This window comes from Symphodus melops (assembly GCF_947650265.1).
Source record: "Symphodus melops genome assembly, chromosome: 13".
In the NCBI taxonomy this organism is placed as follows: domain Eukaryota; kingdom Metazoa; phylum Chordata; class Actinopteri; order Labriformes; family Labridae; genus Symphodus; species Symphodus melops.
In genome coordinates, this window is record NC_136703.1 from 17,416,091 (window position 1) to 17,537,986 (window position 121,896).

The 121,896-nt window shown below is 38.4% G+C and overlaps 7 protein-coding genes and 1 pseudogene across 17 annotated transcripts in view; 5 read left to right on the top strand and 3 right to left on the bottom strand.

Annotated features, from left to right (window-relative positions):
* Window positions 1-9,029, bottom strand: part of LOC306833351 (membrane-associated guanylate kinase, WW and PDZ domain-containing protein 1-like) — an 85,260-nt gene extending 76,231 nt beyond the window's left edge. For 6 of the 8 annotated variants that reach the window (XM_079358568.1, XM_079358567.1, XM_079358563.1 and 3 more), the window contains exon 1: window positions 8,326-9,028. In XM_079358568.1, the coding sequence (XP_079214694.1) occupies window positions 8,326-8,623 (298 nt within the window). In that variant the 5' untranslated portion in view covers window positions 8,624-9,028. Of the gene's footprint in view, window positions 1-8,325 lie in introns of all 8 variants that reach the window. The other 2 variants (XM_079358562.1, XM_079358560.1) reach the window with 1 other exon arrangement.
* Window positions 9,030-24,170: 15,141 nt separating this feature from the next.
* Window positions 24,171-28,724, top strand: ren (renin; the record flags this gene model as incomplete). Its single annotated transcript, XM_079359843.1, has 9 exons — window positions 24,171-24,247; window positions 24,688-24,835; window positions 25,134-25,257; window positions 26,592-26,710; window positions 26,810-27,006; window positions 27,458-27,580; window positions 27,670-27,811; window positions 27,915-28,013; window positions 28,563-28,724. 9 exons carry the CDS (start codon window positions 24,171-24,173, stop codon window positions 28,722-28,724), a joined length of 1,191 nt encoding a protein of 396 aa, XP_079215969.1.
* A 6,188-nt stretch (window positions 28,725-34,912) lies between these two features.
* Window positions 34,913-41,844, top strand: csf1b (colony stimulating factor 1b (macrophage)). 2 transcript variants are annotated; one of them, XM_079360317.1, is made up of 9 exons: window positions 34,913-35,216; window positions 36,791-36,910; window positions 37,005-37,067; window positions 37,180-37,350; window positions 37,521-37,722; window positions 37,820-37,956; window positions 41,143-41,186; window positions 41,275-41,312; window positions 41,465-41,844. In XM_079360317.1, the coding sequence occupies exons 1-8, from the start codon at window positions 35,175-35,177 to the stop codon at window positions 41,309-41,311; spliced, it is 816 nt and encodes a 271-aa protein (XP_079216443.1). In that variant the 5' UTR covers window positions 34,913-35,174; the 3' UTR covers window position 41,312; window positions 41,465-41,844. The 2 variants fall into 2 exon arrangements, with proteins under 2 accessions (XP_079216443.1, XP_079216444.1); XM_079360318.1 differs by having other exon boundaries at window positions 41,278-41,312.
* Window positions 41,845-43,218: 1,374 nt separating this feature from the next.
* fmodb (fibromodulin b) lies at window positions 43,219-45,542 on the bottom strand (the record flags this gene model as incomplete). Its single annotated transcript, XM_079360434.1, has 2 exons — window positions 43,219-43,664; window positions 44,654-45,542. 2 exons carry the CDS (start codon window positions 45,540-45,542, stop codon window positions 43,513-43,515), a joined length of 1,041 nt encoding a protein of 346 aa, XP_079216560.1. The 3' UTR covers window positions 43,219-43,512.
* A 981-nt stretch (window positions 45,543-46,523) lies between these two features.
* On the bottom strand, window positions 46,524-58,373 carry LOC306834247 (MAP kinase-activated protein kinase 2-like; annotated as a pseudogene). The gene is made up of 7 exons: window positions 58,311-58,373; window positions 54,847-54,986; window positions 53,588-53,652; window positions 52,479-52,558; window positions 51,386-51,510; window positions 50,145-50,183; window positions 46,524-46,546 (listed from the first exon to the last, which is right to left on the bottom strand). The product of its transcript is annotated as an MAP kinase-activated protein kinase 2-like (transcript).
* Window positions 58,374-58,542: 169 nt separating this feature from the next.
* eif2d (eukaryotic translation initiation factor 2D) lies at window positions 58,543-69,640 on the top strand. The gene is made up of 15 exons (XM_079359759.1): window positions 58,543-58,836; window positions 60,188-60,378; window positions 60,484-60,567; window positions 60,673-60,763; window positions 60,861-60,968; window positions 62,398-62,681; window positions 62,994-63,111; window positions 63,190-63,235; window positions 63,322-63,428; window positions 63,545-63,700; window positions 65,186-65,275; window positions 66,213-66,308; window positions 68,442-68,562; window positions 69,180-69,354; window positions 69,465-69,640. The coding sequence occupies exons 1-15, from the start codon at window positions 58,781-58,783 to the stop codon at window positions 69,533-69,535; spliced, it is 1,794 nt and encodes a 597-aa protein (XP_079215885.1). The 5' UTR covers window positions 58,543-58,780; the 3' UTR covers window positions 69,536-69,640.
* A 12,843-nt stretch (window positions 69,641-82,483) lies between these two features.
* On the top strand, window positions 82,484-117,810 carry slc12a5b (solute carrier family 12 member 5b). Of its 2 annotated transcripts, none has more exons than XM_079360394.1 (26): window positions 82,484-82,969; window positions 101,418-101,521; window positions 101,653-101,793; window positions 102,295-102,441; window positions 104,027-104,081; window positions 104,167-104,297; window positions 104,695-104,942; window positions 105,106-105,317; window positions 105,478-105,645; window positions 108,922-109,020; window positions 109,160-109,217; window positions 109,987-110,161; window positions 110,573-110,691; window positions 110,810-110,908; window positions 111,175-111,294; window positions 111,456-111,560; window positions 111,660-111,828; window positions 111,988-112,183; window positions 112,275-112,444; window positions 112,579-112,710; window positions 112,856-112,963; window positions 113,220-113,333; window positions 113,591-113,730; window positions 114,223-114,237; window positions 114,342-114,475; window positions 115,605-117,810. In XM_079360394.1, the coding sequence occupies exons 1-26, from the start codon at window positions 82,915-82,917 to the stop codon at window positions 115,694-115,696; spliced, it is 3,306 nt and encodes a 1,101-aa protein (XP_079216520.1). In that variant the 5' UTR covers window positions 82,484-82,914; the 3' UTR covers window positions 115,697-117,810. The 2 variants fall into 2 exon arrangements, with proteins under 2 accessions (XP_079216520.1, XP_079216521.1); XM_079360395.1 differs by having other exon boundaries at window positions 113,618-113,730.
* Window positions 117,811-119,390: 1,580 nt separating this feature from the next.
* rh50 (Rh50-like protein) lies at window positions 119,391-121,213 on the top strand (the record flags this gene model as incomplete). Its single annotated transcript, XM_079360083.1, has 1 exon — window positions 119,391-121,213. The coding sequence occupies one exon, from the start codon at window positions 119,391-119,393 to the stop codon at window positions 120,813-120,815; it is 1,425 nt and encodes a 474-aa protein (XP_079216209.1). The 3' UTR covers window positions 120,816-121,213.
* Window positions 121,214-121,896: the final 683 nt, after the last annotated feature.

The window sequence follows — 121,896 nt, forward strand, 5'->3', positions numbered from 1 at the left end:
ATGTTTTATTGATGCGTCAAAAGCATTTGATCATGCTCCCAGTATGGCCTTGATCATGACGTAATATATGCTAAGAAAAGCCATATAATGATAGTTAGAAGTGCTGAGGACAGGAAATCAACTTTCCAGACTTTTTACTTGTCAGACAGCTCTCTTGATGTGTGTGATGAGGTTAAATACCTCGGTCATGTGATATCTGATGACTGGACAGATGACAAAGGCCTCTACCGACAGCGCTGTAAAATCTATTTTCAAGCTAACATACTTATAAGGAAGTTTTTCCATGTGCTCTGACTCTGTGAAGTGCTCCTTGTTTAGAACTTACATAACACCACTTATATACTGTTCAATTGTGGTCTAACTATAAGAAAAAGAGCATGCAGAGCCTTAACACTCGGTCTACCAGAATTCCGCAACTACGAGAACTACCATAGCAGTCATTTTGACCGCTCGAACATAATGTGTATATAATTTGGATTATCAAAAAAAAGATCTAAGAATAAATCATTTATAGACCATCTATAAACCATTAATGAACTATTAAAAAACCATTTGTAGACCATTTATAAACCACTTATAGACCATTTATAAACCATTAATAAACATCTATAAACCATTAAAAAACTATTAATAAACCATTTATAAACCATTAATAAACCATTTATAAACCATTAATAAACCGATTCTAAACCATTAATAAACCATTAAGGTGGCATACAATGATGCAATGAGGTTGCTGCTTCAGGTCCCCAGGTGGTATAGTGCCAGCCAATTATTTGTATCAACTCGATTTCCTACCTGTGAGGCACTCTTAAGACAATTGATGTTTTGCTTTATGTGCCGCTTCGACAAGTCAGAGAACCAAATCATTGAAGCTCTAGTCAGCCCTCTAAAAAGCTGCTACAGATTCACTTCTAGGTTAAGAAGGCACTGGTGCAATTTCTTGTATGTCATATAGGCTAATATGTGATTTTCTATGTGTTTTATATCTGTTTTTATGTGTACTGTTTTGTTGTGTATGTGTGTGTGTGTTTGTTATGGACCTGTGTCTGCTATAACGTTTTATTATTGATGCAGATTTAGTAAGAGAGCAAAACTAAAGATGCTGTTACTCATAAACCTAACCTAGTACATCTTTGCTCCAGTTATTTTGCTTTGAAATTGATAACAGGCTGTTTGAATAAGAGGTTCAGGATAACATCTTGACATGTTTTTCTGCTATATACAGTCAGAAGCTCTCAGATTAAATAGCAGTGTGAACATCGGTGTCAGGATATCAGACGGTAGTGCATGAAGCATGCAATACACTGGTAAACCCAGTGGGGTCGGGTCAGCCTCTCAGGAGCTTACAGGCAACCTGAATCCGTGGAGATTGACTGCCGAGGAGGAGGAGGAGGAGGGGAGGGATGGAGATCAACAGCATGAGAAATCCACTGAGGATCATCTGCAAACCTTTAACCTCCACTAAACAACACACCGAGGTTTATATCACAGGAAAAACATTACAAGTGTAGCAGCACTTAAGGTGAAAAAAAACAATCAAATGAGAGCGCAGATGAGTGGTTTGCAGATATGTTTCAGCTCGAAAGGCCTACTGCATTTTCTACAATCCAGCTTGATGAAAGACAACCTTTGGGGAAAATAGTATGTTTCTCACACTATATGCAATTTAAGTCTTAAGAAAGGTGTAATTACTGTATTAGAAAACCACAACAAGCCCAAAGAAACAGACTCAAAGTAGAACTTCTATTTATGTGTATACATCGGAGCCTGTAATGGTATGTAATCCTTTCCAGATGTGTGAATGGAGGAGCAGAGCTTAAATGCCAACTCATCTCTCCGAGGAGATTCTACAGAAAGCGTGTGTGTGTGTGTGTGTGTGTGTGTGTGTGTGTGTGTGTGTGTGTGTGTGTGTGTGTGTGTGTGTGTGTGTGTGTGTGTGTGTGTGTGTGTGTGTGTGTGTGTGTGTGTGTGTGTGTGTGTGTGTGTGAGAAGACTTGGGTTAAAGTAGGGTCCTAACTTTATTTTCAAATAAAAGCAGGGCTGAATTCATCACAGAAAGTAAAGTACTCGAAGACATGCAATGTAAAATGTGATTAATTGTGATTTATGATTTAAACTGATTAATCTTGACAGCCCTTTATAAAAATATGATACAAAATATATTAGCTAATTTATTAGTATTTCATTTGTTTTCTAATTGTACTATGTGTACACAAAAACTGTTTATTTTTAGATATTTTCAGGCTGCTCACTGAGTTTACTCTGGCTTCCATCATTTACATTTCACACTGATGTTATCAGTGCGCAGTTATACAACACAGTTTAAACTGAAACACATCTGTTAACAGCCCGAACCATGTGTGCAGACATCAGTATTGTATAAATACAGTTAAATTTTACAACAACATTCATACTTAGTTCAGTATATGCTGCTGCACAGATGAAGAAAAAAGAGACTGGGGCTGAAAAAAAGGAGAAGACATGTTTTTGTCATTTGGGATTAGAGTCAGTAAAGATCCTCTGTACGTTCACTAACATGCTGTCTGATGAATGTGCTCCCTGAGCCTCATGTCTCTTTTTTGGACTCTGTTAGAGGTGGAACATGATGCATGTGAACACCACATGGAAACATGTTTTCTATTTTATATCCCTGAAAGCTCTCCATGCTTGATACTGTAGCTAGTATTATGTGGAGGAGTTCTGTATCCTCTTTCATGAATGTACTGTATCCAGGCATGCAGTCAATCTGTTAATCAACATTCCTTTCAAGATAAGTTTGTTTCTAAAAATCTACAAAATGATACTCTTCTTCACACACTGTAGTATTGATAAGAACTGCCTCCGCTCTGGGTTTCATTCTAACCTCATTGTTACATCACCTGAGGTACAGAGTCTGAATTACAGGCATTTGTTCAAACCTAATTGAATGAAGCTGCTTGTGTTTGGTGCCATTGCTCCTTTACCAATATGCAGCCATTGTTAATGTTTCACACACCGTCAATGAATCAGATGACATCTTATTTTATAAACCTTTTTTAAAAAATGCTTAACTCCTGCATACACAACTATTAAAACATTTCTGTTGAGAACAAACACATTTGAGTTTCTTACAACGTCAAGATGTGTCGAGAAAAGAAAAAGGGAAAAATATTTGAGATGCCTCACTGGAACTCAGAGCTCCTAAGAGTCAGAGTTGGTAGAAAAAAATGGTAGAAGCAGAGTGTAGAAGGAGAGGGAGGAGAGATAGCTCCAGGATTCATGTCAGGAGCTGTTGACAAGCCTTTCGGGGATAAACTTCTGCAGTCGGCTGCATTTAATCAAGACTGACAAATCTTCATACTTAAGAAAATATAAGGGACGTGCACGGAGATCTGTGTCTTCAAAGCCCTCACATCCTCTGCATGTGTGTAAGCCTTCTTAACTGTGTGCAAAGACAAGTTTCAGTGACACAACTCAGTGCAATCTTTGCAAAACTGAGGCAGGTTTAAGATGCACAAAATACAAGGTCTGCAAAGCCCCCGGAATATGAGAATTCAGTTTGCATATTTCCAAAATACATTTACTTGGTGTATCTACCGACCTAAAAAAAATATAGGAAAAAAGATAATTTGTCATTCCAACTCAAAATGAAGATGCAAATGAAGTCATATAACGATGCATGTTCTGCAGTATGTTGGGTTGTGACATAACTTTGCTGAAACAGCTGTGGACTGATGGAGTAAGCTGTTGCTTTGCCCCATCTGTGTGTTATCAAAGTCCTCCATATGGCACTATATGTGACTCTGTGCATTACTTCATGTTTGGAGTTGAATAGCAGGCTAACACGTAGAGCATTATAGCGTCACAAGACTTTGATCAGACAATGAGTGGTACAAATGTGAAAGCTGAAAACAAAACAACTAACATATCTAGCAATTCTCTTCTGTTGTATGAAGTAGAATAAACAGGGTGTGTTTTTCTTTTTTTAATTCCAGCTCAGAAATCTGAGTGGAAAGGCTAGAAATACATATTTTGCTGTAGTTGGTAATGTTGCAATATTGATTAAAGCAAAATTCAAGGGTTAATGGAAACAGACTTTATGAATAAAAGATGATGTTCATGAAGCATGTGACTAATACTCAAACTTCACTGAAGAGATGAAAATGTCAGATCTTTGTCGAGCGATGAGGACGCCGTGATGTTCCTCAAACCAACACATGAAAATAAACCATACCATTCCATCAAGTTTTCTACATTTGACTTCATCTGCAAAGGTTTAAAAGCCCTCATCTGAATACTCACCATCTCAAACAGCTTAGCGTGCTAAACTTGTAAAATGATGCACTACTAGCAGATCTTTTAGAGAAATTACACAAAATGTCAATGTATGTTTTTATTTGTACAAGACATTATCTGATATAAGTCACATACAGCACAGCATTACACTCTTAACACTATGCCAGCATCAGCTCAGACTCACTATTGAAGTCTGCAATAAATTCCTACTTAGCGTTTGCATTCACAGTGTTAGACCCTCCACATGAGCTCTCAAACAGAATGATGTATGATAGGAGAGGGTTTGGAAAAGTAAAGTAAGGGGTGAAATCAAAACTCCTGCGCCCACCTCTTTAGGAATGCCCTTCATCCTGCAGTCTCCTCTGATTCCCTCTGGGTTCAAGTAAAGGAGAGATCTAAAGTAACAGAGGGATATTTGTTCCAGAGATCAGAGACACACAGCCAAAACTACTCATGATGGTGGTCCCTTTAGGTGCTCACTTGAAAGGGAAATGAACTTGAGCTTGTGTAGCACTACTCTTTTACACTGCATGTCACATTTCCATTCAAAAATGTCTAAAAGGCACGCACAGGATGGTGCTGGACAAAAATCCACAGATACCACCTTCACCACCTTATTTGCCTCTATGTAGGTTTATTCTCTGATGGGCCCACTACCCAACAGAACTGCAATGTTGCTTAATAAGTAAATTATGTAATCTGAAACTCTTTTTTTTTTTTTTTAATCACATGTAACATTTCGGGCCCTCGCCTTTCATCAGACATGTGACCGCCTACCCATTCACACACTGATGGCAGAGGACCTACCAGCTGAGAGATGACGACTCTACCAACTGAGCCCAGGTAAAAATGTGATATCAGGAAGAATGTTGTACAACAGTCACTCAGACTATGTTTCGATTGGGAACTACATTATATCTTGATTTGTATGTGTTTAGCAAGTCTTAAATGCTCGTTGGTTGTCTTTATTTTAAACTGACACATGTTCTTAGAGCAGTATTTCATGTAATGCACCTTTGCAACTTTGTTACACAATATTGTTGTCAGTGCGAAGCCAATTACAATTGAGTCAGGTGACAAACCCGCAAGAGACCTTTGATGTAAGCAGCTGATAGAATCAGATAAGAGCTTCACTACAGGGTCAAAGTATAAGTATGTCTGCCTCTGTGTACTTTAACCTCAACATTAGGAGCTCTGTAAACAAGATAGGATTTAAATATGTTTAAAAAGACCACAGCCCACTGGAGGGGAGAAAAGAAAATGCTCCAGTCACTTTGAGTGTATTTACATTTAATGTGTACTTTGTGATCAGGCCAATACTTTACAGTTTGAATATGACAAAGGTTCTGTGAGGTTAATGGAAGTGTGTGTGTGCGTGTGTGTGTGTGTGTGGGGGGAGGGGGGGGGGGGGGGGGGTGAAGGCCTGTGATTGAGACACAACATACATTTCAATTATACTTTTTGTTGGCTGATTCAACACACTCTTTATATACATTACTTCTCTCAGTCGTAACTTTTTACAAGCTGGAAACACATATCTAATACGTTTATATGTAGATTCAATGTAACTGGCCTTAACTCTAAGTGACTTCAATGTCATAAATCAAAAACCTAAATGATGCTGTAAAGAAAACAGCCACTTTTTTCCATTTGAGTCTTGCTCAGAGATCTGTAAACATCTCGAGAGTCACACTGTGGCAGGACCAACACAGCTCTAACTCAAAGGCTGATTATGCTGTATGGTTGTCAAGAGTAGCGTCCTGCGTTCAGTGATGTATTCACTCTCTGTTCTTGAAAGAAACAGATTTACTGACTACGTTTTAACAATTCCCTGAAAATAACACAGAGTGGAAAAAAAACGCCTGAGACAAACCAGCAGGAATGCAATAAGCTAACAGATATTACTAATTAGTGTATTTAACATAAACTTCCCTTTCAGTGGGCCTTTACCTGATGTGCCAGAAATAGTCCTGGCTTGTAAGATATCGTGATGTTTAGCTCTCTCAGCTTTTCATTCCTTTCATATCTCATGTACACTGCTTCATCAATGTTCTACCCTCTCCACATGAATGCATATACTTCATTCAGGTGGTTTTCTTTCTGCATTGCTTAGTGGGAGAAACACACCTGTGGGGGGACAGCCCGCTATGCCTGCACACACAAACACACACTGATAGAGTTTCAAACCTTCAGTACTGAGGTGATCTGGGCTCCAGTAATTTGACCCACAGCTCTTTTTGAAGATCGTATCTGTCCCGTCAGCCCGTCATTTAGTCTGGCTCAGCTCACCCATCTCAGCCATGTACAGACAGACTGAGACACAATGGAGGTCTTGTGAGCTCCTCGAGAAAATCCTTTCCCTTTAATTAAAGACTAAGAAAATCTGCTGACTTATGCACGAAACTAATGACAAAGCTACAAAGATGGCTCAGGATCTCCTTTACGTTTAAAGTCAAAGTGCTGCAACAGAGTTTCTATCCAAGCTCAAAATAATTAGAAAACTGTTGATGGATATTAAAACTCTCCCCAGTGCAAGTCTGGTCCGATAATGTTTCGAACAACCGCACACACAAAGCAGCATTAGTGCTGAGCTCTGTTCCCAAGAGTCGAGACCTCGGCTGCAGAGGTCAGGCGTGCACGCTGCATATTCTAACCGACGTTCAGTGCAATAGTAAGGCAATGATGCTACACCGAAACTAAACCGCTGTTATATAACACAGTTAATGATTTCCCCTGGGAGAAGGCAGTGCGAGGCTTGACAAATAGTGTGTGATTCTGTGAGCACGGGAGGCAATGTGTGAAACGAGACATTTGAGGTGAAAAATACAAAAGATTTTAAGTAATGTCAGTGATTCACTCAGGCTTCTCAGAACATCCAGGCCAGCCCAGGATGGAGGAAAACACACACTGCACACACCTCACACATGGAGGCTCTGAGGAGGAAAAGATTTGAAGTTTGTATCATTGGCTGCATCACTCGGCCTCTCAGACAGATGCAGACGCATCAGACCGTGGGCAATGGGTCAAGCTCATCTGACACGCAGCAATCTATTCCAGAAATAACTCCACTGTTAATAGTCAGTTAAGCATGACAGTTTTTGGCCCCAAAATTGCTTTAAATGCACTGATCAGATAACCATATTCCTGTAAATCATGAGACTACAATATATAATGCAATGGTTTAATGATTGTCACAGCAAACTATCAGCAAAGAGTGTTTTTTTTTGTTACCAATAATTTATGTTTGTTTTTGTTTGGCTACTGAATATGTTATTGGCCAATTTAGTTAAGGTTCTAGAATCTGTTGGACAGGAAAAGTTGTCCCAAACATTTACATTTTCCTTTCCTGTAAACTCAAGATGTTCTATTACCATCATTCACTTTGGTTGCTGATTTTTTTTATTTTCGGTGCAATGTTGGCCTTTAAAAAAAACACCTGAAGGTGCATTAATGGCTTTAAATTGTTTTGATTTTAGGCAACTTTTTATTGCATGATGAAGAGTTCATTGAGGAAGTGTTAAAGGTTTTATTCATTGTGACTTTTTTTTTTTTACTTTTAAGAACATGAAGGACTGAGACGTGTCAAGGTGGGTAAAAAATCAACGATGGGATCCTTCTAAAAGCAGAGAAAACAAGAAGCCTACAAGGAGCCGTGACAGCAGCCTTCAGCACACCTCTCAAAAGTTTGGAAACATTTTAATTTCTGATGTCAGAGTAGTAAACAAGCAGCAACTGACAGGGTGTACTGTTACTGTTGGAGTGCAGATGAAGATTTAAAGCTGCAGTAAGGGGCCCTATGTTTGACCCCGCAGGTCTGACCCACGGTATCTGTGAAGGGAAGGAAGGCTGTCAGGCCAGCTTCATGTCAAATGAAAAACTCTTGGCTGCAGCAGAGAAGATGAGCAGCAGCACAAAAACTGCCTTACTCCACACATTCATCACTTGTATTATGCCATATTAAGATTATTAAACAACTTCCAACAGAATAACGTAACTCCATGTGCACATACTGTAGCCTGTCTGAGCGTTTTTCGTTCTTTCTCTTACCTTGACGCACAGTTTTCAACCTGACAGGACCTTGGCAGCATTTCATCAAAGCTAAAATGTCATACAGAGGTAATCCAGACACAGCCAGACCCTCCACCTCCAGCACGAGCTCCCCCTTGCTGAGTTTACCGTCCTGGTACAGCGCAGCATCCTCCCTAACTTGACCAATGTAGGCGAACTCTCCATTCTCAGCCCCGCCGAGCAGCTCCACGTTCAGCTCTCCAAACGCGTCCGGGTTCAGCGCGCAGTCGTTCACTTTATTGATCCAGTGGTTCTTCTTCTGAAGGACTTTTGACATGGTGACTCAGGTCCGAGTGAAAACCTGTTATAACCGGGAAAAGGTGTACAAATCACTGGACAGCCCCAACAGACGGAAAAGTTCAGGTGTCACTCCAAGTTGAAACATTTTCCCTCTTCTCCTGAGCTGAGACATGCTGCTCCCAGTGCAAGTAAATATCCAAACAGATTAAAATCCGGACTGTTGTCGCTTCTGTTGTTTCCGCATCTCTGATTCCTCGCTGTTGGATCTAATCCTCCCTCATTGACCGTTTTACTTTAAAAAAAAAACCCCTCTCCGAATCAATCTTCGATATCTGCCTCCTGTTATGACGCCACTTTCATATTTTCTAAACTTTCAAAAAGGGATGAACAGTTGCCTTTTCTGCTGTTCATACAGCCGGCGGCTCCTTTAAACAGGTATAGCGCGACAAGTTCATTCTGTTTGCTCCTGCGCTCTGGATGGAGGAGGGATAGTGGGGAGAGTGGAGCGCATGCGTCTTGCTGCTACTCCATGAGGGAAAATCCCACTAGACCCCACATTTACCTATCGGTCCTAAAACCCCGCCCAGCCCCCGGTCCGCACGCGTTTTCAAACGGATTACAGCGATCTGTACATCTAATCCCGCATATACTGTTAAAGCTCCAGTCCTCAGGCGGTTGATAGGCTAAATAAACACTCCATTGGATCGGGAAGTTGATGTTTCGACCCAACATATGACAAAGGGGCCAAAACCTCAACTGAGTGAAGTTTATTGCCTAATTTGTCAGTGAAGAGGTGATATCAGTATACTAGTTCAAATCAAATGTATCAAGACTTCTCACATTTCAAACAAGTATGTCTTTACTCAGTAAACATTCCTCGTGAATTCAAGGAATACAATATATCATGCTTCCTATTCCTAAAGCATGTTTTATATCAAATTTAAAAACACAAAATAGTTTATTACAAGAGGGCAGGGGCAGAATGATTTTGGGTGCCCGAGGTTAACTTAGTTCTAATGGTACTTAGTCCTCGACACCCCTGGACCCTAACCCTCCATTTGATAATAGTGTTGTTATTTCTGGTGGTAAATAAGTAGTCATACAGATGTTTTTTTTTTTTTTTTTTTTTTATGTTATAGAATTAATACCACACACTGTGGGTATTAACTAACTATACTATTGAATAAATAGATCACATTTAAATGTAAACAAATTGGTGTATGAATCGAGCCTTTAGTCGTCATTGCAGCAGCTATGGGTTCAAATCAGACTGAGGCCCTATGCTGCATGTCATCCCTCACTCTCTCCTCCCAACATTTCCAGTCTCTCTTTAGTTGTCCTATCCAATAACTGCAAACAAAAGGAAACAGTAAAATTTGAACTGCTATGAAAGTCTAAATTTAGAACGAAGGCAAACCAACATCGGTGAGAAGACTGATGGTTTCTGTTGAATTATTCTTCTACAATATTTGTTTGTTTTTGTTTAGTCTTTGTTACAGCTGTACACATTAGTTACTGGTAATTATTGTTTATATTGAAGTAGTCTAAGCCACATCATTTTACATTTGCTGTGAAATAAAGCCAAACTTATCTCGTTTAATTTTTCAATACCAAAGGGAACATTTGTGCAGCTTGGACAGAGCGCGGAGGGATCAGGTGAGAAACACATGCTGGGGCAGAGGGAATAACAACCTCTCTGTGTTTTCTGCCTGTTCATATAAGTACAGAGGTTGGCACTCTCCCACAGGCTACGAGGGCACTGTCCTGGATAGCAAAGCATGAAAGGCAGCTTTCCATCTCACTTCATCGCAATGTTGAGTGCTTGTTGTGTTTGCAGTGACTCAGCTGTGTCACTTTTACCTCCGCTGTGTGTCTTATAGAAAGGCTTGTCTTAAAATGATATAATATGTCTGATATTCTTCGCTTGGAAATTTACTCCTGTTGACTAACAGTTACACGAAGATGAAACACCATTATTAGCTGTTTAAAGTCGAGTGTCACATGGCATTCTCAGTGGGGAAAGTTACAACTGCAAGTCGCTAAATGTATCACATCCTAGTGATGTGCTCAGCCTGGTGAGTCGTTTCTAACATTATCACATGAAACTATATGTTACATTTAAAAAAAGCTTTGTCTTTAATCTAGATGTAACCCATCTGGATTCTATATTGCATGGTTTACTGAGCTGAGGTTTAAGTTAAACTTCATTTGTAATATGATGTCTCAAAGTTTATTTGAGGTAAGTTGTTTTTTTCTGAACTTTTTTCTGCCATTATTTAAAATCAAAATATTGTTACACTTAAAGGAAGAATGTGCAGCATTCTACACATAAAAACAGCAGAAATCATGTTAAAGCCTCTCTGAGCCATGAGTGAGAAGTGTGAGTCACACAGCTGTACAGTTGGGGCTGTGTTTACATCATGTTGACATGGACTTGGGCATAAAGTTGTTTTAGTGAAGGAGAAAAGTAGAATAACGTGGCCTATGCTTATTTGGATGTCATTTAAGTGTGTTTAGATCACTGTCATTATATGTGTGCTTTTTGATTGATTAACAAAGAGTACGTGCTTTTTAAATTAAAGATTTTATAAAACATTTTATCCCCCAGCACTTTACGTACAGTGTTGCTCTTAAACACTTTCACACACCGATCCAGTAAAAATTCCTAACTGCAGTGAATTTAATTTCATTTTAATTTTAACTGGTTGAGATGTGATTGTTTGTTTGTCATTGTTGTTGTAAAACTTTTAATTTCTAAATATGTAAGGGTTTCTTTAATTTGGATGTGTTTTAGTTATTTTGTCCAATTATTTTTGAATTCATCTTAATCTTTGTGTTTGTTTCAGTGTTTCTCATATTAGCTATCTCTATTTATTCTTTAACTTGTGATGTCTTAACTAACTTTGGTTGTGTACTTTTCAATGCTGATCTCCAACAGCAAACAAACAGAAACTCCACTCCCTGGTGACTTTATTGACTTTAAACAAGATTTAGCAATTTGAACAAACTGTTTTCTTTTTTTAAGGAATAGAAAGTAAACAGTAATACATTACGTGTCACCCTCACCACAAATAAGAAAGGCCTCACTTCTTTATGTGGTGAGCCTGAAGCAACAACATGGAGAAAGAACAAATGTAAATCCAGTAGAGTTAAGCAAAAGAGTGTGTGTTTAGTTTTATGAGTGACAGCAACTTATTGTCCACACGTCAGGAATGTCATAAATCATTGCTTGGTAATTAAATATTAACCAGAAAGTCAAGCATAGTATTGATTTGTCTTAGCATGATATTCTCTCATTTGCTGTTTTTGATTTAATGGATTTCTGTCTAATTTAGTATTTTATGGACAAGGTACAACTGAAAAAAATAATGGCAGAGAAGGTGAAACTTTGTTTTCTTAAACATGCAATAACTTTTCTTGACAGTTGGTGACAGCATGAATAAGAAATGAATAACACAGGCCTTATCATATATACTACATTCATTAGCAGTGTTTAGTATATACATTCAGTATTTATGTACTGTTCATATTTCCTCTTTGGTGTTGTTTTTCTGACTTGATGTCTGTTAGTCTTATATAAACTCTTCTTTTAGCTCTGTTTTTGGTCTCCACCACCCTTTTGTGTTTGTGTTTCCTAGAAGAAGAAAGGACACAGTATATTAATCCCCAAGAAATAATTCCAATTTTTTAAGGAATTTGCAGCAAAATATGTCTACCTACAATTCAACAAAGTCAGTGAAATGAAAATTGCTGCTAAACATTTAGCTGAGACGTTGTAAAGCTCAGTAAAGTCAGAGGAGTAGGGGAATCACATCAGGTTTTATTTTGAAAGGAATAAGAGTATTGCTTTTTTAGTAATGCAAATTAAAGTCTAGTTGGCTGGCAGTGTGGAGTGAAGCCTTTACTTACCTTCATGTGCATGTGAGAGAGATTAGGGTAATACAATTGCACAGCTGTTAAGTGGACTTCAAAAGAGTTATTTTTGTTCTACATGAGAAAAAATACTCACCATTCTGACTTTCTACATCACGCTCTGTGGTCTTTTATTTTCTCCATTTCGAAGTCTTAAAGTAGGCATACCGACACAAAGATGAAATCAGCAGCTATTTGTACTTCAGAGAAAAACAACTGAGGGACCCACAGTTTGTGTGAAAACATGAGAAACAGACTTTTTTACACCAGTGAAGGATCAGATGGCTGCAGGCTTTGTGAAACCTGAATCTTCATAATTTAGATGTCTCACAGGATAAAAGGTTCAAATCTTGTCATTCACAGAAACCTAAAATGAATGTTGTGAGTGGTAAGAGGTTTGCTGAGCATCATTTTTACTTTTGGTGTATTTTGCTGGAAATATTGCGTGATAGAAACTAGAGCAGCCAACAAGGGCAAACATGCTGCAATATATCCATTTGGAGAATTGAGCTGCAAGTTCAGATTACATTAGAGTATATTAAAAGAAACGCATAGATGACAACAGACCTTTGTGAGATTCCCTTTTTTAAAGATTCAGGCTGTACATAACGCATGACATAACTGCAAGGCCATCTGCGCCCCAAGCTTCCTTTCTGATGACTGGAATTTCAGGGTTTTTTTCTGATGCAACTTTTTTTTAGCTTTATGGGTTTTTGCCTTATGTGCTTGCAGGATGTTTGCTTTGAATTAGTTGTTTTATGACTCTATGCCACAAATTTAATTTGCATTACATTTCAGTTACACATATTTCTGAATTTGCTGCTTCTACTGGAATTCGTTTGTTGCCATGTGTTTCCCTAAACTAAAGAAAACGTATTCTCAAAACAAAGTGCACCTTACGATAATCACCTTTGTCATGTTTAAAATTCTGCCGGTTAGGAGGAGATGAGAGACAAAGGGGGTTTGAACAAAAAATAAAGATAAGCATTGAAGTCAGATACGGAAACATGGACTCTTAGACAGTTTCAGAACAACAACAGCATGAAAGGAACTGCTCAATCGCAGCAGATTCCAGTTCATGACAATGATTTTTACCACTCCTGAAAAACTAGGGCATCAGTGAGGCTGTAGCTCATAGAAAGTGAGAGGAGGGATGAGGAAGACACATGATGACAGAGCGACATGAGTTGTCATGCAGTGGATGTTGTACTCTGGTCATCCAACCCCCTCCCTTACATAAGAGCCATGCTTGGCTTCAGGCGTAGAAAACAAAGCCTGTCCCCATGCATTGAGCCTTCCCCTTCAATGAGTCTTAACCATGCAGCACACAACAGGAGCAGACAGTGAGCAATATTGAATTATTCAGGCACAGAGAACATTGCAGCTTTGAAGAGAGCAGGGTTGTGTTGACTTCAGTCTGGAAATGAGAGCAAAATAATTCAAAAAGCCAAAGACAGTCATTTATGCACACCCACTATGGTTCTCTGGGTTCTGTTTGTAGTGAAAATGTTTTCAAGTCTGGATACATGTGGAGTTTACTGTAACTGTTTGTGGACCAAAACTAGTTTCATTAATGTGAAAAGGATAACATTTCTTTCACTAAATAAATAGTTCCTCAGACTCTACTGTCTGAACTTTTTTCATGCAATCATTAACTCTAAAGCTGTCTTACTTAACATTATTTAAAGTCTTTTAATGATACATTTCCCTTTTCAAACCATCCTATGTATTTGTTAAAGCTACTCAAATAAAACAAACAAAGTAAAGTTAGACATTTGTTTTTTTATATTCTTTTTTTTCCACTGGTGAACAATTGTCATGATCTTGTTTAGTTAGTTTGTTCCTTGTTTTGTTGCTTAGCAATCATTTCCTGACTTATTTTGGTTGTTTAATTGTTTAATAGGTTGCATTCGGGTTGTCCCTCCGACCTCTTTTCGCCATCTACTTTACCTTACCCCGTGGAAAATGTGGTTAAGGAAAGGTGTTAAGAGAATTCATAAAGGTCTTACGGAAAGGCGTTCACATTGCTCTGGCAATCCAACAGCATTTCTACTAGGTGACGTAACAATGCAACGGCGGCAGAGGTTAGTTACTTTCATCAGCATGAATTTCAAAGTTCACCTCTGGGTTTAAGATTTTTGAAAGTTGTTCAAGGCAAATTATTGCAGTGCTTACTTTTATGATCTGCATCCCTTTTCCTTTTCATTTTTTTATGAAAAAAGGTTTATATTGCATTTGTATGAATCAACATCAATCAACATAATAACAGCAAAGCATCTACACTAAACATTATGCAAGAATGTATAAAAGCAATGTTCACCTTCACACACCAAACATTAAAAGAAAGATAATTAATACAAAGGTAGTAACACATTATAAGTCAAATCAATATATAAACCAAATGCAGATATTTTCCATATTTCCCCTCCAACAGATCATTCGTTTTCGTGAACAGTCGGATGAGCGAGTCATTTTAAATGTTGCAGCGGCAACGAAATGTGAAGCAGCATAATCTCATCTACGTTCATAAAGGATGGCCCAGTGTTACCTATATGCCAAGAATGTTATAAAGGAAGCACAGACCCACCTTTCCTTAACTTTTAGAGAAATCGAATGATTCTTATCTTGGCCTCCACTTAAATGCTTCTCGGTCATTTCACTCACTTCAGAACCTTACTGGAAAAAAGACATTTCAAATGCACCCCTGGTGTTGCTTGTTTCCCTAATGTGCATTTTTATTGTATTTCTTCCAGGTTTAGTTAATTGTTTTCTTCTTTTACTTTGTAATAACACCATCCTTGTGTTTCTGTTTTCCTTGTTTGTGCATTTAATGTAATATATAGAAGTTCATTGTTTCCTGTTTTATTTTGTGGTTCTTGACACGATGTATCATGTCTATTCTTACTTCCTGCCTTTGTGTTTCTCTCCCTTTTTGGTTGCTTCCATCAGTTTTACCTATGTTTAATTACACTTTAGTCTCTGTCTTCCTTCCTTCTCTTCTGTGTAGAACTGTAAATGACTGAATGTTGCTTAGCCATAAACAAAGGGGCACTTCTAGAGTTGGTTGGGGCCCTTGTCAAAGATTCATTGAAGGCCTTACAACAGCGTCCATTATCATTTTCATAGCAATAATGCACGTGACACTTAGCAGGGCATGGAGAGTTAGTGCTGTCAGATGGGGCCCCACTACGGAGGTTGCACATTTTGAGGCCATGCTGTGGTTTAAAGTTTGTCACATGTTGGGGGCACCCTACTGGCCTGCAGACCCAATCAGTTGCCTGCCTTGCCTGTTGATAAGCAGCGCCTTATAGGGGAGATTACATTATGTCTTTTATTCTTTGAAATTTTTATTCATCAAATTTATATTGTGAAATTATAAGTTTTTGTTTTTAATGTTCTTTATATTGATATTCTGAAAAAGGAGGCCATCTTTAAATTCCTGCCCCAACTCTGCTGATGGCAGAATTGCCACTCCACACCTCCATTACAACTATGATGCCTTAAAAGATTTAAGATAACGTTGTTAACATTTCCTTACATTATTAAAGGATACAGCTGTGGTTTTTGAATCATTAATAGGATCGAAAAGTACTGAAACTTTAAAAAGCATCTCTATTTTTTCTTAAAGTTGTGTCAGAGAAGAATGAGTCCAGCCAAACATGTTAAACTGTCTAATTCACACAAAAACATTGTGAGTTGACAACGTGGGAATTTAGGGTGTGTAGGACTTTTAGTTACCTTGAGTGAAATGGGTATCAATATTGTTTGACTGTTCTTCAAACTGTTTAATATTTGCTATCATTCTAACTTGAAATAACTCCAACCATGTACCATCTACATCTACACATATATATATATATATATATATATATATATATATATTTGTTTTAATGCATGGTTGGCAGAAGATAAAACATAATGTCCTCCAGTAGTTTCAGTCCTAATTCTACATTTTCTCAGCCATTTCACAGTTTTGGAACATTAGCGATTGTGAACGTACATCAGTAGACATAAAATATATATATGAACCCCAAAAAGGACAAAATATGGGACCTTTAAGTTAGAAATGTATGTGTGTGTGTGTGTGTGTGTGTGTGTGTGTGTGTATGTATGTATGTATGTACACATAACATTCCCTCACTAACATACACAAATTTATCTCAGATTTATTTCAATAACAGTCACAAGAGTTACATTGCAGACAGGAGAAAGATTAATTTATTTAATCTCTCTTAGTCTGTGTATGTTCAGGTTTTTATCTGAGGACATTTGAGACTACTTTTACACCGAAATTCAACCCAGTCTATAATGGAATATTAATGAGCAAAATGGCCAATAAAATGAACTCTACTTTCACTTTTTGCTATTTTAATCTCTCTCTATGAAATCTCATGGGGTGTAAATGACAAATACGGAAGACTTTTGCCTCTGAGCCATCCTCAATCCACGTGATAAAGACTGACAGTTTAATCACTGAAGGCAGAGCTGTAATGTCTCTGGGACAGGCATGTATATATTCCAGGTTATTTTTAGAAAGCACAGAAAAGTGAAAAAATAATTAACTGGAATTGTTGATCTGTCAGATAAAGAAACAACAGTCATGCAGGATTTTATTTAGTCTACCATGACGACTAGCAACATCTGAGATTAATAGCTGAGATATATTACTGCAACCATCAAAAGGGTGTTTCATTAATTCTGAGGTGCTGCCACAACTCTTTCACTTCAATAACATGAAATCCACACAAACTCCCTCCTCTTCAGAGAGTCAACAATGTAATGAGACAAAATCATAAGGTTTTACAACATAAGTACACACATTTAAGATAAAAAAAAGTAAAAAATAAGACAAGATATATGACCCATTGAAGAGATGACATGAGGTTTTATCTGCCTTCGTTTAGCTTTTGTACTTTTATTTGCTTCCAAGGGACGTAGCTGTTGGCTTTACCTTCAGAGTTATGCTTTTGAACAGTTGTTATCTTATAAAATCGCTCTATTCCAAAATAGTTTAAGGCCTTGTTTCATTAGTTTCATTTTAATAAACACTTTTTACCTGCTGAACCTTGAAGTAACAGACTGAATAATTATGTATTTGGGCAAATGCTTGATATATACAAAAACATAAACATAATGTTATACTTTATATTTTGAATTTAATAAGTAGGAATAAACAAGGGAAGTTTAAAATACATGTCACAAAGTCATTCACAAGTCCAATAATGTCCAAAGAGCCACAAGTAGATATTGTAGCATTGTTCTCCTCTGCAACAAAGTCAGTTAATTTGTCCTTATTATCAAAACATTATGTCAATTTCTTATACTTCTGTTACTATTTCCATCAGTACATTGATGTTCTGAAAAACAAGTTTTTTATCATTTCCTTGTAACTTATTTTTCTATGAGCAGAATCTTACCCAGAACCTTTTTTATATATATAATGTCCTCACTCATCAATCAGGGTTCAGTATTTTACATCATGCGTTATTCCCGAACAAAAAATACCTTTCTCAGAATTCGACAAATGATTGGGGGTTCTGGATTGCCCAGTTTTAAGGTAGCACACCCCATGTACAGAGACCATGTAGTCCCTGTTGCAGAGGCTGTTGGTTTGAATTCAACCTTAGCCTCATGTAATGGCCCATACAGTACTCTCCTCCCAACATTTTTACATGAAAACATTCAACAAGCAAGAAAATATTTAGCTTCTTCATTTATAAGTTCTCGAATGAAATAAAATAGAAAGAAAAGAAGACAAAGAAAACTTTTAGCTGCAGATTTAATCTCATTGTGGGTAAATGTTTTTTGTTTCTAATTTTCTAATAAAGTAACATTGCCTAATGTTTGACAGGAAACATACTGTACTTTAAACAAAACAACACACTTTTATTACGAGCTATTTCTATGAGCCATGGAATTGCTTCAGACTTACAGGCAGCCTGAACAGCATTATTTTTAGTATTAGCCAGACTCTAAACAATTGGCTTCACAGAGCTTTTTGCTCAGGCTCTGCTTGCTCACTCATTGAATCATGTGGGCCACACTGTTGGGTGTCCTTTAATATCAGCAGGCTGCAGCTCCCAACTCTTTCCTGCAATGCTCTGCACAGAGCCATGAAGATACACACACACACACACACACACACACACACACACACACATTCTCATATGGCCTTGCATAAGACATACAAAAATGTGTAAGTTAAATAAATGGATTTGTTTTTCTTAGCAATGTATCATATCATAATATGTTAACATGCTGTAAAACAATTTTGTCACAATTTTAATATATACATTTGGGTTTTTTCAGCTGACCCTATCTCTCCTCTGTTACTTGCTCTAAAGATTGTACTGAAGAAGGATTACTTTTTCCCGCCATTACGCCATTCAGTTTGAAGGGGAAATGTCACTGGGACATTAATATTGTGCCTGAAATGACTGAATCTGAACAGCGCTTGTGTTACTGCCAACCTGCTGGTATTAAATATTCATAGTTCAAGGTAATAGATTGGCATAATTACTCAAAAGTGGAGCTGCAGGGAAAGTAACTAGTGGCTAGTGCGCTGTCACTTTGTGCGCAACCTATGTAGAAAGGCTACAGTCCTCCTTTACCGAATTCCCCACTCTTTCTCTCCCCGATGTATGACTTTGTCCACTGTCCTATCTCTTAAATAAGTCATAAAAAGCCCTAAAAGTAAGTTAACAAAAAAATGACTACTCTTATCATTCACCAGATGTTCTCTGTCATTGCAAAGAGTACCTGCCCCCTAATAGAAAGCTCTCTGGGAAAGGAAGTGTATCTTCACTGGACACGATCAAGGTATTTACGTACCTCTCATAGATAGATCAGAGATTATGAGACGCTGAAAAAGAGACTTCATGTAACCAGAACCTGTGAAATCAAAACCTGTGTCAACGGGAACAATTCACTGGTGTTGAATTTTATTTAGAGTATTTCCTGTCATACTGTATATTGAGACAACACAGGACATGCAGATATAAATCTGTTTATAGGCAGGGCTGAATTTGAATTAGTGAGTAATTAAGTTGGGCTGAGTTGGGATTTGTTATTAAGATGATTTCACTAGTATTTTTATTTTTAGCTCACTTATCTAATATTTATATTTTCTTTTAATTTTGAAACTCAAATTTTATGTATCCCATAAAAATATGATCTTCCATAGTGTCTACAATATATTCTAACCATGTGTATCTGATTATGAACATGGTTAGAATTTAAAAATGTGTAGGCTTTTTTCAGAGAGGACATGTTGTATAATGCCACATGTCAAGATCTCAAAAGTGCATAACCAAATAAACATCTCCATGGAGCTGTTCAATTTAGGGGCACTGTTATTGTGCATTGTGACTCTCCGTTTTGGCTTAAGACACTTGAATGGAATCAAGCAGTTAGCATCATTATTTTATTCATTTTTATTTTACCTCTGACTTTGTGCAAATGTGTAATTCCTGGCTACATGCCGACTCCCCCAGGTGAAACCCTGGTTTCATTTAAGTATGTCTGATATGAATATTTAATCAAATGCTGCCCTCTGCTGGCAAAGAGGTTTACAGTGTATTTACGCCTCTGAAAAGGTCTAAAGAGACACAACCAGAATGAAAAATGATCTTTTCCATTGTTTTAAACATAGATTGTAGGTTAGAAATCGACGAGCCACTGATGGATAAATGTTTTAAATTCAATAGCAGCTCTTGTGCAACATATTATTTTTGTCCTGTATCTGCAAGCAGCATTCAGAGTTTGGGAGCATTTTACTGTTTATTAGAGCTGACCTACCACACAAATATTTCAAAAAAGTGGTTTCATTTGATCAATCTACAAAAAAAACTGAAACTTGACTTGGTAGACTGGATTTGGTCTCAATTTGAATGTTTTACCTCCTGTTGTGAAGACAGTCCCACATATTTTCACTTATATTGTATCCAGATGGAATCCCAGACGTGTCTACTTGGATTGGGCGTGCACTGGCTTTTGACTTTGAAACATAACTATGCATAAAACAAGCCCAACTACCTTATTGTTCAGTTTTTGTGCGATATTGTTTGGATTCTCAGAAATTAAATAAAAGAAACATGTATCATTCCATGGCTCTCTACAGCTGGATTTAGGCTCAGTTTTTGTGGGAGTAAGGTTTGTTTGGTGGAGTGATAACTTCCCTCAAGTCTTATTTCCTGCAAAAAACACTGCTCTGCTTCATATCTTTCTTATCATGACAGATGGCTCACAGTAAATTCTGCCTCAGTTGTGGGCCTATCAGCAGTCATTTGAGCTTAAGTCTGCAGTAACTTTATCGTCCGCCTCTTGTTTTATAACCACAAATGTTTTGCTTAAATGTGTTTGCAATACTGAAAAGTTTTGGTGGTTGGCGTTTTAGGGTTTTTGAAGGAAATCACAGTTACATCGTGACTTACAGGACCGCTAAGTTAAATATGAATGACACAAAAACACAAGAAGCTAAAATAAATCATCTTCTACGAGACACTCTTACATTTCCCAGGCCCACCAGTGAAAAGGCCAGGCAGGAGTGATTCATGGGTTTCTCCAGGCGCTGTGGGAAAGACACAAGTGGGTAACTTTTTAGCAAAGCAAGTCAAGAGTTAGAATTCTGACATTGTCCCCAAAATGTCAAAATCAACCTGCAGGACCTTACTGTTAACATATGACACATAGATTGACCACTTCTACCAAAAAAAAAAGTGTTACTCTCAAGCGATGCGCATCAATAATGTTAACAAATCATTAAATTGATTTAGTTTTTGGTTGATTCACACTGTCCTGAATAGCCTTTTTTTTAACATTTATTAGAGCTTAAACAGATCAAACACAGATCATTCTACCTCACTAATGGCACAATAGTTGAATTAGTGATTACCTAGTCAACAGTGTCCCATTAAACATGACATGTTAATATCTGTCTGAGCTAAAATAACACTGAGTCTGTCAGGTTCAAATAAAGCTAACAGAGGGCTAGTAGAACTGGATGATTTGGTGTCTTCATACCTAATAGTTTTCTAACATGTTTCAAGCAATTCAAAATATAGATACAGTTTAACTCTCCTTTGAGGCCTCGTTTTGTTTAACTTCAGAGGGGAAATTCTGTCTGTTCAGCTGCTCACTGCTCCAATATATTCAAAGACTGCTCTACTACTACAACTGTTGTTGATTAGATGTCGTAATCTGGTGGGTCTCAAGAGCTATTTAACATTTGAAACACAGCTGCTTGTGTGGCTAAAATGGTGCAATGGGAGTGATGACAATAAACTTGTGTGCCTGGCAGTGAAACAATGAGCTCAAAGTTAAACCTCCGTAAAGGCAAGGCAGGCTGCAGGTTCAGATGACAGTTGACTCTGCCAGTTCATTTCTTAAGAGTGACACATTTTACTGTGTAATTGCTACTCAATAGAGGGTGAACCAGAAAAATCTTTCCTGTTTTGTTTATATGCGCTGGAGGACGGCCAGCTCCCTTCTACTTGAGGTTGGCCAATAGTTAAAATGGCAAATGGAGCTTGAGCTTGTGTAGTCTATAGTTCTGACAACTCAAAGGGCTTTTCACAACACTGGTCACACTTGCCCATTCACACGATGATGGCAGAGAATGCTGTGCTAAGTGTCCATCTTTGCCCCCCAAAAGTGTCTATCAGTGTTAACTAATCCATTAATACACATTCCCAGAGGTTAAGTGTTGATGTGTTTCACAAGGACACATCTAAATGTGTCTGCAATGACTTTGGCTTGAACCCCGAAGGTTCCTGTTCAAAAACAATTGATGCTACAGATGAACCACGGCCGCCCCAAATGTGATAATTCTAACAACAACTCTATAACTGGTGTTAATATTAAAGATACGGAATAAGAGTGTTTTGATTTCTTAATTTTGTTATGGAGATTGTCTGTGTTTTCAAACTACAGGCCATAAGAAAAAGAAGTTGGATCGAGCAACCGAGTTTAGCAGCATAACGGTCAACATATTTCATTGATCATTTTCCTTGTTATTGGGCTGCCTTTTGGTTTTCTTAAGCCAGTTGGAAATCAAAACTCGACTGGGAACTGTTGCTGCAATAGAAAGAAAATACAGTGCTGTAGTTGTTGATTTATCTTTGCATTTAGAAACTGTGACGAACAAGTCTATCATTTTCTGGAAGCTCTGCCCACAGGGACTATCTTAATGTCAGACCTCTGGACTTTGGTATGGCTGTCACAGCTTGTGCCTGACGTGAACCCTCGCATATCTCCTGGGCTTGTCTGGGTGGTCGGTGCAGCACCAACACACAACCGCAACCTGAGAGGAAAGATACTGTGGGAATCGCTCCTGTGGTGAAAACCCAGTGAGAACTTACACTTAATGATTAGGTATACAGTTGTGTCAAGCTTGTGTGCTGCTGCATGAAGTACGATATAATAACACAGCACACTGCCAATCTTCTTCTCCACATTATAAGCTCAACATGGGCTCTGGGGTCTGCCAATAATCGTCTAAGACCTTGAACTGAACTTATGTGTATTTTCCTACCTCTGTAAGTTAATTATCTGAAAATCATTACAAAAAGGTGAAGCTGAAGCTGGATGAACTTTGTATGAGGTGAGACATCATGAGAGGAGGATGCACAAAGAGGTGTAAAACTTGTCTGCTTAACAGATAAGGGATCTGTAAAGCATAGCTGGAGAAAAGAGACAAGTCTAGTGTAATCAACCACAGAAAGAAAACTGCTATCAATGTTTAAGTCACGTTCTTTAAAATTCAAACATTTTTGTCAAATCAATCAATCGATTGTATTCATACAGCAATAATTAAAAGCTAAAGTTATCTTAGGGCACTCAATATAAAGGACTGGTCTAGATTCAAATTCAGATTCTCAGATTTGTTCCACAGGGGTAAGGAGCACACTGAAGATACCATATACAAGGACAACGTGAACAGTAACATCTAAATAAAATAGTGCAATATTATGCACACTTGACTTAAATCAATCAATAAGGCAACAGTATCAAGGAGAAACGTCCTTTGAATAGGCAAAAAACTTGAGCAAAACAAAATTCCTTTGGTGAGAAGCCGTCAGCTTCATTGGGAAACGCTGAGAAGGAATGGCAGATGAACAGAGAGAACAACATTTATAAATTCTGACATTTGGCGCAAACAAAGAATATAAGATAGAAAATACCAATAGAATAAAAAGAATATTAGAATGGAGAAGAGTGTTTTCAGCAGGTGAAGTAATATTCACTGACAGCTCAGGAACATATTTGAATCTTGTCTAAAGGTTCTCACAAACCATGCCGACAAGTTGTCCACCCTACCAATGTCAGCAATCTAGCGAGCTCTGCACCCCTGCTTTCTGTCTTGAGAGTAATTTAAGAGGTCATAGTTCAGACCTCTCACCGGGACCTGTTTATCAATCAAGGGGTTGTGTAGCCAAGGCGGGAGGGTATGGGGGGGAGTGGAGTTTGTTTTCAAGTGGTCACCTCCAGGAAAGGTCCCAGCCAGAGTCAGTTGCCCATGATTGAGAGGAGGACATGGTATAAAACGAGTCAAAGGGAATGGGCATAGACGAAAAGAGAGTCACAGCTTGCATACAGTAAAAGTTTTATAAAGGTAGAAAGTCTTATCTTAGGTTTGCCTTCATCTCTGGCTTGTTTTGATCAGAAAAACTGCTATGGCACTTCAGATTAATCCTTGGATGTGTTTGGTTGCACTATTATTGACAGTAACTTCAAGCCATGCTTTGATAAGGTAAGATTTTTTTCCCCCTACTTTTTTACGTGCTTGTTATGCGGGAGGAATAAAATATTATTCAGAGTTAAAGATTTCCTGTGTAACTGTTGGTTTGTACGGAAAAAAAAAATTGACTGCCAACTAGTGACAGCTAACAACAAAAGAAACAACAACACCAAAACAGGCTCTCATGAGTTCATCAGCAGAGCTTGTGTTTTTAGCATTGGTTTAACACGTGTTTTTGTTTCATTTACTGGCTAGGAGCTGAGAGCAAAGTGGTCTGTGCTTTATTAAAAGCTCATTGTAAAACTGGAATGATGAACAGGCGTACCAGATTGTCTGAGACATATATAGCCAAGATTTATTCTGTCATTACATCCCACGTTCCCTTCAAGTTCCCTTTATAATGTTTCGGCTGATGAATTTACAACATTCTCACTCGTCTGGTTTGTTTCCAGGATTGGCCTACAGAAGATGCCGACTATCAGGGAGACATTGAGGGAGATGGGTGTTTCTGCAGAGCAGGTGTTGACTGAGCTGGCCCAGATGAGCACAGACGACACCAACAACGGCACAGTTCCCACGCCTCTGACCAACTACTTGGATGTGAGACACTTTAATGCATTTTATATTTGGAGAACAATTTGCAAAACCTGTATTGTATATTTCTGAGTAATGCATGTTGTAGAATATCTACAGTGCATACAAGTTTGAGCCTGAAATCACATTCAGTTACTTTTAAATTGCTTCCTAACTGTACTTTCTGTATGAGTCATTAGAAATGCTTTTGTATTTCATGGCATTCTGAAGTAATCAAATAGCAAACATTCAAACTTAAAATGAATTAAAGTTGACAATGTTTTGGAAAGAAATAAATCCAACAATTTCTGTCATTTCCTAACAGACTCAGTACTTTGGAGAAATCAGCATCGGCTCTCCGGCGCAGCTGTTCAACGTCGTGTTTGACACTGGCTCATCAAACTTGTGGGTGCCTTCTCAAAGTTGCTCACCTTTCTCCACTGCCTGTTGTAAGTGTCCATGGCCACACATATAAGCAGCAATGATTGATAAATATAATTACTTTGTACAAATGACAATGTGGCAATAAAATAAATAATCCCCATATAGGCATATGGCCTTGGCTTTGTGAAGCTTTTAAATGAGCTTTCAGCACATTGTTAAGCTGCTGGTCACACATTTAAATGTTTAAGTTCACGCTGATAGCTATAGCCTTGTTTTCAGCTTTATCTGAAAAGTTGTAAAAGTGGTACCTGTGGAACCTGTTCAGTAACAAAAACCTAACATAGTTATGTAATTTGTTAACTTCTGGGGATCTAAATGAACTTTCCCATCATTAACTTGAAAGGTTAAATATTATCCTTTAATTAGGATCTCTTTTCACATTTGCAACCCTCAAAGGTTTACAATTACTACAGGTTTCAATTAAAGACAGCGTTGGTAATTTTCAAAAACTAGCGTGATTTTGAAAGTAGCATTCCCTCAGTGCCCTGTCTACACCAACCCCCTCCCCTCTTAAATCCACACCCTTCTCTTACATGTATAAAATGTTGCTCCAGAAGTTGAGAAAACTACGTAGTCTCACGTCTCATTCAGCGCCAAGTAAATTCTCAGTATTTAAACTCTGTCATTGGTGCCACAATGGGTGTGGGCTTCCTGCACGCATGAGGGTAGAGTACAAGCAGGGAGACTGAGAGGCATGTTTGGTTATTAATTGGGACTGACTAGCTCAGTCTGTAGGGACTTGGGTTGGGAACTGGAGGGTCGCCGGCTCAAGTCCTGGCACGAGCCAAGTCCAGAAATTGGTTTGGTAGCTGGAGAGGTGACAGTTCACTTCCTGAGCACTGCCAAGGTGCCCTTGAGCAAGGCACTGAACCCCAAAAACTGCTCTGGAGCGCTCGCTGTGGGCAGCCCCCTCACTCTGAGACCTCACCATTAATGCATGTCACCAGGATCCTGTTTGGGCACGAGTATTTATTTCGGCCTATGTGTGTCAATGAAACAGAGTGTAAACTGAATTTCCCCTTGTGGGATTAATAAAGTGTAAATTATTATATTATTATAAAATGGGTATTTCATTGCAGACATTGGACAAAGTTTTTATAGATTTGCAGCTGCTACAGATGACAGATTGTCTTTGTTCTTTTTTCATAGCACATCAATTATTCATTTCTATCAGGACCTAAAGACAATTTCAACTAAAATCTTAAGAAAATGTATCTGGAGAAAATTATCAACCCTGTATTTAATCCAGAATGTTTGCTAATAAATGACATTTGCATGATGTATGTCAAAAGCCAAATACACAGTTGTTTTGTCACTCAAATGCACTTTGAACTTTTAGTTACTCACAACAGGTATGATGCCTCCAAATCCCAAACTCATGTTGATAATGGCACTGGATTTTCCATCCAGTACGCCTCTGGAAATGTCAGGGGATTTCTGAGCGAGGATGTGGTCGTGGTGAGTTCAAAGTCTGCTCTGCAAAAAAAAAGACAAAGAAAAGTAAAGCCATTTTGCCTCATTTTGACACTCTTATAACCCTGTTTCCCCCCCCTGCAGGTCGGAGGTATTCCTGTGGTGCAGGTGTTTGCTGAAGCAACTTCTCTTTCTGCCATGCCTTTCATCTTTGCAAAGTTTGATGGAGTCCTGGGGATGGGTTACCCTAATGTGGCCATTGATGGTATCACACCGGTGTTTGACCGCATCATGTCTCAGCATGTACTCAAGGAACAGGTGTTCTCTGTCTATTACAGCAGGTGGGTTGAAGTAATTTAACCCATTTTAAGCATATTTTTTCAATTTGTATAATAACAACTGCACAAACAGTGCAAAATATTTTTTTTCTTCTCTAAATTAAACCATGTGGAAAACTTTCTGTTCTTTTTGGGAATTTGTTTTGAATCTAATGGGCCATGTCAAAGAAAAACATGCTATTAATAGAGATAGAGAAACAAGAAGAACACACTGAAGATTAAGAAAAAATCCGTTTTTGTTTTCTCATGTGCGTTGCATTTTTATTTTTTTTTCATTTATCATAGAAAGAAAACTGTGCAAAATGACGTAATGTTGTTTTCCTTCTCATGGGAGGAAGGAAGGATACAGGTCACACGATTAAACAAAAAAATCCCCAAATCATAGATTCAGATTTCAAGTTTAGAACATGCATCTCAAAGTTTGGCTTAATGGGTGAATTTGAGTTTTTTTTAGGGACCCTAAACACTCCCCTGGTGGAGAGTTGGTTCTCGGCGGCACTGATCCAAACTATTACACTGGAAGCTTTAATTACATGGACACCAGAGAGATGGGCAAGTGGGAAGTAACCATGAAGGGGTACAAGCTTTTCTTCATTACTTATTCAGTGTGTACACACACACAAGAAACATCTGTTTCATTTTCAACCTCATCTCTCATTCTTTCAGTGTTTCTGTCGGGGTGGAGATGATGTTTTGTGCTGAGGGCTGCACAGCTGTGATCGACACAGGCTCCTCCTACATCACAGGCCCTGCCTCCTCTGTGTCTGTGCTAATGAAAACAATCGGAGCACAGCTGGATGAGAGTGGAGTAAGATTTTACACACGCAACTTGGTTCACCCCATAAACATTTGCTTTAACACGAGAACAAATATCATGTTCATTACTCATTACATGTGTTGCTTCCATTTAGTACAAAGTTGACTGTGAAACTGTGAAGACGCTGCCCACTATCACGTTCCACTTGGGTGGTCAGGAATACTTGCTCACTCAGGAGGATTATATCTTATGGGTAAGCAGTATGATAAACTCAAATTAACAAAAATACACCAGGGGGGAACTTGACATAAAGCACTGTAGCCTATGTTGTAAAACTAATCTATGGAATATAGCTGCAACTATCTTAAAGCTGCAGTTACAAGTTACTTTGATTTTACAAGCCGACCATGTGGTCACCTTGTAAAAATATGATCCCATGTTACATTTTAAAGACCCTGCACATGCTCATACTCAGATGTTTTCACTTACGTGGCTGACTTATCGACACTTGAAGAAATAAAAGCATATGCTGGGTTAACTTGAGTTCATTTTGTGCTGATAAGAAGTAGCCTGTATTTACTTGTCATGCAGCAGGCGAAATCCCCATGAACTCCTCAAAATGAGCTGATAAAAAGGAGCACAAAATACAAGCGTGTGGAAATAAAATTCAAAGACCTAGTACAAAATATTCAAATTGTTGTACTGCAATGTTAAATGAAGTACTTCCACATCTGTTAATTCAGTATGTTCCTTTTATAGTGGCTATTCATGCCAAGACTCACTCTTTACTTTTTGTCTCTAGCAAACACAGATCGAGGGCAACATTTGCACCGTCACCTTCAGGGGTTTGGATGTACCGCCACCAACAGGTCCCATCTGGATTTTGGGAGCCAATTTCATCGCCCGCTACTACACAGAGTTTGACCGTCGCAACAATCGAATAGGGTTTGCCACAGCAGTCTGACGGTATCTTAAACATCAGCTGTGTTGCTTTGTTTTCTGTATTCCTCTTACTTTGCTGCTATGTCCAGTACTCACTTCTGTTGCTTTTTATGTTGACCTATGATCAAAGTATATCTTTAAAAAAAGAAAAGAAAAATAGATATACAAGTACAAATTGAGGAATATCATTCTCAATTTGTTTGCCTAGTCTACTTTTCTGTCATATTATATATTTGGAACAGTTGCACTGAATACCTTCTAAACTTTTTTATTTATAAGCATTTACAAGCAAATGCTCTTTGTGTGACTGCTGTTTGTATCCTATAGTAATAACGACAATCCCTACCTTCATTGTATGGATCCAATGAGAATAAAGTTGTTCTACTGCAGGGGTTTACATATGAGTCTAACTTCATTATGCACTGTATTGTTTGTCTTCAAGTCTTTTGAATGCACCCTCTATTCATGTGTAAGTTAAGGCTAAAAAGTGAAAACAGATTGTCTGAGCATCTGTAATTAGCCACGGCAAAGGAATAATGTAAATATGTGCCATTGTTTATTACTGTGTATAAACATTAGATTAGGTTAGAAGGTACATTATTAGGACACACATGTGTGGCAGTCACGTGTGCTGCAGCTGCATAGTCTGACATGAACTGTGCTGTTCTGTACACTGTACAGTGGGCCTTTATATTTAACAAGAATGACAGTCGGACATTTTATTTCCTTAATCGAATCTTCCTTTTTTCAGACTACAGCTTGTGACATTGAGTAACAGGCCTTTTCCTTTGCAAGACAAATAATGATAAAGCTATAATTGTTTTATTTTGTTGCCAGGAAATCATGATTTAGAGTTGAAGTCCTGTTTTGAGATACAGAATTAGTAGTTCTTAGCGGAACATGTCTCATTAGGGTCAATTTAAGACTGAATCTGCTGTTCAAAGATAGTTATTTCAGCTTACCTTGCAGACAGAAGATACATAGAGATAACAAAACAACAAAAGCACCCCTATCCATCAAATGCTGCTGTCAGATCTTTTTGTCTAATTTTCTCTGAACAGTCAGGGACTGTCCTATCATGCGACAATAATATTGCCATGCTTTCTTGCTCTCACATCCATGAATTGTTTGGCATTTATCTGTTTGGGTTTTATCTGTTGGCCATAGGCAGTGAGGTGAGGGTGGATATCTCAGCACATGAACTTAATCAGTATGTTAAAACCTTTGCAAAAATGTCTCAATATGCTAGGCTTTGAGTCAACAGAAATATGCAGATTGGAAACCAGCCCAAACAACGGCCCAGAAACATAAAAACAGATGGAGGCATTCATTTTTTTTAATTAAATGTATAGCTGTCTTATTAAATGTATAATTAAACCCATGTATTTTGCAGATCTTCTCTATAACACGTAATATTACTTAGCAAAGCTGTAATCTATTGACTATGTCTTTTAATTGTCAAGTCTAGTATTCACCATAGTATAATATTATTAATCATATTGCCACAATTTCAAATAAGCTTTCTTTAATCAATGTTGTTCATTAATTCAAATTAAGAAAATCAAAATAGTGGCTTTCTGTGTTTACATATAAGGTACAAGTAAGAGGCTGCAGACTACTAACCTGTCACACAGTAGTTGTTAATTTTGAGGACGGATTTATCTCTATAGGCCTACTCCTACACTTTCCTGCCATGAGTTTGAGAAGTGACGTCTCACTCTCATATCTGTCATACATACGTATATCATATATTTTGTTAATTCCTGAAAGAGCTGAGTAAACATAGGGGGGGAAGACACCACTGCAGGTTAGCTAGCCTGAGCGGTCTGCGATCAAAATTAGGCTAGTAAACAGATACACAAAAATAATTATTTACATATTTGTTTGTTAAACATGTAAAAAATTGTAAAGAACTAACATTTGTGGGTTTTATAAGAACTGTGTTAACTTCTGGCACAGATAAGTGTTTGTTTATGCAACACCATGCTAACAGGCTCCTCGTGCATGTGGGCTTTGATGCTCAGTCAGAGATGGGAGTGATACCAGTCTTCTCATTAACTTTGGCAAGATAAGATAATTAACATACATTTAAGAAAAATGGTGTGGGTCAGCACAACAACACTACCCTATTGCTAGAACTGTCAAAGTGCTCATTTAAAATCTCTCATGAACTTGGGGAGTTTTTGCTCCCAGAGCTTTATCGAGGCAGCGTGTGATTCAAAATCTCCAGAGATTTGTGTTATCTGTGACTTTTGGAGATAGGCCTAGTATTCAATGGGAGTGGATCAATGTTCCCAGGGTTCTTTTCCCCCCAGGGCATCTATCCAGTATCTGAAAACCCTCTCATGATACTTTAGGAGACAATTCTCAGCAATACCAGGTGAAATGTATTATGTTAAATCAATAAATCAAAACAACCACTTAAAGCCATCTAATTTTGAAACCTATTTACCAACCAAGTTACAGTTTAAACATCCATCTGTTGTACCTTTGTTGTTGTGCAAAGTTCTCCTCAAAGACATCTTTTACCCTTACAAGTAAACATAGGACCCTGGGATCATCAAGATGACCTCTATTTAATGTGCTTAACCAACCCTTCAATTTCCTTCCAGATATTATCTGCTATGGCACAGACAACAAACACATCCAAACAGACATGGTTAAAAATATAAAACTGTTTGTTTGAAGTAGATTGAGGTTAACTCATTAATGTAAACTGCAATATTCGGCTCCCATGATTGATTTTTTAGGTGCAGTTGAAGTCACACAAGCATTCGAGAGACCAATGAAAAATAAGGCACATTAAAGAGTAAGGCTTCTCTATTCCCATGACTCCCTTTGCTGTCTTGTCCAAGCCTGGAATTTAAATCTGATCACACATGTATCTAAACACTCCACAGAACATATTGTTTGGCTCATCTTATTCCATATTTTTCTTACTATCAGTGCATCCAATGAAAGACCAAAACCAAAAATGTGTTTCTCTCTCATCATTTTCTGGCTGCCCATAGTGTCTGCAGCACTTAACCCCAAGCCCATTTGTTAAACTGAAGACAGAAATTTGATATAAACAGGAATTTTAGGAAGCTTGATTTTTTTTCAGTATGGTTAAACTTTCAGTTTTGTCTCCCCCCTCTGGCAATAAGAGCAATTACGCACAGTTTCAGACTTGCTCTATGAGTTCCTAGACTTATTTCTTCATTGCCTAAGGAGGAAAAGCTAATGGCCTATTATCCTTGTTGGTCCTCTCCTTTGATCCCTGTCTTTTTATAGACTGCAATTCCTGCTTTGAAGGTTTCTATTTATCTGCACTTTTTCTGGATGCTGGAAGTGGTTCCAACATAGGACTCGCCATGCTCACTATTTATACAAGTGGCCTAGTTTACTTCACTCTTCAGCTCTGATAACCAATGATTCCTTGTTACAAAAAAATGTCTGCCTATGTGATCATGTAGACACTACTTTTAAATTAATTTCTTTAAAAAATACATGAGTGACCTCCTGATCCATCACAAACCATCCAGACCGCTCAGGTCGTCTGGTACAGGTCTGCTGTCTGTCCTGAGAGTCAGAACCAAACATTGACAGCTAGCCTTCAGTTTCTATGCTCCTTCTATCTCGAACAAACTCCCAGAAAGGTCTACAGGTCCGCTGAAACACTCAGCTCTTTTAAATCCAGGTTACAGACTGTTGGATAAAACTTGCCTATTTTATCCTTTTCCTAAATGTTGTAAATAGAAATCTGACTCCTTCAAATAATTACCTGAAATCTCTCCGCGTATTCTTTTGATGGGAATGACTGCAGGCATCTCTTTCAGGTTAACAGAGTTTATTAACCTGATGAATCAAGAATACAAGTTACAGAGTCTCTGGGTTCAACACTACGTGTGCTTGACGACAGACAGGTACCTGGTCAGTTCGTGAAGTCTGAGCCCCGACTATCTTTCCCCGAACCCTTTTATACATAAGAAAGAGAATATCTAACCAAATTATGCATTTGAGAATGTGCGGTTTCCTTCCTCCGCTTGGGGAAACTTTCCAAATTATGCGTCTCTTGATGTGTGGTTCCCATTCTCTCATTGGTGCATCATACTCCCGAATCCTTTTGTTCTGTAGGGAAAGACACTTTCTACCTGTTTCTTATCATAAACTGACATCTAGTCTAATATCCAATTCGTTTAACTGTCAAGGCTCACTCAACCTATATAAAAGTGGGTGAGTGATTAACTTATCAGGGCTTTAAACTAAACTTATATTTGAATTGGTGAGTGATTGGCGGTGAAGGGCCACATCAAAGACATGTTGGAATGGGAAATCACTCCTACAAGCCTTCTTCACCCAAACAGCTTTATGTACTGAAAAGTCAGACAATTTTATTAAAACACACAAACCTAGAAAAAAAAAACATGACAAAATAACTGGTATGATATTAACGTAAGCAAAAATCATTCATACTGTGGATATCGAACCATTCCTTTGGACCGGGTGATGAAACCGTATGATTTATTCAACAACACTTTATTGCAGTGAATCTTTCACGCTGCACAGTATGCTTATTTTAATAAATTTTATTTGAATTATTTTTACTTAAACATATTTTAAGTTTTAATAATTTAAGTGATTTTTAAATGTTAAATTTGAATGTGTCTTTTCTTTCCTCTGTCATGATGCTTTTGATGTCTTGTGTGAAGCACTTTGAATTGCCTCGTTGTTGAAATGTGTTATATACATAAACTGGCCTTGCCTTGCCTTTCTTTGCTGCATAAAAACAAAATAATTTGAAGAATTGAGTAAAACATTCACTAATGTAAAGTAATGCACCAATGCACATGCTTAATTTATTTCCTGAAAAGGCTTGGCAACAGAGAATGATTGGCCTTTAGGTTGTTTAATGGTTTCTATTTTGGGCTACACTTTAATGGCAGTATTTCAGAAAAGGAAAGACGATCGCATTGGTAACACAGCTAATACTCTTGTAAGATCTTGATGCAGTTGTTGGTTTGTTCTTCTGTTGTTGTTGTTTTCATGACATTGTTCAACAAATGGTAAACTAACGAGTAACACCAGGCTTCCCATTTTATTCTGACCCCTTCAGTACACTCAGTGGCTTTGCATCCACAGCTTCTCGTATAAGGGGAAGCATTTAAGGGGTAATTTCATCTGGGTTAATGTGCCTGACATTTGACCTAATGAAAACACAAGTTATTAAGTTATGTAATGGCTCCTTTAAAGAGACTGTACTGCTGCACTATGTCTAGTGTTACTCATATATCTACCTGTGGAATCTGGTTAGCAAAAGTTACAAGGCTGACTAAAGTTATGACACCACAAAGTAACAAATCCTGCATTAAAAAAGCATTTAATGCAGTTGAGTGAATGGTGTACAAAAATGGCACAAAATAGAAACAGCTTCCCTCAAACCAAACTAATTACAGTACTTGAGTACATGTAAATAGTTACATCCCACCATGGCTTAAAAATAAAAACAGCACATTTTGCAGTACAACAGCAATAAATTACTCTTATACATCAGTTTACGATTTAAGGTGTAGGAATGTGTGAGAATTCATTTCCTGTGTTAATGGATTCCAGGCCAAATTTGTTATTTCCCTCTGTAGGAGTCCATTGAACTGTTATGAGAAGAATTCCTCGTCAAAAGCTTGTGTCTCTCAGGGTTAGGCCGGGTCTTACAAATAGTGGCAGACGACACACCCACTGCCCCAACAACAACAAAAATCGGACTTTCCTTTGGTGCACTATGACGTTAAAATAAAAAAGAGAAAGATTTAGATTTCTTGAACAGCATGAAACATCTGCTGTGTCGGACTACCTCTTGGGACCCCCACAGGGATGTGCAGATCTTCTCTCTGAATGATGACTGCTTCTTATTTTTCTTGCCCAGCATGTCCATTTGATCGGAGGATTTAGTCTCCTGGGGAAAACAATGGGGCATTGCTCCTAATCAACATTGTTATTCTGAGAGTTCATGCAAGGAAAAACGTTTAAATGCATTTTTTCCAGAGATATAGAGTTTCAAGAAGAAGAACAAAACAAACTTGAAGCTCCTACAAGCTTTTTTTGGTCAAAGTTATTCCCTAAGTAGACTCTTCGCCCACATATTGGACCAAAGAAAGAACACATTTTCTATTTAGTCTACAACATGAAAAACTGTTTGTCATAACACATTTGCTGCGACACAGGACTCAGAGAGCTGTCATACAGAAGAGAGGTGGGAGGTCTTTAAAAAGGGCTGTCTGTCAGCTAAAACAGTTAGTCTGCTTTTGAACTCACTCTGTGCAGAAGGAGCACGTCAGGCAATGCATTGAAGAACAGCAGCACATGACGAAGTTACATTTTCCCTGATCTGCAAATTCCTTTCGTTGGAGTGGAACTGACTATATGACCAGGATCTCTTTGCTTCAATGTATGTGACAGAGGAGTCTGGTGTTTTCCATTGCCAAACACGTACCAGATGACCATCCTTGTGTCAACCCTTATTCAGAGCAAAGCAAAGGTAGGTGAGAACTTTTCTACAATTGCTACAAAGAAAGTGCATTTACAAAAACTCTTAGGACTGCATGCAGGAAAAGACCAGAGGATGTTTGTGCTGGTTGATGGAGCATTCTTGCTTGATTGTGGAGATTGCTGACCTACATAAAGATATCATAGACAAAATGAAGAAAAACAGTCATGTGACAGGTGACATTTGCATCATGTGCTCCTGCATACCAGTCACATCAATAGTTTTATTAGATTACATTAATTCCATTATGTTTCATCATCAATCATCTAGTGGGTTCCCAAAAGTAGTCAGAAGCTGGCAAGATGATCCCTCGGCTCACACAGGGCATCTTGTTTTAGTTTGAGAACCACCATTGGTTCCATCTTTGCTGTTTCAAATGAGATATTCACCAGATTGTTACTTTTTATCGGATTTTATAGTTAAATCTTCTCTGTCACAAGATTTGTTTCCTCGCCTTCAGGTTGCAGCATTACATTTGCATGTACATTTTGTTCAGCCAAGATTCATGGGAAATCAATGGAAGTGATCAATGGAGGAAAAATAAACAGTTAAACTTTACAGCTTGGTGTAATATGAGGAACAGACAACAAATAACGAACGGGATACATGCTGTCTCTTGTGGTTTTTGAAGAATTGTCTTTTGTGTCTTAATAAATCTCAGAAGTTGAGCAGGAAACAGATAAATCTGTGTTTTGTTCCAGTTTAGTCTTTCTCTAGCATCTGTCTTGACTGCTGCAATAGCAGGGGTCAAATGAGTCAAAGGGTTGATTATCATGAATTCCTCTCAGGGCAGACAAATGGCCCGCAGTGTGAAAAACATATGCTTGTCCCTTCATCTTTTAATCCTCAGTAGAAGTCCATCTGGAGCCCATTTCACTGTAACAGTTGCCAAAAGGTGCTTGGTAGTAGAAATCCTTCAAGTCACTGCATACATCTCTGCCAAGCCATGCTTTATATGGTAGATGGCACTGTGACCTGAACTGGAACTAGTCTGACACCAAACTCAGTTCCTTTGAGGTCAAACACAGTTAAACCTTAGCTACTGGAGGTGTCGCGGCAAAAACCTCATGCCTGAGATGAAACCCATAGATGTCATAAATAACAAACATAACATGCAGAGGTGAAGAAAAGGTGGTGTTTTTCTTGTAATTGAGCAGCTACTCATGTTCACTCACACTTTATGTAAACATTGTAAAGTACATTGTGTTTGGAAATGGAATGCTCAAGTGCATATACTTCAAAAGTGGTTTTGGCATGATGAAGAGGAAATTCCATTGAACATTGCTTTGAACTTTGTTATTCTAGTTAAATGATTTATAAGTGAACTCTCATGATAACGATTTTGGAGGGGAAAGTGACTGCTTTTTGGAATCTATTCAGCTTGGAATGGTTAGGTTTGAGATGCCATATCTGCCATTAATGACGCTGTGGTTTAGTTTGACGGCTTGCTTTTTTTTCTTGCATATTTTTTTTGGAGCTGTCCTGCTGAGGAAAGTTTGTTGTGTGTATGTGTGCATTTGTGTATTGGAGCTGAGGGATGTAAAGATAATGTATGGTTGTGTCAGTTGCAGGTAAAGTGTCTGTGTGTACTTATGTTCCTGAGCTTCCCTCTGACTATGGCTGAGGTCCCTGGTCCATGCAGACACTCCATTACTCGGGAGCACCTGCTGACAGTCAGACATCTGGTAGGTGTCGAATCATCAGGAAAAGCAGAGATGTTGGATTACAAAAAGATGCCCCCAATCATGGATTGAAGTTTTCCTTTTGTTTTCTCTGCAGATGGATAATCAGTTAAGAAGTGGGTGCACCATCACCTACACATTCACAGAGCGGAGGAGTTTGGTAGGGTAACATTTGTTTTATGGGGCTTTTTCCTCCTGAGGCATTTGATTAAAACTTTCCATTAACTGTATCACATGTTTAGTTTATGACCTCACACTCTGATTTCCCACAGAGCAAATGTTGCTTCGTTAAAGCTGCTTTACCGTGGATCCTGGAGCTTCTAACCACCCACTTCAAATACAATCGAGGGTCAGTCAATGACGGCTACGTTCAGTCCCTGAGGGCCCTCATCCTCAACATTTACTCTCAGAAATGTGTCCCTCAGATTAATGAGGAGGTTGAGGTGAGTCTGGGATTCTGAGATCCTGTAGATTGTTTTTTTTTTTGGACTGAGAGGATTGAAACATTATATAATCTGAAACATAGCGAAGAAGTATGTGATAAAAGGAACTGCCAAGGAAGAACAGATAAATCTGAAAAACATTTAAAGTATTGTCTGGGAATTTGCTACAGGATAAGCCAGAAAATTTTGAGATGCTGTATAGAGGTTCTCCGTCCGAGGCGCTGCAGAGGGCGTCAGAGGTGTTGTCTGCCTACTGGGAACTTGTGACAACCAGTGATGCACCAGTCGATTGGCACTGCCAGCTAGAATACACAGAAACCTTTGGCTCGACGACAGAGCCGTTTACTGAGTCATCAACAGAACATTTTACCGGTGGGGATATTATCTTCTAGAAAGTACTTGGATGAATTACACAGATATCTGAGGCCACTGAGACATATAATGACATACAGCGTGTCCTTTTCTACAGAAAGTTTCGGTATCAATTCAGAGAAGGCCTCACACAGGAGGTCAGACAGAGACCTGTACAAGCTTGGCTTCATCATTGCCTCCATCTGTGGAGGACTGCTGTTCATCCTCACAATCTACTGTCTCATCACACAAAAGGTACCAATGCTTCTGTTTTGTTAATTCCTAATTCACATGTGCCCTTATAAAGTCTAGCCATGCATTCCTATCATAGTGCAATAAAGGAGCTAGGCCTTGGCTGTTTGGCTGTGTTCTCTGGGGAACTCCCTCTTGCAGAAAGACCAGTCCGCCCTAGCTGGTAAATACAGAGCATAACAAAACAAGGTGGAGGCTGTGAGAGCAAAAGTGCTGTTTTGCAACAGCAAATGCACTAAAGTCTGATTGCATTAAACTGCATAGCCATCAGCTATTATTTCAGATGCAGAAAATTGCTTTTTACTTGTCCAGGGCTCACAATCCAAATGTATCTCTACCTCTAGGTCATAACCTAAACATAATTTAAGCATCGAACAACACGATTTAAGGTTGAAGAGGCCTAAAGTTGTACTAAAAACTTGAAAGATAAATGAAGTAAAACCTTGAAACAACTTTAGCTTCAGTTTTTTTCCTGTTCCTGTTTGTAGAAAGCAAACATATGTTAATAGGCTTGCTAAACTGGTGGGGACGTCAAACATTTGCATAAGACTCAATTTAGGGTGGGCTAATGAGCTGTTCATAAAATCTGGAATTTATTTTTATTATTATTTTTTTTTTCAGTCTGTCTAAAAGTCTGGGATGGTGGTGAAGCGGTTTGAAGTTTGTGTTTGGTTTACTTTGTCAAATTCAATAAGCTTCTTTTTAATCTCCCTCTGCTTAACCGACATTGCAGAATCACACAGTGCCACAATGTGTTTGGTTCTTTAACAAGCATGCTGAATGGCATGATGATTTGGAAAAGCGGCAGCGGATGGATTTAAGATTGCACACAAGAGGGAAGCTTACGTCACTGCCTTTCCGCATATAATCACGTCAGACCTCCACACAAGTGGTAGACCAATGGATCTATTACGAGCAGTTGTGTAGAGGTGTCAGGCCTGCGGTTAGTCAGAAGCTGTTTTTCTCAAAACAAAAGTTTCAGACTTTATATGTGCTAGCAGGATCACAGCAACACTTACGAGAATCTGCTGACAATCACACCTGAGAGCTTTTATTTTCTTCCTGTCATTAATTGAACCTGTGTTGTTCAGAATGCAACCTGATTTAATGCCAAATAACAAGACTTTATGGGCTGGATTGTTCACAGCAGGTTATCTATAATATAGCGACAGAAAAACAAATTGATACCCAGTTACTGCTGAAACGTTCATTCTTATTATCAAGAACAACATGTATGCAATTACTAATAATTCCTTATAAAACAAACAAATGCAAAACAATGAAAAATAAGCTATGTGAGCAAAAGCAATATGAAGACTTGGTACCTTATGATATAGATCTACACAGCTTTTATTAGCCAGAAGTCAGCTTCCTGTTAGTTTAGCTAACCTTATTAGTCTAGGTGAATAAAACAAGCTAACAAGCTACCAGATAGTGTTCTGCAACGCATCTTTTTTGCTGGGTTAGTCTAACCACGACTAGCATACTGAAATAATGTTGTTGTCTCTCGTTTTAAGAAAATCAGTAACATAAGGAAGCAGTTCCTAATCAGCTCGTTAGCTCAATCTTAACGCTAATATCAGTAACCCAGTGAAAATCTTTAAGAGTAATGTGTCTTTGTCATACATCAGTTTGTAACAATATTTAGTATTTATCATGATATCTTTAACTGCAGTTGGCAATGAGTGCACAGACAGACAATAAAGGGCTTTCATATAAAGTGCATCCACCTCTACCTGTGGAATGCCACTGTTGCTGTAGACCTTAGCAAAGCTATTTGCTGTAGCCTTTGCCTGTATCACTTTATTTCCTGTCTCGGCTGCTTTTTGCCACAGTGTTTGAGCAAATGTTGCCCTGCCAACTATCCCCCTTCCAGACTGAATCACCAAACCCCTTTCTGACTTTAATTAACGTCATGTGTTCTCAGTGAGATTGTGGGGCTAACAGAGGATACAATATACTCTCAATAATGTTAGGAAGTGGACGATATGAGAAATTCTTGGCCACTAGGGGAAACTGAATTCTGGTGGATATAAAACCCCATTCATCCTACAAAATTATAAATTTTGGTCAGTGATTTGAAGTAAGATAATATTGCTTATTCATTTTTTAAAAGGATTGCTGTGATAGGAATGAGCTGTGTAATTATAGTCTGTGGAGGGTCTGTGTCACTTCCTCTCAAGTCGTAACTTATTTGGTTTATGTGCATGAAGAAACAATCGGTCATACCTTTCTATGCTTTGATGTAATGTCTGTTGCTACAACCAGAGGCCTGTGAGCAAGTTCACAGCTATAGCTTAGCAATAAATTGTAAGCTGTCTCAAACACATGCAAACTCTGCACACCTGCAACTTTTTTGGCTGATAAGGCAGCATTGATTTAAAAAAAAAACTGAACTGGAGCCAAGCATTTAACTGCATGAAGGTTTAAATCTGAGCCAAACATACGGCTCCTTTTAGTACAAAACAAATGGCCTCTTTCTGCACTGTTCTCCTCACAGAGGTTAATTTTGGTAGCTTGACTTTGTCTACATATGATGTTTACAAAATACTACAATTATGTCTTAGTTTGACTTTATTCAATCACTGTACTGATAATAAAAAAAACATTTACACTCAAAACAAAACTAAATGCTGTCTGGCAAGTAGTGAATCATTATAAAACCACATCTGAAAAACAGGTAATGGTCTCATTAAAGGATTCAGTCCGAATTTGACTTCTCACTGCTTCACTGTTCTCCTTGCAGAGGTTTATTTTGGCCGTGTTCCTTTCTCAACTGATCTGTGACCCATGTCAGTTGCCACCCACTAGTTCAGAACAAGGAGTTAGCTTTTCTTTGTCTACAGGGAAATACCAAATACTGTAAACATCACATTGTTAAGAACTCCTAAGTGATAACCAAAGTATAGATTTTAACTTAGAAGAAAGGTGCTTCTGTTTCTTTGAAAGCGTTTTTTAGTTTGTTTACTACATACAGAAACACTAAAGTTTGAAAAATGAAGTTTGTATTCCAGAGTTGATACGTTTTAAAATATTATTAAAATAAATGACCTTTTTTTTTGGTGCAAATGGTAAATACTCTAACACCAAGATGTGTTTGTGTGTGTGCGTTACTTTGCCAACAACCCTGTAGTTCTCAACATGTGGCCTGTGGGTTTTATTTCATAAGCTCTTTTCTTTCCAAAACAGAAAACTCTCAACCCACATAGATCAATATCATACACAAACTCAAGGTAAGAACACACTGAAGCATACAATGAAAAGCAATCAGCTGTTATGTGTTGAGTGAACTAATGCATACTTTTGTCATTTGGATTAAAGCAGAGACCTCCAAGACATAGAGATGGAGCCACAATAATGTGAGTACAGTTCTCCCCTATGGTAAAGTATAGTAAAGACTGCAGCAAGAGCTGGAAACTATTAAACAAACACTTGGGTCAGCCTCAATGTAAAGTATGAAAGCAGACCACATACATCTTTAGATTTTATGTGTTATTCTCTTTCCCCACAGGTCTTCAAGAACACATCACTGCAGCAGCAGAAGGAGCACATGTGAAGCTGTATATTTTACCCACCATGATCAAGTTTCCATATCAGTATCGTATGTGCAACTTATCATGCTCAGCTATTTAATCAGAAGCTTGGCTTTGACTGAGAACTTACGGAACTTATTTTTCAAACTATGCTATGTATATAATGTTTATGCGTTATGTATTACATATTTCTTCTCAAGTTCACTAAAAAGTTTTATTTTTACACTAGTTATGTATGATATATGTTTGACAATGTGTCTCCATTTCCTACCACTTAACCAAATGTTTATAATGATGTTTGCGAAATACTACAATTATTTATTAGTTTGACTTTATTCAATCTCTGTACTGATAATAAAAAAAACATTTATACTGAATACGTAACAAAATGCTGTCTGGCAAGTGAATCATTATAGAAGCTATAGAAAAGTTTTTATCCTCTTGCTTTTAAGTTGTGTTTAGATGAAGATACATAGATAGATAGATAGATAGATGGATAGATGGATAGATGGATAGATAGATAGATAGATAGATAGATAGATAGATAGATAGATAGATAGATAGATAGATAGATAGATAGATAGATAGATTGAACTTTTTTATTGCAAAACAGTATGAATAGTTCAAGTTGCACCCTGGAGTATATCTGTTGTCGGTCACCGCTGAGCTGAGCTCGATAATAATATTCATAGATCCACAGCAGTTGCTGCTGCAGCTTCACATGAAATGTGTGACAGGATCTGATAGGATAAGATTAGATAGCTGTTTAGTACATTTGTCTTGGCCGCATTCAGTTTCTTCTGATTAAAAAACACATAAGATGACATGGTGTGAAGAGCTGGGTGGTTTTGGCAAAAAAAAAAAAAGCATAATACTAAGAGAAGGGGCTGTGAGGGGGGTAAGGGGCTGTGATGACTTTCACTCTTGGTCACTCAGTGATGGTCCAGCCTTGTGTTTTATAATAATAATAAAAAATTACATAATGTCTTAGTTCCTGTCAAAAGATTCCCATGTGATCATGTGCATATGTGCTATGGTTTTTTTTTCTTTTTTCTAAGTCTGTGTAGGAAGGAGAGGAGGGGGGGAATGTCCAACCTCAAAGCCTCTGCAGAATTGTAGCCTGCAATTTAACATGATATGCAACATCCTTGATTTCAGAAGGTTACTGCTTATTAGTGTGCAAACTACTGTGGCATTAGCAGTAATTCATTCTTCATCCCAAAACATCGCTCCATTACTAAACAAGGAAAGTATTCCTGTAATTCAATTTAGTGCCTTTCTGCAGAGGATTAAAGTCAGCTGTGGAAGATGAAAAGACGAGTTGTCTTCAACAATAAATATGTTGGAACTGCCTAAGACCAGTTAGAACTGTCGAGGAGCTGCCGCCCCTTTTCACCCTGCCTGCCTCTCCGCCTCTATTCCCTTCAAATTAGAGAAAACAGAAGTTGTTATCGTTGCAATTACTGTATCTCGGTCACCGTTCAAGTGAAAAACAACAATGGAAACTTTTGTTTATAATGTAATAATGGAGCAAAATTAATTAATTGTAATTGTTAATAATTATTAATTTATAACTTTCTGGTTGTGTGCATATAAACTGAATTGGGACAATTTTTATTTCAAAATTCTGACATTGGCATACCGGCTTCAACTATTTATTAAGCACACATTGTATGGGATAGATAACGGTTGTCACAAAGGTAAAACATGATCATATTTTGAGGGTCATATTACCTGATAAAGATAGAAACACAAGATCACAAAACGTTCGATGTTTTTCAACGAGTAAACGTGAAACTATGCATTCATTATGGGTGAAGCACGTTACAGAGAAGATGATGAAGAGAGCTCGACCTGCCGTTTTATCACTTTATGCCACACGGTGGAGACAAAGATCCAAACTGAATCCCACCAATGATTCGCAGATTATACAGTTAATATTGTGGCTGACATGATACAGGCATAACAGTAATATTTATGATTGGAGTATACATCAACAACACACGCAGGAGAGCAGGACGCGTTGTTACACATCAATGAAAGCCACACGCCGCAAACAGTAGGCGGCTTCGGCAGGAATGTCTTTGGCTCTGATCTTGTTGGCATCCAAGCGCAGCACTCTCAGCCTGGAGAAGTTTCTCATGTCAGTGGTGCTGCAAAAACTGCTCAGCGAGAATTCTAAAACACAACAAGAGGAGAAACATGATGGTGGGAGGTCAGTGATCACTCTGAACTCATGTTGGGACATTAAACAATCCTGTAATAAAAAGTTACTGTTATTTCAGTCATTGTTTTCGTGTAATATTCTTTCGATTAAAGTTAAGTCAAGTTTTTCTTGTTTTAAAAGGTAATTAATTAATCGTTCTTATAAAGTTTGTAATGAGTCTGTACGAGATTCCAAATTTGAATTCATTAGAGAAAACCCCTTCAAAGACTATTTTCGTTTTGGTTTTTTTTCTTTCTAGCTTCTTTTCACACTCAGTCTGGACCCTGATAAAGATGGATGGTGTTACATTACTGTTGGGCATGGCCCAAAGTGTAACAAATGCAACTTTAAGAGCAAGTTTTGGAAAGCTGAGAAAGCGAACTTAAAAAAAAAAAAAGTTCATTATATTACACATACAGCAGTGACAACTTGCAACAACAAATAATATGACTGAACCACCACCATGTCTGACAGGCAGGGGAGACAGGATAAATAAAAGTTCTCTTCCTCCCAAATAAATGTACAACTTGATTTAATTAATTATGTACAATTTAAACCACATTAACACAATAAAAGTCAAGATTAAGTAAGAATTTTTTCCAGCACAACATTTTGAAATTGAGATGAATGGTCAGGAAATGAGTAACTTGGAGCAGCCAGAGCATTAGCTCAGGGTTGTTACTCATGGCTCCACAGTGCATGAAAAAAAACAACAGCATTTTCGGTGGGAAAAAAATGATTATTCTAATAATCAATACACTTTAATGTGCTCAGTTTAAGGCTAAGGTTTCAATTCACATTAAAATAATATTATTAATATGTTTTAATATCATGTTTGAGTGTTAAAAAGCATTAAAAAAAAATGCTGTCATATGATTAACATTACTTTATATTTTAATGGGACTTTGATGTCACTCACATATTTAGAATTAAAAACTTGAGAAACAGAAAGTTTTCATACCTTTGATCTTATTGGCATGTAAATAAAGGTTCTCCAGGTTCCTACTAACAACAGGGATTTTCTCCAGTTTATTGAAGGACAGATCAAGCTCAACCAGCGTGCTGATGTTAAAGACATTGTTAGGAAGACCTTTCTCTGTCAGCTTGTTATGAGCCAACCGGACAAAGTGCAGTTTGGGATACATGGAGAGAAATCCTGCTGGCACTCTCTCTATGTTGTTGTACTCCAAGTAGAGCTGCTGCAGCCTTTCGGGAAGGTTTTCAGGGATTTTCCTCAGCTTGTTCCTCCGTATATCCAACATGGTGAGAGACTTAAGTTCTTTAAACACACCTCCAACATCCTCTATGGCATTTGCTTGGAGCTGCAGTGTGGTGAGATTAGCCATCCCTTCAAACGAGTTTGGGTATATTTTTGAGATCTTGTTGTGACCAAGTCGCAGTGTTGTGATTGACTTGGGCAAGTTTGGAGGCACTTGTGTAAGCTCATTGTGATCCAAGTAGATCTGATCCAGGTTCTTGAGCTTGCTGAATACATTCTTGCCAATCTTGTCTGAGTTCAGCTGGTTATGAAACAGTACAACCCACACCAAATTTGTTGCATTGTCAAACACTCCATCCTGGATGCTTGTGATCTGGTTACGCTGAAGATATGCGTATTTAATATGTGAAGGGACGTAGGGAATATGCTGCAGGTTGCGGCCGTGACAGTACATAGCTGTGGGGTAGGCAGATGGGCAGTCACACTCCAGTGGGCAGTCCATGTCTTCGGCCTGCCAGCTGACATGCCGCCGTCGTCCTCTCAGCTGTGAAAGCCACTGGAACTGACTGTAATGCTGGCTGATACCAAGCTCCAAAAGTCCCATAACAAGAAGGAGAACCACTGGCTGCATGATCACTGATGGGAATTTTTTAGAATATGACTTGATTAGCAAATAATAATAATAAAAAAACACTCATTTTTAGATGACTACCTTTAAAATGGTCCAAGACTGAGTGTACTCTCTCTGCTGCACTTTTACAATGTACAGTACAATATACCTACCAGTTGGTAGATCAGAAGACGCTTCTCCCTTGCTCTCCTCGCCTTTGTGTCTCTCAGACTGCAGGAATATTTAGTTGGTATGAAGTAAATACCCCCTTTTCCCTGCAGCCCCCACCAACTAGTCTCATTAAAGCACATACATCTTTCTAGAACCTAAAGTATAGCATATAACCTGCAGCCATGTCAATATCAATCCCATCTGTGGACTGGTGCGGCCATCTGCTTTTTAACAACCTTGTTTTCCCTTACTGTGTCATACCTTATCATTAGCGCAGCCACTTGAAGCCTAGCTAGCTTTATTATTGTGCTGGGGTAGGTGGGGGGTCATGGTATAGAATATATTTAACGAACCTTACTAGACGCTTTAATTGGTAGTGTGTTTCTCAAATAAAAAATGCAGCATTGTTAAAGTTTAAAACGTAACTCTGAAGTAGCAGCATGATTTTGTCTTCATTATACACTCTATGTTTAAACATGTGCGAGGTATAACAAACCCTGTTATTTGTCCCCTCTCTTCGTCCTTAAGCATTTTTTCGGTTGTCTTTCTCTGTTCCTGCCTGCCTGGGGTACCTATGTTTGTAAATTACCGTTTTCAAACCATGGAGAAAGTTAACATATGTTTTTGTTGGTGCCTGCAGGCAAAAACACAGTCATCCCTCCATTATAGAGGCCTCTCCATTCATGGGCTCCGAAAATTGTTGACAGATTTTAGATATTGTTTTATTTTCCTAATCTGCTTCCTGGCCCTTTGAGGAAGTGAAGGACAATGTGATGATTTAAAAATGGAAGTTGTTCAGAAGTAATAGACCCTCATCAACAAACTATTACATCAAATCTGAGAAAAGAGGGGACCTGAGGATAAACACATGGGACTCATCAGCACAAAAGACCTGGCAGATTATCAGTCAGAACACAACAATCTTTGGTCAAAAAATGCTCCTGCTAAAAATTAGAGCAACAGTATAATATTTAGGTATATTTATCCCCAAAGTGGTGCAAAATTATCTTATTGTTTATAGCAAAGGATAACATTGTTATATTTGTACCATAAGGATAAACTGTAAAATGTTTGCAGGGAAAAAAACGAATTACCCTTTGATTAATGTGCATTCAGTTATAACTACAGACGATTCAAATCTCCAGACGGACCTGTTCTTAAATGTTCTTAATTTGGCAGGACTGCTTGTTTTCTGTGTGATACTCGGAAAGGCTACATAAAGTCCAAATCAAAAAAGGATGCAAAAACTGAACATATAATCTTGTAATTAGAAGGCTCATGTTTAAAAAAACAAAAACAATCTGCTTTCCAAAAAGGATGAGCCAAAATCACATTTATTTGTCGTGACTGAATTAGACAACACTACAAATGGGGTTGCCTTTTAATGAAAACAAGCTAATGTAAAACACATTGGTGTTTCACTTACAGCTTAGGGATTTGAGAAGCTACAGAGTGTTTTGTTAAAATGTGTGGCCCTATCAAATTTAATGGACAGTTGCTTAATGTCATTAAGCCTATTGGCCAACTAAAAAGAAACATTTCATTTCATTTTGGTTCCGCACATGTCAAAAGACACAACAGAAGAAAATTTACTATTTATCCCAATCCATGTAAGGAAAGAAGCAGGGAGAATGTGTGTGTGGCTGGTTGTCTGTTACTGTATTATATGTCAGCCCTGTGATTGACTGGTGTACAGTCCAGAGTGTAACCCTGCCTGTCGCCCAATGACAGCTGGGATCGGTTCCAACCCCTTGTGACCCGGAACAGGAAAAGCGATAAAGATAGTGAGTGGATGGATGCATGGAAGTTATGTACCAGTTATTTGTGTAGCTATTTTATGTTATTGTTTTGTTATTGTCATCTGATTTGATCTGAATGTTCCAAACATTTCTAAGTTACTTTCCATGGCATGGCTTTTTGTTCATTTATTTCAAATGTAAATTGTGTTGACATGCTACCAAAAAACGCTTCATCGTTTGTTGGAAACAATGGAATTGAAGGAAATATGACTAGAAAAGCTAACTGACCAAACAACACGCACAACTAAAGAGAACATCAACATGTTTAATTAAGAACATAAGGAAGATAACATTTCTTTTCATTTAACTTTTATTTGTAAAGAGACCATGTACTTTATTAAACATAAATGTTGCCATTTAATGTATTGCACCAGAGTTAGATTCGAGCTAGTTTACATCTGCAGTCCCTCAGCAGGTCACAAAAAAGTAGTGATGTGCAACATTTTCCACAGCATGTCTCTAAGCACTTCCTGCATCTAAAAGTTTAATGCAATCCTTCTTTCCACTCTAAACACAACGGTACTAAAAAAAAAGAAGAAACACCCACTTATTATATTATACTACTTTTGAGAAAATCAAAGCCACTAAAGCACGCAGAGTAAGGTCAGAAGCACTGTTTCTCCAATCAAATGCAATTATCACCCACCTTACAGGCATCACAAACATGAGTATTGCTCAACATGGTAAATTAGAATAGTCAGTAAACTAGGACAGTGTGTCAAGAAATCACTATTTTTTGGTAAGTAGAATCCTCTGTGACGTCACATTAGCATGAAATACAAACATTGTGGTTTCTGGCAAGGCTCGTTCATTACTCAAACATGAATTGTGCAGTCATCCTCTGTTTTCTTTACAATACCCAGAAGGCAACAGGCTTTTACAATAATTTTAGACTCAAAAACATTTCAGAAAAAAAGATGGCAGACAGAGAGAAAATTAGAACCATCTACAAGTTGAAACAGACAGAGTATGACTCACAGGGTAGCTATTTCATAACATATGTCTTGTCCTTAAATATTACTGTAGACATACAACATATCTAGGTATTTGCTTTGGTGCACATAATTTACAGGCATATAGAAATCATTCTATGTCCTCCAAATACATTATACAATACTAAAAGCATGTGAGGATTTAAATAAAAACCGTGTGTGTGTGTGTGTGTGTGTATGTGTGTGTGTGTGTGTGTGTGTGTAAAGACTTTTCATTTGACTAGCCTGGAGGTTGTCTAGCTAGGTTTTTAGTTTTCTTTCTTCTCCTCAATAGAGGTTTTGATGAGTCCTCAATAGTTTTGATTTTCATTTGATCATAGTCCACTATTATCTGTTGCAAGGTATTTTATCATTTCCTCCTATATGTACAGAAAACAGTTTAATGTATCAACACAGTTCAGACAAAGGCAGAATGCATAGTATCTGCATCATTTTCATTGTATGGATTATATTTTGGAAGAATAAAGACAGGGACACAACACGAACAAAATAGTTCAAAAGTGACTATATTGTCTAAAAAAAAACATTTAAATCCTCAGAAAACACATTAAGCGAGAAAATAAAGGAAGTACAGGAAGTACAGACAGTTAAAAAAAAGGCTATATACTATATATGTTTTAATATATAGTATATATATGGTTCAGTGGGCATATAGTTGTCTCCTCTCAAACCGAAAAGTCGAGGGTTCGATCCCCAGCTCCTGCAAGCAGCATGTCCCATGTGTCTTTGGGCAAGACACTTTACCTCCTCCGTCAGGGTGTATGCAGGAGGCTGCTCATGTGGTGGACCGCTTGGTGGAGTTTCAAAAAAGAAATAGAGTAAAAGTAATTTTCACAATTTAAAATGTTAAAAGCAAAAACAGCTAAAATCAATCAAATCAGAAATTAAAACTTGTAATTGTCCCAGTGTTATTAAAATGTGGATCTTCAAATGTCTGTGACGCAAATTCCAGGTGTTGGTTGTTTTACCAATGGCTCAACAGATAGCAACAAAATGACTCAAAACATCCCCACACACTGCCGACTCACTCCTTATTTTTATGTCACGTATGTGCAATATGAATTATGACTTACTAAAGTGCGCTAACATTAGCCTGTGAACACGACATTGTAGGCCACAGGCAACTGCAGCCTAAGCACAGGACAATTTTTTCCTCCACTTGCAATGAATGTTGCTGAATCAAAGGCACGGTTGGTAATTTTCAAAAACTAGCAAGAATTTAAACAAGCATTCCCTCAGTACTCCCACTCCACACCCTCCCCTCTGTCCTCCCTCAAAAGCCATGCAGCTCACTTACATGCACGAGCGTTGTTGCTTCAAAAGCAGACTTCCTCTTATCGCTTGCATTGTGTAGTAACAACGTTGCCTCATGTCTCATTCAGGGGAAAGTAAACTCTCAACTTTATCATGCATGTTAAAAAAAAGTTGGGGTTGCCAAATAGCAGTTAGTTTTGGTGTAATGCTGGTGCTCAAGGGCGACATATACTGGATGTTGCAAGTCATTCAGGTACCTGCAATTAAGTGGGACATTTTCCCAATGTCTTTGATTTAAATGTCTATGACAACATTTACATGAATAACAACGTAGAAAAAAAGTAAATCAGAGCAAAAAAGGGCAGCATTTCGGAACCATATGTGAAAAAATGTAAGGTGTGTGTCACAGGATCGGTCATACTTCTATGCATCAAGAACTTCTGGATCTGCCACAGTATCAAGAGAAACAAAGAACTAACTTGTTTTAAATTACTGCCAAAAACATCCAGATCATTGAAATAGCATTTGTAGCTTTCTTTTTTAAACTTCATCACAGCATATGTCCTGACAACCTTGATCAATGCAGCATGCAAAATGTACAGTGTACTGATTGTTGTTGTTTTTAAAATCGCATCAGGGAGAGAAGGGAGGGAAATTATGATTTAAACAATTCTGGTGATAAAGAACAAATAAATTGTCTGTCTTAATCCCCAAGTGGTTGTCTGGAAGAAATAAATGCGTATTAATTATTCTGCTTATAAATCACAGACATCAGGAGGTTTAATCTCCCAGGAACTTACATCATTCAAAGTCTTTGTTGAAGCATAAATAAATGGGTAACACCCGTGTACACCAAAAAGGCAATCAGGTCACTTCATCGAGCTGAATTTGTTGTAATAGCTCTGTAATTGGGTTTATGCATCCACCAATAAGTTAAATTGCAAAGTAAAACACATGGGTGTTTCTTACACAGATTAACAATGTACCTGTGGCCAGAACAAGATTCATTATTCTATTTAAAATGATGAAGAAAAACACAACCCTTTATCACAACAATTTAATATTATATAAAAGAGGATGCATCACAATCACACACAGGAGAGACATTATACCAGAGATTAAAATGCCCCCCCCCCTCTCTTCGCAAAAACAAAGAGGAGTACAGCCAGGGTAGACTTTCCACTAATCCAGCACAGACACTTTTGTCTGGTGGATAAAATGATATATATAAAAAATGGATGAAAAATGGATTGGATAATATAAACCACATGTTTTAAAATGTGCGGGAGAAGACTTCTTTACTCAATCAACACTGATCAGTCAAACATTCTCTCAAGGCACTTCTGAAATACTGTGTTTCAGAGACTGAGGCACACATTGTGACATGACATTTCTTTCCTCCGGGATATTTGGTGTTACAGTGACCTTGGGGTAGAAACTATTAGTCTCTCAATATTTTATCCTGTGCACCTGGGATGCGATAAGGGATCAGAATGACCTGGAACTTTAAGCAGCAGTAGCAGTGAAAATTCTGCACAAATCAACGTGCTATAAGTTGCCACAATCAACAGTTATTTGTGATTCTGATTCTGCTGCATATTTGGAGATATACAGTAGATAAACAAGGACATAGCTTGTGTGGTCTTACCGACATAGAATGGGGTAAAACATGGTGTTGCTAATGAGTTTATCATGGTGATTTCATTGGCAAACCCAAAATCAGTCAGCTTGAGCAGGGCATGGCCTTTTGGAGGTGTAAAGCAGATTTTCTGGCTGTAAGAAAAGCAAACAGATACCATACCTTATCATATACTCAAATCTCAGGTCATTAACAAACGAAAACACAGGACTAGAAATTAGACTCACAAATAAAGCCAACACAAACCAATTACCAACCAAACAATCTGTGTTTCATAATAATGTCTGCTGTAACACTATACTCTGCTGTCACTTCTGTTCAGGTTTATCCACAAATCTCAGGTAACACTTGCACATTTTCACTTGTGGCGATTAACTGGAAAGTGGTGAGCTACTGGAAATGAGAGAAAAAAACGTGCACAATGTCGATTCAGAAATCTATTAATTTTATACTTTTTTCATTTTGCAGTATAATCTGCAAACAGACCACTGTTGCATGTTTTTCCGTTTGCGTTCTTCCCTAAAGACAATTTTTCAAAGTCATTTTTGATAATCTCAAATATCTCATCTAGGGACTTTACCCAACTGCATGATGGAGTTCAGTGTATGAAGTCCACTCAAGTACACATATTAACCAGCAATATTGTGTGTGAATTGGAATAATTAGAGGTAAATTGTCCTATAATTGAACAATAACACATTGTGCAATCTTGTTTGTTTTGTGAAAGTGAACTCTTAAAGCCTTTAAGACCACGGAAAATAAATAAAAGTGTGTCTGTGTGACCAACTCAAGATAAAAAATACAAAAATGTTTGAGGGAAAACTTTCACAGTTGTTTAATGGAACTAACTGATTGTTCCATCAAGGTTTTTCTGGTCGCCCTACTTCAGTTGCCAGACATTGTTTTCTGTACATATGAAAACAATTTGATTTCACCCAAAAGCTACTTAACACCAAATATGAGCTTATAGCATGCACATGACAATAACTTTATGAAAGAAGTAATTTGCATCAAAGTCTTGTAATTGTAAGGACAGAGGACCTAACAATTTGCATAAAATAAGAATCTGCTGCTCCAAGTTTTGACATCCTGGATAAATTACCTTGATGTCTCTGTGACCAATGTTGATGGAATGCAAGACGAGAATAGCTTCTCCCACACTTTTCATAATGTCGGAAGGCTCTGATGAAAAGACATGATGGTATTAAGACAGAAATGTGCAGATTCGGGTAAGTATCCAGGAGCACATTTTTAAATTTGATAAAGATCCTCGAGACCAGTGATCATCAACTGGCAACCCCTGGGCCACATCTGGCCCAACACTTCCCATCTGACACCCAGAACTTAAATAATATTGGGTGATTAAACAATAAACATACAAATCAAATGATACGGCTGATATACTCGCACATGATATTTCCTCCCTGACACCTACTGTATGTCTTCACATCTGGTGCCAAAAGTGTCAACATAAAAGCTCTTTTGATTGTGTTTCAGTTTCTGTTGTTAGTTTACTGTAATCTCTGCATGATAAGAATGTGTTCACATACAGAAAGGACTTAAAGGAAACAACCCTGGATCTCGTGTCAATATTATTATCGTTGCAATTTATGATAATCACAGTAACCAACAATATCTTTCATTACCTTGATTAATTAGCTAGTTTTTAAAAAAAAATCACAGATAATAAAATAGGAAAATGTAAAGCATAATTTCCTGATCCAAAGGTTTTCAGATAGTTGGTATAATCTAAGACCTTAAAAATGATCAGTTTAAAGTATTTAATGGCAAAGAACAAAAACACAAATCACCACATTTAGGAAAATTTGACCATGTCCTGTACCTCTTTATGTGGCTCTGACTGCAACATTGAACTATTAGAGCTTTAGTAAGATGTCCTCAAACTGCAAACAGCTCCACAGTTTACTGCTCACTTTCCTTCAGCCATATGAAAAATGGTATTTAAGGTCACAGCTAATGTATGAACGCTTATACAGCATTCTTAATAGTGTGATGGACAAGGACCAAGTATTGTCTGACTTTTCTCAACATGTTTAATTTGGCTGCACTGTAAGAAAATAATGTCTGCTGCCCCCAGAATCCTGTGGGATGTAGCACAACCACCAGTAAGCTTATATAAGTCAAAACAACAACTGAAATCCATCTGGATAATAACTTATTTTTTTTATTTGTGAAGCAATCAAGATTTACTGCTTTCTGTGAATGCATAATTCCCTTTGCCTTGGCTACGTCTGAATGATTCACCTCCATCCATGCTAGAAAGGAAACAGCAGAAAGGGCTAAAGTACAATAACGCATAACATGCCAAGGAGAAAAACTAAATCTAATTAATCACTGGAAGATACCATGTTTTTAGATGTCTAGCCACCTGATAATGAAAGATGTTAATAACAAAAACGCAACACAATAAGCTGCTGCTCTGTAGAACACTTAATCAAATCTACAACAGCTTAAAGCATGAAACATTTGAAATACAAAATACTTTTCCATCATTGTTGACTTTTACAATTCAAGGTTAGGAAGTTCTCTAGACCTGTGTTTACCAAAGTGGGGGTTAAAATTGCATATTTCACCCATTAATCTAACACTATGTACAAAATATGATGGTGTTTGGGCTATTGTGTGGTATTCTGCAGTCTCTAGCACCATTATATGCTTTGGTGCTTTGGGGTCGCGGGCTGAAAAGTTTGATTTTTCCTTTTGTTTTTTAATGTCTTTTTTTGACATTTCGTACAGCAAAAATATTGTTATCCCTCCCAGCTTTTCTCCAGTAACACCAATTGACAAATTAATCTACCTAGTTGCTAATTCGCGCTACATGATTTATGATAATGCATAGGCTCTTCTTTTCTTATAAATTACTTTCAGTTCTTTTGAGTTGTATTATATATATATATATATATATATATATATATATATATATATATATATATATATATATATATATATATATGTATATATATATATATATACAGTGTGGCGGTTAATAGCTCAAACTCAACATGTTTTATAAGTGGCCACTAGAGCCTAAAGGTATGGTTCTGCTAGTTCCTGAGAAAGCAGCTCTGCCCAGGAACATGAATGATGTTTTAGCTCCGGTGGACACTTGTAATGGAATGGTTTTTCTTTCTAAAACTAGCCATCTTCAAAGATTACCTTAACAAAGAAAGAACAGCATGTGCCAGCCTAATTATGCTTTATTATACTTAAGACAAAAAAGACTGTCTGCTCTAATTACGTTTGACCCTGAAGTGTTCTGGGAACTTCTCTTGTCAGTTGGTGTGTATTAAATCAGAGGAGACTCCACCAACCCACAGACTGACTAATACCATAAACAACTCCCAAGAAAAATGTAAATAAACTTTTGTCAACACATGCTACCAATTTCACTGACCACACATGCATCATTAGCTCCGATTATATCTGAGTGCCTTCGGGAAAAAACCCACCACTCCATGATGATAAGGGCATACTTCTTGCCATGGCAGAGGTTCTCATAAACATCTATGATGGGTACGATGTGGGGGCAAGGTGACACCCTCCAATGGAGCTCCAGCTCCTGTCTGTCTTCTGGACAATCCTGCAGCTTCTGAGACACAAACAACAGAGGAATGAGCAGGTCAGAAAGCAGGGAGACATTTTAAATACAAACGGCGTCATTCAAATTCAAATCCTGCTGAATTGATTTCTATTGTCAGCAGATGTAAAGGTATGAGATACCTTATGACTTTATTTATGATCGTGTGCTTCACTGTTTATTTTTTTTCAAAGCCATCTGACACAAGGCAATTCACCCTTAAATAAAAAAGTAGGATACATAAAAATATGTTGGATTTCCAGTTAGCTTATTAAAATAAGTAAGCATCCAATGTAAAGTTGCCTACAGCGATCAATTTCAGTAGCCTATACATTTATTACATGTATAAAATATTTTTATTATCACTCTGCCATTTAGTCCTATCCACCTGACTCGTTAACATATGCACATCTCTTACAACATTGCTTTTGATTTGAAGATGAACATACTGTCCCACAAAACACTGACGGAATGGAGCGGAGTTGAGATCAGGCTGCTGTTGGATCAGGAAAGTCGGCTGGGTCTGATTTGACATGATAACTAACTTGTTCAAAAGCTATCATGAGTCTCAGGGGTTTTACCATCAAAGGCACATTTTTACAGCAGGAATGCTGTGTCCACTAAATTGATTCAAAGAAAAATTGTTTGCAACTATTTGGTGTTAAGATTGTCATTTTTAACGAGGTGAGGTAAAGAGAACAAAAGAGTGAACGCCTAAAGTGTCCAACCAAAGAAAAATCTCCTGTTATTTTGGTTTAGCTAAAACTTCCCCAAAAAACATGGTGTTGGTTGACTACAATCATGAGTTGTGATCCTAGTCATAAATCACCGCTGCAAATAACCTTGATGGGTAGAGTAGTCTGTTTTTGTAGTCTGAGTAGTCTGCTTTTTTTTTTAACCCACCTGCTGTGAGCCGGGAATTGCATATCTTGCCAGATGGGGAATGAACAGATGTATTTAGTTTGTAGGAAGAATATGTCATCTCTACATTTTTTAAAACTGCTTTTTTAATAGAGCAAATTCTCATAACTGCACATTACTAGTTTTGAAATATTCAAAAAAGCTCAAATTCCTTGCTGTATGTGCAGACAGAGATAATTCAATGGACGTGGACAGTTATGTCATTTTTGGCTTTAAAACAAGCTGAATACTGTTCATAATGCCAATAGCTGATCTTAAATCACAAGAACAAATGATGACGTGCAGTATTCCAGTTCTAGCTGCATACATTTGTAGCAGCCTCATAGATATCAATTGTTCCATCCTTCAGACTTTTTGTGAGGACTGTGATTTACAGAGAGACGTTTGCAACAACTCTTTCCTTGACTAGATACTGTAAGTCTTTTCCACACACAATGTTTCTTAGTGAAATATTTCTCATTTCCTGACGCGCACTTTCTTCAAAGCCTTCAGAAATGTCAGCCGATAAGCCCTATGGACTTATTAAAGCTCCATTAAGGGGACAAGGATGAAAGGTTTGCTGATATTCAGTGAGTCAGGATGAAAGGTATTTATCACTGGATGTATTCATGTTTTTCTTTGGATTTAAGTCAAACTTAGGCTGTCAATTAAAAAAGAACCTGGAACCTGATGAACTGTTTTATCTTTAATAAAAAGAACATTGCTGTGCAGTGGATGATAAAATGGGTGTCTGTCATCAAAAGAATTATGAGCCTGCACAGATGTGGCATATCTCAAGTAAAAGCCTGGACAAATGTTATTGTAAGTTTGTTCCTTTACTATTTTTCAATCTCCTAACACCTTCGCTGTCTTATAAAAGCAGCAAATGAACTAGCATGACACCCTGTCCTGTCCTGCTGTTCCCAGTTAGATGTCATAATCTCTCAGACATCTCAGGCCTCTGCATGAGGCTACTTTTAGACACTGTTATGCCGCCCTCTCCATGTCTAGCTGGCATCATTTCAACAGAAAAAGTGAACAGTGCTTTTTCAAAACAGTCAGGACAACACAGACAACTAAGCCAGAGGCCACAGCCACTGGACAATATGTAATTTACAGACAGACCCTGACAGAGCTGCACAATGTGTATGATCACAAAAATGCCAGAAAATTACAGGATTCTAAAAGAAGAAAATCTGTAACTCGCACCTGATGCAAGCAGTGACCTTACCTTAACTTTAACTCTAAATACTGCCTTTCACTCCAAACAGAGGTACTATTTAGTTAGATGCGCATCACACACACTCTTAGAATGACAAAATGATCCCAAAGGAATGCAGTGGAGTAATATTATTATCTTTCCCCACTGGCTACATGGACTTAAAAGAAGGAAACTTTGAGAGACAGGTTTTCTGGAGTAAAAAAAAGATAAGAGAGGAGCATCTTTTAACTTTCATCTCAGTGTACATCCTGTAACATCTTGGGCTCAGCCTTTTATACTCCTGTTTTTTTTTGTTAACTCATTTTGAGACTGTGACAAAGGACAGACAACTTTGATCTATAATGACTGGTTTTCATCAACAGCTAAGCTTTGATCCTGTTCAGTCCATAAGAATGGGGAAACATCTTTCCTGGATCAAGGAAATGTCGATAACAAGTAGTTTGGAGCAAGAAAGGCCACAGTGACTGTTGTAAATGTCCCATCATAATAATGAATCATGTTTGAGATGCAACCATACATGTAAGGTTAAGTAAACGTATAATACTTTGATTTTTACCTTAAATCATGAAAGTAAAATTTGGCAGACACAAGCAAAATATACATAAAACAAAATCCAATTAAAACTGCAGCAACTGGATTTACTAGATTAAGACATTGTAAGAAGAATAAGAAGACGATGATGAAGGAGAACAAGAACAAGAAGGACATGAGTTAGGAGGAAAGGAAGAACAAGAGCCAAGAGAAGCAAAGAAATAGTAAAAGAGGAGAAAAAAGTAGAAGAAGAAAAAAAGAACACAAAGACCAAAAAGGGAAACGGAAATAAAGAAGAAAATTGTTGGTATAAAATAATGTGGGGGAAAAAATGGTCTGTTAAATATGTCAAACTCAAATTTGATTTTGACAGCGGGATCTGCAATTTCTAACAATCTTTAACTCATACAAACACCTTTTTCCATATTCAGACCCACATATCTTATAAAATAATGTTTCACTATGACTCAAAGCTTGTGACAGTGGTTCAGGAGGCAAAAACCTGCAGAAAAAATGTTATGCTAAATTTCTCAGCACATATAGGCCTACAATTCTTTTTTTGGATTTCCAATGCAAAGTTGCTTCCAGCTATTAGTTTTAGTAGGTTACATTTATTTCATGTATAATATGTTTGTTAAAAAACAAAATAAAATAAAATTAAAAAATTAATTCAGTACGTTTAGTTTCAGTGCATATTTCCCCCCCTCTTTGTGGAATATTTTCCTCACTCTGCCATTTATTCCCATCCACCTGACTCATGAAATATAAACACCTCTTACAATAACATGCTGTCTTTTTCACTTCCTGTTCTGGTGGGCACTATAGCGATATTAAACTACAGGTTTACATCCACTGTGCCCTGGATGTTTTCATTTCTGATGATGAAGCAGGCTGAAAGACGACCACTCTTCGAGCTTCGTTCGTCGGGCGGAACTGATGTTTTGATGCGGTGCAGTTTCAAATCGGAAATAAATGTGTCGGACCTGTGCACCCAGCAAGAAAGCGCCTATCTATGTACAGTTAAAATAGGACAAATATAGGCTGTTGTCTGTGTAAGAGCCGTTTGAGAATTAAACATTTGAGCCGATGTTGTGGAAACAGTGACATTAGCTCTCAGGTGGACGTACTGACCTTTACAGCATCTTCTCAGAGGATGTTTGCAAAGTCGTTTCGTGTTAAATCTAACACTGCAATCAAAGGATCAGACAGGTGAGTCTCTGCTGCAGACTTTATCTATTAAAATCAGTTTAATGTTTAGCTTTAGTATTTGTATATATATATATATATATATCTACAGTGTCGATCATTCTTTTTAAATAAGAGTTGACTTCAGCTTGTTCATTGCTGTGACAGATCAATATGTCAGTGATGGATGTTTTAAGCTTCATGTTTGAGTATCACTCTCCATAAACTTCAGATTGTTAGTTTGATTCTTTCTAATCCCTGAGCCTTATTTTCTGATTTTATTTCACAGTTATTGACAGTTTTCATACTAATATTATAAAACAATATTGACGATATTTGATCTTTCTGACGTCATCTTTGATTTTCTGTCATCATACTTCTCCTAGAAAGATGTCTTCAATACTCCTTTGTGTTTTCACGTTGTTTGTCCGTCTATGTCTTGATTTATACATATCTGGTGTTTTTTTTATTTTTTTATTATTTATTTATTTGGTGCAGTAGCGTGAAAAACTGGTGACATACATGACAATAAGAGCACAAAAACAAGCAGAAGATATCAGACGATACAGAACAAAAAAGACGAAGGACAGTAGTTACAAATTACAATAGGAATAAAGGTGGAGCAAAATAATGAGTTTTCAACTGGCTAAAACTAGCAAAGACATTACCAAACTATACACAAAATATATTTAAAAAAAAGGGCAGCAAGAAGGAAAAGGAGTGATAGAGAGAGAGAGAGTAGGGCGGTAATTTATAAGGTGGACTTGAGAGGGAGAAGGGAAGATGGATCAGTGGGCTGAATGTGTTGAAGTGTGTACTCCAGTTGTGGCGTGAGAGTTTGTGTGATAATTATGTTGTAGGGTTTATTGTCTGCAGCCAGGAGTTTGGGGAGTTTGAGACCACTGTTGATATGAGGGTATGATGGAGGGAGAGGGCGAGGCTTTTTATTTATTTTTTAACCTTATTCTTTGGCCCGGCCAATGCATTTCTGATGTTAATTTTGTGAAAGATAGCTTCTCATAATTTGTAGTGCTCGGCCCTATTTGATACAGATGATTCTGACAGGGTGTGTAAGTTTAATGCACCAGACAGTACTAAATAGTAACCAGTCATTGACCAGTTAAAGAAAAATATGTAAATTATATTGATTTGTTTTTTAAAAGAAGATTATATTAAAAGATTTTATTTCTTCAACCAGTGGACCTTGTATTAGAAAGCGTGTTTATACGTATGTTTTTAATAGTTCCAACCAGCCAGATTAAATCTATAGAAGGAGGTGAATTAGCATGATCCAACGTTGCACTGGTAAATCTGTTTCTCTTTTGTCATCACCTGTACATAATGGATGACTTCTCCTTTCTTTTCTCACACACAGGAGAAAGCTCAAAGCTGACATATCAGCTGCTTTCCCTTCATTGCCTGCTGATGAGCTGTCTGAGCTGATCCCCAACAAAGAGGAATTAAATGTAGTCAAAATTTATGCACATAAGGGAGAGTCTGTGACACTTTATGTTCTTCATAAAAATCCCCTCTTCTTTGAACTGGAAAAACGGCTTTATCCTACAGGTAATTTATCTGACCATCAATGTACAGCAAGATGACTGAGTAGAAAAGTACCTTTTATGCAGCAAATGTTCACTGAATATCATATCTATCTGATATTATTTTCAGTTTACCTGCTTTGGCGATATCCCACTCTACTGCCAGCCTTCAGAACATGGCCCCCTGTTCTTCAGAAGTTGATCGGAGGGGCAGGTATGCTTTTTTTTGTTTGTTTGTTTTAAACATTAGGGCCTAAACAGTTGCTTAATACTGTACAGTAGCACATATATCAATAACAAGTGCTTTAAATCCCTCAAGATCTCATGCTGCCCGGTGTGGTGGTGCCGTCAAGTGGTCTCCCAGATGTAAAGCAGGGTGACTGCTGTGCTGTCACAGTCGTGAGCAACAGGTAGGCTATGATAAGCGATATGGAAATACTTCTGTCATAGCCGTTTCAAGACATGATGGAAGTCCTCAACATGTCACTGTTCTTTTGGTCGATGCAGAGCTCCTGTTGCAGTTGGCACTGCTGCTCTGTCCAGTTCAGAGATGCAGAGCGTTGGTATGAAAGGTAGAGGAGTGTGTGTCATTCACACATATATGGATAATCTCTGGTAAGTAGCTCCCATTTTTCTGCATTTAACTCCTGCATATTTTTTAAATAATACTTTTACTGAGGCAAACTAATGAAGATGTTATTTTTGTGGAATTTATTAAAGCCTCAATGTAAAAAACAAAAACATTATGGCTGCAGTCATATTTTTTTTCCTGTTAGTGACTTCCTTGAACGTCAGCTGGTTGCCTAGCAACCTCTTAGTGACTCAACATTGGGAAATCAATGTGCATTACTGTCATGACCCGGCTCAGGAGGTCAAAACAAATGAAGGGAGACGCACAGGATTTAAAGTATTAATAATTATTTTTATTAACCAAAAAAAACAAACAATCAAATCAGATTATACCAAATTAAGTTAGCTTCTTCAATTTCAAAGGGAAAAAAAAAAATGCAAAGCAGCCAGGTACCTGTGGAGGAGAGTAAGTAGAGCAGGGAAGGCAGGAGAGATTCAGGAGATTAAGTAACCTCAGCACACCGGGCCGAGTTACTCCAATCAGTGCTTCCACCAGACCAACATGATCAACACACCTCCACATGGAAATCAAGACAAAACATCCCCTGCTGACCCTACTGGGGCATCACAATTACATACAAAAATGACGTCATTTCCAAATTAGTTGACTGTTTCCCTGTGTGGAGATCAATAAAGTGACCAAAATCTACGACCCTTTAATAGGCTGGTTTCTCTTGTCAGAGTCAAGGTTTACTGATATAGCACCTTTAAGACAAGCTCAGTGGACCAAAGTGCTGTACAGGTTTAAAACACAAACTAAAGTGGCAATATGAATAAATAAATAGAAGCGTAATTAAATGTCAAGCTCAACTTGTATTTAAAGCCAAAGTCAACAGGTTTGTCTTGTGATTCACATTTTTCAATGGATTGAAAGAAGAAGAAGAAGAAGTCACCACAAAGACTCTGTCACCTTGGGCTTTTGGCCTGAATCTCGGAACATCAAAGACCAAGAGCATCTGGTGTGTTGACCACAGTGTTCTGACTGAACTCAAGGTTGGTGCAAGAGTTCAGATAAATAAAAAGTTGCCAAACCATTAAAAACAAGTAATAAAAACCTTAAAACTGGATCCCAAAAGATGACAGGAAGCCAGTACAGGCGTGATGTGGTCATGTCGTCTCTTCCCAGCCAGAAGAGGGGCTGCTTTGCTCTGAAGCAGCTGCAAGTGCTCAAGAGATTCCAACATAAATGCAAGCAGATACAATTAGTCTAAAAGACATGTGTGATAAACATGTGGCTGACTCTCTCAAATTCAATTTAAGGACGATAGGGCTGTACCTTACTCAACAGTCACTACAGCAACAAGCTGACATTTCACATTTCAAAGAGCTTTTAAAACTCATCCTGAGATTTATGATGGAAGGGCGACTGTGCGACGCAGACTAACCAAAGCTTTCTCTATGATTTTTTTTCTAGGGCATTTGGGGACAAGTCAGGTCCTCCATCTTTACTGGACACAGAGAGCAAGGGACAAGGGTTGAACGGAGAGGAATGGGATGTCAATAGTGAAGAAGAGGAGGAGAGGTGTACAGAGGAGAAGGAGGAGGAGGAGCAGGAGCAGCAGAGTTCAGAAGAAACAGTCAGTGATCAAACCTGTTCTGGTATTGGGGAACTGAGTCTGGCTAAGGAGGAAGGGGAGAAGGGCGAACAGGACAACGAAGAACAGGAGGGGAATGAGGATGATCAGAAAATGCCACAAGGTATTAGGTTTAGTCGTACGGCCCACGGCACTGTCAAACTACACTATTTGAAGTCTTGCAATAAAGTACTTTTCCATGGCTCATTTAACACAGGCTCTAAATGTATTAAGGTAAAGCTTCAATAAATGAAGTAATCTCAAGTTCTAATCAAATTGAAACATTCACTGCTAAATGATTACAGGGCTGGATTAAGTGCTTGTGGATTTATTTTTGTGGCCATGTGGTTGTGTTTTGTTCTTTTTCTGATGTGGCAAAATGGGAGCGTGTACAAAAAGGAAGGGATGTGACCCGGGTCAAACCTTGATTTCACAGAGATAATGGACGCCCTGCTATTGCAGTGTTTCCTCCATGCTCTCAAGAGCAAGGTGAAGAAGTCAGAGCTCCCTCTGCTGACCAGCACATTTCTCCGCAACCATATGTTCTCCTGCTGGTAAAGTTCAATTCATCCTTTAAGAAATGCAGAGGGGTACATACGTTTTGCACTCAAAGCATCTGGTCTTTTTTTCAGCCCAAGTGGGAAGCAGCTTGATATCAAGAAATCAAGCTATAAGAAGGTAAACAGCATGTCGAAAATGTAGCACTTTACACATGTACATGGGTGAATGTATCACTCCACTGATGAACATCTTTTGTCCAACAGCTTTCCAAGTTTTTACAGACCATGCAGCAGAAGCATAACCTTGTGCGAGTAAAAGAACTGACCAAGGGTGTGGAGAGCATTGTGGAAGTGGACTGGAAAAATCGAGAGTGAGCCAAGTCCTGCCTCAACTTAAAGAAATTCTTGACAGGGATTCAAAAAACCTTCTCAGCCCGCCCACATGCAGCCCTTCACTTTTTCTTGTTATTGCATTAACTCTTTGCAGACTGCGCTCCTTCAGCGTTCCCGAGGAGACAGATGTGGAAGCTGCTCCTCCACAGGATGGAGGAGAGGGTGAGACACTGTACCATCCCCCTGAGATCACAACTCTTTACTCTGTGTCAGCTCGACTGGAGCCTCTCTTCCTGGATGCAAACAAGAGGTGTGTGCTTGTTTTCCTAGCTCTGGCTCTCGATGAATCCACGTGTTTGCTCGGATCAGACAGCAGGGGAACGTAGCGGGGAAATCTGAAGCTTGTGTGAATCACTGAATCCTGATCAGCTCTGTAATGTGGCTGAACTCAACCTCACAGGGAGATGAAATTATATTCCCATGACACAAATCTTCTTAATTTGAGATTGTGTCTGGAATCGCCCACTTGATCAACCATTTTTACTCCATGTGTTTTTTTAAATTAGACATTGGATGTTTGGACACTGTATATTTTAACTTCTTCTCTGACCGGTGGTTTTGAAACAATAGAAATGTTCACCCTGTGGAATTAATTATGTAAAGTATCGTGAGTGCCTCACACGTTTTTGTTTTATAGTGCTTTCTTTTACAGAGCTCATTTTGACGAGTCATACAAGGAGATTTCAGATTTATTTACTTTCCTTTTTTTTCAGTGCGTGAGAACTTCTTGCACACCTATTGTACAAATTTGTCACGTTTGTTTTTTTCATTAACCATGGTGCATTTTCCAGTTGTATATCTCAGGCTACATGTCACCTTCAATCCCCCTAGGGTCAAAACCCCAGAACATATTGAAATGCTGCTCGCCAAAGCCCCCCCCCAGGCCCCCCCATGTGTGGTCATGCTGTCTTTAGAATAACAATCTGTCCCCTATCACACACATGGCTTCATTCATATTTAGTCTTTAAACTCCTGAACCCTCTGATCTCAAAACCCCCCACTCTGCCCATTTTCACTCTAATTTCATCTGGCTGGGTTAGGTTTAGAGGTTTCTGACAAAGACTGCTTCCCATCCATTTTGGTTTTCCCGCAACCACAGTGGTTCTAAAGCATGCTAATCACATTTACACACTGTGTTCTGTTCTATTTCATGTTGTTGCATGTTCTTGGAGTTGAAGCAATGTTTCTTTGATTTTTACACCCAAGTGGGAGACTTGTCCAGTCCAGAAGTTGCATGTTCATAAAATATTTTATGTTGCAACAATAATATAAACCTTTTACTGTGAACAAATTGTTTAGTAAGTGCTTAATTTACAGGCATTGAAAATTTGCTTAGCCAGTAAATAAACAACAGGAGGAGGAAGTAGTTACGGCATGTTAGAGCCCAAAATGTTATTAAAAAAGTAACAGTTATTACTGTCATTATTACATTATTGACTAGTTGTTCTTTTTTGCATTAACAACCCAAAGCACTCCAGCGCCTCATGACAGGCTTGATTTACTGTTGAACAAGTTTCATGTCGTTGTTACATTTGAGGTAGTTTTTACATTTACTAACAAGGCAGTGTGATTGTTCCTATAAATATAGGCTTGAATTAAGCATTTGTTATTTTAAGTTGTTGATAGCATGTATTTCATTAAGATTACAAAATGATAAGAACCCCCATTTAGAAGTAAGGCTGTCTTGATACGTTTCTCTCTTCCTGTATTAATGTGTGACTTGGTGCTTCCACAGAAAAGGGACAATCCTCCAACCCGCTGAAGTGAGAAACATTGTCACCGAGTATGTGAAGCAGAATGAACTGGTGGATGAAAATAATAAAAAGTAAGATGATCCTGAACTTCTGTAAAAAAAAAAAATAATAATAATAATAATAAAAATTAGTGTGCTTCTGCAGATTGTTATTTTTAATAACCACAAGATGCTAAACTGCATCGCCACTGTTCCTGGCTCTAGTTTAAGATAATGGTCAGAGGTGCTCCTTGTCAACAGGCAAGGCCGGCATCTGCTTTGGGCCCCAGTCCAGTAGGGGCCCCCCCACCAGTTGACAAACAATAAACCGCAACATTGCCTCAATTGGGGCGCGTAAGCTGGATGTCGAAAAGCATGTCAGCTACGTAAAAGTGTGACATTATAGCAGTGTACACCGCTAATAAATTCAACAAAGAAGAAAAACGCGAGTAAACAAAAACCAACATCCAGCAAATCATCTACTTTGCCGTTGCAGTGTTTCTCCTATATGCATTTAACAGCGGCGGTGAATGTTTGCCAAGGGCCCCAACAGACCCCTAGAAGCTCCCCTGACAATGGTTTCCATATCACATTGAAACTTTGTATGCTCGTCAGCTGACATAAGACGAGTTAGTAACTGCACAACATTGAGGACACAGAGTTCTTTTAGACTTTGAAGATGAGCTACATTTTGATGATAATGGGTGCAGTTGTAAAAGTGCAAAATTACAGCCCACAGAACAAATACAGGGCTGACCCCAGATCATGTGATATAATTGGCTAAAATGCTTCAATGTGACTCTCATGTTTTTTTTTAAGCTTATGAAAATCATGCATGTTCTGATGTGAAACTAATTTAAATTGACTGATTGGACTGGATTAGATCAAATCTGCCCTGCAACGTAAATGCAAATGTTATTGAATTTGTCATGTTCCACTGCAGTCTGCTTCCTGTTCCTGGCCAGCTTTGCAATGTTTTAATGCTGCTTTTTAATGCAATCTGCACCAATCCTTTTCTCTTCTTTAATAGTTACGTAAGCATAAACCCGACTCTCTGCGACTGCCTGTTGGAGAAATCTGAGTACCAGGAGATAGAGTCTCTCAAGTGGGATGATGTCTTTAGCAGGTAAATGTGTGTCTCTTGTCTCAAAGTGTTTTTCAAGGTACCAAAATAAAACATACATGTCAACATTGAATGCATTTTACCCCAAATATTCACTCTGCACTTCTTTTGCTTAAAACATTTGTAAAAGCTATCACAGTCCAGCACCAGACCAGAGGAACTGATTTTGTAATGAATCATGAGATGCATCATTAAAATCTGTTTATGCTTACACAATGCTAAGGGCAATCATCCGTCCATCAACCACCATTTTTTCTGTTCTTTATATTCCTTATGTATTCTACTTTTCCTCTTCCCCTCCTGTTGCCTCCATCCTCCCTGTGCGTCATATTCTATGTACACAAATACCTAAATAATAACTGCAATCATAGGAATACTGTGACTTAAAGAAATCAATCAGAAAACTCCAAGTACCAACACAAACAGATCCCCGACCATCCGGTATGGGGGTTGTTTTCGTTTTGGTTAGAGGATAGCAGTGGGCCACCCATTTAGTTGGACCCCTCCGCAGGTTGTGGGGGCAGCAAAAACAGGGGCCCCACGGATGAGAGGCCAAGAGTGAATGACCCTATCAGCTGACCCCCTCCATAGGGTCTGGGGGCAGCAAAAACAGGGACACCACTGCATCACACAATGACTGAAATAATAAAAATGATAATGTATGTAGAAAGAAAGAGTGGAGGGGAAAGAAAAGGGGGGTGTTAAAGAATATAAGAGAGAAGAATAAGAGGAAGGGGAAAAACACTAGTATTAACTTGAATTACTCCCTGCTTTCTATGTTGTCTTTGTGTATGCTGTGCATTGTATTGTCATGTCTCCCCTGTCTCCTACACACTATTGCTCTTGCCTTTTCCCTCATTCGTCTTGTATTGTTCTGTGTCACCTAATAAAAAAAACAACCAAAAAAAGCCTCATCATTGCAGAATGGAGGCTGTGTAAAAAGATCATCCTAACCTGGATCTGTAAACAAAACACTGCTCCAAGGTCTGATGCTCCCTGCAGCTGTTTTGTAACTGCTGCTATTAAAAACAAGGTAAATAGTAGAAGGCAGTGTTTGTAGTCCCTTTGACTCAAGCAATATTCATTTGTGTCATGTTTTTGGGTGAGGGTCTGATCAAATGGGAAAAGTTAATGGCTGCCCCTTATCTGCTTTTAGTTCATGACGGCGTTGACACATGCATTTTTAAGACTGGATTGATCAATATTTGTCTCTGTTTGTGTTGCCTTTAAAAGAATATCAGTATGTTTATTTCTGATCAATTTGCCAACACGGGGCAGCTGGGTCGTAGTTGGTGAAGTCGTTGTCTCTCAACCGGAGGATTGAGTGTTTGAATCCCAGCTCCTGCAGTAACGTGTCCATTGTGTCCTTGGGCTAGACATTTAACCCACTGCTTTGTCGGCGGAATATGAGTGGGATTTAGCTATTTTTAATGTCACCCCCACATAACAACCTCAGCCTTCAGTGCGTGAATGTGTCGGTGTGTAAAAGCACTTTTGATTGGTCAAAATATGTTTTAGTTGTTGCTTCAAAGTTCTCATACTCAAATTTAAGTACATGTAGAATCCGTTCTGTTGGTGAAGAAAGTCTGGATCTTCACGGTTGGTACTGCCAGTACTTACTGCCAAGAAAATGGGTAAATACCATCATTATGGCCCTGTGATTGATTGGCGAAAAGTCCAGGGTGTGCCCAGCCTGTAGCCCAATGACAGCTTGGATCGGCTCCAGCCTCCGCGATCTCAAACAGGAAAAGGCTGTACAGATCATGGCTGGATGGATGGACCATCATTATAGGGTTAAAGATATACAACATGAAGGGTGTTTTTGAAGGGTGTCAACGTTGCCGTCAAACATAGTTGATACTGAAAACAAAGTGACAACTTGTGGCAATGTGAATTAAGGCTCAGTGAGACAAGATATATTTATTATTGCTTGTTTGTGGTAACGACACCATTAAATTTATCAAGTCTATGAAAAAAGGGAAAATTACAGCTTTAGTTTCCATGTAAATGTTGGTGAAGGTATGCTCTACATTAGTAGATGTATGGAGTGATCTATATAGCAGATCTGGTACAACTTCATCCTCATGTCTCTTAACTTCTTGGGCAGATCTAACAGTATGTTCTTATTTGTTGCAGGACTTTGGGAAGAATGCAGGAGTGCTATGAAGTTGTATTCCCTGGACAAGCACCCGTTAGAAAGAAGGGCCACATCGAGCCCATTGACATCTCTGTGGCCTCTCGAGGCTCCAACAAGAAGGTTAAACCGCTCACCTCAAACTTTCACATTTTCAGCGACAGGTCAGAAGCGATTACTTCTACTGATGACACATGTAGAAGATGAATGTTGAACAGTTAATCAAGCCTGTCATGAGGCGCTGGAGTGCTTTGGGTTGTTAATGCAAAAAAGAAGTTAGCACAAGCACAGCAGGGCATTAAAGGGAAGTCGGTGAAGCTGAAATTTTCGTTCCGATCCCAAAGTTCCCCGAATGTATCCTGAAGTGAACATTAGATAGAGACGCATGTCAGTTTTAAGAAGAATCATCAGCCCCTTAAGCAGAAAAAAGGTTGTTGTTGAGGACTTATTAACCCACATGGTCCTAGTGCCAGAGAAGCCGCAGTTCTGATCATGATAGATTATTGGATGAGACAAATTAACCGTTGAGAACTGAACCTGTCAGCGCTTCCAGTTGAGTATCAGAAACACTGTTTATATATAACCTCAGCTTCAAACCTTTGACATTTGAGTGCCAGAGGATCGTGTTACTTTTTGACTGACAATGATTAAGTACAAATGAGCTGTAAACTCAAGTCAGTTTGTTGGCTGTCCTGCTGATAAATGTTCTAGCTCTAACAGCTTCCATATGCTTCCTTCAGGTTACTCTGATAAAGAACCTGGAAGTGTACGGTTTGGAACCTGCAGTTGTGGCCACTGCTCTGCAACACCGAGTCCAGGCCAGCTCCGTGCTACATCCAATCCCTGGATCCAAAGACAAAGTCCTAGTCCAGATCCAAGGCAACCAGATTCATCAAGTCGGCAATTTTCTGCTAGGTTTGAAAGATTATTTTACTTTAATGGTTTTCCAAATCGCTCCTATCCTCTTTTAAGTTTGTATGATTAAATTCACTTTATTGTGTCCTTTCCTTTTTTTCCATTTTCAGATCATTATCAAATTCCTCGCAAGTACATCCAAGGACTCGACAAAGCTCCCAAAGTTGGCAAGAAGAAATAGTGTTTCAATCTGTGATACCTACAATTTGCTGTCCTAAAAGGAGCTTTAGTGTTGGTACACACGATAAAAACTATTTGTGTAATAAAGTTGATCCTCTGTCATCAACCACTTTGTTATTCTTTGTTTGTCTCCTAGTAATTATAGCAGTTCAAGGAGCCGAAGGCAGCATTTAATTTGTTTGAGCTTGGCACTGAAGAGGACTTACCCTCCTCTCTGTGGTTTAAACCTTCAAAAACGATCATAAGAAACAACATCATTATGTTCAATTCAAAAAGCTAAAACTAATTTAGTAGTATCTGGGGTATATGTAGAAATCTGACATGATTTCTACATATACTGAATATAAACATGGATGAAATCTCAGTGATGTTATCTACGGTTAAACTGATTATTTTCCCAAAGAGGATTAAGTAAAGCCAACATAAATGAAACCCACTTGAGACTTGCCTAATGTCACGTCTCTCAGAAAACCACCAGGAAAGCTGATGCAATGTAAATAAATGAAACAACAAAAGTTTCCCCCTCTCCCCTTGAGCTTGTGTAACTGTGTTCTCCATTTCATTGGAGTATTCCCTTGTCTTTGACATGCGCAGAATTTTTCCATCAAAGTTAATGATACATTGTAGAAGATGTAGTGGCTAATGGAGTGTTTTTTAAACAGATATCAGACTGTAGCCTGTAAAGCAGTCTACTGTCTACAGCAATAGCTTCAAGGTAAGCTCCTTCAAACAGGGTTTGTACTATCCTACATCTACATCACAGAATATACTCTGTTAAAGAAAAAGTACCTCTTACGACCCCTTTAAAAGAATCCAAACTATGGCTGTGATCTAATTACCTGTACTTATATGTAATTGCCAATAAGGTGGGAAACCTTGCTGGCACCCTCTTCTTAAATGTTATTAACATCCACTGTATAGTTAGAAATTGGCTATAAATGTCTTTGCCTTGGCTACCCTTATAAATGAGAAACGTGCATGTTTGCCACTTTCTCATATTAAACAAAATTAACATAATTCAAAACCCTAAGTCAGAAAAGTACTAAGGGAAACTTGGGTGAACAATGGATACTCTCATACAAAGAAAAGTTTCGTTTGAACAGAAATATGTCAAAATACAAGGGTATCTCCTTGACAGCTCTTCGTCTTTCTGTTGGATTACCACTGGGTTTCCAGGATCATGAACACCTTTCTGCATAACCCATTTAAACTACTGACCAAACCCTTGGTCTCATTCAGTCGTATATACTGAATTTGCATGATTTCATCTAATTGAGTGGCACCAAGAGAGTAATGAGATCTTCGTCAGTTAGACAACAAAGAAGGATCTCGATTGGATAAAATATAGCTTCTTGCTAATAATCTTAAGGAGATGCTGTATGGAGTTCCTCTCACTTGCTCTTTAGTTTTTTCAAAAGGACCGTGAATAACCTCCAAATTCTCCTGAACATCTGAGTTCACAATGGATGCAGAATATACAGCGCTTACACCTGTTGGCATATAATCTGTTAAACTACACAATTAAATAACATTTACATAAGGCTGATGCTTAATTTCTTGGCAAGTTTTTGTATCTTCATGACTGTCAGCCTAATTTGATATGTGTAAGGTGTGCAATATACTTGACTGTTGATATTTTGGGAAATTACCTGAATTACTGCCTATTTTCCAAATCAATGCAGTGATGCTTTTAAATTATGCTAACTGTGAGTTCTTTGAAACCATCTGTTAGTCTGATCCAAGAGCCCTTCTAAACATCTTACACTGTGGACTCCAAAAGACGCCTGACAAGTAGAGCAATATTTCACTTGATGTTATTACAGGATGTTATAGTTCAGTCCATTATGCTGACATACATTGACATTTATAGTACTTCCTGGAGAAATAAATTTCCATATGCTGTTAAGAAAACTCTTCTGTTTGAGATAACAATATATCTTTGTTTTGTTCATAAATTAAATACAAGCATTTTAAACACACTTCCTCGATATCATAATTAAGCATGCAAACCATGCAGTTTCTTATTTTATTAATAATGAGTGCAGTCACTTTGATAGCTGATACATATGGAATAAACAGATTCGGATGTTCCCATTTCCTGGGTTGGAAAGTAGTTCTTCAGATTTCACTGTGTTTATGCTCTCTTAGTCATAATTTAACAAGTCATGGAAATAGTGGAAACCAAACGGATGTTGAAAAGAACATACACTTCATCTTGTTGTTGTTGTTGTTTTTTTAAATCTAAAACTGCTTTGCAAATCGTGAAAGCCGTGTTCGTGATTTGAATTATTGTGAAGAGAAAAGGAAATGGATCTGTTGAGCTCTTGCTAACAAGATTAATGGCTAAAAACACCACAAATCTGTAAAACTGTAAAAGCCATGTGAGCAAAAAACTTTTGTTCAGATAGTCACTCTTTTTCTGGGAATAAAAAGAAGTGGCCCAGAAAGACATATCATTAGAAAATGTTAAAAGACACAAATGACATATTTAAATAATAAACATTTGTCAAGATTACCCACAAATCTAGAGCCAGATGTGTCCACTTCCAAGCCATTTAACTTATTTCAGGAGTAGAGGAGCTGACAGAAAGGAAAAACACCTTCAGAGACATGTGCTGCTTGCTACAGATGTGGTGCCATGTTACTATGGAAACAAGGACTCCTTGATCAGCTCTCTGCAAAGGAAGAAGCCTCATCTGGAGAGGATTTCTATGGCTGCAAAAAAAGGATTGTCTAATAATTCACATGAATTGGCTTCTTCCCATTCTACCCACAGCGTCTTGGCTCTTTTAAGCTTAACATGCAGCAGGGGTCCCCTTCTCCTCCCTCTAGCCGCCCACTGAGGAGATATGGCTTTACTGATGCTGTGCCAGCAATGCTGCACACAAATATGACTGTGATTACTGTGTGATGCAGGGGTTACATAAGGCTATAAGCCAGTCATTAGGAAAGATGTTTTAAACATTTCTGAAATCTGTACAGTATTTGGCAGTCACTGGTCTGTTTGTAAATGCTGTTAGAGCATCTCAGTTTCACCTACCTGTTACAGTAATGACATTTCATATGCTTGAGACCTTCTTTTGCTATCAAAAGTTTGAGAAATTACAAGTAAATGCTTTGCTGTTATTTCCATTTCCCATATTTTAAAAACATGTATCCATCTGCACAACACAAAACACACCATAATGAAGATACAATTAAAACACCATATTTGTGAGTTTTCTATTCAGTATGTTGTTTTTAAACCAGCAGTTTAAATTTTATTTTTATATTTTTGGTCACGTTGAACTGGTTTTTCCACTTATAGATCTCGGTTTAGATAACAGTCTTACTGATTGCGTAACAGATGTGTGGTGATGTTTCATTTGTGCTTACGTCAGGATCACAGAGGTTACAATTTTGCTCCAATTTACAGCTGAGAGGATGAGAAACCAAAACGATTTGGATGTAGTTGTAGAAAATATTAATCTGGTTCATCAGGGTTTTTTTTCTTTTTTCGTCTGTTATCAGCAACAGCTGGAGGGTTTTTTATATATATATATATTACGTGATTATCCACGGATTGTGTCATTATGTGGCTCCTAACATTGACAGAAAGGATTTTAAATGGTGAACAAGTGTTCTTTTTATTATATATATCTCTATTATTTCCTTTTACAGATGATATTATAGTATTTTAGCATCACTTTCTGCTTTCTTTGGCCTGTCATGGAGCAACACAGGGGAGTGGAAGATCCCTCAGGAATTTCTCTCACGATATTGCCTCTCACTGGGTTACAATAGCTGTGAGTCCCACCAATCCTCCCAGATGAATGTTTTGAAACCAGCTCTGACAGGAGGGAGGAACAGTAAAACCCTCAAGGTATAATCTCACATGAGGCAGATTTCAAACATGGAGAAAAAAAAACAGAGTAAATCACTGGAAATACAACAAGGTACTTAAGTGATGTGGGACTACACTAGAACTAAGCACAGTAGCTGAATCAAAGGTAAATCTTAATCAATAGGGGAAATAATCAGCCATCATTAGCCAGAAAACACATAGACTCTCAGTCTGTGTCTCCATCTGTTGGTCAGTAGCCAGCACAGCAGGGACTCTTCAAGCTCAGAAGAGGGGAAGCATTGTAATAGAATCCAGCCTGGTCTTTGATCTGCGTCAGACAAGCTACCGTGGGAACATCTTGAGGCCGTTATTTGAAGATTTGAGGTGCAGTCTCACTTGAACATGATGAGGCTCAGTGACATTTAATGTTCCTTTTTAAAAAAAAAAAAAAAAGAAAGAAAATCAGAGTAGTGTATCTGTTTGTTATAGCTACATGCAGCATATCAGAGTCATAACAAAAAGTAATCCACAGCCCCCCCACCCCCACCCCCATATGATCTGAAAACAATGTGTTTTTGTCAGAGTTGTGGCAGTGTAAGTCGTGATTTGAGCATATAACAATTGAAACAATCTTAGGAATATATGTGGTTCTTGACAGAGTATTTGGCCAATATCACAAAATATATATTGCCCTTACTGGTCAAGGTGTTGAAATCTCCCCCTACAGATTACAGCTCAGTGATGTTAGCACACCATCTTAAAACACCATACAGCTAAAATAGCCCTTGGCAGCTCTTTTTAATAAAATGGAACATACAGCAGAATTCTGGGAATGTACAGATAACCTCATAACTAAGGGCAGCAGCAGGATCATATTATATATGTTCCCAGGGTTCTATGTTGCCGACTTAAATATCCTCCTCAAATGATTCATAGGAAAACTAAGACTTTGTATTCTCAGAAATGATTATCACTCTCCAAATTTTCAGTGTAGGTTTTTAGCCAATGACGCCCCTTGAAACTTCGACCTCAGACATTAAAAAGATAACGTTTTCAGAACAGATGTTCACCTTTGAAAAATGCATTTAAAACTTTTCTCTACTTTTTGAAACGTGTCAGTTTGAATCGTGAAGACAACCCTTCCCAATCCCAAATAATTTCAGTTAACCTACGACCATTGGAATTTTGGTTATGACCCCTCCAGAGGTCCACCAGATGAGTTTAAGTTAACGTGCGTAAAATGGGATGATTCTACTTCTAGACACATTTGAATATTCCATCCACAGTCATCTGAAGGTAATCAAAACTGCACATAAAGGCCTTATCCATCTGATGTTTTTTTAGTAATAAATCCTATTTAGTGATCGTACCCTTTGTTTTTGGAGACTGGTCGAAAGAGCCGCCCACCTTGAACTTACTTGTAGATAAATTAAGACTGGAAGGAGGAAAAGAGTAAGGTTGGCAATTGTAATCTCAATCGACATTAACTGACGTGTTTGTTTAGTCCTAACAAAAGCTAAGGTTTTAACATGATATGTAAGTGGAAGTTGGATTGCCCTTGGAGACAGTCAGGCTTGCTGTTTCTCTCTTTCTTCAGTTGTTGTAGTTTAGAAAACCAGATTCCAATTCTAGCTTTATTTTTCTTAAGCAGACCTGATTGGTACCAATCTTTCATTTGACTTTTAGAAAGGAGTGAATAAACATGTTTTCCACAATCTCCAACAATACCTTAGCTTATGTTCAAAAAATGTTCTGGTATTGATGTACTGACAATACCCACATTATTCAACTGACCTGCAATAGAAGCAATGACCCCGTTTCAGGATACGTGGAGTGAACTCAGGAGATGCTGCTTCTAGTCACTGATCCATCAGACAGGCTAGTACGTCATCACTCTGAGAGGATTTCACTGCTAAAAAAGGATTACAACATTTGACATTTTCCCCAACCAAAACTGCTTAACCACTTTGATTAGGGACCAAAAAAGTATCAATTTATGACAAAAAGCTTCCAATAAATTCAGAATTTTTTAGGGCTGTCTTGTCTCAAGGGATTGATACGGCTGAATCATGTAGCGATGGAAGGTTATTCGAGGATACAGATCTAGCACAGCTACTCTACATATGAAGAATACTGCTAATATTATCTCATTGTCTTTATAGAAGAATTTTTATCCAGTTTTCTAGAAATTCTGCTTTGTATTGCTTGAATTAAGTTTTGCGTACAACAAAGTGCCTTTATTGTGTTTACAGGCAAAGTTTCAAAAAGTGAATGAAGAGCTACATTTATATTTCATATTGGAGTTGCAAGGAGTTGTTTGGGCTCTATGGTGGGTATCTAAAGAACAGTGCTTTCACAACAGACCCAAGGGTTTTTGGCCTCTTCATTACTTACTTACTTCTTTAGGGAAGCAGAGGTGCTTCTAGGGTCTTTTGGGCCCATAGGCAACATTCATTTGGGGCCCCTCCAACTAGCGTCAATTATTATTTTCACAGCAGTAATGCACACGACACTTAGCAGGGCATTGAGGGGCTTTCAGATGGGGCCCCATTAGGGAGGTTTCCTACTGTCACTGCAAAATCTGGACATTTTGAGGCAATGCTGTGGTTTAAAGTTTGTCAGCCGTTGGGGGGCCTCTATTCACCTGGAGCCCCAAGCAGTTGCCTACCTTGCCTGTTGACAAGCAGCCTCAGTGTGTATATGTTTTCTTTTCTTTTTTCAATATTCAGAACAAGTCTATTCTCTCTTGTATGCATTGATGTGTATTTAATTATATTATTGGTAGTCTAGGCTGTCTTTTGCTGAACACTACTGAAATATAAAACATCTCCCCATTTTGTTTTTAACATTCTTGATATTGTTTTAATTTTCCTTGAAAAATTCACGTTACAATAGAAAACATTCTCTCAGTTTTTCAGTACATATTCTTTGAACATTTGTCATTTAATCATGACAAACTGAAAGCCCACAACAATGTGTTTCTTTTATTTGTCTTTCACTTTGACATTTAAAGTCGACCATGTGTGCCGCCATGTGTTTAGTTGAAGGTGCCAGTAATTCATAAATAAACCAGTTTCCTTTTTTGTTGACATGTTTTCCATATTAGAGACAATGAAGCATCATTATAAAAATATGTGATCCAGCTAAGTTTCCGTAAATTGACAGCGCTCATGCATTACCTGAACACAGTCGGTGTGGACAGACTTTAAACATCTCCCTGCTCAGTATGTCCCTATATAACCAACTGAACTCAGCATGTTAGTGAATACATTGATTAGTCTTAGATGATGCCAACATACTGTCTTTTCTGTTCCCTGTCATCTAACTCCTACTCTATTAAGTGTACAAGAATTTCTGCAGGATTTTCTCATCACCAACAAAACATCATCTTTTGTGTATTTGTGTTACTGAGGAGATGACAAGCTATCCATCTAGAGCATATTTGTACATCTTCAGCACATGCTTTCCCTGACAGCTCAGATGAGGGATGGTGTACAAAAATGCATTAAGTCTGCATTTTATCAACATTGAAATGAGTACCATGCTATCAGTCAAATGTAGAACATTTAGAAGTCAAAGTTCAACCACCAAAAAGGAAAGAAGTCTAAGCATGTTGTGCAATGATGACATCAGAAAGGGGGCCTTTACACTAACAATTTAAGAAAGAATGTACTGTATGTGTTACAATTGAAGAAACAAAACCTCCAATAATACAATGACATTTATTTTCAGATCATCCTCCTTTGGTTACACTGAGGCAAAAACAAGTGTAACATTTCAGCTATTTTTGGAAAATGGTTCCTGGGCACCTTTTTATAGACTACCTTGTACTTTAATGAAAAATCCATGCGTCAGTACAATGGCCCCCTGGCTTTATTGTGTCCAGTCAGATGTAGCTTTTAACTGCTGCAAGAAATTGGCCCAATAGCTACATTTTTTTTTCATTTTGTCACCCTGAATGTCTCCATTAATTGCCATCCATTCTGCCTCGACACATTTTTGAATCTCCTCTTTGAATTTGGATTTTGTTTCGGGTACTTTTCTTAATAAACAGTGGCATGGAAATACACGTTGATTTATGAGTTTTAAAGGTGCTTTAAGGAGAATTAAAGAGATAGGCTGGATGTTTTCTCCATTCCCAGTCTTTATGATAATGTGTCACAGCCCTCTTTGGTGATAATTGGTTCTCTTGCAGTTAACTAGAAAAAACGCATGTACTTTATTAAATGTATATTTGGGTGTGGGTGAAGAAGAGCACAAGGACAACTTCTGCTGTGCGTCTAACCTTTCAATTTCCGTTGATAAGCCCATATGTATATGGCGCACACCACCACCGTAACCATGGCAACCATTAAAGGCCAAGTGCCTCACAGTAAACAGCCACTCTTGCAATGATATAAAAAGTACAAAATGCAAATAGAAATCAACTTAGCATCAAATCAAATAATGTTTAACATCCCAACCTGACAAACAAAAAGATCTATAAAATGTCATGAAAGTAAATCTCCATCGTCCATCTTACATTAAGATAAGATAGTGGGACATCGACCAACTCTACAAGTAAACAAGTAGGCATATGTCAGTACTGACTAACTGCTCTGATATATTAAAGGAATCCCCATGTACTAACTTTTTGAAATGTGAGTTCAAAATAACAAATCATCTCTTCAAATAACAGAAAACTCATTTTTTATAATAAAACCATTCCTGTCAAAAAGGCATCTTTGCATTAAATGTTGACCGAAGCTGAACTCCCCTGGTTGTGCTTCCAGCTAAAGTATTTATATTTCTGTCCCAGCTGTTCATGAAAATGCTCGTGTTGACAGACTGATGTTTTGGTGGGAAGGACAACAGATCATTTTAGCCTTGCGATATCCCTTAACAGTCCAGCTTGAGGAGTCATTCACAACAGGTCTATCTCTCATTCCTTCTCCCCTCTGCTCCAAGAGCCTCGTATATTTTACAGCCGACAGCAGTGCCAATAATGACAAAGCTGTCCTTGTGGTCATTTAAGGACTTTTGCATGTTGCAATGTTGACTTCAAGACCTGTAGCCCTCTAAAAGAAGCAACATTGCCTCTTACAAAAATGAAAAAAAAGTGAAACCATTTGTTTAAGTTCCTTAACATCTGCTTCTTCAAGATAACAAACATTAAATTGTTTCTATTTGATATTACCCAAGATAAAATAATCTGTTCATTTAAAAACTTAACAGAATCAATCATACCAGACCAGCTAGAGAAAGAGTTTAAAATTGTCAGGCTGGCAAGCAAGCAATGCAAAAGATGGGGCAGGAACACATTTGTTTTGAATCTTGAGTCATTAATTAAAACTGATGCTATAGACATATTCATCAATTCACTTTCGGAAATGATACACAAGCTCAGAAAATCCAAGCATTGATGAATTGAGTTTGGCCAAAATGCACAGGCTAATTTTCTTTAAGTCCGGCCTTGATTCATTGTGTCAACATAAAAGATTTTGGACTCATGGGTGTGACAAACATTAGATGTCATTGTGGTGCTCAGATGCCAGCAGGTGGGAAAGTAACTATTTACAAACACTCCAAACAATTGTAGCTAAATATGTTTTAACCTTTGTGAGTATATTTTCAAGTCTGTAATTTCAGTCGTCCTGAAGAATTATACCATGCAATCTACTTAGTTACCTTTAAAATCAAATTAAAGGACTAATGTTTAAGATTTATGGGGATTTTTTGGCAGAGCTGGAGAATATTTTATAAATTGCTTAGAATAAGATTAACTGTGTTTTTGTTACTCAAGGCTGATCCCTTTATATCTACAGTGGCAGAAGGCCCACTATGTTGCACAATCACGATGTAGCCCAGAACTGACAAACAAAACACTTGGTCAAGATAAGTCCTTTGGATTGTACAATGAATGCGTCTGAGTGGCAGAGGGATGAAAAATGGTCAGTATGTGATGTGCTGGGAATGGTTTGTAAAGTTGACTTTGACCACTGAAACGTGTGACCACAGGAGTGTGGAGTAATTTAGACTGAAAATTCGGAGAAGCAAAAAAACTCTTTGATTGAATGCCTGCTATTGATGCATTAACAGAAAAAAAAAACTTACACTCTGGGTAGTTTTTTACAATACTTTCTTCTTGTTTATGTATTTTCTTGCACCATTACTATTAATTGCAATTTAGTCAAATATTAGTTATGGTAAATGATGTACAGATTTTTAGTACTCTTTTATACCTCTGGATGCCAGACAGGCTGAATAAACATCTGGGAACCACAGAACAGGCCCTATGTTCTTGATCAGGAAGTAGAAACATTGGATTTCAATCCAGAGCTCCATGGCCTTAATCTGCAGGATTAGGGCAATGGAAAAGTTCTCTCCTGTGTGTATTTTATGTCTGTGTGTGTTTGTGTGTTTGCAAGGCTTTATGTAGGTAGCTTGCATGTAAGCAAGCTTTTGTGTATCAGCAAAGGTGTGAATGAGAGTATCGACAGTACTCTCCTCAGCCACATGTGCAGTTACAGGCAGACAGACAGGCAGGCAGACAGAAAAGGAGGGAGGGAGGTATGGAGGTGCCCATGGTTTAAGAGCTAAAGCCGCTTGGCCCAGATGAAGATGGCTCTCAGGCTCTCTGCCAATCAAAGCCTGGCCAACATTACACTCTCACTGACAGGGCAGGGAAACGGTCAGTCAGGCCACACGCATACTTGGTGTATATACAGCCCTCAGTTTAAAGTATAGCACAGAGTGTGATGCCTTAAATAACAGAGCATTACAGGGAGAAAGACAATCTCAGTTAAAAGCCCCTTAAAGCTGCTGTAATTGTAAGAACAATGTGTGCTATAATTCTGCATTTTTTAGTCATTCCCTTGAACCATGTTATTGTTTACAGGCAGAAATTTTTTGTATTATTATTGTTAATAATAAGTTGCTAAAGAGACCAATACTAAGGTGTAAGGAAGAAAAAAACAGAGCTAAAATATGTACAATTATAAGTTGATTCACCAGGAGGTCCAAAGTGCCCTTCTATATAGTTGATAGGCTATATATAGGAAATAATAGCAAACATCTTGAATATCAGCACATTTTCACCAATTTGTCAAATGTGCATCCATCTAAACTTTGGTAAATATTTTTTTGTAACAATTGAAGAAATGTTGTACAGATTTGTGTTGAGCACTGATAAAAAAAAACATGTTAATGGCATAGGTAAATAAAAGTGACAAAAACATTTAAACCATTTAAACAGTTGGAGGACTGACTTTGTCTATTAATTACAACTTGTTGTTGAACCCCCTTTTTTATGGTATAAATAGATCTAAATTGAGAAATATACGACAACATGTGTTTATCTTCATTTTAATATAGTTGGTTGAAAACCACACAATTTAGAATTTTATATTGTGAATTTTCTTCGGAAATATTTAGCTTAAATTTTGCCATGACTTTAAGTAAGTAAAATTTCTGTTTACAGATGTATTTATACTTATTGACCAAAACATTTGTTCATGCTTTAAAGGCCACATGATGATGTGGGGGTATATTGTTAGATAATTGCAAGGCTTTGTCCATTTATGTCTATCCTATTTGGCTTTTTGAAACCCAACACCCAATCACTTGTTGTTTTAAATATCAAAGTTGCCTGTGCACTCCTGGGTGACATGATACAGTCCGTATCTGCTGCCAGTCAGTGAGGATAAAGTCTCTCTGAACATCTGCCAAAAGTCAGAGATCATCTAACCAGAGATGAGCACCCAGTTCATTGTGACATAATGTCAAGCATACAAATACTAATGGTTCGAGAAATAAAAAAAAAAAAAGAAAAAAAGGTTTTTTCCTCTTTCATCCATTTAATGCTAGTTGTGTTTTTTGGCTAAGTTATCTTTGTCTCCAGGCAGGTGGTGGGGATTAGAGAGGCCCATTCCCAAAATGATACAAGCACCACATGTGAAAGTACATGAAAACAAACAAGCCTGCAGTTTTGTAGTCTTCAACAACCACATGCACATTCCTTCCCTCTTCTCACTTTACTCCTCCATTCATCTTTCTGTCATGTTCATTTGTCCCCTTCAACCAGCTCTGCCACACAAATTCTCTCAGTGGTCTTTCACCACTAATTTGAATTCATAATGTTGCCTCCCTAAGGAGCTATAATTTAGTGACCAAACAGTGCCAATAGGAAGACTGAAACAAGTGTCTTTGAAGCTACAAAGTAAAAGTTGATCTGAGAAAAAATCTAAACATATAAGTAAAAGATGGCAAACTAGCATGAAAAAGCATTTCATATACAAGTGATTGTATACGAAAAAATAATTGACCAAGTACTGAACCCTGTGGAACACCATATCAAAGTAAATGAAAACTTCAATATGCTCTAACTAGGTTTTTCAGGATTAGTAGTTTTTGAACACCACACTTAAAGTCCCATTATTTGTGGCTTTTTATGACTGACAGTTTTTACCACATGGCAATTAGTTAAATTGTTTGGAGATGCCATGAACCTAGGAAAACACAACTATCCCTCTTGCAAATCGATATTGGGATCTTCTAATTTTGCTGTCCAGAGTTTTGCCATTTCAACCCACTCTCACTTTAAAACTGAAGCTTCTTAATAAGCTGTTTAGTGGTCTAAAACATGCATACAAACGTGAACCAACCAATAGTGTCAGGAAAACTTGAGTCACAGAAAACATCATGGGGCAGCTGGACAGTAGCTGAGATGAAAATGAGATATCTTTGACATTATCAAAGATTGATTTTTTGTTTTTTTCCTTTACATTTTCAAAAACTCTAGACACCAGGGCAGTTCAACCATATTATGTGGTTATGGCTTGTATTTTAAATTCAAAGGGTTATACAAGTACAGCCTACAGCCCTTACACTGATAATGGACCATGACCATGCAGCAAAATATAAAAGAGAGAAAGACGCGCGGGGGGGGGGGGGGGGGGGGGGGGGGGGGGGGGAATAACAAAAGAGGGATGAATACAAAGTAATGAAATGGAATCTATCCTTCCGTCTGAAAAGAACATCAAAGGAGGTGCTTAATCTCAGGAGGCAGTACTTTGTTATCTGTCCTGCAGCTCCTGTTTCTCAATCCCACTCCATCCATCCATCCCTCTCTCATGATGAGATGGATGATGATGAACGTGCGTGAGGGAGAGAGCGGGAGGGAGGAAGGGATAATACCTTCTGAATACATGATGAATGTAGTCATCAGGCTTAAACTGACTGGGGGGTGAGTGGCGCACAGAAACCAAGAGCGTGCATGTGACACCGAGCACCATCATGCTCATCTCGTCTCCTTTGCAGCCTCTCTCAGTCTCTCCATCACCCTACGGAAGAGAGACACAGATAATCAAGCAAAAGATAAGTGAAAGAGAGGATAAATGATTGCTTTCTTCCCTTTTTTCTTTTTTCCCCCTTTCTTAACAACATCCAGAGGCAACAAAAAAGAGAGAGGCAAACACACAAGTAAAGCGCATCTTGTCAGAGACTCCAGCCCACCCAGTGCTTTTCTCTGAGCAACAGGATCAAGAGACTCAGCGCCCACAGCCTGAGGAGAAGAGTGGATGCTACACAACATGACGGACTGCGAGGAGGCAGAGGGGGGACCCAACAGCCAGGGTGAGTGATGAAACCTGCCACACACGCATAAAAGAGGAGTGTGCGTGGGTGCCCCAAAGAGAGAGTCAGGGTTAGAGAGTTAGAAAGAGTTTGCAAGATTATGTCATAAGGGCTACAGGTATTTTGTGTGTAAAGAGTGGTGACATACAAAAAAAAAAAAAAAACAGATTTAGGTTTAACACACACACACACACACACACACCATGCTAAAAACCGACCTCCACCCTACTTGACTTTAATGCACGTGCAGCGCACCTCTTGGGGTTACACGCAAGACCATGTGAGACTTTTTCCCCCCTCTTGTCTGCTTGCTCTAACCTGGTTTTGAAAGAGTGCTGTTTTTTTAATAGATGGCTTTGACATCTTGGTGCAGCAGATGTGCTTTTAGATGTTTTCTGATAGGTCCGTCACTTACTTTATGATATATTATTCCATGTCAATGACTTCCATAAATGTATGAAAAAGGTTTCTAGTGAACTGTGTATCGCCCCTGCAGAGAGTCTGGGGCACATCAGCCTTTCATGTTATACCCATTACTAAAAACTAACCAGGGGCAATAGCAGCCTTTCATGAAAGTGCATGTGTGTTTATGATTTCAGTTGTCTGAGTGAACCTAAATAGCACGTAAATGCATTATTTTATAATGTATTCAAGTTTGAAAAAAAAAAGTTTTCACAGATCCAGGTTTTCACTAGAACTATCTATCTCTGTTTTGATACAGAATACTTTTCCTGGTTTTGCCTCAGACCAGACGTCGAAATTAGAGACTTCTATGTAAGTTGTGACACTAATCACTAAACTAATTGGCCAATAAACAACTAATGTCATTAGTTATTGTTCTTTAATATTCTTTTTTTGTCATTGTGCCTGTGAGCACATACAGCATAATAAATTCTGAACACACTATTACAAATGAAAATGTATCCTTTTCTTCAGGCGACAGGAAGAACCTTCAAACTCATGTCTAATTCACTCTGGCAGCTGATTTTTATAGCCTTCACGTACAGACAGATTTGCAGTTGAGTTGTTTTTTGTTTTTTTTAAACAACCAAGATGGCTGCCATCAGTTCACAGAATTCTGCTTCATCAGCCATGGCGTCAATAATTAAAAATATTGATTTCTCTAACAGAAGTACCCAAAAAAGTCTAAAAGTTGTTGAATCAAAACATTGTATCTGCTCCACTTCAAATAAGATGACTTTAGGTGGAATTTAAACCACAAGTTCTCTCCTGCAGCCAAATGTGTGATGTGTTGTTGGGCATGATACCCCAAGATGCTCCTGCTGCTTCATGCAGAGGCTGCTATATAACGTAGCAGCCTTTGCATGAAGCAGCGGGTGTGAATGTGCAGATATAAAGCACTTTAAGTAGTCAGAAGAATAGTGCTTTACAAGCTCAAGTTGATTTATCGTTTACACTGATTAAGTGATGTCAGGCTAAAACTTGTTTCTATATTGAATCATTTTGACTAATTAGACCTAAATTAGGTCTTTGAGAAGAAAACTTCCATATTCTCACTTGTTACACATGCACAAATATGTCTTTTTGTCTCAGTTTGTGTATATTGAATATAAAAAAATCATCACTGCAATGTATTCTCAATTTTTAGATTCCCTGATACCTGTCTTGAATATTTATTCATGAAGCGAAGCATATTATTTTCAAGGATTAACTTGCACCATTGCCATTTTGTGTATAAATGAGTCTGACAGTTCACCACATACAGTAGGTGTGATCTCTTGAGGTGTCACAGAGGCCTTGACATGTTATGGCATGTTGTGGGCCTTGTGAGAACTGATATTCCACCAACAGCCTTTTATTTAAAAGCATGTCTAAAAAAATGAGAGCTGGCAGCTTACACCAGAGAGATGTAGGCTGCGTTGCTGTTAGTGGGTCGTTGATACACCTAGACAGATAAAGCAAGTCATTTTATTCTGGCCTGTATTAACAGAGTGGGCAAGGTGACTGATTAATGAGATCCCTGGAGGGGCCACTGGCAATATAAATGGATCTAAGCTAACACTACTAACACTCTCATCGTCCTTGTCACTCTTGGAGCAGATGGTCTGGAATTGCCCACTTAGCCCTGTTTAGACTGGGCGAGATTAAACTTTGATAGGAGATGTATAAACATATAATATATGATGTAAATCATATGAACAGTTCTGGCTGCTTCAAATTTATGTAGTCAGTTTTCAGTAGTGAATGTCAGTTAGAGTGACTAAAGGTCTGTAAGTCTTCTGTCTTGCTCACAGCTTTGGGAAGTTTTACTTGGACAGTGGACTTGTTTGTTTACGGCTTTTATGAATCTGCTTTTTTACTGATGATGAACTGGTTCACTAATGGTTACCGCAGTTAATACTTTTCAATGTGGACTGAAGAGGTCAGCTGGTTGAGGTCGCTTTATTTAAAGAGGTCCAAAGTTGGGCATTTTCCCTGCATTATTTTACAAAATGTTCTTCTATTTTACAAGTCAGTGCATGTTGTTGATGTCAAAAAACTTCCTCTCTAAGGTGAATTATTGACTGACAGGAGTGGGTTAGCACTATTTAGCTTAGCTTAGTGCAATGACAATGCAAACGGAAAGCTGGCTAGTCTTACGCTCTGGTAAAAATATGGAAGAACTGGCTGCATGGTACATTTTCAAACGTGTGCTTTTGGAATTTTAAGGAAAAAAAAGTGTAACTTGCACAATGTATTAGCTTTAGAGCTACTATTTAGCTCTTCCTAGTGACTCTGCCAGGGTGTGCTTCCGCTGTAGCTTCATAGCTTTAGAGTAGCATTGAGCTTTTTGTTTAGTGCTTGGCATTATTCTTTCTTTATCATTATCATAATTTTTTTATCCTTTAGTCAGAGATGTATGAACCTCTTGACCACCCTAACCCAATCACAGCACACTGGATGGACTTAATCTGCCTGCCAGATGCCGTTAGCTCATGCAGTGGTGTTCGTATCTGAACCAATTTGTCTGATTGCCCATACGTTAATGCAGAGTTTTGCAATTTCCCTGAGAAGGGTAAACTAACATTAGCATAGGTGGATGATTGATGCACAGAATAAACCTTCTGCTCCACTTAATACAGATAATGGTTCTTGCTAGAGTCATAGCTGCGTTTTAAATAATGACCAAAAAGTCCCCTGTTGTAATGTCGTCACATTTTTTCGATAAGTAGCTTCTATCACTATTAACTTTTTATTTAAAACAGAATTAAGCGATAAGGCATGAGCTTTAAATTCTAAAACATGAAAATATATTTTGGTCTGGCTTTGGTGTGTTAGGGGTTGAGGCATGTTATAAGCTGTGAGATAACTGTCAGTTTGTGTTTCATTAGTCTCTTTTGTCCATGGCATGAGCCGTCATGTTGTTGTGCAGCAGGCATTATCTCATTGCAGAGGAGTGATGTGTTATGTAAAGCTACACTCTTAATGCCCCATAGACTTGAATTTTCTGCTTTCTACCTTCGCTGATGTATTGACTGTATTGTATCAGTGTCCAACAATAGTGACACAAGTCTGACACTTCACACAAACCTTTTACCGCAAGCATTTGACAGAAGTGTCTAACAGATGGGATTGTGACAGATTCAAATGAGCTTTTCAACAACCGAAGTGTAGTCCGATAAGACATTAATCTCAATCTATAGAGTGAGAGGATCAGAAGGTTGAAGTTGAATTCAGGAGATTTTGACCTCTTCTGTACATGTCTGAAGAGGATCTAAGTGCAGTACATGTAATGTAGATTTATGTTCTAGATTCACGTGTGGACCGTGGTATTTAGAGTTAACCGACCTACATTACAACACCTGTGATGTCTTCTTAGATGACTTGTCCTGCTGTTTCAGATTAACGTTCGATAACCTAATGTAGTTGAGGTAACATTAACAGTGTTGACATTGCATGCTATAACATTATTTTGTTTCACCTTTTTTTTTTGCTTTAGGCACGCTAGTTTCAAGACAGATGAAGTGTTAAACAATAGCGTGTCATCTATGGAAAATTGGCCTTGACAAAGTGTGGTTGTATAAAACACCCAGATGTTCAGCATCAAGGTCACCATTAATTTCCTTGCAGCTATAGATGCCTAACAGCTGTTTATTAACTTACTATGTTTCCTCTGCATCTTAGATGTTTGGGGGCAACAATACAAACTGTAAAGATAAGGTAGAGTTGATATTTTTTACTTGTTAGCAAATCAATGTACATTAATTATCCACGTTTTAGAACTACATTATTATTACAACACTTGCGTGTTTCTGTCAAGCCCTGAGAGGTATTTTTTGGCTCTTTAGCTGCTCATTGCTCAACTTGCATTTGATGTGTTTTTCAGCTGTGTGATGCTGAACAAGTAGTCAGCAGTTTTTTTCCTTTTCTACTTACACAGCACTTTGAGATTGATGTGAGTGAAGCTACATATTTAACAACATATTTAATATTGAGCTATTGAGATACTTGGAGCTATTATTTTATATGGCACCTTTTAAGTTCTTTACGATTACAGCTAAATTTGCTTGTTGCAATAACAGCAATAGGCCTTTATCATAGGTAAAATGCTTTAGGTCCCCTCTTATCCAAACAGCATCCTCCCTCCTGACCACTTTTTATCTCTGGGTCTACGTCTGAATCTGAAATTTAGATATTAAACAGTACCAAACTTTTGGAGACTTATATGGTGGATTTAATCACTGGTGACTGACAGAAGCCCTTGCAATATGAAATTATAGTTGAATAAATATAAGCAAAACAAATAATACTGAAAGAACAAGGGCTTTTGTTTGCCACACCAACATAATTTTTTTTTTTTTTTTTTTGAGCAAGTGATATTACAACATTCATGTATAAAGCAGCTCTTTGTATCCTCCATCTGGATTGGCATTGTCTACTAATAGATCATTTATAGAAACACATAATACGTTTTGCAAAGTGTTGTGTTTTTGTGGTTTTCTCTACTTGACACTTCCTAAGGCGCGTCACAGTGACATGACTGGCCAAGGCTTTGATGACTTTAATTAGACCAAGATCACAGCACACTTGGAGCTTCAGTAGCAGAGTGATTAAAGTGGAGAAAGACAAGAGAAAATGGTGATATAACATTCACTAATCCTCTCTCTGAGCTACAACTTCACTCCAGCCAGTCGTCTGAGATTAGTGGTTATTGAATACGGTGTGGTCTCATTCCTTCCTCACCATTTCTCTCCCAGCAGTGAGGGAGAAACAGAGAGCACAGATCATGCGTGCAAGATTACACCATAGTTTAACTATATTAGTTTCAGTATTTACCAATTTAGTTGTGTTTATTTCCTGTATTTTATTTGTTGTCAACATGTCCTGTGAAAAGACAATTCCATTGTCCTATTAATTATTGTCATGGTTACCTGATATAGTTTATACCTCTCTAATCCAGAAGAAATGGGTGGACTAATTGTTGAAACCCAACATCACATCCGATCAGTGATGTAACAAACCTGAATGTAACTATACTGGAGACTTAAAAAGAGGGCTCATTGTCCGAGTATTGTATTGTATTAAACTAACAGGTAATATAATGTAGTGTGTAAACTAACCAGAACAAATTAAATTGGCTGAACTTCACGTCTTTTCTGCTATACAAACCCTTTTTTAACTACAATTCTTTGCCATCTTTTGCGGTTTTCTACATGTAGCTTTAGAAAAAGAGAGAGAAGAAAGGAAGACTGTATTTTTCACGCTTGTTTTATTGTTTATTTTGATACCATGTCAAAACGCTTCTCCATACATACTCACTTATTTTCTTGTAATCAGTTGTTCATATCGCCTGGTCGTATCTATCTAATAGCTCTGCTCTACTCCCTCATTGTTAGCATATTACATGGCTGCTGTCTTGTTTGAAAATGGCTTTCCTCCACCTCCCCATCGCCACCGAGTCTTCGCAAGTTCATCACATTCTTCATCCCATCAGCCTCAGATCACAGCATCAGCCATTGTCCGGTCAAGCCAAGTGTATGCAGTCTGCCTCAGATGACATCATCATCATCTTCTCATCCAATCCATTCTTCTCAGTTCGATCAACTCGTCATCGCAACAACCCAGATGACATCATCTGTGAACACCTCCACCACCAGTGTCTGGTCTCTATGGGGGAAAGATCTTGTTGCTGTTCAGTTCAAGATTCTCTGGCAATCAATATCAGATATGTAAAATAAACATTTCATCTTCAAATCCTTTACTTGTCTCTCCTGATTGAAATGCACACCTGAAAATATCTAGATAATTTCAGTAGGACTGCTCCGGCTACTTTCCTGAGCTGGCTCTTCACATAATGCACTCACCGCGGGAGACTAACCCTGTCAGACAGGAGGGGGTCCTGGGGTCTCCTGAGGTAAAACAAACTACGCAAAAGTATCGGACGAAGCAACACACTGAGAATATTTTCCTTCATAACAATGCTACGTGTAGTTTAACAGAATCACATTATCAACAGAAGAGTGGAGAGAAACATACTAACGGAAAGAAACCATAGTGCAGGAGTATAATTTCAGACATGCTGCTCTTCCTGGAAATATCGATCAGAAACATCGAGATTTCTGCAATTGTGAAAGCACTATATACAAGTATTTCTTTAACTATAACTATAACTACCACTCAACTAAACTGCACTTACTTTATAAATGTCAAGATGAAGGAAATTAAGTCAGTAGATCTGGAGGATTCAAGGTTCAAAGTGAGCTGTGGGAGGTGGTTGTTGCTTTGTCTCTTACTGAATAAAATTCAGTAATTTCTTTTCATGTCATAAGGTTTGTGTTGTCCTCCTCCTTTTATGTTTAACTACAGATAAAGGAACAGTTTTTATAATTCGTAAAATTTGTATTTTTGTAGTATTACTAATAGGGGATCAGAGGCCTATAAAGCACTAGTTTTTGAGTTTGGTATTTTCCGAAAAAGTTTAATTTCCGACTTTTTATTGCAAACCATAAAGAACCATTTTCTCTTTTATGGTGGTTTCACCAAAAAATCTGTTTTGGTCATATTTTTCCCTGGTTTAAAACCAAAACCTCTGTCTTTATAGCGTTGGGATTCTTTTATACCACAGTGAGGGGTTCTTTCATGTGGTGGTACCGGACTTCTTTCACATTGGTTTCTTTAAACCAGGAAGAGGGTATTTCCCAAAAAAATCGTAATAAAGTGGTTTTACTTTCTTAAACTGAGAAACTTTAAAGAAAACAATATGTCATTCAGGGTATGCAGAAACAACTAAGGAATGGCTTTGATTTCAGTTTGCTCAAACTCCACTTAAAATGTTTGGGAATACACTAATCTACTTTTTACTTTGAAGCATATAAGAACATTAATTCCACATGCAGCTGGCAAATCTATCTTCATAAAAAGACTGGAATCAACTGTGAAGATTTTGAGGATGATGGGATATCGACAAGTGCACATATCTTTCCACCTTTTTTGCAAATCACACTCGCTCATGCAGTGTTATTTATCTTTTATTAGGCCTGCTCTTAATGTCCAAAAGACAGCTCGGCACATAATTACAATGAAACCTCTTATAACCATCATTACACCATCACTCTAAGGAACTTTTAGTTAGCACATAGATTATTCTACTGCTGCCAGTTGCTTTGGATTGTGCATATACCTTAATATACATTAACTCTGCACAAAGTTATCAAGTACCCCAGAAGTTAAACAATACACTAGCTGTTTTGGTCTTCGTATAAGGTTAAAAACTGTTGCGTGACTCTTGTTCTGCTACAATTTGGTTCACTGTCAGCTGTGAAGCTGTTGTCTCTATTTTTTTAGTGAAGCAGGTTTTTTTTGTTTTCTGTTTTTTTACCATTTGGAAAAATCCTAAAATGTTGCTGATTGCTTTCTCTCTCCACATCTGAGCCATGCCTAGCTAACAAACATGAACCAGCACAGAAACAGGGTGGTCTCATTAGCGTAATGAATTATTCAAAGCATTTAATTCTCACCAGGAACACATTGCTGTTTTCTGTTTGGGAAGCGTCATGGCTCATATGTTCTTATAGACTTTGTGGATGTCAGAGGCACAAATGTTTTTTTAAGTTAACAGAAACATATTTTACAGCAGGAATTTTTTTGGCAGGTTTGAATTTTTAGAATTTTTGGTTTGGTTTTTCTCCTCCCTTTTTTTTGACATCGAAACAAGACCTCTTAGCAAGGTGTGAGGCAAGCCTGACGACATGGGTATGTTCTGATGTCTCTAAAAGTACTGCAAAGGACATATGAAATATATAGCCATCATGCAAACATCAGCAATTTATATGAATGTATCATAGGAAACAGCAGATGTAAACTATCCCTTGAGAGTTTGTGTGTGTGTTGCAGCCCACAGTTAGATCCCACATTTCTCTCATAAGTTCTATTTGTTGACATTTAACTTTCTTTTTTTGCAGGACAACCAATTTATCTGGATATTTGCTATGAGTGCAGATTTTAAAACCTATAATTCCCCTGATGAGTAAATGCAGGTTAAAATGAAGATTTAGCAGGAAGAAATTAAGATTTTTCTCCAAGTGAAAATGTCTGTGTTATTGGGCTGCATTTTTTGGTACAACACAGTTCAATGCCTATAATTAAAAACATTCTGCATTCTGGTGCCCCACCTCATGCAGCTGGGACTCTATTATTTCCACCTTGGCCCTTAAGAATGCCTGTCAGGCCTCTGATCTGGACCATGATCAAAGCAGATAAAGAACTTCCTGATTGTGTTTGATCCATGAATGACTCCTACAGGATGTTTGAGTGAGGTTGTTTGTTTAGAGAGAGATCACAAATGAAGCAAATCATCAATTGTGCATCTGTTTGCCAGGCAAAGCGTTCCTCTAAATTAAAAGCAGCAAGTCAAGACTGTTAATGGCTCCACACAGCTTAGTTGAGTACGTGTCAGCTAGTATATCTACAGTCTGTTACCACATCCATATCTGTCAATAGCTGTAATCGATCTGTCAGTAGTTTCAGATTAAAAAGGACGTCGTTTTGTGTCGGACTGGTAAGTTTCCAGCCCAGATACATCTCCTCATCTTATCATCACCTCCTAGACTGAAAAGTTTCCCTCAGGTCTCTGCAATCAGCAGCAGTTTTCTCACTTAGCTCTAAGCTCTCTTTTATCAACTAAGAGAGAAAAAATAACTCAACTTGTCTAACCCCATGGTTAATATTAGAAAGAGAAATCCTCGGCTACTTTTGTGAACCTTGAGAGTTTAAACTCAGACTTTTTTAATAGCTAAATGAAGTGTTCAGAACTAAAGATTCTTTATTCTTACATGTTCTTACACATTCCTTTCAGGATCAGGGCGGTTTCAGACAAAAGTGAGACCCAAAGAGAAAAAAATGTAGTATAGTATATTATGCATGAGTGACATTATTGAACTACATATCATGTACAAACAGCTGCCCTACCTAAATATTAGCATTAGTTGACATTTGAAAAGCAGAGGTCCAACAACCGCTAATGCATTTACTGGAGTGATGTATGAAGTCTTTGTTTACACAGTGTGACAGTGTGACCATAAATAAACTGGAGTCTGAAGTGACCCCTATTTAATGTCTTTAACGTGCATTATCCTTACAGACACCAGATGATGAGTTGGAAAAACATTTGTGCAAACAAGAGGCCTTTCATAGATGACTAGGCCGGACTCACAGCGCGTGTTCTGCTGATATGGAGGGATGGCACTGCTCAGGATGACTTTTTGATTATTATCCTCTATAACAGGGGTGTCCAAAGTGCGGCCCGGGGGCCATTTGTGGCCCTTGAGTGGATTTTTTGTGGCCCTTGACTTCAAATCAAAGAATCAGTAGATTTTGGCCCCAGGCCTCATCAGATGGCATATTTCGTTCTTTTTTTTCTTTTTCATGTTAGTGAAGGAGACCTATAAAAGCCTGACTATTCTTTCCAAAAAATTAGAACACAACAGTTTCCCAATGCAATTAGTTATTGTGTATTTACATTATTTTTGGGGTCAAAATACAAAAAGTTCGGGGCGCCGGTGGCGCAGCGGCTGCGCGCGCGCCCCATATAGCGAGGCTTTGCTCCTCGCGCGGGCGGCCCGGGTTCGCGTCCGGCCTGTGTCTCTCCCTGCTCTCTCCCTGTTTCCGACTCTATCCACTGTCCTCCCCTATCAATAAAGGCATAAAGGTGAAAAATAAACCTTAAAAAAAAAAAAATTATAAATACAAAAAGTTCCTTCCAATATTTATAAAAAAATAAAATTAAAAAAACCTGTGGCCCGTGAGCGATTCTAACGCGTCAATTTTGGCCCGCAAGAAAAAACGTTTGGACACCACTGCTCTATAAAGTCATCCCCTTGTATTTGTCAGACACTTTGGAGTATGACGCTATTGTGGCATAGCATGCTAACATTTACAAATTATCAGTAGGCTGTAAGCTAACTCATATGAAGGCTACAGCTATATTAGCAGGGGCGCTTTTAGGGTCTGTTGGGGCCATAGGCAAACATTTATTGGGGGCCCCTGCAACCAGCATTCATTATTATTTTCCAGCAATAATGCATGCAACATTTAGCAGGTTATTGAGTAGTGTCAGATAGGGCCCCATTAGGGAGGTTTCCTAATGTCATACAAAATTTGCACATTTTGAGGCAATGTTGTGGTTTAAGCATGGTTGACATGGTTGACGTTCTCCAAGCGCTGGATCCAAAGAGGGAACATGAGCTGAGATTAAACTGTCATGAGATAGGTTAGTTTAAGGCCTTTGGGGGCCCCCTACTGGCCTGGGCCCCCAAGCAGTTGCCTGCCTTGTCTATTGACAAACGCCCCTGTATATTAGATTAGAGGTGTCAGGACACAAGTCAAGATTAAGGTTGATGTTGGGATCAATAAAATCCATAAGATCCAGCCTTTGGAAGATATCAACAAATGTATCATTTTATGGCAATAATTCTCAAAGTTGATTCAATTTTGGCAAAAGAATTAAAGGACCAAGAGTAAATCCTGCTGAGTTGAGTCTCTGTAAGACAGAAAACTCTGTAAACATATACTGTGAGTGTTTTTGGTCAGGAGATAGATATAAATTAAACAAATGACTCCATGGAATTAGCTTTAATTCCTCACATCCAGCAGGCGAGGTGAAAATGAATGAGGTGCTTGTGATTAATATAAATGTGAGGTTGCTGTTCATCTGATTGGTGCATGTCTGTCACATGCTGAAGTTAATTTCTGCCCTCCTCTGTGGCCTCCAGCTGCTGGATAATCCCCTTGAGCCTGCACCCTATTAAGCTTTTAAAAGCCGGTATAAACTGTCCATTTTGTAATGGCCATGTCACATCAAGGGTACAAGTGTACACCGCCCACTGCTTTTCATCTGCCTGCTGCCATCCAGTCATTATAAACTATGTTATTTTTGGTAAATCTGCAGAACCGTAGCCAATCACGTCTCATAGATACGTCATGTCTTTTCTGAGGGATAACAGGGATGTAGGCTGAAGAGTTTGAAGCTGCTGAGCAACAGTGTAGGGGTCAAACGTTTTTGGCTTTTGTTCACTAAGATTAAGATGTTTTCCTGACGTGACAAAAATATTGTTGTATAATTCAGAAGTAGTAGAAGCCTCTTTCACACTATTCTGGGATTAACTGTTTGCAGCTCCTTCGGTAATCAGTATTTCGATCAAGTTTGTGCTCCTTTCCCGGTTGGAGTTCTTCAACTCTCATGTTGTGGCTTATTTTTTTCTTGTTCTCTGGCTTGTTTTCGACAGGAACACCAACTCCCTCGTATTCTTAACTTCCTTTGAGAAACTACAATTTAGAAACAAAGTACCTTATTGATTACCAAGTACATTACCAACACCTTGTGTGGCTCCAGACTGAGCATTAAAAAGCAGTAAATGAATAACTGCAGCAGAGCTGTCCCTATTTTTAATCGGTCTCACTCTTGTTCATTGACAAAAGCTGATTAACATTACCCACAATTCAACTTGGCCAACCAGAGTCGAATCACAGTCATAACTTTACTTTAAAGAACATTTGTTCAATTCCCTATTTCATCAATATGATACTGACATTTTTTCAACAACTTTTTGATTGTTTTTAGATTTTACAGAGACATTCATGTTTTCCATAGGAAAACACAGACCCATGGAGTTTTTCTAATCTGTTTTAATGAAGATTGCTTTTTATTGTTAAAGGTAAAACAAATTCCCGGTACTGACATTTAGACAATCGCCATTTTAGTCATTACAATCGATAGATGTGAAGTTCAGTAACAGCTGAGTGCAGCTGTTTTTCCTGGACATAATGTTTTAGGGCTGAAGAGGTTGGGAAGTGTGTTTAAAATGATTTTGGTTTGTGGGATATAGAAGATTTTTTTTTATTAAATATATCCCTAAACTTTTAAGAGTATCGCACCAAATCCAAACGGCGAATCCTCTCCATGCAAATACTAGGTAGTCTGTTTGTTTCTAAATGTCTGTGTGTGTGTGTGTGTGTGTGTGTGTGTGTGTGTGTGTGTGTGTGTGTGTGTGTGTGTGTGTGTGTGTGTGTGTGTGTGTGTGTGTGTGTGTGTGTGTGTGTGTGTGTGTTTCTGCTCATGCACACAACAGATAAAGTGATATTGAAAGGTTGTACTGAGTCAGTGATTCACCTCAGACATGATGAATGTTCAGGTTATATGAGGCCGCTCGTCCTTATTGGAACAGGTCATCCCCCACAAAGTCCACTTAGTATGTTACTGCTTCATATGTTCCCACCAGCCCACCTGTCACCTCAGATACTCTCTGTGTTGGTGCTTACTGCAGCCATAATGCCATATGGACTGTAATTCCTGCACTAAATGCCTTTAGTCCCTGATTTTTGTCTGCCAAAGTATATTAGATTCAATTCCACAGTTATATTGCTGTGGGGATGTTTGTTAGTTTAACTCAGGAATGTGAGGCTTTGCAGATTCATTTTGTTAAGTCCTGAGTAACTTTCACGTCTTCTTGTAGGTCTTTGAAACCATGTTTTGGTTTTTTTTGTTGGTCACTTGCCTCTTTAATCTCCCAGCATGACATTTATATTTGTTGTGTAATCAAAGCTGTTGTCTGTGCTTCAATTTTCTCAGATTGAGCATACCTATAGCGACCTTAAAGTCCTAAAATAGACTACCTTGTACTAAAAAACACATTTTCTCAGTTTTAATACAGAATTCCTGTGTTAAATGTTCATTTTCCCTGCCAAATATATTTCAACAAAGCGTTAGCTGAGTAGTTTTCAAACCAAAAATCTGTGTATGTATGTATGTATGTATGTATGTATGGATGGATGTATGGATGGATGGATGGATGGATGGATGGATGGATGGATGTATGGATGTAGGTTTTAGACATTAAAAAGCTGTTGTCGAAGTTGACGATCCAATCAAATTCATCCCAACGTTCTGTCCTGCCTTCTGTCTTAGATTGGTTCTATCCCGTTTCAGTTTAAAATATGCCACGACACAACACTTAGATATACTGTCGAAGTTCTATTTCATAGGGAATTACTCTTTCAATTACCTGACATTTCTGTAAAGCTTGATGTTTCAGTCAGTTAAAGGCTCAAACAGTTGGATTGAGTTTGTCTGGATGCATAACAGTCAAGAAAGGAAACCAAATGTTTTTTTTGTTTGTTTTTTTAAATTGCTTCTGTCCAGGCTTCCTCGTGGGATGCATCAAAGTGCTGCAAAGCTTAAACACATCAGAAATAGGATCAATTATGATCTTAAATTCAAACCCAGTGTGCCTTTAACAAGACACTGATGTGACCTCACACTGATGGATGAGATCAGAAAGATTCAAATGAATAAAGAAAAGTATTTCAAGCACATGCAGCATTCCCATTAATCGCTTTGTAAAACAAGGAGGGGTCAGGGGGAACAATTCATTCTAAAATGTGTTGTGCACTTGGGCCATGGAGATTTTTGTGTGTTTTCTTACCCTTGTTAAAGCTCAGACATGGTGCTCTTTTATATGTCTGAAAAAAGCTTTATAAACACCATAAAGGCTGCAGCATATTTACAATCACATTTTGGAAATCACAAAGGATTTTAGTGCTTGTAATGGCTTTACAACATTTTAGGAAAACATAGTTGACCGCTTATTAATCATCTCTTTCTGGATAATGAGTATTTCAAGAAAAACAAATTGACTTCTGTGTTGTTTTCACACTGAGCTGGATGAGCAGGTTCAAGTAGATGGTAGGGATTTTAAAGGAGCATTTCCACATACTGCATGTGCGCTGCGGTCCGTCAGCACTGTGCACAGTGCCGTAGTTAGCCGCTACTCTTGGTAATCATTGTGTTCACACAGCAGGCGCTGTGCCACTACAAGTCTATTTTTGACGGTGTACACAGCAGACATGCGTCAAACTAGACAGAATATCACAACCCAGACAGAAAGTCAGACAAGGAAAGGCATAGATCATTAGGTCAATTTAAAAATTAAACGCAATATACAGACTTGCGATCACATTTTCCTCATTTTATCAATGTAATGCCAAAACAAGCAAAAAGCGAACAACAAATCCTTTTCAGAAAGGAAAAGAGGCATGTTGTCTGCATGTTTTGCTCTTTATTACCGCGTGATCTTGTAGTTCTCCCGTGATGTGTGTACAGCTGATCATCAGTGATCTTAGCTGATGTTCCAGAAACAGATCCAATGTCAATTGACGCATCTGACAGAAAAAAAAAAATGTGCCGCAGACAGGCCGTGGTGAACACGGAGTATGTGTGAATCCGCCTTAAGGGGATTGTATCAGTTCAGGATTACCACTGTACAAACAGACAGAAAATACAACTTTAATCTGTCTTCATTGTCTGGGTATCGGCTTTAAGTTCTGATTGTTTTCTACGTGCATCTTTGGGCACAAAAAGCATTATAAGCCCTAAATGTTCCAGAAACAAGGCTACAGTGCCAGCTCTATTGTTGACTATTTGCAGACAAGAAAAGTGAAATCATCTCCAGCCATAGAAGTTTGGACTACAATTTACAGGATCGTATTTACCATGTAAGAGATACATTACATGTAGATGGCAGGAAATTCAACTTCTGTCTTTTAAACTGAGCAAAAAAGAAGAAACGTCACCAAAGTGTTCTACAATCTATAAAGTAGCTACTCTATAAAGTCTTGTTAGGTACTTTGTTTGACATTCTTACTTCAGGTTAACACACAAACAAATACACATATACGTGTGTGATAATCTGAATTTCAGATATAGCATGTCAGTGTCCATTTCTATATTGCAAAGTGTTACTTATTATAATTTTCAAAATGCAGTTCATGCAGGAAAGAAGACAACGACACTGACAGGTGAAATTTGGACTGTTGGGTTTGAAACCAAGAGATCAAACAGAAAAAAGTCACCTGATTGGTTGTTTTTTCTTGTTCACTCACAGGGCTGGGGGGGGGGGGGTGGGGGGGGGGGGGGGTTAATCACAGATAGAAGTCAGAGGTGTGTTTTGTGCAGCTTGTTGGTTGATGATTATTATTGACATTTGTTGGCAAAACACTTTTATTTTGTTCTGGAAATACAGAAATGTTCAGGACAACTTAAGGCCGTTTTGGAATGAAAGTATTAATGCATCAAAGTACAAATGGTTCAGTGAAGTATGTGTATTACACAACATCCCCATCCCCTGGGTAATATCTTTGGGCCAACAGCAAGAATCCATTACTGCTTATCCAGTGACCTTGACTTGCAGCTTCATTGCATGATTAACAGGGATTGTTTTTGCAACTCTTTGAGAGTCCGGAGGCAAAAAACAGAGGTGAAGTACGGACTGTGAACTGCTTTTTTTTAATTCTTTTGCCAGTCTGGCCTTTTCACATGTTGAAGTACATTATATGTTGTCTAATTTATCTTAAAGACTTTACATAATACCTCTTTCATCAACACAATTTCTGTTTCCCGTTAGAGATAGCAGCGCTGAAATAACTCAAACAACATAGAGTAGAATAGGCAAACATAGTCATATCCTCACACACACGTGCAAAGAAACGAAGACACACAAACACACACATGCCCATGCGCTTACACATAAAGACATTTAGAAAAAAAATGGTTAAATCGCAATTTTTTAAAAGCTGATTTCACTCTAAGCCGAGAGCTGAAATGAGCTTTAAATGCAGATTTACAAACCATGCTGGATTACAGAATACTCAGGTGGTTGGCTTCAGCATCATCTGAACTATTCAAAGACCACACACAGGCTGTGTGTAAATTGTTGACGCTCATTCCAACAGGTAACCAGTGGGTCTTCATTTTTGGCTGCTGGATAGTCCAACAAAATTTAAGGTTACCCTTTAAAAAAACAAAAACCCATTATCAATGGAGAAGTGTAGAAAGAGGACATACAGGGCTTGTTATTTATTAAAGGTGATATAACATCTAATTCTCTTGACATCTTAATATCACCCTTAAATCAAAAATCTTTCTAATCCAATTAAAAGGGCGAGGGGCTTCTTTAGAAGAGCAGAGGATTATGTGCTGCGTGAGAGCAGTTCAGCTGCTATTTGATTCTCCTTTTTTCTCTGAAGCTTAGTGAATAATACGGCTGCAGCATGGGGACCTGAGAGAAACAACTTGATAAAGAAGCTTTCACTTAAGGGTGCTGCAGGACGTCATGTGACTCTTTTTTAATAACTTCTTTTCGCGATACTTCCCAATATTTCATGGGATAAGGGAAGCTGATCGTAGTCTTTCCCAGAATGCATTGTTTTTCATCCTATAGTTCTTTTATCATGGGAGACAGGATGTTGGAGATTTTTTCCACAGGGGTCTGGATTATCGTAAAGCCTCAAAACGTAAAAAAATAACAGAAGACTGTAGAACTGGACAAATGAGGAATCTTGTGACATTATGTTTGTTGTTTGTTATGAGTTTATCAGTGTGACATGAGAACCTCTAATTTTCTAGAAATACTTTTAATTAATGGTTGGTCACTAGGGTGTAATTTCTCCACAGACGACTGTTACTCCAAGAATAAGGGAAAACCAGATGTAGCATAAAAGTGACCCTCTCCTCTCTCACTCCCAACAATGATCAACAACCAAATGAATTTGCAGTCCAAGACAATATATCTATTTATTGCTCAGGCGGGCAACAGCTTCTGTCCAATAGACCGCTGGCCCACACCGTCAGCCTTTGTCCAATCAAGGGTGGGTGTATGCAGCGCAGCCCAAAGACAGACAGACATGCAAACAAGAAAAGGGCACAAAGCCCCACAAAGGCAGATCCAATAATATTAACACACACTTTAATAACACATATGACTCACAGTCATTACACATCACAGTTCTGGTCAATGTTTTCTACATTATGGGCTTTTGAGACTCAGTTAAAACATTTTCTTTCTATTGAAAAACCTCAAAAGCCTTTCAGCATCTTTGAGATCATTGTTTGGTATTCCCACTTGTCACGTTACCATTGTGATTCCTGATTAAAAAAAAATTCATAAGCTCTTGTGCAATGATTTAGCACAAACATAATGTGTTAACTGCTGGTTGTAAAAATAAAAACAATGACAACTTTTTTTATTTTTGTTTATACTTTAATTTAAAGTTTATTGGTGATAATCAGCACCAATACACTCTTTCACTGTTTCACATTTTTGACAAAAGCCAATATGTAACATACGCAGGTCAGTATGGAGGTTTTTGTGAAGGCACCTCATGACATCATGACAAAAACTGTTGGGCTTATGTGTGATGATTAACTTGATGCACAACAGATCATCTATGGTACCCTTCTGACGCGATCTGCACCAACGTGTGATTCATTTTAGCTGTTAAAGCGACACATTACAAATTCTAAGCATGAGGGGGAATAGCATGGATAGCATCTCGGCAGGAATTAGGCACAGTCATTTCAACCATGAGCCTCATTCGAATGCAAATACACCGAGCACACAAACAAGGAGACTATTGGACCAAAGGACACCACACAGGACTCTAATGTTCTATATGTGTTTATAATAATGTGTCTTGTTTTTCACGTAACTTTTTTCAATTTCATCTTGACCTTTGACTCCCTGTGAATCTTTTTACTTTCAGTATAAAATAATTTTACTGCAGTTTTCTTTTGACTTGTATGTCCTGGTATAATATTTTTTTAGCTAATTATTGTCGGTTCTCTCTCTTATTTTTATTTCCTACCTGCTGTTTACTTACATCAAGAACATACAAACCATATTAGAGAAAGAAGTAGATTTCAACCAAAATTGAGAGTGCTGAACTTGCAATACACCAACTATTGTAGTTACTTGTCCTTCTAATGTGAATATCTTTGTCCCAGAAAAAAATATTATGCAATAATTTTCCTAAATCTCCAAGGATGGATTGTTTTAACACACTGAAATGATTTACAATTTGTAATATTCACTTGAGCCTGACTACAGAAAGCCTGTGATCACCTCTGAGAAACCAGGACTCAGCTCTAAGTTTTCTGGTTGTTGTTTCTGTGTTCCAGGTGATGGGAATCCCAAAGAGAGCAGTCCTTTCATCAACAGCAGCGCAGCCAGTGATGCAGAGAAGAGCCAACAGTATGACGGCAAAAATATGGCTCTGTTTGAGGTGAGGACAGCCTCACTACCCTGGGATGTCAAACCCTCCCTCGCTGCTGTTGAACTTAAAATAAGAGTAAACTGAGTTTACGTCCACAGTTTTATTCCACCAGTTGTGATTTGACTGTTTGCTTCTTGCAGGAGGAGATGGATACAAGTCCAATGGTCGCCTCTCTGCTTAGCAGTCTGGCAAACTACTCCAACCTGCCAACCGGCAGCAAGGAACATGAAGAGGCCGAGAATAATGAGGAGGGGGCACGTCCATCTAAAAAGCCTGTCAAGGTAAAGAACAGTCAAGCAGGCATCTGAGAGCAAATGCTGTATTTGATCTTAATATTCATGTCAGTACACAGTACAAGGACCGGTTCTCGAACAAAAGGACTTAGGGTGCATCTGAGATTAAAGAGGGTGCAGCTACAGTCACCGGCTTGTGAACAGAAAGGTCATGTGCACCTTAATGCCCAGCAGATCATGCATGTAATAAACAGGGTATGAGTCATTTGAAAGCCTTGACTATTTATTGTTAAATAATGTTTTGGGGGTTTTTTTGCATTCTTTTAATTGAGTTTGCAGTAATTTTAAATAAGGATGCAATGCAAGCTTTTGCACACATAGAGAGGAGTACCTGAGACGAGAAGTGGATGGAATGGTAGATGTAAAGTTCTACACCTATGAAATCAGTAAAGAGCTCTTCCAACCAGAAACAAACACATGCGAGTAAGCTGCTCGGTAAATGGGTTGCACATATCTGACATTATCACTCTCCTGGTTTGGGTTTCTCAGGCTCCACAGCTCGGCACTCTGATGGGTGTGTACCTGCCGTGTATCCAGAACATTTTTGGGGTGATCCTCTTCCTACGGATGACCTGGATGGTTGGGATCGGAGGCGTATTGGGCTCTTTCATCATTGTCTTTATGTGTTGTTCCACAGTGAGTAAATCTGCAGACATCCCTGCCTGTCTGTCGTGCAACACATCTGTTCACTCATAAAACACTTGTCACGTAAAAACAGGCCTGTTAAGTTTATAGGTCAGCTGTAAAACTTTTGTAACTGTCAGGGTTGAGGAAAACAGGAAGAGGACCCGAGTACAGGATAAAACAGCTTAAATATAAGCTCAAAAGCCCAAAACAAAATTTACTATCTTCAAAAAGTCCAAAAGAAAAAACTAGGGGCCACTCAGAAAGCCACGAGAAAGCACAAAAACATACAACACCCACATTCGACAACGATCGGACAACATTAGGGAAAAAACACTGATGGTGCATTTGGGTTGTCCCTTGTTTCTTCTTTTTCTATGCACTTAACCTTAACCCCATGAATATGTCATGTTGTTAAGAAAGAAGTTAGGAGAATTCATAAAGGTGGTCCAGTGTTTCTGCTCTTGGTCATGGCCGCCACTTAAATGCTTCCGGGGTTAAGGTAAAAAGGATGGTAAAAGAAGAAACGAGGGACAATCTGAATGCATCCCAGGACACATCAAAACACAAGGGAAACAAGACAATACCAAATAAGAAAACTATGAAGCACACTGGGGAATACTGAGAAATTAAAGGAAATCTAAACTCAAATAGCAGTAATAGAGTTTTTAAACTATAAAAAAGGATGTTAAAATATTATGCACATTGCAAAGATTATACAGGTAATGTAAAAGGTTCCCATCTTCTCCATCACTGTTTTTCCACACCCGTTTACTGCTCTATTAACAAGGTTTAACCAGAAATAAAAAGTAACCTATGCTGCGTTAAACCCACTCTTACCTTACCTTGTTTATACATTCGCTGATGGATTATCTAGTTTGCAGAATACATGTATCTTGTCATCTACAATAGGTTTTTAATGAACGTTGTAATTCTGTTGATAAGATAGAGGTCTCAGAAAAATGCATAGCAATTATGATGCATATGGTTTTATAGTATAAAGCATCCAAAACCTTGTTTTTGATTTGTATGCCTCTAGTTGAAAAACTACAGAAAATACTGTTTAGAAAAAACACGAACAACACCGGAAAGAGGTTAAAGATTTTAAACAACTTTAGATGTAAAATCTTCAAATAAGTTTGTACATTTTAAATTCATTATGAATCTTAATATACAAAACATAAAACCATTCATAGAAGACACTATTTTAAAGTAAAATAAAATAAATACATGGTCAATCACAGCATCAGTCTTTTACTGGGATTTAAATGACAGGCGAGCTTGTGGGTTTTTACATGATGGATTCGTGGTTAATTAAGCACCCATTTCTCAGACTTCTAAAAGATTAGGGGATAGTCATGATACCTTTGCCTGGTATGACCAAGTGTTATTTTTTATGCTCAAATGTATATTTCAAAAAGACAAGAACATAAGTTTCATAAGCATACAAGTACCTTAAACTCTACTTTCTTTCTGCTTGTGATTGCTGCTGGATGTATTTCTCCCGTCGTCCCCTCCGTTCATGTAAGCCACATGTAATTTAACATCCCGACTTGCTGCCTTAAAGACTCTTCTCTGTCACCCTTCTCTGTTTCAGACCATGCTTACAGCCATCTCTATGAGTGCAATCGCTACAAACGGAGTGGTACCCGGTGAGTGGACATCCATCATTTTTATTGGCTTTACAAAGGAAAGAACTGTGCTCTGACAATTGTCGTATGTTTTTGTGACTCAAAGCTGGAGGTTCATATTATATGATCTCTCGCTCCCTGGGGCCTGAGTTTGGAGGAGCTGTTGGCATCTGCTTCTACTTAGGTACCACATTTGCTGGTGCCATGTACATACTTGGCTGTATTGAAATCTTGCTTGTAAGTACCCTTATTTTGGTATTACTCACTTAATGATGGTTGATATAATGTTTGTTTTCCCTCCTTGTTAATTCTATATGTAGGCCCTTATCACTGCAAACATGGAGTGGAGGGAAAAGTGATTATGTGGTGATTGATGGCTTATTGGGCTATAGACACTTTATTTAATTCCTGGGGTTTTCCACTTTTATTGACAATATTAAAGATTAATGTTGTTGTTAAAACTTTGTCCTGGATTTTTGAACTAATTTAGAGTTTTATGATAAAACTCGTTTTGCATTCTTAACTGAGCCGCTTTTCGAATATAGGTCCATTTTGGGTGACCAAACTTCTCCACCATACTCCACCACATGCTCCGTCCTCTACATCCGATCCCTCCATATATCCATCCTGTCAGATTTATATTGTTCCCCAGGCTGCCATATTTAAGATTGAGGGCCTGGAGGGGCCTGAGGCAGAGGCTGCTCTCCTCAATAACATGCGGGTCTACGGCACCATCGTACTGAGCTTTATGGCACTGGTAGTGTTTGTCGGGGTCAAGTATGTGAACAAGCTGGCGCTGGTCTTCCTTGCCTGTGTAATCCTCTCCATCCTGGCAGTTTACGCCGGGGTGATCAAGACCGCCCTCGACCCTCCTGTGTTTCCGTAAGTATAATTGTTTTTTGAGGAAAAGTCTCTATTTATGATTGATCATGTCTCTACAATAACAGTTCAAACTACATTTTCCTCCATAGGTATAAGTAAAGTATATATAGATTGTTTATTTATTTATTTTTAAATGTATGACTATCATTAACTTTCTTCACAGTGTCTGCCTCCTTGGAAATCGTACTCTTCTATCTAAAGGATACGACATCTGTGCAAAGGTCATTGAAATAGACAACGACACTTTTACCACCAAACTGTGGAGGACCTTCTGTGACTCTGATAGCATCAACGCCACATGTGACGATTACTTCACTAACAACAACGTCACAGAGATCCAGGGTATCCCTGGGGTCACAAGCGGTATCCTGGCAGGTAAAAGACGCCTGTTAAGCTAAAAATGTAACCCTCTGAGGATTAATCAAGTTAAAGCCCCTTTCACACATTTTGCACGTGTCCATTAGACGTGCAGCTCACGCCAAAAATGTCATGAAAAAAAAAAACAATAATCCACTCATTTGAATCATTCTCTTAGAGAACCTGTTAGGTAATTACCTGGAAAAAGGTATGTTCCTGGAGAAGCGTGGGCTTCCATCAGACGCAGAACCAGACAGTCCCCCAGTGGGCTCCAACCGCTACGTCCTGGCCGACATCACAAGCTTCTTCACTCTGTTGGTCGGAATTTACTTCCCATCAGTCACAGGTTGGTACATGGAGAAAATATTTTTAACAGGCTGAGTGGCTGTTTTTAAGAATAGTATCTTTAAAGGCTCTCTGTAGTAACAAAATATCTCAAAGACGCTCCCTCTGTTAGTGAAGTCTTCAACTCCCACCTCTGGGAGAGCTTCTCACAGATCCTGGGGGAGGCTGCAGACATTGAGACGAGTGGTGGTCCCTCTTTTCAAGAAGGGGGATCGGAGGGTATAATCCAACTACAGGGGAATCACACTCCTCAGCCTCCTTGGGAAAGTCTATTCCACGTTAGTGGAAAGCAAGATCCGGCTGTTAGACGAACCTCGGATCCAAGAGGAACAATGCACAGTTCGTCCTGACCGTGGAACACTGGACAAGCTCTACACTCTCCATCGGGTGCTCGAGGGTTCTCGACTGGAAAAAGGTGGCTTGCCCTCTCCAGGTCGGTGAGAAGTCCTTGCCCCAAGTGAAGGCATTAAAGTATCACAGGGTCTTGTTCACAAGTGGTGGGAGAATGGAGCGTGAGATTGACAGACGGATCGGTGCAGTCGTGGTGAAGAAGGAGCTAAGCCAAAAGGCGAAGCTCTTAATTTACTGGTTAATTTTTGTTTCCACCCTCACCTATTGTCACAAGCTTTGGGTCATGACCGAAAGAACAAGCGGCTGAGCTGAGCTTCCTGTTTTTCCTCTACTCCTCCACATCGAGATCAGTCAGCTGAGGTGGCTTGGGCATTTGTTCCGGATGCTCCATGGATGCCTCCCCTGGGAGGGGTTCCTGGCATGTCCCACCGAGAGGAGGCCTCGGGTTAGACCAAGAACACACTGGAGAGACTATGTCTCTTGGGTGGCCTGGGAACACGTTGGGGTCCCACCAGAAGAGCTGGAGGAAGTGTCTCGGGCGAGGGAAATCTGGCCGTCTCTGCTAGAATGCTGCCCCCACAACCTGGCTCCGGATAAGCCATAGAAAATGGATGGATGAATGGATGGATGGATATCTCAAAGAAAAAAACAGCATGAAAATTGTAAATACTGCTTGCATGAGTCTGTGTACTGTGGGGTTCCCAATGGAGCTTTTGATTGCTTTATTTTTAGTTCTGGAGTTATTTTTCTCTTTTGTAGTTTTGTATGCTTGGGGCTTAGCTCAGGCAAACCAGAGTGGACTAAAGCAGATCCAAAAGAAATAAAGCTATTGATAGTGGAGCAACTACATCGAAATGGCGGAGTTGTAAGGTGTAAAAAAGCAGTGGCTCAGGGTAAGCAGGGACAGTGAATGAACTGGTAACGTTTAGAGAAGATGAAGCTTAGTTTAAGGGATCTGTCAATCATGGAGAATAGTCAAGTCACATTTTGCAGAAACCCATCGTTCCCATTGGGTTCAGACACAGCAACTTCCAGACATATTCTGTCAGGCTATAAGATTAGTCTGTCACAAGGTCAGTATACATGGCGACATAAGCAAGTTTTGAAATGCTTAGCAGCTGGTGTTGAAAGCTGAACACAACAGGTCAACTTAGGAGGTACTATGAAAAAATAATGCAATTTGTCCATGAGTTTCTTTCATAAAACTGACAGTTTCCTGGGAGAACCCTGTGGTGATAGCATACAAAAGCTTAGATATGCAGGTTTAGGGGAGAAGAAGATGAATGGTAACAATGGAAAGTTACGGTTTGTAATGAAGTGGGATGTAGCTGATTCGTACTGTATCACGTTAAGCTATCTCATCAGTGGAAGAACTGGGAGTGCAGGGACAGAGTTTGTGAAAGACAATGAGGTGATGAAGCAATTAAAACCAGTCAGTGGATTTTGTTTTTCTTCTCTTTTCTTGTCTCTACCTTGAAAAAAAATAGGATAGGAAATAGGAAAGTGGTTCCAACTTTTTTTTTCTCACGGTCCCTCTTTGGCTTCACAAAACTAAATGTAATTGTGTGAACGTTTTTTTTTTTTTCTCTACAGAAGGTATAGACCACATTATAAACTATTTTATGTATATTATTATGGGCAGAGGCAGAAGGGGAATGAGATTTGTGCATAAAGTGATGATTGTATTTTTCTTAGTGTACAATGTGTAACATCAGGTGATTGTGTGCTGGAGCATGACGCACAGATCACAGATAGACCAGTTTGTACATTTTTAGCACGGGCTACAGCTCCCAGTAGCCCATGCTAAACTGGATAATGTCCAGTTGTATATTTCAGCAGGAATGCTTCAATATATATTTTTTATTAATCAATGATTATACATTTTTATAAATGTGACTCCATATGGGGTCTGGAAACCAAGGTAAGAGGTAAAGCAACAGCCTGAACTGGAGGAGTAAATGCTAATTCTGATCAGGGTACCTAAACCTTGGCTCTGCTTCCCCCATCCATTTTCTGATATCTCTTAACAGACTTTTCTCTGTTTCTCCAATGTCTCTTGTGCTCTCTTTGCCTTTTATTTTTCATGTGCAATGTTGGCTCCAGGAATAGTTTAAATCTGGTTTTGGGTGCCATTGGGGGCCATTTGGTAGTTAGCTAGCTAGAATGATTGTGTCACAACCTGGAGTTTGCTTGTTTGGAGCCTGGGTATGTTATGTTAAAGGTGGCAATGCTGTTTGGTCTGTGGTGGCCATGTAATAGGAAAAGTAAGATAAAGAAGACAATGACAAACTAAAGTCTGCTGAAACATACAACTGTTTTCTATCCCCATGGTTTTTATTATAGTCACCTTACCTGCAGGAAATGTGAAAATGCAATTACAATACAGAATACTACTTCCGGCTTTCTGGTGTCTCTACTGACAAACTGACTTTAGCAGGAATAACATCACGAAGCACATTCACTCAGATTATCATGTGATAAGATAATAATGCAAGCAATTTGGAACAGTGGTTAGCTTATGTTTTCACAGTTTAGCTTTCACACACTTTAAAAATCTAAAGGGGGGCAATTGGTTATTCTCTTAAAAGACACAGTGCCACACAACCAGATCAGACATGTGTTTTCCTCTTGTCACATCCGTATTTGTTTTTTACCCTCCTTGGTTTTGCTGAAATTCTATATCCCTCCGTGGCTACGACCTCTGCCTTTTACATCTGTTACTTTCAAACAAATATGTAGACCATGGCACCTTCATAAATCTTTTGGAAAAAAAGGCTAAGGAGGAGGCAACGGTTGACTGGGTTAAAGGTTACATGGAATGCCTTTCAGAAGATTGAACAGACGAGCACATTATACTTTTACAAAATGTGTGCTCAAGAATCACAATAGTAGTAAATTTCATTATCTTCTCTTCTTCCTCACTCAGGTATCATGGCGGGTTCCAACCGCTCTGGTGACCTGCGTGATGCTCAGAAGTCCATCCCTATTGGCACCATTGCTGCCATCACCACCACCTCTATAGTGTGTATCCTTCACTACGTCAGGACGAAGAAAACAGATACTGTGTTGATTTGGAATTGCTGATTGATCGGTGACTTTTGAATAAGCCTTTACAAGTTCCGATTTTTGTATCAACTTTACATCTCTTAACAGCGTTTCTTCAGACATGTCCTGTGTGGTGTTGTTTGGTGCCTGTATCGAAGGAGTTGTTCTGAGGGACAAGTGAGTCTCCTACAGAGCTTAGTAACAGTAGTTTAGTCAGATTTATTCATTTGTGTCCAGTTGAGTAGTCCCATTTGTTCATGCAATATGCTTATATAGCGTTGGTCTTTTCTTTGCAGGGGACTTTAATTGAACAAAAAAAAAAATAATAATAATCAATTCAGCCAGTTGAGATGTCAGCATCTAAAACTGAGAAAATGGATTTTGCAAGGAGTAGGCTAAAGCACATGTATAATGAAGAAGTAAAGGGCTGATTTTTAACATTCTGATCCAGTGAAATATAAATGTAACATTTAACCATGAAAAATATATTGCGACGAATATGAACTCTTGAACTGGTCTCTTTGATGCGTCATACAATAAATTTAATAAAACCCTGGTGTATAGAGCCTGGAAACACATTAAAAAGATATTAAACATAAGATCCTGTGTGTATATACTCCTGGGAACTATTTAGTTGTAAAATGTAAAACTCTTACTAAAGTAACTCCAGATGTTAATGTGTACGCCTTTATTATGTCAGATGCATTTATTCAAAACATTTAGTTAATTCATCATTTCCTACACAGTGATTCAATGCAGGTGCCAAACTTCAAAACTTTGCACTTTGCTTCAAAACTGCTTTTAATGAGTTCCTAGAATGGTTTCCAAAAATGTGTCTGTGTAATTAACATGCAAAGAAACAGAAACAAGGAAGAGTGAGGCTTAGCCAGATATATGACAAATGAAAGTACTCTTAAGTCATTTGAGTCTTGGCCTTCCTTTACAGGTTTGGTGAAGGGGTCAATGGAAACCTGGTGATTGGGACTCTGGCATGGCCGTCTCCATGGGTCATTGTGATTGGCTCCTTCTTCTCCACTTGCGGAGCGGGGCTCCAGAGTCTGACAGGAGCCCCACGTCTCCTACAGGCCATCTCTCGAGACGGTATCATCCCATTTCTTAGAGTAAGTACTCATATAGCTTTCCAACACATCTATGTCATTAAGTGTTTTAAACACTGTAAGGACAACAGTCATTGTTGTGATTATTTAGATACTTCTTTTTACTTTTTAAACATACTCAAATGTGCCACATTATAATGCATGAACTATGACTCCACACACTGATCAATGGATCGTGTTGGGAGGAGACAGGGGTGATGTGGTCATTTGCATATGAAGCAGGAAAGTCATATGATACAGTTGCATTAATAAATAATTAATGCATTAACGTCAGTACGTTAGTCGCATCAGGTTGACAGACAGGTTCAGTGTACATAATGTGACATGTTTAAAATCTCGTCCTTTATTTGAGCTTTTATTCCCTTGAAAATTCTTCAAAATGTGATTGAATTCAACCCTTGGATGTTGCTGCAGGTGTTTGGGCATGGCAAAGCTAATGGGGAGCCCACTTGGGCCCTCCTGCTCACTGCAAGCATTTGTGAGATTGGCATCATCATTGCCTCCCTTGATGCGGTCGCACCCATCCTCTCTATGTGAGTCCACAGTAACCTCTCGCGCTCTGTCTACGTTCTGTGGGATCATTCTGTATGTCTTACTTTTCTTTTCTTAGTTACTCTTCCTCACACCCAAATTCCGTCCTTCTTTCTTCAGGTTCTTCTTGATGTGCTACATGTTTGTGAATCTTGCCTGTGCACTGCAGACTTTGCTGAGGACGCCAAACTGGAGGCCACGATTTAAGTTCTACCACTGGTGAGTTTGTGTGGTTGTTTTGAAAAACCTAAATGCATGCATCACAGAATTATAAATGCATGTGAGCCGGGTGGAATTTCTAGCTGGAAAGAAAATGTTAACCGCTGTGGTCACCTTTTTTTTTTTTTTATATTTTTTCAGGTATTACTTTAGCAGCAGCAGATTGAATTTGCAAGATTTTTCTCAGAGTTATCTGCTCAGCTGTGTGAAGCTGGATGATATTTCAGTTAAGTTAGACCGAACCTGTGTCTTCCTGTCCTCTGCAGGGCTCTGTCTTTCTTGGGTATGAGTCTGTGTCTGTCACTCATGTTTATCTGCTCCTGGTATTACGCCATAGTTGCCATGGGCATCGCCACCTGCATCTACAAATACATTGAGTTCTGTGGGTAAGTAGTTATCACAACAGCAGCCATGAAAAACCACAATAATTAGATTGAATTGTAAAAACCTGAGTTCAATATCATGACACCGGTTATTGTTTAGTTGCATACTACTGAGCATTTAGTTATTATAACACTTGCATATTGTGTTATGTGCTGTGTCACAGAGCTGAAAAGGAGTGGGGGGATGGGATTCGGGGAATCTCTCTCAGCGCTGCACGCTTCGCTCTCATGAGGCTGGAGGAGGGACCGCCTCACACCAAGAACTGGAGGTCAGTGTACACAGGTTTTAACCGATAACCGATGGCCTTGTATGATCCCTTGAGTCTTTAAAAATATATTTGTGTTGCTTTTGGACATTGTTTGTTCAGGCCTCAAATCATGGTTCTGGTGAGTGTGGACGCTGAGCAGAACGTAGAGCAGCCTCGTCTTCTCTCACTGACCAATCAGCTGAAAGCGGGCAAGGGTCTTACCATTGTCGGGACCTCGGTTCAAGGAACCTTCCTCAACAACTATGTGGAGTCCCAGAGGGCAGATCAGGTCCATCCTCTTATCTCTAAATATATTCTTTTGCTGGAAAACACAGTGGATTAATATAACACAACTAGGAATTGTTCTACAAACACATCAATACAGTTTAATGCATTTATCACAAAATATGTAACAGCCGTCTCTTTATGGGTCTTTTTTTTTTTTTAGTCTCTGCGTAAATTGATGGAGACGGAGAAGGTGAAGGGCTTCTCTCAAGTGGTCATCTCCTCTGACCTGAGGGATGGGACGTCCCACCTGGTTCAGGTTGGAGGACTGGGAGGTCTAAAGCACAACACTGTGATGGTCTGCTGGCCCAAAAACTGGAAACAGCCTGAGTACCATCCGCATTTCAGAAATTTTATAGGTACTACCGAAGTGAGGAGTAAATTATAGATGTGTTGTACACTCAGAAAAATGCTGTTTGAAACGATGGACTTTCCTGTATCCCTCTGTAGAGGTGGTCAGAGAGACGACGGTTGCCAGTATGGCTTTGTTGGTCCCAAAGAATATCCACAGCTACCCATCCAACGGAGAGCGATTCACTGAAGGCCACATCGACGTGTGGTGGATAGTACACGACGGAGGCATGCTGATGCTCCTGCCATTCCTCCTGCGCCAACACAAGGCGAGAAGATTTTACGTGATATAGCCAGACGTAAAACTTTTGCAAATGATAAACACAGCTGGCAAAGCACAGTGTTCAAGAACACCAGGAATTTGTTGTTCATTTGGATTTTATGTTCCTGTTTTGTCTTGCAGGTGTGGAGGAAGTGCAAGATGCGCATCTTCACTGTGGCTCAGATGGATGACAACAGCATCCAGATGAAAAAAGACCTCATCACCTTCCTCTATCACCTGCGAATCGACGCTGAGGTGGAAGTGGTGGAGATGGTGAGAGACTCGTGCGACACTTGATCTGAGTTCACACACATATCCTGCTGGACAGAAGATTTTGTTCTGCACACTTTGTTTTCTTTTTTCTTTGTAAGACTTGACAGTTATGTAATAAATGCCTTTTCTGCCTTTTGTTCTGAAGCACGACAGCGATGTTTCAGCCTACACCTATGAGAAGACACTAGTGATGGAACAGCGCTCACAGATCCTCAAACAGATGCATCTCACAAAGAATGAGATGGAGAGAGAGGTAAATCAGAAATGAAATTGGCTCATATCTTTTTAACCTGCTCTCACAGAATAAAGCAACCAAAAAGTACAGTCAGCAGAGGCCGCTGAAAACACACCATTTTAATTATCCCTCTTTGGGTCTGGTCAAAGGAAGTGGTTTATAATAAGGTGTTGGATTTGGACTTATTCTCACTTATATATGGGAGGAAAGAATCAGTTCCGCAGAAAAATTACAACATGACCCTAATCTTTTCCCTGCTTTTGCATAACTACAGATCCAGAGTATTACAGATTCTTCCCGTGGGTCCATTCGGCGTAAAAACACGCCCGGCTTGCGGTCACAACAAAGCACGGAGGAAGCCAGCGTGGCAGAGAAACCAGAGGATGAGGTAATGCTGCATGCCTCTTTCTACGAGAAATGACCAGTTCATTGACTTCTCCCTCTCTCTTGGTTCCTCTCTGTGCTCTGGCTTGGGCAAAATGATATTTCATCACACAGCATACACAGCAACGTTTTACTCATTCCACCAGCTGCTCTATGATTTCCCTCTGGCTCCATCTCTGAGAGTTTCACCTTTTACTGACAGGTGTCTCTTTTCTCTCTTTCACCCTGTCACACTGTCGCGTCACAATGTCCCTGTCTCAGTCTGTGGCTGTCTCCAACACTAAACAGGTACAGCTGATCCACAGCAAGAACGCATCCTCACCCACCTCTCCTGCTGCACCGGCAGACAAGGGACAGACAACCAACGCAGAGGCAGGAAAAGACCCCTTCAACATGAAGCCGTGAGTGACCACTCAGTTTTACTGCACACGTAGCAGATAAACTATTTATGTGCCCAAAGGGACATGGGTCAGAGGTCACTATTAGCTCATACTGAGCCCTGTTCTGGGGTCCAAACAGATGTTTTCTTGGTTCTAAGAAAGTGACAAAGAAACTAAAGTTACAAAAATATTTTTTTAACTCTTTCATTTCACAACCTGTTGGCCAAATCTGGCGTTTTAAAAGCCCCTTAATCCTTTGCAAAACATAGAAATGTAGATAACAATTTGTAGAGAACATATGCGAGAACAAATGGTTTAAAAATAGGCTGCTTAGCAGGCACACAAAACCTTTTTCAGTACATTGTTTAATTATTAGAAGATCATTATTTATAGAGTGCTACTTAAAAACTCAATGGTTATAATTTTTGTTAAGCACATAACAGCACATTCTTTAAATAAATAAAGCGGCTGTATGATATTCACTGTTATTCCCATCCTAACATGCTGCTGCAGAGAATGGGAGAACTTGTAAGTATTAGCTTTCCATAGTGTGATATTCTTTATATGCTCTGAACAGCAAAAAGACAGATCTGTTATCTAAACTCAATGTGGCCTGATGTTTCTGTCCACAGGAACCAGACAGACCTGAGGCGCATGCATACAGCAATGCGGCTCAATGAGGTCATCACCAAGAAGTCCAAGGAGGCAAAACTTGTTCTGCTCAACATGCCGGGACCACCCAAGAACCGTGTGGGCGATGAAAACTGTATCCTGCACAATACTTAGAACATTTATTCTGAGTGGACACATAAATTCAGTTCAGTTCAGGTCCTTATTTATTCACAGAAGGGAATAGTGTTGAAGCAAGGCAGCATAAAATATGAACAAACCATTCGTTAATTTATAAATTAATTATATTAATAATTACTTAATTAGGTATTAAGTAAATTAATAATTACATAATAAATTATTTGATTTATAAATTAAGTAAAGCTCTCGTATTAACAAAGTGAAACTGAAGGCAGGGCAAGGATTAGGTAACACAAAAAAAAGGAAAATCCATCTAGAAGAACGGAAAGCTTGCAGTGTATCATATTTGAGAATTGTAATTGCACCTGCAGGGTAAATGAAAACTTTTGCTTCTGTTTTCTAGAAGCAGATCTTTGCTTGAGGTGATACTAAAAAGAAAGATGGTCAGGATTTTCTGAGATGGATTAAGCCTTCTGTCAGCTACTTATAATGTGAAGGACAATGAGGGCTGCTAGAGGACAGTGATACTCACAGCACCAATAATGTTTGGCTGATGTTGTGTTCTGTTTTGTATCTAAAATATCTTCATACCCAGAAGTGAAGTGCCTAACTGAATTAAAGGCACCAATGCCATGTGGTAAAGGTACATATTTAACATATCAATGTACATTTACAGCACAGTAATGCAATGAAGATAGTGTAGTTTTGTCAGTATTACACGCACTAATAAATAACAATTGCCCATGTTTTAATATACCTTACTAAAAACAGACCTAAAATAGACAAGCCACACAGAATTTACATTTTTTTTATGTGTTTCTATATTTGAAACATTTAGCTTTAAGTTGTAATTGTTTTACCCGTTAAAAGAAAAAAGTGAAAAGTACTGAATACATATTGACCCAGTGAGATAAAAGTAGCTGATCCTTTGCAAAACAAAAAAAAAAGGTACAAAGAGCTGGATAAGTACTTTACTCGTCTCAACAAATGAATGAGTCAATCAAGGACAGTCAGAGGATATTTGAGTTCTGTTTGTTAGTTTTTTGTCACATCAGATAAAGGAAACCTCCCTCTTGACTGCATGTTTTAACATAATGCTTGGTTTCACTTCTTTTTTTATTCCCTTCACTGTGATCGTCTCTCAGACATGGAGTTCCTTGAAGTGCTCACTGAGGGTCTCAATCGGGTCCTCCTGGTGCGTGGCGGGGGACGTGAGGTCATCACCATTTACTCCTGAAGGGCTTTAAACTTCTCCCACACAGACTTTACCTTCTACTATCTCTGTGTCGTTTCAGGAAGAAAAAAAATCGCCCTCACGCTCCTTTTGTATATTTAACCTTTTAATCGTTACACAGAGAATTATGCAGCAGGCTCTGTTCTCAACTTGCCAGCTGATTACGACAGATGTGCTCATGGTTCGTTCTTTTAGAGTAAACAAGTCTTGACACTTTAGTTTTTTGATATGTTAGATTAACGTTTTGTCTTTTTTGCTTTGGTCCTTGTCATTTAAAATAGGGCTCTTTTAACTATTTTCTTTAATTTATTATTGCCATTTATGTGATGATTAATCATATCATGTCCATCTTTGTCCTCTTGTCTTTTATCGTTTGTTTTTTTTAATCTTGTTTGTAAAAAGGTTAGAATAAGAGGCCCATTCAATACATTTACATCATCAACTTGAAATGCAGACATATCATACATTTACAAAGCAGAAGTGGGAGGCTTATATGTATACAGTATATGTTAAATTCCCCAAAACACATATAGAACAACTGGATCCAATACATTTGCTACTACTTTCTTTTTTTTTTTTAAATTCCAATTCACTGCTTTAATTCTATTTACCATCTATGTAAATGCAGATATGTGGGTTTTGCAGTTTACGCTCCAACCATAAAAAAACAATGTTTTCATCCCATTCTCTTTTTTTATTATGGCAGGGATTTATCCAGTTGTTTGTTTATAAATTGTACCTCACAGAACTAATACAAATAAAAAGACAATGACTCAGTGTAGATTATCATGATCCCTAACCTGATTGTTTACGTTATTATCCTCCCAGATGGATGTGGATCAGATAGACTCTGTGCTTAGTCACAGCCACGTTTAATACACAATATTCAAACATTTTTTTATGCATGTGGCTCACGGTATTCCCAGGGAGCTCATTTGTTTCCCTATTTATTAATCTTATTAAAGGACCAAAAAAATAAATATTTAAGGAAAGAGAAGTAAAAACATTAACTAGACCTAAGTATATTATTTTCAAACTCATGCTCATATTTGATTTATCTGCTTGTTTCGGGCTATGATTACAACACACAAATTTCATTATGAAATGTGCATTTCAACAACACCAATTTCCATTTAAGAAGGAACATGTTACATTTAAAAAAAAAATGACAAAATTGGATGTGAAGTTAAATATGTTTAAATGTAAATCAGTAAAAGATGTCTATCAGTAAATTCATATATCAGAAGTTTTAACAGAGAGTATTTATTTTTATATAATTGTTAAGACAAAAGCTTTATATACATTTTATTAAAATCCAAATGAGTTCACCATTATCCGTTATACACTATAATCCAACAGAACAGGTATAGATTAGAATAAAAGTATGGAAACTAGTATTAGTTGATGATGCAACTTACTGTCCCTGAACAGATTTAACGACTATGTTTGTTTATATTTATTCTTTATCTTTAATATATATTTCAACATTTGACAAAGAAATGCTGCATCAACTTCTATAGATAAGAAAATCCATAGGATTTAGTATACTCCCCAGGTTATCATAAGACTTGTAAGTATTCTGACTTTCTTTAGATTAATTGTATAAATATATAATTTATAACATAGCATACCTCACCTTATGACACACATCTTTTTCTGAGTTTCCTTTATTCATCTGAAAAGTAAGTATTGTTGTTTTTTTGTTTGACTTATAAAAAGGCATTGCAGTCTTCCAGTTGATTTATCAGTCACTGGTCTGCAGACGTTTAGAGATGCAGTGTTAGACTGAAGTGTGCTTCTCTGTCTCTGTGTGTCTGTATGCCGTGTGTTTGTGCGTAGACTTGACTGTGTGAAGACATTAAACGTAATTGAACAGCGAGATGATGAGACATCTGTACATAGGCCTGTGATTTTAGGTTAAGAGACAAGTGTAATCTGTGTTAATATACTTTGTATAGATATAAACATAGACAGTTTGGATTGTCCTTTTAAATGATTTATTTAGTTCTTTTTGTTCTCTTAAGTATTATGTAATTATTAATGATAAATGGTTCAAAGAACCCAGTTCAAATGTTGGTGCAATGCAATAAATTAAAATTGTTTTATTACAACTTCAATTCTGTTTATTGTTGTTCTTCATGTCAAACAGATTATTTGCAGCTTTTTTTGTTTATGATGATGATGATTTGTCTGCTGTCTTTTCCAGCAGTCTATAAGAAAGATGTTGTGACAGCTATACTTTTAAAAGGCACAACACAAACTTCAGTTTCTTACATGCAAGGCTGTCACTTTGATTTTTTTCTTTTTGACCATCAAATTGTACTCAGTGTGAGAGAAAGTGAAGATTTGAAGTAAGAGAAAAAATAAACCACTTTGATTGGTTGATGGATTGACATTGATTATCCATTTATAAATTATTCTCCACCGTCATGTCATGAATCATAAAGCCTGAAATTTGCATGAAATGCCTTTCTAAGACTTTATGAGAAACTTGATCAACTAATCCTTCTAATGTTGACCTGATGATGGCGCTATATCATTGGTGGACCAATCTTCTATGTTGTTTGGATGCATCCTTAAGGCACCTTAAATGTTTGTTTAAATTGGTTGGTAATTTAAATGATAGAGGATCATTAGGACCAGTTAAAATATATATATATATATATATATATATATATATATATATATATATATATATATGAATATTAGTAAAAAATGTGATAACAAAATATGGCTGAAGACAGTGTGTGATTAGGACTGTTTTTTTCACTGCACCTTGAACAGAAGCAAACCCTTTCATCAGCTGCATCGTCAAACGAAAGATAACCTTTTATTACAGCTTCACAAAGGAACAAAAACAAAACTGCTTACTTCACTTTTTTCAGTATTTCTTTATTTGCACTGTCGTTGCTCTTTTCTGAACTTTGATTTGTAGTCTGAAAGTACAACTCAAACTCTGATCGAACCATTAAAGGTGACCTATGCACTGTTGGTATTGAAATATTTAAGTTGGAGTACAAATCTGTAGGTTCTGTGGTATATGTTCATAACTCTACACACAAACTTTCCTCAGAGGAAAATGTGGTGCCTGGAACACTCTTTGAAGATAAAATGCTACATGAGAAGTTGTTGAGTGGGGGTCAGCCAACAGAAAAACCATAACTCTCCTGGTAGCTTTTAAGCTCTAGACAGTGTTCAAGGCACCCATTTTTTCTTTGAATAAAGTTTGTGGATGTGGTTCAGAAAATACAGCACATAATGTTTTCACTTCTTCAACTTTGAAATTTCACTGTGAAATCTACACAGTACACCCTCAAATACATAGTTATGGGAATATGAATATATGAATTATAATCTTAATCTGAATGAATGAACTATCAAATGTGTTTTCATGTCACTAATCTTGATCGGAGAAACTCTATTGTTGTAAACACTTGTTTAACAATAAGGTGTGTACACTTTATCAAGCTGGCCAATGAGGTTTTGCATTGTGCTGCAAGATAACAATAAAAAAAATGCAGTTACAGATCGTTTACAATGGCCAAAGTCCTCACAACAGGTTTTCTCTCTGAGCTGAACATTGCTTGCTTGTTGTTTTTTTTAAAGTGGCTTCAACAGGGCCTCTGAACCATCTTATCTACACAGAGATAAAACTTACTGCAAAAGAAATGACTGCCATTTGGTCCAAGATATCAGGATGAAGACACGGTCGGCCAGCCTTCGGGTGAAGTTACCATTGTTTGTTTTTGTTGTAGAGGTGGTTATGGTCACCTTGTATGCTGTTTTTGTCACCTACGATGAGCAGGCAGATGCTAGATTTCAGACCAACAAGACCAACCCCATGGACAATGCATTGTACAAGGACTACCCTTTCTTTACCGACATACAGGTCATGATATTCCTTGGCTTTGGGAGCCTGCTGGCTTTTTTCCGATTGTATGGCTTTGGAGGGATGGTATTTAACTTCCTCACAGCTACTTTTGCCATCCAGTGGGCCATTTTGGTGCAGGGATACTTCCAGTTCAGCCATGATGGTAAGATCCATCTCGGAGTGATTAACCTTATAAATGCAGAGTTCGCCTGTGCTGTGGTGCTGATATCTTTCGGGGCAGTGCTTGGGAAGACCAGTCCATTGCAGCTGCTGGTCATGGCTTTGTTGGAGGTGCCGGTGTTTGCGGTCACAGAATGGGTTGTACTCAAATATCTAAAGATCAATGATGCTGGAGGTTCTATTCTCATCCACCTCTTTGCGTGTTATTTTGGCTTGGGCGTAACATTTGTTCTGTACAGGCCTTGTTTGAATGAGGGCCATGCAAAGGAGAACACGAGCTACCAGTCTGACATCCTCGCCTTGATGGGGACTTTGTTTCTCTGGGTGTTCTGGCCTTCCTTCAACTCAGCATTAACCCTGAAAGGAGATGACCAGCACAGAGCCATCCTGCACACCTTCATCGGCCTCAGCGCCTCCACGCTAACAGCTTTCGGTCTCTCTGCCATGCTAAACAAGAACGGTAAGCTCACCATGGCCGATATTCAGAATGTGACCCTGGCTGGAGGCGTGACTGTTGGAGCATCTGTGGATTTGATGATAACTCCTGCAGCTGCATATGCTTTGGGTATGATGGGCTGCACAGCCTGCATGCTGGGGTATAAATACCTGAGCCCCTTCCTTTCACGGCACTTCAGGATCCAGGATCAGTGCGGGATACATAATTTACATGGTCTAACAGGACTTATATCATGTGCTGCAGGGATATGTGCTATACTGATGGCAAGTGAGGAGGTTTATGGCCCCAGTTTCTATGAGATCTTTGCTCATAGAGCGCCAGTTGAAGGAGACCCAAAGCTGCAGGAGCTCCAGATGTTGATCCCAGGTTTACAGCCCGGGTTGGGGAGGACTGCTCAGGAACAGGCTCTCTTTCAAGTTGCAGCTGTGGTCTCCACCATTGGAGTGTCAGCACTTGGAGGAATCCTCACAGGCTTCCTTTTGAAGATGCCATACCTTTCACCCCCATCAGATGATTTGTGTTTTGACGATCAGCTGTTTTTTGAAGTCCCTCCTGACTATGACTCACCCCTTCGACTGAAAAACATAGTGCCAATGAATGTTTTAACTGACTAACTGCCAAAGAATCATCGGACATTTTTATTTATAATGTCGATGAGTTGACATCAATCATAATACTTTTTAAAAAAAAATGTAAACAGCCCAATAACACGGGCCAGCATTGTTGAATGAATGAAGAACTGGTGTTATTTATTGTCCTACTTGCACAACTTCAACAGAATGAGTGTTCTGGGCAATTCTAATCATTTACCTGGAGTATAATAATTATGACTTTCTGAGCCATGTCAGTGCCTACATGTACCAAGATCATCTAATGCATTTCTTTAGATCATCATGTGTTGCCATTGTTTACTGCCAGATTATTAAAAGACATCTTAGAGAGGCTTGTTAGCTGCAGTTGAGTGCATGTTGTATGTTTAAAGACATCTAATAAAGTTTAATTGTCATGAGAAGACTGCTGATGGGTTTCAGAATTGCGTTATGGTTGACTGCAACCTGCCCCTGTTGCTCTCCACAGTTTTCCTGCATACAGCCAATGACCTCTTCAGTGCTTGTGGACAATACTTTACAAAAAAAGAAGACAACAATTTTGAGTGCCTCAGATTAAGCTGTTTTCTTTGAAGACTCTACAGATAGAGATCAAAATAAAAGTAAAGATTGAGACCACGGATCCAAGATGAAAACAACCTGTAGTTTCAAAACACAGCGAATAACAGCCGCATGCATCTTTAATACTATTCATCTGACTGGGATATATGGAAGTACAACATGGTAAAAGTGACAAAAAAGAAAGTCATAGGAGGACGTAGAGAAAATAGACAAACATAACCGACTTGTTGACAAACAGTAATGTATGGATGATAGGACGGGTCTGGGATTTAGATATATATTATTTGTAGACGAGCAAATGCAGGGAGAGAGGTAAAGTATTAACAATTTTATATACAATAAACTTCTCTTTTTTTTTTTCAATGCAAAATCATCTTTGTCTATTTTTTCCCTGGGTTGATTGTTCCTCTCTGACAAAACAGCTGCCCCCCTCAGTAAAAGTGGTCTAATACCATCACTGGATATGAACACACAAAAGGTTTTAGAACCCAAAAGATAAATGTGTTGTACATACAGGATTTCATCG

What these genes read in the sequence shown, in the direction of transcription:
- csf1b (XM_079360317.1), top strand. Translation starts at nt 35,175, where the DNA reads ATGACCATCCTTGTGTCAACCCTTATTCAGAGCAAAGCAAAG. An exon ending in TCACAGAGCGGAGGAGTTTG is followed by an intron (nt 37,068 to 37,179) that starts GTAGGGTAACAT and finishes GATTTCCCACAG; the next exon opens with AGCAAATGTTGCTTCGTTAA. An exon ending in AGATTAATGAGGAGGTTGAG is followed by an intron (nt 37,351 to 37,520) that starts GTGAGTCTGGGA and finishes AATTTGCTACAG; the next exon opens with GATAAGCCAGAAAATTTTGA.
- slc12a5b (XM_079360394.1), top strand. Translation starts at nt 82,915, where the DNA reads ATGCTACACAACATGACGGACTGCGAGGAGGCAGAGGGGGGACCCAAC. An exon ending in GGGGGGACCCAACAGCCAGG is followed by an intron (nt 82,970 to 101,417) that starts GTGAGTGATGAA and finishes TCTGTGTTCCAG; the next exon opens with GTGATGGGAATCCCAAAGAG. An exon ending in TCCTCCTGCGCCAACACAAG is followed by an intron (nt 112,445 to 112,578) that starts GCGAGAAGATTT and finishes TTTGTCTTGCAG; the next exon opens with GTGTGGAGGAAGTGCAAGAT.
- eif2d (XM_079359759.1), top strand. Translation starts at nt 58,781, where the DNA reads ATGTTTGCAAAGTCGTTTCGTGTTAAATCTAACACTGCAATCAAAGGA. An exon ending in ACATATATGGATAATCTCTG is followed by an intron (nt 60,969 to 62,397) that starts GTAAGTAGCTCC and finishes TTTTTTTTCTAG; the next exon opens with GGCATTTGGGGACAAGTCAG. An exon ending in GTGGACTGGAAAAATCGAGA is followed by an intron (nt 63,429 to 63,544) that starts GTGAGCCAAGTC and finishes AACTCTTTGCAG; the next exon opens with ACTGCGCTCCTTCAGCGTTC.